General features: G+C 37.6%; 2 protein-coding genes and 2 long non-coding RNA genes across 9 annotated transcripts; 2 read left to right on the top strand and 2 right to left on the bottom strand.

The window, feature by feature from the left end:
- Positions 1–10,939: 10,939 nt before the first annotated feature.
- Positions 10,940–118,042, top strand: ANO3 (anoctamin 3). Of its 5 annotated transcripts, XR_010365251.1 has the most exons (28): positions 10,940–11,111; positions 47,885–48,085; positions 48,963–49,034; positions 56,446–56,582; positions 65,681–65,833; positions 67,512–67,612; positions 71,238–71,282; positions 76,468–76,599; positions 77,855–77,961; positions 79,379–79,434; positions 82,490–82,611; positions 83,805–83,939; positions 88,060–88,156; positions 89,004–89,064; positions 97,358–97,440; positions 98,370–98,510; positions 98,850–99,014; positions 100,050–100,086; positions 102,093–102,204; positions 103,390–103,447; positions 104,920–105,017; positions 106,476–106,621; positions 106,728–106,880; positions 107,526–107,673; positions 108,867–108,947; positions 109,784–109,889; positions 110,653–112,707; positions 116,636–118,042. XR_010365251.1 is itself a non-coding variant. In XM_064426062.1 (27 exons), exons 1-27 carry the CDS (start codon positions 10,955–10,957, stop codon positions 110,833–110,835), a joined length of 3,087 nt encoding a protein of 1,028 aa, XP_064282132.1. In that variant the 5' UTR covers positions 10,940–10,954; the 3' UTR covers positions 110,836–118,042. The 5 variants fall into 5 exon arrangements, 4 of the variants coding, with proteins under 4 accessions (XP_064282132.1, XP_064282135.1, XP_064282133.1 ...); XM_064426062.1 differs by having other exon boundaries at positions 110,653–118,042; XM_064426065.1 differs by lacking the exon at positions 10,940–11,111 and adding an exon at positions 30,922–31,069 and having other exon boundaries at positions 110,653–118,042.
- Positions 24,731–27,157, top strand: LOC135303870 (uncharacterized). The gene is made up of 3 exons (XR_010365259.1): positions 24,731–25,645; positions 26,108–26,187; positions 27,053–27,157. It is a non-coding gene; the product is annotated as an uncharacterized LOC135303870 (long non-coding RNA).
- LOC135303869 (uncharacterized) lies at positions 28,648–30,951 on the bottom strand. Its single transcript, XR_010365258.1, has 2 exons — positions 30,753–30,951; positions 28,648–29,200 (listed from the first exon to the last, which is right to left on the bottom strand). It is a non-coding gene; the product is annotated as an uncharacterized LOC135303869 (long non-coding RNA).
- Positions 118,043–121,174: 3,132 nt separating the features above from the next.
- SLC5A12 (solute carrier family 5 member 12) lies at positions 121,175–136,563 on the bottom strand. 2 transcript variants are annotated; one of them, XM_064426068.1, is made up of 15 exons: positions 135,914–136,563; positions 134,163–134,228; positions 133,100–133,151; positions 131,763–131,830; positions 130,629–130,783; positions 129,240–129,380; positions 127,913–128,042; positions 127,488–127,576; positions 126,494–126,606; positions 125,351–125,418; positions 124,917–125,003; positions 124,144–124,220; positions 123,819–123,922; positions 123,465–123,586; positions 121,175–122,293 (listed from the first exon to the last, which is right to left on the bottom strand). In XM_064426068.1, the coding sequence occupies exons 1-15, from the start codon at positions 136,268–136,270 to the stop codon at positions 122,135–122,137; spliced, it is 1,788 nt and encodes a 595-aa protein (XP_064282138.1). In that variant the 5' UTR covers positions 136,271–136,563; the 3' UTR covers positions 121,175–122,134. The 2 variants fall into 2 exon arrangements, with proteins under 2 accessions (XP_064282138.1, XP_064282139.1); XM_064426069.1 differs by having other exon boundaries at positions 124,144–124,322; positions 135,914–136,543.
- Positions 136,564–144,179: the final 7,616 nt, after the last annotated feature.

Raw genomic sequence — 144,179 nt, forward strand, 5'->3', positions numbered from 1 at the left:
TGATCTTAAAGGACTTTTCCAGCCTTAGTGGTTCTAAAATTCAGTGCTCTGAATTAAGGCCCTTTAGCTCAAGCCCTGAATTAAACCTGAGTGTTAAAAACTGAGGATCAGCAAAGCTTATGCTTCTTGTTCTGTTTTGTACTTCATCAGGATTCAAAAAGCAAGTGAATGCAGCACAAGGGAACATCTTTTTTGAAACTGAGGATGTTGATCTTGGTTCAGTTTCCTCTCCCAGTTTGTACAAGTGTTTGTGCATTACTTGGTGGTTTGAAAGGGTGGGACAGAAGGCAGATGAAGAGAGATTTTTTTTTTGAAAGATCACAATAATCCTTTGTGTCATGGGAATGGGCAGATGTCAGAGCTGAAGGATTTCTGTCCTGATCATTTTAAATTATTGGACTTGTCATTACAATTTAATACTTTAGAAGAAAGACTTTGCAGCAACTGTTCTTTCTCCTGCCTGCAGAGTTACATTTCTGCAAAATAACATTTTACAATGTTGTAATGAGAGCATTATGGATGCTGCCAACAGCAGAGAGAGTACAGGGTGGTGAAACAGTGTATTGGTACAAGCTGAATTCACTTGGGGCCAGCCCTGTTTGAACCACTCTCCATCCCCTGTGTTCATCTTCTCTCTTGTGGCTGTAACAAACAAAATAAATCAGTGTTCTGGATGAATGATAATAAAACCCCAAACAACAGAAATAGAAGCATCCCTGTTACAGTGAGAAACATCCACTTTTAGTTCCATGGATTTTAAACAAGGTCCTGCAAGGGAAGTGTATCTTGGTGTGGTTCTGTTTGTGAGGCCTGGGACAAGTGGTGATTCATATTTTTCATCTGCTCCTTTCCATCTCTGCTGGTGCTCAGTGAGTCTGGGCAGAGCAAAGGCTGGGCTCTGCCCAGCAGGATTTCTGGCAGAAGTGGACCTGGAGGAAGTAGCACAGAGGAGTAGGATCCCATACCAAAATCAACTGCTGGAACAGTTCATGCTCTGGCCATTCTGTCCTATCTATGTGCAGGAGTTTACTTCATTTTCATGTTTGACTTTTTCTTTTCCCTATGGTCTGGCTGCCACATCTCACTTTGTTGTCAAAACTGGTTTTTTTTCAAAAAAATGCTTATTTCAGTAACTGTTTGTCCAGTAGGGAATGGCAAACTGCACAATTTTGGTATTTTTTACCTATTGATTTGGCCACCTCTGCCAAGATCTTTGTTAGCTTCTGCTGCAGGAGGCCTGTAAGGATGGGCATACAAGGATGTCTGTACTCCTATGAGGAGTGAGAGAGAAAACGACTGTAAATAGTTCTTGTAATGCTCCTCTCTTTACTCCAATGAAACTAATTAAGTAAAGGTCTGTTCATTAAGAAAATCTGGTCTGGGTTGCTGCCAGCTGTAGAAGAACTTTCAGCTGCAAGGGGATCAGGATTTTCCTCCCCTGTTTTTTCCTTTCCTGGTGTCACAGTTGCACAGCCTGGTAAAAATCTTTCACAGGAAACACCTCTGTTAATTCCTGAGCAAACCTGAATATGCTTTCTTTGGAGTGAAGGTGACATGTCTGCAGTTTGATTTTGTGACTCGAGTATTTAGGCTGGATTGAGGGCAGCATTTATACTGATGTAAATACTATAGTACTTAAGCTATTATACTAAAGTTTGCACAGAGTTTTAGCTCAGCTCATAGCAGTAACAGCTACTGAACCTCCTGAGCGACTGTACATGTAATTTGGGTAATTTTGCAGGGGGCTGTTACCCAACAAAGCTGCCAAAGCTTTGTTGCCTGAAGTTACAGTTTATTGGCATTTCCTGGGGCCTTTATCTTCACAAAAGTCACTATTTTGTGTCAGTAGGTATACTGGTGGCATAATGCCCTGCATATATGGCTCTAAATGAAGGGCTCTGATATCTTTGTCAGCAGCAACATAATCTGTGTGTTTGGTTAGCAGTTATTTGTAGGGCTACAAGTGCTCAGTTTCTACCGGGATGATCAGAGCGTAACTGATTGAGATCATTATTATTTAAGGGCTGGGTGCAGATCTGAGCAGGCTGGTAACACCTCTGTAAGAAACTTCTTGTTGAATTGCCATATATATTTTAAATAAAAATTATTTTTTATTTTAAATGGTACTTTGAGGTCAGCCTGAGTAACTCCATGTTTGAAGAGGTTTAGAACAGAAAATCCACTCATGCACCTTCCTTCCTTTTTGAGTGGAAATGTAGTAGGAGATAGAGGCAATGTCTGCAGCCACTGAAACTGCCTGCTTAAATTGGTTTTGACCATATAAGCTAATGAAGTTCAACTGTGACCTTTTTAAATTTTGTTCCAAATGTAAAGGAGTTTCTGGCATCTGAAGCAAGTCCATGAAGTTTTAAATCCTGGCTCAGGAGACTGAGATCCTCTGAACTACAATAAACGAGCAGTATGCCCCGTGTAGGATGTGATTTTGAGCTGTTTGCTTCAGTCCCAGGTTCAGAAGGTCAGACATGGCCACAGCCTCCCCTGTTATTTTGGGCTCTCGTGTGTTATGGTTGCCTGATCACATGGATTTTGGTTTCAGTTCTTTTTCCATGGCTTCGGCTTTTGAGAGCAGACACATTTCAAGAAAAATCCAACAAGTTGTAAAGTTCACAAAGGCTGAGGACAGTGATTGCTTTTAGACTGGAGTAATTGAAAGGACTGGGATTGTTTAATCTCAATAGAGTGTGTCCAAGTTTTGGGTAGTGGAAAGAGCAGTTGGTTGTTGGGTGAAGGAGCCACAAAGAAAATAGAGGCACTTAGGGTCATAACAGCCTTGCTTAAACCAGCTGTTGCTAAACTAGTCAGAATTTAGAGGCAAACAAAACAAAAAATGGAGAAATGGTGCTCTTGTTTAAGTGAAGTCCAGGAATTAGTTTGATAAATAACATAAGGAGTGGAAGAGGGATTCCTTTCTGCTGAAGGTGCTGACCCTTTCGTTGCCAGCTGTGGCTCAAAATTTAAACTGGTGTTTTCCTTGTTTCTGTAGTTTTCACTGTAAGAAGTTTTTCCTATCACCTTTCCACTCACTAAATGTAGGCACCCTCTGTTTAAAGAGTGCCTGAGGATAGAGTAAAAATTTCAAGGACTTAATTTCAAAATGTATAAGGCTGTTAAATGATCAAATACTGGTGGTGCTGAAAGGAGTGTGTGTCTTTGTTTCACAGTACTGAAAACTTGCCTGTGGGCTCATGGATGGCCATCTAAATAATGTGCTAAGATTTTCAAAATCAGAAACTGCTCAGTACTTGAGAAAATTGATTTATCTTGGACTCATTCCTAAAAGCGTTTTTGAAAATAGGACGAAATGCCAGAATGAAAGTACATTTTGTGTTGCTGTGGTTTGGTAGAAACTCAGGCTGCTGATGTAGAAATACTAGAAGGCAAGGGAGACCTGAGGCAATGTGCTGAAGTCACAGAGAATAGTGTTACATAATGCACGTGGATGCAGGGAATGTGCAGCTCTTCAAGGAGCTGTGCGTGTGGAGGCCTGGAACCCTGGAGAATGTGGCAGGATTTAATTAAACTTTTCAGTCTCTGCAAATAAACTGCTCAGCACTGGTTTGATGCTGCAGTCCCAGCACTTGTGGCTGGTTTGGGTTTGGATCTCACAGGGATGCACCTCAAGGTCGATGGAAGACTGAAACCCTCAGTGAGAAGCTGCAGAGTAAGACTTTGGGGAGGGTCCCTCTCCACTGTCTCCTGCGTGTCCTTGGCTGCTTGTTCCTCACTTTGTTACTCTTTTGGTGCAACTGATTCTGTTTAAAACACATGAAAATACAAAGAGCTGAGATTTGCCCATCTTTTTTCACAGACTTGCCTCTTTTCTCACCGTTACTCTAATTCAAATTTGATTAAAGAATGCATTAGTTTGGTGAGGTGGAGTTATCATACTTGCAGGAGTTTGGATGTGTGATAATTGCTGTTTACAATACAAATAACAAGTTTTTTAAGACATCTTACTTAGTTGGTTTTTTTTTTGGTGCACTAATCTTAAAATTTCTAGAGTACAATTAAACATCATGTGCTTCTGCTCCAGGGAAAAGCACAACAGAGATAATGCGACACATCTCCTGTTACAGCTCTGGCTTCTCTCATTACAGTACCAGATTGAAACAAGAGATAAAAATGTTGATGTTCTGGTGGAATATAGGCACATTCTTACTTTCTTTTTACAGCAAACCCAACTTGGATGTGTTCCTTTGCAATTCTCAGTTCTGTTCCTTGCTGGAATGTGTCACCACCAGAGGGTGACATCATTACTGGCTTTGTGGAAGTCAGAAGCACTGGCTTTGTGGAAGTCAGAAGCACTGGCTTTGAGCACTTATTTCACCTTTCACTATTCCAGTGTGGAGCAGCCCAGAGGAGGAGCAGGCACTGAGCAGCGCTGGCCAAAATGCACCACGGTGCCACGGGCAGTGTTTGGGTAGTGCTGATGAGCCTGACAGTGAAGCAAGGGATTACAGCTGAAAACATCCTCTAGCCTTGCTTTATAAGCCTGCCAGCAGAAACAGGAATGTGTTTTTCGTTGGGTTTGAGGGTGCTTTTGGTTTTGTTTTTATGTATTTCTGCACAGGGTTGCCTGTGCAGGACTCAGCTGAGTGGTTTAACCGAGGCCCCATGAGAATGGATTTCACTCTGCTCTGGCTCACCCAGAGACTGGAGTTCAAGAAGTTCAGGAGAAGCACAGAGGAGGTACTCTCGTGTGTGCATGGCCAGGTGCCTTGGGCAGGCCCAGATGAGCTGGGGAGGACAGGGAACCTCCTTGTTAGTAACAGAAAACCTGCTATTATCAGTCAAAACCAAGATACAGGTCTCCAGGGAGCAGGGAGGTAAAAGCAGCATCACATTCATTAAAAAGCATCCACCCCCTGCTTGTTTCCTGCTTAAAAGTGTGGAAGTGTGAAAATACTTTCTCTTGTTTTCTCCAGTGTATTTTGCTAACTGAAGCAGATTCAACAAAAATTTTTTTTTCCTGCCTTTTGCTATACTTTTTTTACCTTCAGAAGTTCCACCAAAAATCAAATACAAAAAGACAAAGGGAGAAGATAAATACCATCCTATCTTGTCACACCTTTCTTCTATTTCTGGAAGAAAATGTGCCTATGTAATGAGTTTCCTTAAAGTGAACTTTCATTTCTTTAGTGTTTATTTGCAGTGGGTGAGAAGAGGATTACAGAGCTTTCTGTGGCTACAAGTGTCCAGAATGGAAAAAAACCCCAAAAAAACAGAATAAAAGCAACTTAAATTCCTAGAAATCACCGAGTTTTAGATTTCATCCTTAACTTGGATCCACTGAACAAAGAATTTGTCCCCTTTTAAATTCTGTTGAGGCATGAGGTTGTTTTGCTGGAGCTTTACTTATGCCTCAGTAAGGCAGTGGAATTATTCAGGCTGGAATAAGCATTGTCCACAAGTGCACAGCACCAGATCTCACAGTGCTGTTCACTTACCTTAGGAAATCTGGAATTTGGATAATCAAGATATTTGCAGCTCTGGTTTCCTTCAAGACACTGGTTGTAGGTATTGCTATAGGGACCATGTTTGAAATATCTCAGTAGTGGGAATTTTAAAGATCAGTTTTGCTGTAGAAGTTGAATCTTTGTCTAAAGATTTGGGGGTTTAAGTACATAAGGTAGTAGCTATTTTAATGTTTAGTGTGAGATGTTCTACAGTCAAAACCATATTTTCATTTGTGTTCAGATAATAAGAGAAATATCCTTTTTCTTTGTGCACAAGAGAAAGCATTAAGGCTAAAAAGATTTGGCCAGATTATGACTTAAATCTCAACTTCTGCTGTCTTGGAAATCCTGGGTTAACAGGGGACCAGCAGGCACCAGTGCACCTCAGAGCAGCCTTCACTGCCTGAGAAGCAGTGTTTGGAATAGCTCCTTTCATTTCTGTGATTGTGCTGTATGGCTGTGTGGGGTGGGTGGCACTCAGGGTTTGTCCCATATTCCACTTGGCTGTCAGGGATCCCCTTCTGTGTCTCAGGCTTGGTTTGGGTGTGGTGTGGCAGGAGATGCAGCAGTGCCCCTGCAGAGCCTGGTGCCCTCCCTGCAGCCCTGGCTGCTGGAAACGCTCCTGGGAATGGCCCTGCTGTGTTACTCCTTTGCTTTGTGTGAACTGTGGGCTCTGTCTGTTCACAATTCTCCTGACAAAGTGAGTAAATTCACTGAAGTGGAATTGTTGCCAAGAAAGATTCAGCTATCTGAGGCTCCTGCTGTACGGATTTGGGGTTAAGAAAAAATAAGTCCTTTGACATGCCAGTTTTAATGCTTTCTCTTTTTTCCATTCCACTGCTGAAATGCAGCTTTCACTTGGATGAAGGAGGTGAAAATCTAATGGAAACATTTCAGAAGGATGGAAAGCAAAACTGCTCTCCCCAGGCACTGTGTTCTGCTGCACATACTCACTCTGTGCACACTCTTCCCTCCAGACTTCAACTCCTTTTGTGGTGAGGAAAAATGTTTGTGCTGTTAAATTCTGCCAGGTTAGGAAAACTGTTTCCCTTGCTGCTCCCCCATGACTGTGCAACCCTTGTTGGAGCGTGGATGGTGCTGGGATGGCAGCCAGGACTGAGGAATTCCGAGGGGCTCTGCTGCAGTGGCCTGGCAAAGGAGCTGCTCTGAGATGCCTTTGTCTGGCTGCCATCAATGTGCCTCTGTTTGCCAGGATAATTGCCCAGTCAATGCTAACTGGGGGGATAATTATATAAAGCTCGTGTCCACTGTAAACAGGAAACAATATGCTTTGTTTATCTTTGCTAGCCATGAGGTTCCCTTCTGTCAGCCTGCTAGGACTGGCTGGTAATGATTTGCTGGCAGAGAATATGGGGTGACAAATTGACATAAGGGGCATGGCATCAAAACCTAATCTCCCTTATTATTCAGGTGAAATCTCTGGTTTTAAGGCCTAATTGAAAGGCTGAGAGAATTGGTTTTTTTCAGCCTGTATTAGAGAAGGCTCCAAGGGGAGCCTCCCAGTACCTGAAGGGAGCCTCCAGGGAAGATGGGGTGTCTAAGCAGGGCATGCAGGGACAGAGCAGGGATGAAGGGCTTCCAGCTGAGAGAAAGCAGGTTTGGGTTACATATATGGAAAGGATTCTTGACTCAGAGGGTGGTGAGGCAGGTTGCCCAGAGAATTTGAGGCTGTCCCATCCATGGAAGTGCTGAAGGTCGGGTTGGGAGGGAGCTCTGAGCAACCCGGTCTGGTGGAAGGTATCCCTGTGCATGGCAGGGGGGTTGGAAGTGTGGTTCCCTTCCAACCCAGGCTATTCTACGATTTTGTGATTACTACAAAGTAGATCATGTCCTATATCTACAGCTGTTCAGCTGTTTTTTCTATCTTGGAAACATATAGTTCCAGAAGTTCATACTTTAAAAAGGCTTTTCTCAGTTCTTGTGGTAGTTCTGCAACTACGGAAAGGTAAAGTGTGGAGGTTTTTTTACACTCAGTAGTAATACAGCTCACTATAAAAAAAATGTTAGTGCTACCATAGCAAATTCCTGATTATTTAGTTTAATAAACATTTTAAACCAATCACTTGACTGATTACTATTATGAGAAACAGTAATAGTTGAAAAATGTCTCATACTTAGTGAAAAATCATGGGTTTATTTTCTTCTATTTTAACCCCTGAAGTTTAGGAGCAGTTTTCCTTTGCATTCTCATGTTGGATGTCACAGCGTGAGTGAGACTGTTTCCTTCAGTGTCACTGCTTGTACTGATGAGCACATCAACCTGTGACTCATAGTAATAACTGACTCAACAGTTACTGTGTGCAAACGGGTTAAATAATGCTGAAAAATCAGACTGGAAAGTCAGAGAAGTCTCAGTTTTTGTTCCCAAGCGGCGAGTAGCACAGAACTGTGTGAGTTACCTGTGCAGTCTGACATTGCCCTGATGTTGGGAGCTGAGGGATGCAGGGAGCACTGCCTGGGGGCCTTTCCTGCTGCCCCATAACACCTCTTGTAATTCCAAGGCTTGCCAAACTCCCGGTGTCGTGCTGGAAGTGCAATTGGAGCATCAGGTGCTGAGTAACAGCATCTCACCCCTGGGCTCTCCAGCCCTGAGCAGCAGACCCTTGCACATGCTGGTTTGGGTTCTTGTAATGTGCACCAGCTCCCTGACACCCTTTTTGCAGCTCTCCCACTCCAGCTTTTGTGCTAGGTGGGGCTGAGCAGTGGCAGGAACATGCCCTGTGTAGCCCAAGGGGAGGATTTAATTTGCCTGCATTTCCTACTCAGGTTAATGGAAAAGTTATGTCAAAATTAGCTGCAAAAAAAATTCCTGTCTTTCCTGCCCCTTTGTTCTTCTTCTAACTCTTTTCAGAGAACATAACATCAAATGATGTTATGTGTTCAGTGGGCTGAAGTTGTGCTGTGGTAAGTGATGTTATGTTGTTTTTACTCTTTAGCCAATGTTCCTTCATTTTCTACAGTTAACCAGTAAACTTTTGTGTACTTGAGAATATTTGGGTTGAATTTTCTCCCTTGCACCTACCCAGAACAGAACACCCTTGGTTTAGCCCTGGGTTTGAGTGACCCTGGTGTGGCACAGTCACAGACTGCTCTTGACTTACTACATATTCAGTCAAGAATTTGGCTGAAGTCAAGTCATATTGACTAATTTATATATTCAGAGTTAGAAGAGGAAGTTAACAGCAGCATGGTAATGGAAAAAAAATTAAATCACACTGACATTGATGTTACTGGAGAAACACAAACCCTTGAGGTAAAGGTTGGTACAGGAAGTGAAATTGCTTACATGTCCAGGAAAAGTTAGAAGAATCCAGCAAAAGCTAAGATAAAGTTCTTGGGACTCTGAATATTGAAGAAATGATCCAGCCTCTGGGCATTTGAGATGTTCTTCCTTTAGAGGATGAAGCTGCTTCTTTCTTCACTAGTTTTACTACACTGGACTCATTTATGTAGCACCTCCACGTAAAATACGTATTTTAAATTTTTATGAGCAGGGAAGTGCAATTTAAGCTATGGATTTTATTTTTTTTAAATAAATTAATAGGGGTTTTACCTCCTGTAAAATTTCTGGAAAATTTGCAGCCAACATTTTCATTTGGGGAACTTTCTTTTGGAAGACAAAGTAAGATTATTTCAGCCAGCATAAATGGCACAAGTAGACTTAACATATTTAAGAGGAATGGAGGGCTATTAAAAAAAAAAAGATGCAATGTTTTTTGTCTGATATTTTTGCCTTTTCCCTTTTTTGGTGTAAGCCATGCTGGGTTTGCCTTCCAAAAACCACACTTGTTTTTCCTGTTATATAACCCTTTGTAAAGTTTTGTTTAGTGACACTTGCATCAAGCTTTTCCTGCCCCTGATGTGCATTGAAGTGAAATGAAAGCAAAACTGTCACATATTTCAGGTCTCCTTGGAAAGCTTCCCCTCTGACTGATTTTTACAGTCCCATTTCCATGTTTTTCTATTTATTAGTATTAGCCTCTTTACCTCACTTGGGTTCCTAGCTGCAATCATGTCCCATTATCTCATAGAAATCCCCTTAACCTAAATATTTAAAGAAGTATCCTGCTGGTAAATAGATTTATTTATTTCTTTTAAAATATAACTGGGTCCTGTTTGAGGATATGTTTCTGCTGCAAGCACATGCAGCCTCCACCTGCTCCCTGCATGCCTTGAGATTATTTAGGACAGCACCACCAGCAGCTGAGTTTAAAACCTGGCTTATGTTTAATTGCAATGTTTTTCAAGTGAGTTAAGATTTTGGATTTGTCCTGCTTTTGCAGGACAAGGGACTGCTTAGTAAAAGCTGCATAGCTGCACAGATCTTGTTTTTCTTGGCACTTTTTTCTTCTCTTCTTCACTGTGCAAAGAGAAAAGAAGAAAAGGATAGCAAACTAATGGCTGGCAACTGCACATCCCCTTTCCTGGAGCTCAGGTCTGGCAGTGTTTCTCGTGTGCCTGTTTCAATCACTAACCCATGCTTTGTGTGCTCTGCTGTCCTTGAGGCATTCAGGAGCTGGCAGTGTGCTTCCAGGTCCCTCAGTGCAGCGTGCCTGCCCTGGAGCAGCTCCTTGCCCCTGCCTGCTGCTCTGCCAGCTCAGCATCTCCAGCTGGGTTCCTCCTCTGGCACTTCAGAGTGCTCAGACTCTGCTGGGACAAGTTACAAAGAGCTGGATCATTTTCATGCCTTGTGTTGAGATTTAGTTGCATTTAAGGAAACAAAAGTAATCATTAACAAGTTTGAAAGATGAAACCACTTTCCTTAATATTACTTAATATTTTCTTAGAAAGACATGTTTTTATACTCAATGCTCTAAAATAATAAGCAGAGAAAGTGTGATGTATTTTTTACTAATTTTCAAGGAATTACATAGCTTTTGGTAATTTATCCTCCTGCACATGTGCCATGCAATGACTTGGGTGTTGACTGGGGACAACTTGTGGCACAAGGGACGAGGCACAGGTGCCAGCACGGGCTGGGATGCTCTGGCTCCCGTTGGTGCTGGCCCCTCCCAGCTGGGAACAAAATCTGAGCTGGACTCTCAGAGTTAGGAAGTCCCCAATTTAGCAGGCATACAAATGTCCCTGCTTATCCTGGCTGTTTTTCTGGCAGCTATTCATAACGTGGTTGTCACTCCAAGAACAGAAAAACTTTTTGAAGTAGCAGTTTTCTGTTTTAGAAACGAGCTGCAATGTTTGTCAGATGCTCCAGAGCTGGAAGAACAGCTTCATGGAAATAGAATTTAGAGTTTCTCTGTCATTGATTTAACAAAAAACCAACAAACAAAACAAAAGAGAACCTGAACTTTTTGCACTGTTACAATCTGGTTTTTTATGTTTTTTTCTTTATGATAGGAAGTTATTTTCGGACTGTAAGTTTGGGCAAGCTGAACTAAAACTCACTTCTCCTTTCATTCAGTTTTTTTTTTAATTTAATATCTACTGAAGGTATCAAAATGTCAGATGTTACAATTGAACTGGGTAAGATTTCGTCAGATGAGATTGAGAGCAAAAGGGATTCCAAGCCAGATTTTCAGCGAGGCAAATCCAGTCAATCGTGTGTTGATTTTCATCATGGTTTTCAACTTCACTGCTCACGTTCTGCACCAGCTGGTAAGCATGCATTTATATGACTTATTTCCTCAAATCTGTGGCTATTTACTCAGGTAACATGTGGCAATTAAGCTGTAAGACCTAACAAAGAAAACATGGGAATTGCTGCTGTTGTGCAAGCATTATAGGAATTAATTTTTAGTTTAGATGAAGGGTGGAAACAACTGATTGTTTAAAAAGAATCTATGTCTGCTGAACTCTCTAGAATGTGGCAGGGGTGGTCCAGGAGCCTGTAACCTTGGCATTACAGGGAGATAAGCTTTCCATAGGAGATGATACAGCTTTTGTGTAAGTTAGAGCAGCCTGAGCTGCTGCTCTGAGAGGAGACTTGGCAAAGTGTGTTTGTGAGCTGTGCTCTCTAGTGCCCATCACTGTGACTCCTTGACTGCTTTTTTCTGGTGGTTTTTTTTTTTTTTATATATTTAAAGAGGGAAATGCGTATTGCTTGTTTGCATGTGTTATGTACAGGTAGAATAAGTCCACAAAAATCAATTTTTGTGAGCATTGTGAAACTTAAGTTTTTCCAAAAATTCAGAGTCATGAAAAATACAGACTGTATTTGCCTTGGATTATCTAATATAACCAAGGGGACACATCTGCAGTTAATTAATGGAATCTCACTTAATCCCTATAAGTCTTAAAGTTTGGATGGTTCTTCACATTCTTCACAGGAAACCCCTTCTGAGAGTGGCTGCTCTGATTTCTTTTGGACTACATATGTATTATGGCTTTCACAACTCCCAAAGAGTAATTTTATTTTCATCTTGTTTTCACTTGCCCAGAACAAAACACAGACTTGGCAAGTGGAGAATATCTAAATGTAATTGACACTCTATATCCTGTAATGGGACAACTGAAGTGCAGTGCAAGTCTGCACCTTTCAGTTTGGCTGAAGTAGGTGAAGATATGAATCAAATAGATCAAAATTATATTTTCAACTTTGCACTAAGTGTTTGGAGTGTTTTCCAGTTATAAATTCAGTTCTTACACATTAAAATAGTCGAATGGTTGGGATCTTTCCTTTGCAAGAAAAGCAGATGCCTTGTGCTTTCCCCAGTAGAAATTTTCTAATTTCTCTTTCTCAAAAGCCTTCAGTAACTTTTGTAAAACAGAATTTTCATAGTCAATGCACTCCTGAAATTTATCTAGTATGTCAGCAGGGTTTGTAAGGTCAGGAACTAGGTGTCTATCTGCTCCTTTGGGTTCCTATTACCTAATTTTTAAAATGCCTCTCCTACCCCTACCAGAGCCACTAAAGAACTTGTGAATGTGCTAGGTGATTTGCTGAGCTATATTCCTTAAATGACAATCAAACCTTTTTAGCCTATCTTGTTGATAAAGAATTAAATGAACTTCCAGTACAGGCAACATACTGTTGCTCAGAATTCTGCATGAAGGAGGTAATAAAAAAGACACTTCCTTGTTTGATTCTTCCATTCAGGAAAAAATATTTTCTTTTAAAAAGGATTTTGTCTTGTATTTGTTAGAAAAACTTTTTAATATTCCCAAAGCAGAATTGCAAACATCTAATCAGAGTGGTAACAAACATCTCTGCAAATGTTTTGGTTTCTATTTTTGCATCATGAGCAGAATCAAGTGATTACTGATGCATTGTCTTAATATTTTGGGGTGCTGTGAATGATCACTTAAAGGAAATGCCATCTCTTTTTTTTTTTTTTTTTTTTTTTTTTCTTTCTAAAGTTTTCCTTGGTATATTTATTTTACCAGTCTTTAGGCAAGCCCTTTGTGGTTTCTGGTGTGGTGCTGTGTTGGTTGAAGTCTGAAAGGAGAAGTGCAAACAACTCCTATTTGGCTTCCATGTGTCTTTTCCTAAAAGGAACTTCTGCTTGCTCAGCCATGGCTATTGATAAAAATAAGGAGCTCTTGGTTGTACTACAATGGTGGACCCTGTTTCTTTGAGTAGGCTATTTACCAATAATGCTTTTTGTCAAGAAGAAAAATATTTCAAGCTATGGTAATTGACAGAAATTTTTATCTTAGAATTTAGGTTTGGTTTGCTGTGGTTTGTTTGGGGTTTTTTCAAATGGTAATACGAAAACCTCCAGGGAAATCGACATCCTACATCTGGGTGCTACCCTGAGGTTTGGTTTCTGTGCCCCAGAGGACTGCACTTCCACAGCTGCAGCCTTGGGAATCTCTATATTTAGCGTCAGCCAACTTGAGATTTTAAACTGTTTTTTTTTTAAACAATTTTTCAAGGACAATTTCATAAAATTGTTCATATCACCAGGAAATGCTAGGAAGAGGTATGTAAGCTATGAAAACATGAAGTACTTAGTGTTAACCTACAGAAAAGCAGTAACAGAGAACACCTCCTTGTTCTTCTGTTCAATTTGCTGTTCAGAATATTGTTTCTTTTGAGAGGTTATAGTTTAAAATTTATTATGCAGTGCTTGTCATATAATTATTTTGGTATATAAAACAGAGGATTCAATATACAGAGATTTCATTTAAGAAAATCTTTCCACGTAGTACTGATGCGTTCCTACTTTTAAACATAAGACATACAAAAAGTGAACACTGACAAATTAAAGTGGTATCCTGAAATACACTCTGATGTTCAGGAAATGATGCTGGAACAGAAAAGCATTAACTATATTTCTATTTTGTTTTATTTTCAATTCTGATGCAAGTACCAGTCCTGGTACTTTTTTGGGGATCTGCACATATATCAAAATACATTGCACATACATGAGTACTGAAGGTTAATAACAAAAGAAGAAAAAGAACTAAAGTATTGATAAGTTCTGAGTACAGAAATTTTTTTTTCCACGTAGAGCCTTATTGAAATCTTTAGGGGTTTTTATCACTTGCAGAAAAATATTGAGACCTTGGTTTAAGGAATGAAATGCATAACCAAGATCAGTTGATGAATGCCTCAGGAAGAGATCAGAGACTTCCATGGTGCTCAGATTGCCTGGACTCTGGGTGAGAGCTTGAATGGAGCAGTGACACTTTAGATATGGCAGATAATGTGTGGTTGTCAATTTTATTTGTTTTAAAATGTCAGTTTAGAGATGTTGAGCAAAAAAATCAAGATTATCTTGATTTTTAAGGTACTTACTCTGCAAAGAAAAATCATTAATACAATATATGGAATGCAAGTGTCACAGCTACAGCAGTTTGCCTTCACCAAAGGAAAGCAGACTGTTCCTAAGATAGAAATACAGAATCATTTATCTGTTGTACTGGAGAGAGTAGAGTTTCCTCCAAGACCTGGTCTGTTTGCTCTTCAGATTTCTCACAGCCAGCAAAGCTTATCTGAATATTGCAGATGTAAATATTTGTGCAGACTTAAACCCTATTGTCCCTGATATTTGCTTTTCCACTTCATCTCTTGTTGGCTGGAAGAGCTGAAAACACTTGACCTACAATCTTCATTGGCAAAGTCAGTGTGCAGCCCTCGAACTGTCCTGAAATTAGAAACGCATGAAACCACATGGGTTTGACTCTGTGACTTTTAGCAGAATGATACAAGGCTAGAAGGACATCTATTTGGTTTTGCCTTTAGTGTGGTTCTTTCACTGATGAGATTTTTGGGGTGTCTTCTATGGTGAATGCAAGTGAAGAGAAAGGGGGAGGAAGAGATTAGTTCATACAGGGATGGAGTAAAGATGTACCATGAGCTCTAACTGGAAGATCCGTCACTCTTTGGCACTACCCTCTGAACTAGAATTTCATTAGTAACATAAAAAATGAGCCTATATCTAAAGAATAATTCAGAGTTAGCAGAGAGGCCTAACACACTGAAGCATTCACCTCTGCCCCAGGAGTCACGGCTTCTGTCCTTACAGGGTGAGGATAAATGGAAACTAAACTGAATACAAAAAATTAACTTTTCCCAGAAGCATAATTGATCTTCTTCATTTACTTCATTTACATGCACTTCATTTAATGGGCTATTTACTTTCCATGGAGAATGGGGCTGTTCAGAAGACTCCAAGAAAAGACACTAATGACTTGTAGTAGTGGATTTTATTTCCCAAACTATCTCAGTAGCAATAGAAGTATGCCTATGTGAAGAATATGCCGACCTCACAGATCAAACTTGGCTTGATTTGAAATGTGAGGTCAACACTTGCAAAACAGATGAGTGCAGACTTGGTAACAACAGTGAAAAAATGGAAGGCAGAGTGAAATCTGAGCACTCTCCCTGTAGCACAGTGTGTCTTACACTTTCAAAGCCTGAATACAACAGTGAAATACTTGCATCTTATCTCTGTGCTTAAGTCCTTTTTACTTGAATAATGAGCATAAATTGATAAGCAGGTCTCCAGTATGTTAGAAGATGCCAAATGACTCAGTCTTGATGGAGAGGTCACTGAGGAATTTCAGGTTTCTTACAAGTCTTGAGTTATGTGTCTATATGCAATTGTAACAATGTGTTTTAAAGTCTGAAGCCTGTGAGCATCATAAGTAGAATGGACTGATGGCCATGAATCAGTAACTTTGGTAAGTAAAGGACGCTCCTCTGCTGATGCAGAACACAGTTGTATTTCATATTTGAACACTGAATTAACTCTAAATTCTGATGGCTGTGTCTATACAATATGCTGTCAGGAAACAAATGTTGTCACTTAGTACATTGTATATAAGTTACTGCTTGCAGTGTAGAAACCCCAAATATGGGTTTTTCCATTATTACACTACCAAAAATATATAGAAACTCTGGCAGACTTTATAAACCCTTGTAATATTTGTACCAGCATTGAAATATTATCTATGTTAATCTGATCTAAAAAACCAAAACAATAAGCAAAGAAAAAAAACCTCCAGTTTTTCTTTTTGTTCCTGAAAAAACAAGTTTAGTAAAATTTAGAAAGGACATCATGGGAGAGAGAGAATTATATGGAGTTATCTGTGCAGGATCTGAATGTTATAAATAGAAAGTTCTGAGTGGTTCTGGCAGACTCAAGTGTCTTTTTCCAAAAGTATATGGTGAGAAACGATTTGGCTGCCTATTAACCTCAGTCCTAAAGTGTGCTGTTTTGCTGGTAAAAGAAATTGGCATCTTGAGGAATTATATATTTATATATGCGAAACTATTGGTAATCATTTAGATCTCTCTCATTTTTGTGCTCCTGCCTTTCAGGGGGGAAGAGGGAGGGCATGTTGGAGTCACTTAGATCCAACTAAATCCACCTCTTGTGGCAGGACAATTATGTCAAAACTACCTGGCTGTATGAAATCAAGTAGACCCAGGCTTCTGTTTTGAAGATTTGACTATTTAGGATTATTATTTCTAATTGACTATTTAGGATTATTATTTCTAAAATGCATGTATTCTTTTGTGTATGAAAATAAAATAGATAGCACTTCAAAATAGCACCCTAAATTTCATGATGTACCATAAATCTTTTAAGTAAGCAGTAGCCCTCCTTATTCTGCTGCTATACTTTTGTGTTTTAATGCAGTGGGCTTTCTGTAAACTCAGAATGTAGTCAGATGCCAATATTAATTATTTTAAGGTGTTGTTAACAAAAAAGGTGGTAAATTGTTTACCAAATTTGATTCAAAAGCACTTAATGATGTATGTTGAAGATGAGCTGTTTGTCCTACCTGAGTACTGAAATACATGCTGATTTCTACAGTGCCTTCTTGAGTATCTTGAAAAAGCTTTGTTTCTGGTTCTTCCTTGTAGGAAATAAATTCTCTTGTTAGCAGAGTCGTCTTCTGATAGGTATATTAACTGTTCTTTTTCTTAATTTGTTTTTCTCCCATTCTTTTCCTGATAATAACAGGCCAGTCATAGTGGGCATGATACTGGGACCATGAGTAAGAGGCCAGAACTGATTTTTGCTGTCCTTACCTAGGCATTGAGAAAGAAGTCAATATCAGAAATCAATGAAATCACTAAAATAACTAGTCAGTCCACATTTAAGCTTCTTCTCATCTTATTTTGGTACACCTTTGCCTTTTATATTTTAAAGGTTTCGATATTGACACTTAAAAAATATCCAAGGAAAACACCCTTGTAAAAGTATTCGCTTACTCAGTCCTTCCTTCACCCAAAAAACATTGTGCTGAACCTGACTAAGGGAACTAATGGATTATTTAACTGAACCAGCATCAAAATCTCATGTTGCCATACTCTGGGTTCCTACTGCCTGATTCTCTTTTGTCCAAGGATGAGATGTACAAGGCCTGCATGTTTTCTCTTTGGGGATCCTGGCTAAGACAAGCTCTGTTAGTGTGGCTTTAAAGAGAAAAATACTGATGAATAGAGGTCCTTGCCCTGTCAGCTTTGGCAAGGCAAAGTGCTTTTTTTATTAACTGAATGCCATTTGGACACAATAAAGACTGGATTTAATAAAGCCAGTCTTCCAGAAAGGCAGTTCCTAAGGTGTATCAATCAAAGTGCAATGATATTGACCTGTGTGTTTCTTAGAAATGCCTATCTTAAAAAGTCCATGCACTCTGTTTTATAGGAGAAAACTCTGGAAGTTTTCTTCCATTAAATAAAAAAAAAATGGAAATAAAATATGAATTTGCTAGGATGGTTGGGTTTCCTGCTGGTTGGGTTTCCTGCTCTTTGAGACCTAGTATGAGTTGCCACTTGTTGCTGCTCGCTTTAATTGACTAAAAGTTCTATCAAAACTAGACAGAAATTGGAGTAATTCAATACTCCAGTTAGGAATAAGAAACTCTTTCTGTTTATGCACCCGTTTTATTTTTCCTAATAAAAACCTAAGGACATAAAACCACAAATCTTCTCAATTTATAGATAATAAAAATAAGTTGAATGGAGTTTATTCCAAATGTTGGCATCTTATTCTTCTTGAGAGTGATTTTGCCCTGTCCTCTGGCTAATTTAACTAAATGATGTAAAAAATGCTCAGGGGGTTTCACCTTTTTTCTTCATTTCTGGAAGAATACAGTTTGTACATGGTTTTCACACAGGATATGACTGGCTTCTTCACTTACCTCAGGAAGGAAATTGTGAGGGCCATTTAAACAAGTACAAATAGTTTTTCTTCATTTATTTATAGACATCTTGTCATCCTCAAAATTCACAGCATTTAATACAACACATTTTTGGCATGTTCTCTTTCTGTTAATAGTATTTGTTACAGTAGAATTCAATGTGATGCTTATCACTTTTATTTTTATGAAGTTTTATTTTCTGCTGTTTTAATTTTGATTTCCATATGCTTTCCTTCTGAGCTTCTTTGCTTTGCTGGGAAAAGCAAAACACAGATAATGGGGAGGTCTGGGAGGGAACTGTTATGTTCTTCTGCCCTTCAGAACCCAAAGGAATTCCTACACAGACTCAGGTCAAAATCACTTGTTTGGTATGCTGTGGTGGCAGCAATCAGTATCTATTATTTCAGAGGAAAGGAAAATAGGAAAGCATGTTGATCAGGTTTCTATCTTCAAAGATGTCCTACGGCTTGATCCAGCTTAGCAGCACTGAAGCACTGTGAGAGCTATGGCACTCACCTTGGGGAAATGCAGAGTTCAGTCACTTGAGGGAGATGCTGGCACACCACTGCCTTCACCCAGTTCCAGCCTGGGGTAAAGGGTGCAAAATTAGTCTGGGAGGAAAAAAAGTCTCTCTGGGACTGATCATCTTGTGATTATCCCTGAAAACACTAAAAGCTAACACTAGGAATTTGACTCATAATCTTGTTTTCCCATTTTGTCGCCAGTGTTGATCCCTTTCTTTCTGTATATCTCATATTTTTCAAAGTTTAACAAGGTCTGTTACTCTCATTTTTCTTCACAACAAGAAAATATTATCCTCTTCCACAACAAGAAAATATTATCCTCTTCCTTTTGTTTTACTCATTTAAAGCACTTGAAACAATCTCTGCTCAAATTCCTACATTTTTCCTGGCATTTGCACAAAAGTAACTTGCCTCATCTGGCCATCAATATTTTTGGTTTAATCTCATTTGGGAGTTTCACTTCACGTTACATGGTGGTGTGTTTTTTTTTTTTTGTTTTTGGTTTGTTGTTGTTGTTGTTTTTCCCCCTTTGGGTTTGTTTGTTTGTGGTTTTGATTGTTTTTGTTTGGTTTGGGCTTTTTTAAAAATCAGTTTTCTCATTCCTTTTTGAAGTGATAATTATTTGTAAGTGTAATATATTTTAAACATACGTCTTTGGTTTCTTCCTTAAAACCAGTAGTTTAGCTCTCAGTTGCTTTCAGTACCTTAACATTTATTTCACCACTTTTTAAATTATCTGACTTGTTGCTCATTTTGAGACTGCAGCTTTTTCTTGTGGTGCCAAATGGATGAGTTTCCACAGAAACTGTAAGGCTTTGTGCTAACTTGGGCTAGAAAACAACGGGACCTTAAGCTTTGACTTCCTTGTTTACTCTTCAGCCTTTCCCATCTGGCCCCTTTCATGGTGTTTCAAGGCTACCAATAAGCTCAATGTTTGTTACTATTTGTACATTGAAAAGAGGAAGCACATAATTGTGGAGGCACTGCAGTTTGCAGTCATCTGTCAACATTTGTCATTTTGCAATTCCTTTTAGACCACCTTGATATCTTCGAGGTTTAGTTCTTGTACTTCTTGCAGTAGGTACTGATATATTACAAGATGCCTTCTTACTGCACGTTCTTTGGTGTGATTTTGGGCACTGGAATCGGAGGCAGAGTAACTGGCAGTGTTTGGGAGGGTATACAAAACCTAGGATTGCTTGTAAAATTTCTACTAATTAAAAAATCAGACATGACCAGTATTGAGACTGGAGTTTCCAGTATTTTCTTAACATAGAAATTGTAGTCTTACAGTTGCACTACAGATGAAGTTATAGAGGTGGTCTCTGTCTCAACTTTTACTCCAATTCTTACTTCTAAATAAAGCAAACTTTAATATTGTCTTTTTTCTTATTGTTGTGGTTTAACCTCTACAGGTAACTAAGTACCATGCAGCCATTCGCTCACACCCTCACCAGTGGGATGGGGGAGAAAATCCAGAGGATAAAAATGAGAAAAATTGAGGGTTGAGATAAAGACAATTTAATAGGTAAAGCAAAAGCATCGAAGGCAAGAAAAGCAAAAACAGGAATTCATTCCTCGCTTCCCATGGGCAGGTGGTCAGCCATCTCTTGGAAAGCAGGGCTGCATCAAATGGAATCATCACTCCAAGTGTTTTCCCTTTCTTCTTCCCCCTGCTTTGTATACTGAGCATGACACCATGTGGTGTGGGATATCTCTGGGTCATTCGGGGTGAGCAGCCCTTAATGTGTGCCTTCCCCACTCCTTGTGTGCCCCCAGCCTACTCTGCTGGGGCAGAGAGAGCAGCAGAAAAATAATTTTTACACCATGTGAGTACTGCTCAGCAGTACTGAAAACATCTCCACATTACCAACCCTGTTTTCAAAGCAAATCCAAAACACAGTTTCCACACTAAGCAACACACTTGGAAAACTGTAGTGAATTTACTCAGGAAGAATGCAGAATTTTGCCCTGGCTGAACTTGGCGGCTCCATGTGGAATTTTTAGGAAAAAAGCTGGAGAGTGGTGGAAAAGCTACTGTCTGTTGATGGCGAGGAAGCCCATATCCAGCACTGAAAACATGATCCAACAGTTTCTTTAAAGATATGATCCTGGCATGTGCATGTCACTGATGGACTCTGGAAACAATCACTAGAAATAGATTAGCATTGTGTTACTTAGATAATTAAATATATTCAGGTAATTATTTTTGTTTGCTTTGTTAGGTGTTCGGTGTTGGAAGCCCTCTTTGGTTTACTTTACCAGAAATTACTGTGCTAACATGGTGGTTCTACAAACTTTAGCCTCTGTTCTTATAATGAAATCTTTCTGAGAATATAAAATTGATTGTTAGGCTTCATGGCTAATTTCTTTTTGTCTTGTGTATGCTCCTATCAATAACTTTTCTGACTCCCTTTGTACTTCACTACCATGATGGGAGATTTGTGTCTGGATGTGTGACTGTACAGATCAATAGCTAAAATGTGCTTTGGTTTTTTTACATCTGTGTTCACAGAGTCATTGATTCATTTCTTTGTATGAGTGTTGTAAGAAACAAAAGCTCAGCCTGTGCTTCCTTGAATTCTTTGGACAATGAGTTTCAAGTTTGGACTATGTGATATCCAAGCCAAGTAGAATCTAATAGAAGTTGTTTTTTTTGGGCTAAAAAACCCAAACAAGTTCTAGACTTATCACAATAAGTGCAGGCCACAGTTCTGGTATTCCTTGACTAAATGGTAATCTAAGTCAGAGTTAAACTCAATGGTGGCTTATAAAGACATGGCAAAAGACAGAATCTTTTCTGTTGGCTGGCTGAAATTTCTCTGGGATTGAAGAGTTTTTTTCCTAAAAGGAGGAAGGAGTGTTTTATTAAGTATTATTTATTGCAATAATTGGTTTCCTGGTTCATGTGAGTTGATGAAATAATCAATTGATAAAATATCTTTTATCTTTTATGCTACCTTTTGTCTTTTGAATGTTGTTTTAGTGGCAAATAAGGGTATTTTAAGGTGCCCAGTCATCAAGAGGACTCAGTTCTATTCAGAACAAGTTTCAATTTTGAAACTTGGCCTTTAGGTTGCATTTAAATGTACAGTTCTGTAACTTATAATATTCCATTTGTTACATGAAAGCAAATTCCACTGTTCTTTTCTGTGCAACAGTCTTCCATATAAAAGCTATAATTCTATAAATCTTTGCAACTAAATTGAACTGCGTACAAGCATGTCTCATGAAGCAATAGGCAGGTATTTTCAAAATTTTAAAACCATTTGAGAACTTCTGGTGGTGCATGATTGATTTTCTTGATTGAAAACTGAATTGCTGTTGGAAATATTTTGGGTGTCAGAAAAGCATTTTTCATTATTTTTACAAACACAATTTTTTTTTCCTGTCCAGTAAGGCACAAGGCAGTTAAAGCTTATTGTTTTGCACCAATGTCTTTAAGTACTGTATTTGCTTCATATAGTGTGAATTATGATGTATTCCTTCTTGCTGCTGTGTGGTTTTGGTGGTGTTTTTTATTTTTTTTTTTTTCAATAGTTACATTTTTGAAAGAGGATTTAGGTTGAAGGTTGTTACTTTATTTATAGACTACCTTGAGATTGTTCTTTTGGCTTTCTCTCTTCTCTTGCTTTGGAAACATGAGTGGCATAAGAAAGGCTGACTGAATGACACCTCAGCTACTGCTCTAGTCCTTATCCGAGAGAGACCTTGAGCAGATGTCTCCAGCTATTTTCAGGTTTCTGGAGTCAATGGGGTAGTAGCCTAAAGGAACAAATGGTGGAACTAGTTGAAAAAGTGTCTTCCTCAAGTTCTTCCTGGCTCAGATGCCAGAATGGAACAAATAAGAATTGTTCTTGCTGGGGTGTAGCTGGACTTGGCTTGATAGGTGTCATATTTCAAAGAGCAGGCATGTCAACAGTTGATAAAATGCTGTCTTACTTTTCAAATAAACAGAAACTCTTCTGTGTTTAGCTCTTGAAGGGAAGAATTGAATACAATTATATAATATGTAAACCCCATGTTAGCCTTTTAAATCTGAGGCTACAAACTGTCCTGAAAATTTCTCAGAAAAGTTACATGTTTTCTTTCACAGCATATAGAATTTATGAGGGCCCTGTTTTCTTCTCTCCTGCTCGAAGCCTGAACTTACAAATTGCTGCGGCTGCAATCACACAGGACCTTGCCTGTCCAAGCCGCTGTCTCAGTGTCACTTGGTGCTCCAGCAGCATTGTGTCCCAAGGACAAAGTCCCCTGCTGGGCTCCAATTTCCCTTCTGGGGAGGCACGCTACCTCTTGGTGGCGTAGGAACACTCCGGGTGAAAATATGTTTTGCTACAAACAATGCACAAAATGCATTTAAACCCTTCAATGGATTTTAGGTGAGACTCAACATACGTGTGTTATGCAGCAGGGAATGACTGATGGTGGAATGGAAAGCATTAAAGAAATCCCCTGCCATCTGGTATTGTTGATAGTTTGCTGGCATGATGACTTGCGGATTCCTGTACATGTTGCCTTTGAAAAGATGGGTAAATATTTCTCTCTGCCATTATCATTAAAAGCTGTAAATATGTTTGGGAGGAAGAGTACAACCAAGATCAGTTATGTGCAGAGGGAAAAAAAAAAGTCAAGATCTACTACAAAATAACCTGTAGCTGTGATCTATGAACAATTACAGCTTCGAGAGTTTGTTTTTTTGCTGACAATACTTGGTGTGTACTACTTGCTTAACACTATTTTACAAATGAGATCACATGAACTTCAATTTTTGTTATTACACCTTCAGCAAGTGCTGTTCTGAGTTAATAAAAATGTCTGTAGTGTCTCTGGCTAAACCAAACATAGCTGTTCACACCACGGAAAACAGGGTGTAAGGGATGGGGTTTCATAGTCCATGGTGAAGATCTTCTGGTTTTGATTGTGTGAGCCATTATAATGATTTTACTAATTAATCACAAATGAACAGGAAGATGTCTGGTTCAGATAGAAAACATATTTTAGAATTCCAGTTTTATGTTTTTTGCTGCTTCATGCCTGGCCTTTTGTCCCAGTGTATAGGTGCTCCCCAAGGTTTGGGGCTGGCATGGGGTGATGCTGCTCCCATGGGTTCCACCTCTGTGGTCTTGAACTAGCAAGTGGGCTTCAGTTCACTTCAAAACAGCTGAAAGATCACTACTGCAGCTCATTTGAGCCAGAGAGGGGAAAAGCTTTGTTGTGGTTTGGCACCATGGAAACCCCTAGCTCACCTGCCCTGCCAGCTGGGCACAGGAGAGAAAATTGAGCAAAGAGTTCATGAGTTGAGATAAGGACCTGAAGAAAACACTCCAGGGGCAAAACAGGCTCATCTTAGAGGTACAAAGTGAATTTATTACTAACAAAGTCAGAGCAAGATAATGCAAAAACTCCTTATGTTTTTGTATCCTTATCCTTTCATTTATCAATATATGTGTACATATACATATTGCTTACCAACCCATTTTCTAAAGTATTTAGCTTCTTTTTCATGCTTTTTAATATTTAATGTCCTATAGTTTCCACTCTTTTTTCTTACCCTTAGTAAACTACAGTCTGTGTATTTGGATCTTATTCAATTCTTCAGCCTTACAAGATGTAAGTAGCTTGCATGTCATGAGTGCTTTTAATCAACTTTTTTTTGTAACTACAAATGATATTCATGTAGCTTAATTTTATTTTACTCTCCAAATGTGTCTTTGTTTTGGTAGATACTTACAGGAGAAATGGCATTGGAGAGATGCACGGGAGGTTTTTGCCAAGACATTGCAGAAAACTTGAAAATTGGAAGTTACCTCCTTTCTGATTTCCCAGCACCACACATGGTATCAATCCAGCCAAATTTCTGCTGTAAGCAGACTTACCCAGATCAACCCCAGCCCTACCAGTGGGCATCCTCCTGTCTGTTTGGCTGCTGGAGCCTGCTGCTGTCAGAATGCTTACACAACCCCCTCAGCTGAGTGTAACTCACACCGGGCACAACTCCTCAGGAAAATTTCTCAATGCCTTTGGCATGTACATATCAATGCTTTTGCTTTAGCAAAGCAGCTGGGTGGCTCATGGCCAAGAATTGAAGGATGTAGAAGCTGCCATAGCTGTCTGTGATAGTGGGAGTGCTATGTCTCATACAGAGTAGAGTAAACCTCCCAAATTCCAGGTGTCTCCTATCTACCAGATGTTTCTTTTTTTTATCCTATAGAAGTTATTCTGGGAGCCACTGCTTTGTATAAATTATTAAATGTTTGTCACAGCAACAATTTTCACTCAGCTGGAATGACGTGACATCAAATACCCTCCCTGTGGTCACATAAATATTCAATTGGTGTGAAATAGGCTTTGGGAGAGCAGAGATTTGAATTATTTCTTATACTTTCCAGAACCTTCATAGTGATACTTTGGTACTGGTAGATGCAGTTCCATTAACAACGAAGGAAAAGGGGAGGAAAACCTAGGACTGAATGCCCAGGTATGGGTGGGGTGCAGACAGATAAATCCAAGGCCAGAAAGGCTCAGAAAATAAACATTTGAGGTTTTTAAAATTTTAATATCCCTAATATCTTATCTCTCCCTTACTCTGCTGATTGTTAAAACAGGGCCTTGTTGATTCCTAGAGGACAAAATTCATGGATCAAAACAGTATGCAGTTTTAAAACTGTTCTTTTCAATTACTTGTAACTGGATTATTTTCTAGTTTCAGCAGCTTCTGGTTAAAAAAAAAAAAAAAAAAAAGAAAAAAATTTGGAGTAGCTCCTGCTAGCCACTGCCTTCTGCAAGCAATAGTCTGCTTCCTAGCAATTGTAAAATCTACATCCATGTTATTGTCACATTACCTCTGTACTATCTCTGTTACTTTCTCTATCCAGGCCTGTAAAGGAGGCTACATCAATGCACTTCACGGGTGCTTCAAGTCCTGTCTCTGACCTTTTCTGAGGTGCATAAATCCATCTCTGTGCAAAATACGCCCTAGGTGCCAGCCTGATACAGCTCCACAAGCACAGAGTTCGTGTGAGCAATCCCCTGGGAAGGAGGAAGAACAGTGAGCTGTGTTCTGTGAGCATTCAATTTTCTTTATTTTTATCAGTCATCCTGGTGTATTCTTACACTGAAAGAAATACCCCATGGCATAAAAAACTCAGATAAATAATTTAACCGATTTATCTGAAATAAATCTAAAGCTCTGCAGGCAGTTGCAGCATGCTTCCTTTTCCTGATGTCTCTCCCAAAATCTTCTTCTGAAAGCATCAACATAAAGCAGACAAGTGCCTCATATTCAAACAGTTATTACCCAGAGGCATCAGCAAGCATTTTCCTCCCACCATCCTTGAGCACTGTTTCACACATTTTATTTCTCCAGTCCTGACAGAATGACAGAAATAAAAGGCAGAACAAGGTTCAACCATCCAAGGCCACATTCCTTGTTTACCTCAGGTTTTCACCTGCTGCTCTGTTCTGCAAACACAGGCTCCTTTTTGCAACATAAACACTTTCACCAGCTTGTCTCCTTTCCTGCAGAACAATTCCTCAGGGTCAAGATGAACTAATGTGCGTTATTACCATTTTTCCTGTCAGACACCACCAGGGAAGAGGTCCAGGTAATCATAATGCTTGTTGCAATAGGAGTTATTGTATTTTTTTTTTTTGGGTATGCATTCTTAACCAGACAGTCAGTTTACAGAGAGTATGATGGGATTTTTCTTTATGGATGTGGAGAAGAAAAAAAAGGTGATGGCAGAGCTATATAACTTTTAAAGGAGCAGTGAAAAACTTCAACTCTGTGTAATTGTCAAGCTAGATTTGTTCTCTTTGGGTTATTCAGCAACATTTTGCTCAAAACATGAATATACTATGTATGGTTTTATAAGTTTTCTTTTTTCTTTTTTCCTTTTGCATTGAATTTTTCCATGAACCATCAGCAAATAGGAAATTGATTTATATCCACTAAAAATAATAACTACGAGGTTCTCTACACAGAAGTAGTGTGAAGGTGATCCAAGACTTGACTTTCAAAACTGCACTAAGCAGCAACACAGGGTTAATCTCTAAACCAAAGAGCTGACTACCCAGGAGACCAGATCTTCTTAGCGACAAGACATTTTTTCCTAATTCTAGGAAGACATGCTTATATGGCAGCTTTTAAAAAAAAAAACAACGTAAGTTTAGACTATGCAGCTAAGGACTATGTCAATGTCTTGTTTCTAAAAACATCTGGCACTGTAGTTCTTGAAGCTCCTTGTACTAAGAACATGATACTCAAGAAACAATGGGCACATTTGCAGAATAGGTCTACACTGTGAAACTGAATTAGATGATGGATAGTTTTGTCACTGACAATGCTTTTTATTAGTCTAGCTGATTATTTTCTTCCTTACTTGAAAAATGAGGCTGTGATTCAGAAATACATTGCAGCAGTTTGATAGCTGGTACTGCAGAGTTAGAGGAGAATAATCTTTCTTGCAGTTTGCTTCAGATAAAATGTGAAATAAGAAAACTGAGATGCGTAACAGAAGAGAAAAATCTCACAATATAGAAGCTTTCCTACCTGAAAAATTTGTATAGGTATGTAAATTGGATGCTGCTATTAAAATTCAGTTTTCCTCTACACCCGTTTCTTGACATTAGTGTTTTCTTTATGATCTTTTTGCATTGATATAAGGGTTTTTAGCAATGAACAATTCACTAATTTTTTTCACTTCTGTATAGGTATGTTCCAAGGATTCCAGTGTATGCCAAGCACAAGAATGAGGAACTCTTTAGAATTCTAGTTTAGTGTTTGACCCAAATATTTAACAACAAAATTGAGTTTCTTTGCTGAGGAAAATGAAATTTTACTAAAAACATGGACTGTAAAGTTTCTTTTTGTTTCTCTTTCATGTTAGCTTGATAAATTGATCTCATACTGCAAAAGTAACCCCATTCAGGGAGATGATCAGGATGCAAACATGAATGTATGAAAGTAAACTATAAGCTTTAAAGGAAGCATGCAATTGCAGAGAGCTACAGAATTGAATCCCAAACATTTTATATCAGTCAGAAACCACAGTTCTATGGATTTAACAAAATTCTATCTATACCAGCAGAAAATGTCTCTTAAATTACCATAGAAATGAAATATTAAAAAATGGAAATCAGTGAGATTTCAAGAGTTTGTGTCTTAGCAACAGACAGTAAAATCTTTATCGATATGTTGTTCAGAGTTTTAATTAATCTACTACATACTTTAGCAAATCTGCTTTCTAGACCTTCTCCACAGTGACTGACAGCTTCATGAGAGGATCATTATGTTACTCTCTATGGCAAAATTCTCACTGTTGTCAGTAAGATAAAAAAATTTGGAAACAACATTACTGCAAATATTGAAAAGATGATTTTTGCATTGCAGAACTTTAAGTAGTACAGAACCGCTCTTCTTGAGAGGTGGACCCAACAATTCTGTAAACACTAGTTTTTCATACTATTTAAATGTTTTAGATAAAAATTGATAACAAAATAAATAAATTTGGGCACTGCTATAAATATTTAGTGCTCTTATTCAGACATTTTACACTAAAGAACCACCCTGTCTCAAAATCTTTCTTGCCAATTCAAAAGAAAATGTACTTCACAGAATTTTAGACATTAGTATGTTTGAGAAAGGATATTTAATATCATCTTGCTGTTTTGTCCTTTGAAAAGCTTCATAAACATATAGTCAACAAAATCCTTCATTGTAGATATGCAAAATTACCTTGATGATTTAATTACAATTTGAAATTGTGTGTCTACTTCCTGTTTGGAATCAATCTGGTTCCAACTCCCTTGAATTTTATTTTTATTACATCCTTTATTATAGCCCTTGCAGGTCCAACCTCCTGTTCTGCAGCTTTTCCATTGCCATCACCAGACTGGGTCAGACACAGTCTTGTCAAGGCATGTTTGAAAACCTTCAAGGACAGGTATTTCACCTCTTTTTGGGTTACATGTTCTGATGGTGTATCACCAATGCTGTAAAATTCCACTCTTTCCTAGTGCTCAGTCTGAGTCTCTCATGCCATCATGTGTGGCTATTGTCACTACCCAGATCATTTAGTACTACAAAGGGTTTATTACTGTAACCTTTGCAAGTGGTTTCCCAGTAGTGGTAGGCTCCTGGAACTCCTTATTTTTAATATTAAATGAGCCTCGTTTATTCAACTTCTCACAGTTTATTTACTGTAGACCCTTGACCTTCTTGAGTAGCACTTTATGGACCTTTTCCAATTTTCCAACACCTTTCCTGAATTGAGAGGGCGTGAAGTAGGAAAGCCAGTCACAAAACTGCAGGTACAGCTACAGTCATGCCAAGTAAAGGCGATTAATACCACTTTCATCTGCTGGCTCCATTTCTCCTAAGGTTTCTTTATTTATGATGCAAGTGCACAGTTGGCTGGTGTTCAAGGTAGTGCTTCCCATAATGTTCAGGTCCTTTCTGCCAGAGCTGCTGCTCAGCGTGAATTGATGCATGGGGATTTTTCAGGGGCATGATTTTGCACTTGCTGAACCTCATGAGTTTCTTTTGGAGTACGTTCCATTTTCTTTCTGGGCAATAGTTAACACTGGCTGTAGTCAACTTTTGAGGTGGCTGTATTTCTTAAGGAAATAATTGGCATAAGACACAACACAGGTGAATTAGGTTTTAATTTATGGTTCTATTTCATTTGACTTTCTGAAAAGCACTGTGGAAATACAAAAATTAATTTAAAGCATTACGTCTTTCTCATAGCCTGTTCTAGTGGTACAACAACACAGTCCTCCTGTTCTTAGAATTTCAAAGTTTTACAGATCTCAAATAATACAGATTTTCACAAGGCTAGATGTATTATGATGAAGCAAGAACAAATCTTATTTTCTTATCTCTTCTGACAAAGACTACCTCATGAAAAAGGATGTCTATCACAGAGAATTAATCTCACTGTCAAAACTAAAAACCTAAAACTTAGGTTAAAAAATTGAATATGATCAACTTTAAGTCATGATTTTGGTTCTGTTGATTGTCAGGGTAGAAGACTTTAATCTAGTTCTGTTTGATCCTGATTGCTCTGTCTTTCATTGGTTTTAGAAACAATTTATAAGAACTTACACAGAGATAAATGTGAGACATAGCATAATATAATTAAATATTTCATTAGACAGTGCTTCTGAGAGTAATTTTTATTTCAATGTTCATATGAAGCCTAAGAAGGTATGCATTTCTTATATATCTTAGCCATCAAGTCTTAATTTTTCTGTTCTCTGCACTCTAAAAAGATCTTCAAGCTCTCCTTATTTACCAAAGAACTATATTTCAAGATCCTCATATGATCATATTTTACAATTATTAAGTTTAGTCAGTTGACAGTGTGAAGGATTTAAAAAGTGAATTAATAACCTTTGTAGAGGTATTTTTTTCTTCTCTTTTGCAGACCTTAGCCTCAGCTGTCTTATCCATAGTTTCATGCATACATACCACCTACTGTTAGAAATAGAGCTTTGTAATTATAATGTAAATAATTTATAATTTTCTAGTCTCAGCATTTAATCCTGTACAGGGTTTCTGAGCACTGCCTTACCCTGGCTTCCTCTTCCCATAATCTTCTGTATTATGTCAGTGAAATCTACTAGTGTCAGTGAAATCTGCTTGACTTCAGGGGTTCTGTAAGTCCTTGTGGAGGACTGTGGACCAGAAATTAGAAGGATGGCCCTGAGTACCAGGCAGCTGACTGCCTCTTTTCCAAGAGTGAGTGTGATAATCTCTTTCATCTGTAATTTTGCTTATGAGCCCCTCTTCTTCCCCTCTGCATTTTGGAATTACTATCACTGGAGAGCCAGTAATGGCCCTCCTTTGTTTTGTGCTGCTGAGAGAAGGAGCATAATGTACACTGCTCTTCTGCTTCATAGGCAAGTCAAAAGATGTCAGCCAAGGTTTCCCGAAGAATAGATCTGCCCTAGAACCTGACCAAGGTTTAGACCATTACAGTGGAAGAACTGCATTTCATTCTTGCTACATCTGCAGATTGCATATGTTTATTGAGCTTATAGTTTTTATTATACTCTCTGTTTTCCCTGGCTGGCTTTCAGGGTATAGATTTGGTTTTAATCTCTATGAATCCACTCTGATGTCTACATTAAAGCTTGAAAGTAAACAACAAAGATTTTGTTCTACCTCTTTTTTTAGCTTGCTTTTAGTTTGCCAGAACTTGTTGATCAGCAAGAGTCAGCTGGCTGGCTTATTCTGCCGTGCAACATTTATAGTGCTGTATCTCAGCAGGAAAAAGCTGTTCTCAGAAGCTTTTCTAAAATTGCAGGAGTGCAGAGGAATGCCTCATCTGTTACCTTCACCGTGCAGACAGCCACTGGAGACCAAAAAATGAGTAAGATACAAACTATAGCACTATAGCTTCTGCATATTTTCTTAAACTAACAACAAACCTCTGCAAATGTTGCAAACCAACCTGAAATGTGGTCAGTTATCCTGAGGAGGTAAGTTTATTTTTTTCCCCCGTATGGTACCAACTGGATGTGTCAGCTGCATGTTATGTAAGAGCAGTCTCTGTTGTACTCTAAAAAAAGTGCTGGGGAATACCCCGCCAGTTTGGATGCAATTTTTATTTTGCCTGCCTTTCTACATGCATGGATGTATTGGTTTATATACTGCTGTTTAATATGTTTTCATAGTGGAAGAACATTCTTACACAAAAAAAAATTGTGTATCCATCTTATTTGCTTAACTACACTGATACAGACAAAGTAGTACAATTTATAGTACAGACTGTAGTATGGGGTAGCAATTATGTAATTTTTTTAGCAGATTGTACATGACAAGCCCCAGTCAGCTATGCGGAAGTTCTGCCTTTACTGTCAGAGGAAATCTGACAGGACACAAATGGAACCACAGACTTCGAAGGAATATTGTAGTAACCTGTGCTAGTTAGGTGACTGAATTTTCTTCTGATGAGTAAATAATGTTTGTATCCCTAAATGGAGAAGAGGATATAGATACTGCTAGGTGCAGGCTAGAATATTTGACTGAATCAATTTAGAAGGACCAACCCCCCCAGATTATTGTGGCAGGAAAAAAAATAAACAAAAAAATAAACCCAAAACATTCTACAGGAATTGAAGGATGCTATCATAAAACTTATTCAGAATCCAGAGAGAATCATGTGAGGTGAGAGCAACAAGGAAAGAAATTATGAAACCCCTTTTTAGTTTGAATCTTCTCTTGTCTAGAATGAGCTATTGGTATACACTGTAGAGAAAGAGGAAATGATACAAATAGCATAGAAATGGGCCACAACAGGCTTCAATTTGTAATTTAGTATCTTGTAAAAAATTATCTGCAGTAAGATTGAGACTCTAACTTTTATAAGCTACATAGAAATAAAAAAAGCTGTGATGCAACTTCGGGATGCGGTGCGAGGACAGGGATGGAGGCGATGTATCACCAACTAAACTCACAGCATTGAGATTTCAACGCAGCCGTTACCGCGTCAAGGAGGTGCAATTTTTACTTCGCTGTCCTTCACCTCAACAGGAACACCTGATGCCTTCTAAAGGGAGACGAGGGTACAACAAAGCAATAGGGATAGCGGGGCTGGGGCCCGCTCCTCCTCAGCGGGGTGCGCACAGCCTTTTCCCAGCGCTTCCCGCTGGCACCATTCCCGCTGCGGGCGGAGGGACAGCCCCGGCTCCGCGCCCGCCCCTCAGGCCCGGCCTGACCGCCTCCCCCGGGCTGCGGCGCCGTTCCCTGGGCCGTTCCCGGAGCCATCTCCTCAGCCGTTCCCTGCGCCGTTCCCTGGGCCATCCCCTCAGCCGTTCCCTGGGCCATCCCCTCAGCCGTTCCCTCAGCCGTTCCCTGGGCCATCCCCCCAGTCATCCCCTCAGCCGTTCCCTCAGCCTCCGCTGCGCGGCGGGCCGTGCCGTGCCGCGCCGTGCCGTGCCGCTGGGTGCCCGCCCCCCGCCGCCGCAGCCGGCGGGCTGGCAGCTCGGAGGCTGCTCTCCGCCAGGATGGTTCACCACTCGGGCTCCATCCAGTGCTTTCGCCAGCAGAAAGGTCAGTGCGAGCCCCGCCGTGCCCGCTCCCCCGGAGGCCCCGCGCACCTGCCGCGGCTCGGGGAGGGCAGCCTCGGGGAGACGGCTGCGGGTCTGGCCGCGGGTGCCGCTGCGTTCTGTGTGCGCTGCGCTCTGCCCGGGGGTGCTGCCGTGCCCGGTCCCGCTCCGGAGCGCACCGGTGCTGTGGGATGCTCTGCCGGGCGCCGATGCGGCTGTGGGAGGGCAGCGCGGCGGGGCCGAGCCCAGAGGCGTCCGCGCCCCGGGGCCGAGGGGCCCGGCCCGGCCCCGCCCCAGTTTTTCTTCCCGAAGGGCGGTGATGCTCTGGTTCTCACTGTGCAGGTGAGCCTAAAGATGCTTACATGCGTGATGCAGACAGGTCGTTCAGCCTCTTGAGTTCACTGCGGTTGTTACTAGGTTTGTTTTTAGGTTTTAGTCTTCGTGTCATCCTGTAACCCAAAAGTAGAGGAAGAATAGTAGCTGTGATTGTGAGCAGGGCTCTTGTGTTGTAGGTGCAGATGCAGCTTGGGTTGCAACGTATTGAGTTGTTTTTTTTTTTGTCTGGGATTTTAATTGCAAAACAGAAGCTCTTTGCTTGTCAGAAAATGTAAAGGTGAAGTTCCAGTGGTGATTACCATCATTATAAAAACTGCATTGTATTCATGTTAGAAAAAAGGTAATTCTCTCAATGAACTTTATTTGTTTCTTGATCATGGAACCAATATTTTTCTATATTTTTTATTTCTAATTCTACTCTGATTGGGTCAGATGAACCAAGATTTCTCTCACTTTGTTCTCATTCCGTCACTGACAAACTTTTTTTAAAATTCTTATAGTGCAGTATGCTGTAAATTATGACAGGAAATGGTATTCTTTATACATAAATCATGAGGTCACTTATTGGATTTTGCCTCATTCAAGTTCTTCTCTTTGACTGGTTACTTGAAAATAAATAATTCAAAGCACTTTTTCCATTCTGGTAATCCCATAATAAATTTACTTCCTTACTGTAGAGGTTTTGCATTTAATGCCAGTCTTGTGTGGAGTAATGAGTGGTGCTGTCTCAGACTGTAAAAAGTCTAGTTTAGTCAGGCTCTCAAAGGTAATTAATTAGTATAAAAATGTATTTTTTCAACTGTCAAGTCTACATTTATAAAAGCATTAGGAGCCTTGAAGCCACAGTGTTAATCCTTACTTTTTCATAAGACAATATTTCTTACATTACAGCAATGATTAGCAAGCTCCAGAATCATTGTCAAGGCTCTTGAGAAAAAATGCAGCTATTCTGTAATAATCTTTAAAAAACCCCAAAACTAACTTTAATTTGTCAGATTATGTATGCCCTTTTCTGACCCAGAGATGGGGCAAGTGAGAGGTGTTTTAGAAACTTAATCCATTTCCACTCTCACATGAAGGGTGAGACAATACAGGTGTTATAATTCACGCCGTCACAATCAGAAGCTATTTCTTAATTACAATACACCAAGTGTTTCTTGGCCTATCAGCTTTAGCCACACCATGCTGTAGGTGCCTTAAAGCCAATTATCTAAAATTACTCCTTGTGGGTCCCACTATAATGCATCTTTCATAGTTCTAGTTCTCCAAAGTTTCCAGTCTTATTTGGCGAGGCCATCCTTTGAAACTTGTTTCTTGTTCAGTTTCTCTTTCAACAATGTCTGTCAACTTTAACTATGTTCAGGTTCTTTGACTTGTGATTTACGAAACTCTATGTGTGCACAAGTCGTAAAACTTTGTAAAAACTAAGTGAGTTTTGTTGTTCTCATCTCCTTATTCCTGAAAAATCCTGATTGCGGTACCTTGCCAGTCATCAGGCTTTGGAAAAGAGAGGATGCATTTATGGAGCTGGGTAACCTGGACAGCATTGCCTAACATGACTGTGGCTTTCCCAAAGTTCTCAAATGCAGTGTGCTTTGTACAAAATGTACCTGAGTTTGGTCTGCTTTTCTCAGCCTAAAGCTTTTAGGAATGGGGAAGGACAGCATGAAATCTTGAGCAAAAGGCTGCAGCAAAACTAAGCAAACATAAATGGTAATCAAGAATTTATCATCTTACCATGAGGTATTGAGAAGAAGCTGAAGCTGAGCATGTGGTACTTTGAAGTTCATGGACACTGATCTCAGCAGCAATAGACATTGTGTCTTTTTTTCTTTTAATTTAGTCTTTTGTATCAGTCTTTATTTAAAATTTAATATTTTGCTTACTGTAATTTCTAGTTTACTGTTGCTGAGATTTTGACTAAATGCATTGTTTGTTTTCCAGCTGCTCGCTAAATTGTGCCCTAAATTCCCTTTCTTTACAGAATCAGTGGTAATCTTCATGAAATGGCCAAATGCCCATCACAGCTGTGCCTTGTATGCTTCACTTGCATTAAGACCAAGCATCATTTTTTGGGGGGGCATTGAAAGGGCATTATTTTTATGTGGATTCTCAATCATATAGGAAAAATACATATCAGCAAGTCTCATAGTTCCTGAAAACTAATGGAAGGTAATTTTAAACATTTCAGAAACAGAACCTACCTATTGCCAGGTAACATAATATTCAAACTCACTTGCTAAAGAGGAGTAACTTTTAAAATGGGAGGCAAAATGGGGTAGAGAGCATTTTTTTTTCTCTTACTTGCACTGAGCACTTTTTTCTAGAGAACTGAGAAGTTGTGGTTTCAGTACACAAGCTGTTTTTACAAGTTTTGGAGGAATAAGAAGATTAGGTTCTCCAGTCTCTTGGGTGTCTAGGAGCCTTCAGGAGGAAAGAGAAAAGAAAGAAAGAAAAAAATTATATCTTGAGGATTTGTTAGTGTTTAGAATTTAGGTGTTGTTTTTCTTTGATTTATCTTTCCCTTCTTGACAAAGTGAGGAGGTGTTCAGAGTAGGAGGCTGCTGCCATCTTTTTGTCTTGCTCTTTGTTCAAATTGTGTATGCAGAGTGAAACCCTCAGTTTCAAAACCTGCAGCAGAATTCAGTGTAGTGTTATAAAAAGACACAGGGTTGAAAAAATAATCTTAATTCTTCTTCACCCCCACAATTCTTGTTCTTCTACTTGTATCCAAAGATAATGTCTGTAGAGAAGAGCAGTGTCCTAGAGGTAGACTAATCTGTGTCTCGGCACAGCAGTGTGTTAGATTTGTTTAGCCATCTGTATAGTATTTTCTGGCTATTTTTAACCTCTGCTTTGGCAGAAACTGTTTTTTCTGAAATTATTTTCCTCAGTAATATTCTCAGATAAAAACCATGTTAGTGAATATAGACCTTTGTACTTTTTACTTTTTCAAAAAGTGATGCAACCTATGGCCTCTGAGGAATTACTTCAGAGGAAAAGGACGGATTTCTTCCCAGCCTTCCTTAAAGATTAATATACAGGTAATATATACTGTACATTACTGTGTGTACTACTTTACCATACAGGTTTGTTTAAAACTAGTAAGTAATTAATAGTTATTCATAAAGGAGAAATAAGATAATGTTGATAAGAGCAAAGATAATCTCTACCGTCATTTGTAGTTTAATAATTCCAGGGAAAGATAGCTAGTTAGGAATCATAATCTTTTACATGTAGGACATAAAAATATGCTGCAGCCTTAGGGTAGATTTTGTTGTTTCCATAATAGGTGTGGGACAGGTGCTAAGCAATTGCTTGTTTTATTAGGGGACTCTACTGAAAACTTGTGTCCTTCAGAAGGAAAGCAACATCATTTGCAATGGGCTCTTTTAACAGATCCTTGGTGGGTGGCAGGTCAAGGCAATTACTACTCTTAAAATTCAAAATGTCTAGGACTTTTATCCTGATACACAGACTATGCTTTCCTGCATACTTTGCTGGGTGCTTTTGCTGAGTAGTGTTGTTCCTTTAATACCTCTATCAAAGCTTTTTAATGAAGGAGTTCAGTGCTGGGAAAAAGAAAAGATATTCTGTGCTTTCAAATGGAGTTGCTTTCATCTTGGCGTATGAGATTTAAGAATGTGGACAGCAGATGGAAATCCAGTGGCTAACTTGGGGTGCCTCTCACATGTCTGGTCAAGGAGTTCAGTGTTTGCTGGTTCAATGAGGCAGGAAGGAGTTCATCATCTTCAATACTCATTCAGTCTTTGAGAGTACTGATTTAGCCTCTCAAGGGTTTTATCTTGAAATAGCTCAGATTGAGACTTCTGAAGAAATCAGGGATCTTCATAAAAGGTGTGTTTACAGATGTATTCCAATTCTTATCGGTGCCAAATATTTTGTTTCATTTTATATATTGCCACTTGAAGTTGTAGTGTGAATTAGAGGGATTGAGGCTTGAGAATCTCGAATAGCTCTGCCTGCACTGGATAGCTTGTTGCTTCATTGACTTTTTTGTTAAATCACTTCGAGCTACTTTGAGAGCCACTGTTGTTGTGGAGTAAAGCATTCTGTTATGGTTCCTTTACTTGGATTTTAAGCTCTTAATGACCTGCATTCTTTACAAAACAACACGTGACTTGCATTTCTTGTGAATTTCAGTGAGAATTTGTATACATCACATTTTTTGTTGCTCCAGAGTTTTCAGTATTCAGGAACTTGGATTTGTGATTAAGAATTCTCCACTGAACCTAGTAAACTTAATACTAAAGTAATTAAATTAAAGTAAACTTAATACTTCAGTCAACTGAAGACACTGCTGAAATGACTAGATGATGGAATTCTGTCACACAAACAGTTCTGAGAGATGGGGTGACCCTTTGCCACTGTTCTCCAGAGCAGAAAGGCAAAGTTTTCATGTCAGTGTGAATGAAGCAATTTTTTTTTGGCCTCAGCTCTTGAGTTTTCATTTCAAGGAGCACTAACATACACAGAAAATTTCAGTGCCATACTCAACTCTGAAAGCTGAGAGCAATGCAGCTATTAATACAGTCCCTAAAAGCAATACTATATTTAAACAGCATTACTGAAAATGTTTTTTCAGGGCACTGACAGGGAAAGTCCAATGTTTTATAAGGCTATATTTGCTCTTACTTCTTTTGCCTGATACAACTGCTCAACCTAGGATGCACTCCATCTTTTTCACTCAGACCCCTTTGAAGGGCCCATAATGTGTCTTTTTATTCCAGATTATACTGTTGTGGGTTGTAACTTGAAAAAATACAGAGCTTTTTGAAAACAATCACTAAACATGACATATTAAACCTTATATTATGCAAGTGTATGAGTGCTGTAGAAAAAAGTTTTTTTTTTTTTCACTGAATGGATATTTGAAATGGGAAAGTTAAGGTTATCAGAAAATTTTGGGATGTCGCATAACTCTCTAGCTAAAGATGATGCTGCTGTGGTTAGATGTCTGGGCATTAACTTCCTACAACTGTATAGCTTGATACAGTTGTATCTGTGGACAAACCTTGTACTTATCCGTGGACAAACCTTGTACCTATTCCACAGCTTTTCAAAATTGCCTGAATGAGGACCTGTGAAAATAGACAACCTTTGCCACCACCCTTTTTCTTAGAACCCTCATCAGTTATATTTCATTTGGTATACCACCAAGTTGTGAGTTCCTGATCTGCCTTCGTATTTTGCTTTATTTATTCTGCTTTTTGTAATTTTTGAATCTGCTAAATGAGTGTAAATGAAACAGCCCTTTCAGTTTGTATTCTGTTGTAGTAGTATTTTGAATATATCAGTTTTTGTTGCAAAATCAGCACTAGTCAGCATATTTTATGATTAGGGGTATTTTGAAGTTCCAATAACCTGAGAAATTGAAACACTGTCTTAGCTAACAGTACTAAGAGCCTTGCTTTACAATTAATGCAGATGGCTAGGTAACAGCTGGGAAAGTAATGAAAAAAAAACAACTAGCCATCCATATTTTAGACATAGTGTGATAGCAGAAAGTGGATTTGCTAAATTCACATTTTGGCTGAGCAACATGAAGATTACTTGTTTTCTGCTTTGGTCTGTCTAAACTGAAGAGAGTGTCTGTGTTGTCTTGAGTCAAACATGCAATAACATTTGCAGAAAACATTGTATGTATATAATATATGTGTATATACATTACCCAGATTACAAATCTTTATCAGACTTGTTCTGGAGTTAGGACAGTTCTATATATTCTACTGCCTATGTTACAGTAGATTATTTATTAGAGACAGGTGAACTCAAAACCCAACTGCAGTGTACAACAATATATTTTAACAACTCTGAGCTACAGTGAATGCAAATTCATCACTGTTTTCTCAGAAAGAGCTTCTGAGTCTCCCTCAATTTGGATTATCATCTGTCTCGTGAGGGCTTTTAGCCAGTGCAGTTACTTAAGAGGAATTGTTTATTTTTCTGACTGGTGAGGTCACAGTTTGATTCACAGTATATTTGAGTATTTAAGTGAGGTTTTGAAGAAACTGATACCTTAGGTTTTCCTTTTGGGTCATGTCTAATATTCCTACATCAGGCAAATAGTGACGTCTGTTATGTAACTGCTCTGCTTAAAGGTAGGATCTTGTGAGTGGGAACAAAGATACCTTGAAAGCACACTGAGTTAGATTCCATCAGTGACTCAGGAGAGGGAAGTATACTTTGAAGAAGGTCTGTGGAAATCCCTTTGGAACAACAAATTGCCACTGTTCATACAGTTTTCATTGATTTAGTTAGTAACAACACAGGACAAAACTACACGTGTTTTGTTGCATCTTGTCTGTTGTTCTTACTGGATTCCTGTGTCGCGCCCTAGCCCAGGAAAGATGCGCAAACAAAGGAATTTAGAGCTCGCTCAAATCTGTGTTGAACAGTTTTTAAGCACATTGCAGTTACACAAGAGTTGTAGCTAGTAGAATATGCTCCAGAGAACTCCTGTGGTGATGGCAAGCTCTGGAGTTAGAATATGTTTGAGATGTCATATTCTGTTCACTGCATGTCCGATTCAGTACAACTACTCTTGCTCAAAAATTTCCATGCTCTTTACTGTTTGTTTAGAAGCTTTATCAATAATATGTCTTCATAATCCAGATGTCTAATGTATATAATATTTTTATTCTCTTAGCTTTCTGGTTCATTAAACTAATGGAGTCAGTGCTTTTAATGAATTAATTTTACTGAAGCATTAGGTTTGGTTTTTTTTGGTTTGTGGTTTTTTTTTTTTTTTTGGTGGGAGAAGGAAGTCTGTTTTTAGCTGTGGGCTATTTTGTTTGGTTTAAAGGACAGGTGTCTGCTAAAGAAGGTGAGAATCTCCCTTGGAATGGAAACCCTTCCCTCCAAACTATTATAACTTTGAAATTAGAGGGTTTTCTGGCAAAGGTATGGGGAATGGTATAACAGTCCTTTACTGTGTATTTATATGTAACAAGACAAACAACCCCAGCAGCAACACCAACCAGAACCACGGGCAAACACCTTTTAGGATATTACTTTGAATTAAATATCATGTGTTGGAAGGGACTAATCAAAACTTTCTCTTCTTTTGTGGTGTTGGAAGGGATCATCTACAACTTTTTATTACTTTATATTGTAGGAAATCTGAAAATAAACCTGAGACTGACTTGTATTTGAGCTGAGGCATGAAAAAAATATTTTGAAATATGCCTTCATAAATGCTTGTACTTTAATGGAAGGAATTTCTTTAGAGAGAAAAATGATTTTTCATTTCTTAGTGACAGTGATTTGTTTGTCAGTCTGACTGGGCTGTTTTCCATCTTGGTTGCCACTTGTAGTTTTTTGTTCAGTTTTAGCATGTTGGTTCTGGAGTGTTATCTTAGGGGTCTACTAGTGCCATCATCCAGTTCATGCATAATCTATTAGACATGATTAATTTCATACCTATGGCCATCCTAGGTATTTGCTGTCAGTCTTTTCTGCCCAAGCTGAAGGAATCCAAATTTCTTGCAGCCTGGAATGGAAAGAAGGCAAAGCAAGGCACCAAGTAATGGATCAAACTGGCTATTCAGTAATTTTTCCCTTAAACAAGGGGAAAAAATTAGAGAAGTGCTTTCAAAACAACTACTCCTTTAATTTTGCAAAGCATTTATACTAGTGCTAAACTCTGAGGCTTTCCAATTTCCTTTTCAACTTTCCAGTATTTTGTTTAGAAGACTAATTATGTGAGCATTAATATGCAAAAAGACATTTTAACAGCAGAATTCAAATCAGAAGCGTTGTCCAGAACATTTCATAGATTTCTTCAAGAATAACCTCAAAGCATATACCTTCATGAAAAATACATTTTGTTGGACTTTTAGTTTACTTTAGCCTCTTTTATCTTCATTAGGGTAATTTTCTCTTTATCTTTTCTCTCTCCATTTGAATTACACCGTTTTCCAGAGGTGAAGGGCTGGAGGGAAGAGGGGCAACACCATTTTGTTGCTACTATTGTCATTAATTTTTTACTGGTTGTTAGGTGATTATTGAATACCGTTTCCACTAGAAATGTGTATTAATGTGGTTTTGGCTATGTGGTGCCTTTCCTATGCTGTTTGGCTTTTATCAGGAAAACTAATCCATGATGTCAGAGGTTTAGTCCAAAAGGGAGACACTTTATTTGTATTTGTAACTTTATTTGAATAAAGGGAGAGGCATCTATGTTGCTCTCCTTTCTCTCCGTAATATCCTTTTTAAGGTGGTGGAGTTATGTTCGGGGTGGCCTGGATGTGCAGATAAGTTTTTTCTTAGACTGCCCAGGTAAAGTGCTGCTTCACCAGCTGCTCTGCTTGTTCCATGCCCTCCAGCTTCTGAACCATCTTTTTAACCCCCCATTGCCCTGCCTTCAGTATGTTCAGCTGATACTGAAAAGGGCTGGGAACTTTGTACCACGATTGGAAGCATTATGAAGCAGGCATTCTTTATCAGCACTGGACATGTTAGAAGGCTGTCTCCTTCAATCTAATGTGTGTGACAAGACTTCACGACTCGGTATTTATTCATCATGATCATGCACATTGATTACATTGTACTTCCTACCTAATACATAAACATCACTTTCCTAGAACTGATTTGCATGCATCTTCCTCCTACTGGAGGTCCTTATATGGCCCTGGAGGGTCCTCTAAAGGTGGTTGTATTCACTGAATGCTTCAGTATTACAGGCAACCTTTCCTTGAACTTTTTCTTTGGGCATGTGCTGTTGCTCCTCATTACATAACTTGCCAAAAAACCCACTGTAGTTCTCTTTGTCTTTTCTCCCCTGATTCCAGCTATATTTATCATCCTGTGCGCATACCTTTGCATCCTTTTATCTTTTTTATGCATAAGTTTTGAAGCTCTGTTCAGAAACTTCAAGGGAACTGAAAATTTATGTTCTCCATGTTATTTACCAGGAGCTCCCCAAAGCTGGATGCTGTTTGAGATGTGGCTGCAGGAGAGTCATCTAGAGAGGAGTCATCTCTTCCCTTGACCTCCTAGCTTCACAATTGTCAAAGTAGCTCAAGAAGGAATCAGCCTTTGTTTCTGCAAGGGCTTCACTGCTGACACCACTGCGAGTCAACCTCTTGGGAAGTGCAGTGCCAGTTATTACAGCAAATAGCCAGTGCCATGAATTTCTAAATGAAATTGTGTTGTTGGTTTCACCAGCAAAGTGTGGAGGAAACTGTTCAAAAGGAGTATGCATGGCTTTGTCAGTTGGTGTGAAGGATGGATGGTTTGGCTGCTGGTGGTTAATGTTTGTCCTGACAAGCAAAAGCTTGTAAAGTACTGAATAGGTAACAGGTCATCTATGAAACTTTGGTCTCGAGGCTGCAAATACAGAATGCCTGCTAATTTGGAATTCTGGCTGTCATTAGAAGATCTTATAGGCATAGATGACTCAAAGAAGGGCAGATCAACAGCTGTAGATGGACTTGCTATTTTAATTTACTTTTAACCCAACACACCGAATTAATTTGGCCTAAAAAGCTGCCAGCAATAAAAGCATTAGAATCAAGCCATGTGTTCTACTAGTAGCAAAACAAAAAGAGAATAGATCCTTACCCTTCCTAAAGCAACCTTTCAAAGGTTGGTCACTAGGCCCACACACTCTGCTTGGTGTTTAGAGTGGGCTTTTTAGTCAGGTTTTACTGGTGTCAATTATGCTTCAGGAAAATTTGAAAAAAATTAGTAGGTATATGAGTCTTCATGTTAAATGAAATGAGTTAATTGCAAATGACAGTTTTTGCAATCTCTTTAGTGCCAGCTATTCTTAATATTATATTCACTTTTGTTTTACATCCTAATGAAATGAAAAGTATTTACTTTTTCCTCCTTTTATGCATTAACATATATAGAGATGGCTTTCAAATCCTGAAATGGAAATAGTAATTTTGAAAAAGGTCAATAATCACTTCCAGAAAAACTTTTTGTACATTTAACTTAGACTCTGATTTTGTGTTGGATATGCTTCCTTTGTATTTAATTCCACTGAATTTATTATCATGTTAATAATTTTATGGACAGTGTTCTAAGAAAGAAAGTGAGGCAGGTTTTGCAGTGCTAGAGAAACTACCTTTTAATTGCTGCCATACATAGAAAAGTCAGATAAGCTTCTAAGCATATAAGAATTATTTGTAAATCTGAAATGAAAGCTGCAAATTTCAAATGTCAGTTACTAAGTTGGTATGAGTTTAATAACATCTGTTAAATATGATTCCCTGTCTTTTCTTTGAGATCTAATTGATTTAACTGAATTTTAATTAATCAGGGTCATCTTGGTATTTCATAACTCTTACTAAAGTGTTTCAATATGCTTGATAGTTCAGTAGGATGCTTTGTTTGTAAAGGATAAAATCAATCTGAATGCATTTATGATGGAGGTGTGTGTTCAGTGAAGGGCATTGTCAGGAAAGGCCTTTTGTCACTCCGAATTTCTTATGTGTGTATTAAGACATGTATCCTCCAGGATGCATTGTTCTCCAGCCTTTCATGAACCTCTTGCAAATTAAATCTTTTTCCACCAAAGCTCAGAGATGGGTGGAAGGATGTTCCATGTTTTTATGAAAGGAAATGCAGTGTATATTTTAAAAAGTGACAAAATAATGGTTGAAATGAATTTGCATCTAGATTTGAAACAGAGATAAGAATTCCGTTCTATATGAACAATTCCGTAACTTCATTAAGTTAGAGAACATTAATAAAATGCATTGCACATGCAAATAAAAAATTATCTTCCAGTAATATTGAAATCTTCATCAGGTGCAACGATGAACATAGAAGAGTTACATAGTTCTGTACATTTTGCTTAATTGTGTTTGTTGAAAGGGTATCATTTTCTCCTTAAATAATAAGCTTTGAAAGAGCATGGGTAACTATTTTCCAGGTATTTAACCTTTAGAGTTTTTACGTACTTTAGAAATAATCTCAATTTTTCCCCTGTAATTTAGGAAAACTATAAAATTACAGATTTTTAAAATAGCTCTGTACACCTCCACAGCATTGAGCTGCCTACGTGGGCCTAATGTTCAAGTAGCTGAGTTGAGTTTGGTACAAAGGTTGCTGAAGGAGGTGGAAAAAAAAGCTAAACAGGCTTTCCATTGTATTCTGCTCCTTCCTCCAAGCAGCCTTTGTCACATGCTGACTCTCAGCAGTCACTTAAAGCTATCAGGAACCTGCACTGCAGTTCAAACATGAAAAAAATGCTTAGCTCTTCAGGATTGAGAGCTCTAAGGATCTGCAGAGGAGTTCTCAGGTGACCAGTAATAGTACAGCCACAAACTGCCAAAATCAGTGTGGCTTTCATACATGGCTATGGGCAGCAAAATTGCATCTCGGTTTATTTCAGTGTGAGCACACGAAGGTATCAATTTTAAAGCTTCCATTTAAAATAGCTTGGGCGTTACACTGGAGTTTCACAGTGAAAAGTAGCCCTGCTAAATAAGGAAATTTAAAGATACTGGTCTTAGGATTCTGAGCTTGCGTCATCAAGTGAAGATTTAGAATCTTGGTCCGGATGGAGCTATGTGATGGAACATAAACACAGTGTGTTTTGCAGTATTTGAAGGAATTGCTGTTCCATTTGTTCAAAGCCATTCCCACTGAACACAAGTGGTGTTGCTCTTACTGAATAGAGGATGCCAACATCTCTGGCTGAGAAAAACTGAAGTCTTATATGGCTGAAGCTCCTTCGTATAGCTTGTTTGTTCAGTAAACATTTTTAACCTTCTGGAGTGCTGTGTTTTTAAGTAATGAGATAACTGTGAAAAAAATATAAACTTTTAAATTAATGAAATTAATAATTAGTAGAAATAAATATTTTAATGAGATGCTTGATTGGTGTAGCCATTAGTAATGTCAGAGGTTATGATCCCTTTCAGGCTTCAGATGCTTGAAACTCTATAGAGGCAGTGTTTTGAAAGTAGTAGTAAAATGCATGCACCTTTTCTGCAGAAGTTTTTCAAGACTTATATATATAACTTAAGCATTTCAAATAACCCTGTGACAGGGAAAAGAATATGCTCCCAAAAAATATCTTCTGGCACAAATTCAGTTTTTTATTCAGTTTTACTGCAGCACTTTTCCCATGGAAATACTGTAAGCCTTAGCCAGGTCATTGTCCTGAGTACTTTCTGCCTACCTGCCATTCTCACTGAAGTTTTGCCAGCATCAGGTTTTCAGCTGAATATAATCAACCTTACTGGAGTTGAAGAATAGGACCATGAGCTTGGCATTTGTTATAAACCACAGCTAGGTCTGTCTCTGTAATGAAATCTGGGGATAGGTTTGGAGGAGAAGGGAGGAGGGTTAGGGGTAGTTTTTCACCTCTGACTGGAAATCTATAGAGCAGTATTGGTTATGACTGAAAATACAGTAACCAAAATAAGCAACTTGTGTTTTTGTAAGTAGATCAGTGCCTAAGTGTTGTTCAGGGCAAGGCCTCAAGCAGCACAGTGCCCATGATGTGTACCTCATTAACCGGCCAAAGGCTGATGTTATGTTTTGGCTTCGATAGAAGCTACTCCTTTTTGATGCTAAGATTTATGCTGGATTAAATGGGGAATAGTTACTGGGCTGCTCTTTACAAGGTTAGCACTGATCCAGCCTTGCTTCCAGCATTGAGTTAACAATTAATAGGGACTAGCTGCCAAACTTTCCTCATCTAAAATAAGGAGTAAATGAAAGACAAATTTTTTTCTTAACAGTACCAAAATGATCATCTGAGTCTGTATTTCACAGAATGGGGCACAGCAAGATTTTTCTTTTATGTTTCTAATGGCCAAAACCTGAAGGCCTCTGAGAGGTTGCTTTATTTAGAGTCTTTCTAGATTGGCATAATATTGAGCATTCAATTAAATTGTGCATACTATTTTAAAAACCAGAAAATCTTATCATATTCTAGCTCCATCTTTCCTGCCTGATCTATCAGAAAGCTGTGATTAGTCCAACTCTCTGTTCTGGCTCTACAGCCGTAGTACAGCTCTGTTTTCTGGCTTTGAGCCACATAGAGATTTGCCTCAGTTACAGGAATCCCCAGCATCCCCTTGGAAAGAAAACTTTCCAAGGCAGAAGTGCTAAAATAAAAAAGGCAGCATCTAATTAAACCATAAACATTATTTACCTTTTTTTGCTGACATTAGGAATTTCTACAGTCATGCTATAATTGTTTCCATGCTCATGCTGGCTGCCAGAGGAATATTAAGTAGGGAAAGAAGGAATAAATGGAATTGTAATAGCAAAACAAGTCTATTTGGCTTTTTCTGCTTGGTGTGTACATGTCTACTACTGCAGATGAAAAGATCCCTGAACAAGCAAGGACTGTATAACAAAGTTCTAGCTGGAAATATATAGTCTAGAAAACTACTCTATGGAAAAGAGAAGAAGGAATGAAAATAATTTCAGTGAATCAATTTAGTGATCCAGTTGATGATGCCAGCCACATGCTATTTGTGCTGGGTAAGCATTTGCATGCAGGAACGAGTGCCATCAAAACTAGCACATCACAGAACTGGACTCTGACACAGTAGCAGAGTATGAATTAACTTTTCCACATTTTAAGGTGGTTCATACCAATAACAAAAGAGCAAATCTGCAATGAGATTACTTTGCTGTGACTCACTTTCTTCAAGCAGAAGCAGCATGGTATGAAGAAATCTGTTTGAAATGACACAAGGAATATAGAGTAAGAGAGGGCAAAAGGGAATAATTTTCTTTTGAATTGAGGCATTATGTCATAAAATAATTGCACTGTATTTTTAATTATGTATCACTTAAATTGGGGTTAAAATTGAATGTCAGTATGTGTTATTTGCATTATCATAAATTTCTTTGGTAATAGTGATTCATCTTGCCACACATACTGACTCCAGTGTAGATGAAAGAAACATTTCTCTTTGGCAACACTAATAATTGTGCAGTGGGGTCCATAGTTACTGGCAGCCTATCCCTGCTTAAGCAATTGATCACTGAAGCCATCCAGAACAATTATGAAGTATATATCTTTATATATTACTCTATATTACCCATTGCTGTGTCTGACTACTGTAGATTTTTGTCTAATAAACGTTCATTGAGGAGACTGCCTAGAAACCTTGCAGGTAGCACAGCAGACATTGGTGGGATTGCTCTGCTCTGAACAAGGCATTGTCAAGGGCACCAGCCCAGTGCCCACTGGCTTCTCTGCTGGCACACAGCAGCCTTTTTATTAGGAAGCAGATGTCTTTCTGGACATACTTATTTAAGGACCTATGGTATCTTCTGAGGCAACTGAAGCTTACCGGTCTATAAAGTAAATTGTTCTGTCAAGCAGAGAAACAGTACAGTGAAATACTAACGGCAATACTGGACTTGGATTTTGCTCAGTGTTGAGTTAACTTTTACAAGGATTGTGTTTGTCAATGCTCTGTATTGAATCAGGAGGTGTATAATAATGAGCTTTTCTTCCATGTAAACTTAGGAAAACTACTTAATTTCTGGGTCTCTCAGCAACAACTCTTAAGAGACAAATGATTGTCACAGCTGCTTTGTTCTAACTGACCCTGGAATGTTTGGGGTCTTTTTTGCTACGTTTGTTTGTTGTTCTACAGTGTTTTTTCATAAAGGTTACCCAACAGGTCAAAGGATTAAGAACATTAATTTATTTCCATAATGGTGAAGAGGAAATTTTTGTAGCTTTGAAAAGAAAATGTAAATAATTTACGGAATGGAATACTATTAGCACCTGTATTTTCATTCATCACGTTGGTTTTTTAATAACTTCAAACCTATTAGCACGTCATTTTTGTTTAGTTGAGGAGTGGCTTATTAAGGGGATTCGTAATTAGCCATCTTTCTTTGTTATGGCCCAATATGCTAGAGCTTATTGTGTTATTTTTCTTTTACCTACTTCAGGTATGAATACAAGCAAGAGTGAGACAGTGAAAGAGCACCCATTAAAACCTTCTAGAAGATCTATGCCATGCCTTGCCCAGAGCCAGACACATCCTCAGAGCCTGAGCAAGCATTCGTCATTTCTGCAGCCAAACCGTGTGCAGCCCCAGCCTTTGAGTGCAGGGACATCAGCAGCTGCAGTGGATGTAGTGTCAGAACGAGGTAGGAGGTTTTTCTCTTGCAAGAGTTTTTTCCAGCTCTAATCAACTCTGATTTATTTAGATGTCTATGGTTTGTTGAAGAAATTTTTTTGCAGAAAACAGCTACGCATACTATATTAACAGGTTCTTGAGCGAATCTTTGTGATGTTTGAAGTGAGTTTTCAACTAATTTTTATTTTTCTCAATGATGACATTATTTCCATCTCACTGATAATAACTCAAGAAAGTCTTACTCGTTTATGCTGGAGAAAAGTATGAAGGTTTCTGTAGTCTGTCATAGAGGAGACAGAATAAATATTAGGCTTTAGGCAAAAAAAGTCTTTATATATGAACATGTAGGAGGAGATGCATTCATTCACAAAGAGTAGAATAAGAGAAGAATGGTATGGAAAGACTGGAGAAAATCCCTCCAAATTTTAGCTCATGTGGAATAAGGAGTTGCTTTTATTTTAGGATTTCTAATTTAACAGATACACATGCCTTATCAGAGAAACTAATATGGTTGGCAGCCCAATATGTGTCACCCGTTGCCAACTCTTGCCATCCTCTGTTGCCAGATCTGTGTGAACCTTTGTAGAATAAATTAACTCATCTGGTAGTAGATTTTGATAGGTCTTTCCTTAATGTTGATAGACACTAGGCACTAATTATTGTTCTAGCGAGTTATTTTATTGAGTTAAACTTCTCTCAGTAATACACAGAAAGTCTTCATTAAAGTGATCTTGCTCTTTTTTTGATTGGTAGAAAGTGCTCTTCAAAATTTCAGTGCAGAGTTTATTTGAGTTACTGACAGCTTTGAAAAGTGTTTTTTACAGTAAAGATTTTTTTACTTACAAAATACATGTGAGTGCTGATGCAGATATTGCCTTTATTTTCAGCTAAAGTGATGGAGACTTTGGAAAGCAACTTGCTTAAGCTGTCTAATACAGAATATGGTGATCCGTTCTTAGGTAAGTTGTTGTCTGAACTGAAATAATGACAAATTAATGATTCTTTGATTATGCTCGCAATAGTTAAGTGTGGAGAAGCCATACTTACCCTGAACTTCCATTTTTTTTTGAAAGAGGAGACTAAGTGTGACTAAAGAAATGTGTGCTGTCATAAATTTCCTGATACTGTTCACCTTTTAGACTAAAAGTAGGGGCTGAAGACAGAAATGTCATATACTCAGTGCATCCTTTTCCCATAACAATCCTTCATAAAACAATATTGAACAATGTACTTGAAATTCCTTTAAAGTTGTTATTATTCACTTATTTTTCCTATATAGTTATGTCATTCATTATTGTCGTGGCGGCAGTTCTATTGTTGGGCCTTTTTTAGATATTTTGTATATTAGCTTTAGACGTTTACATACAAAAAGTGTTAGCATTTGGAAGCAAAAAAAAAGTAATGGAGAAAATAACCATATTTGTACTGCTTTCCTATTATTTTGATACTGTAATTAAGTCAGAGTAAGTAGGAAAGAAGTTATTATTAGAATAATCCCGTCCTTGTAACTGCAAATTCAATCTGTAAATACACACATGGGTAGTAATTTACAAGATGGGTTACAATTACAAGATGGAGTAGTTGCTATCTATTTTACCCATACAGATACAAAGATATTTCTCCACCTTGCACAACTACTATTAAAGATATTTTTGCTCACAGCTGATGAACATCAGACTAGAAATCATATCTTCATGCTGAATGAAAGATACCTGTTTGCAGAAAGCTAGGTCTGCTCACCTCTCACATAATTTAGCATTGGCTTTTCTTGGTGCCTAAAATGTATGATAAATAAGAGGGGGCTTCTCAAGGTTTCCTGAGTAGGTAGCTACTGGAAATAGTGAAATTGATACTTCTTCAAAACCAGATACTCCAGAATCATGGCACAGACCAAAAATTTGGCATGAAGATTATATAAGAATATAATGTCTTAGTAAGGTTCCAGTTAAAGCTGCTGCCCTTTTCTAGTGTTATTTGTTGGCAAGCATGGATAGTAGGAGTTTTTACTGTTATAATTTCCTTCTTTTCTTTTTCTTTTTTTTAATACCCTGCTCTATTTTATTATGTATGTGAATTGCTTACACATACACATGCTGATATTGTTGTGTATTTATATATGTCAGCAGTAATTCTTTTTTGTAGTAAATGATGCTGGTTTTCATTCCCATTTCTTAGTTTTAACCTGAAAAGATACATGGAGGGCTCAGCAACTCAGGAAAAGATAGACTGATTCTTTTCAGTTCAAAATTGTGTTAAATTTTGGTGTGGATGTTTCTTCTCTTCTGGCTATGTTCCTGGAAGAAAAAGTATTTAAATAGTTGCCCTTTACTAACCTGATTAATGATTAATGCCCATGTTGAGTTAATCCGAAATTAGATAAGTGAAATCTGGGTAGTTGTTCACAGTTATAGAAGTTACAGAAGTTATGGAAGTGTGACTGATTAGGTTAGTCAGTTACAAGCAAGCAAGAAAACAGTATTTAAAAATAAATGCCAGAGGTCAGTAATAAGAATTGCCTTATTTTTATATCGGCATTATCTGTTAGATTCGTGAAGAGAAATAAGGGACAGTTAAAAGGTGCATGTAACAAAATGACCTGTATACCTTCAAAATACAGTTTGTTGGTCCTTAAATATTGTGTTTATGTGTATAGGACTTTGTCTCCAAGTCTAACATTTTCAATTTTATCCTGAGTCTGGATGTAGATGGGGAGGGGAAGTAAAAAAACAACCTGAAAAAGGATTATTGCAGCCTCAGCTTTGATCATCAGATACAATGCTTTGTAGGTATTCCGACAGTTTCGTGCAGTTTGAAAAGAAGGTTGATTAATGGGTATCATCACCTTAGTGAATATTTTCAGACTGCTCTCCTGAGAGCATGAAAGAAATCTGAATTAAGTGAATGTGGTGAATTTTTAATTAGGCAGTGTTGTAGAAATGTAGGCCAAATGGCTTTCTCCTCTTCCTGAATTGTTTGTAGGCAAAATTATCTTGTGTGGAGGAGATTAGCAGGCATCAAATAAAGGACTTCAGTGGAAAGCTTCTCTTTTATTTCAGTTGGCTATAGCTGAGGCCATAAATCCGTCAGACAAGCTTAGTTGATGATGTTAATGGATTTATGAAGTAAAAAGACGATGTAACACCTTTGCTCATTACACATATATGAATGGGATACATGGGATCAGGGACATTGTGGATTTGTGTTATTTTTCCTCTGTCAGTTTTAGGTGGTAAGTAGTGTTTTTTAGTTTGAGGAAGCGGTACATTCAATCCAAGTGATGAATATTGAGCTTCTGTCACATATAACATGAACTTTGAGGTTTCAGGCATAATGGAATGCCTCTCTTTCTGACTCACTCACTCCCCCCCACCTCTGGTGGCAGACACAGAAGGTGGACATTACTGGGTTGAAATAAGAACAAAAGTAACACTCAGTAGCAAGTAAAACATCACTAATTTATTCTTTTTTCAATTCTGTTTTTTTCCCTTGCCTTAGATTAGTTATGAGGATTTGTGCATAATAACTCATCTTTCTTAGCACGACATGAAAGCCTTCCTAGATAATTAACAATTTTTCTGTGACAGATATCTTGTATTCTGAATGTATCCTGAATCCAATTACTACAGAGTTTATATATAAAAAGACAACATATTTATATACTATGCTGCAATACAGTTAAGTGACAAATGAAGAGCTGAACCAAAACTAACAATCCAACAAAGAATCATAACTGCATGATAAAAACTAATTTTTAATGCTCAATTATTGAAGTGTTTGTAAGTCAATTTTGTGATGTTATGATAAATTGAAATGGGCATATATATATGTATGTATATATGTATAACCTGTGCAGTACATGCAATGTTTATATAAAAAGAGGGATTGAAAGATCACAGAAGATATGATTCAAGGAAACCAGGTTCAGTTTCTGCTTCAACAGAAATGTGGTGTTTCCATTATGCCTTCTAGAATAATTTAATCCTAAATTTGTGGTCAGTGCTTACATGAATAAGGGCTGTTACATCTCTTCTGGTGGTGTAGTGAGGTGGCTGAAAAGCTGCATGAGAACAGTTTGTCTTGTACCCAGAGCTGTCCAGTTCCCATACTGGAGCTGGTTCATGCCTGGAGAGCTGGCAATATGGGTGGAGAAGCTATGTAATCTATTTAGTGCTCGTGGGAACCTAATAAGGATTAGTTTTTGGACTTAGTATGCAGTTCAAAATATTGATGTGCTTTAGACATTTAATCTGCCTCTAGCAGTTTTGTACACTATCTTAACTCCTCTAAAGAGCAGTAATATATGACCGGCTCCATTAAAAAAAAATAATTCTGTGTAATGGTCACCACTGTCTGAAAGTTCACAAAAAATTGTACATTGAGGAAAGTCTTTGTCTGTTATGTGTAGGCACACGGTGGTGATTGGGAGTGGGGCTGATCCCTAATTGGTCCCTAATTGGTCCCTAATGGGCTGCAGCTGTGCAGCACAGGTGAATGCTATTGAAGGTGAGGAGCCATGGAGTGCCCAGGGGTGCTGCCCAACCCCACAGGGAGCAGAGGGCACACAGGGGCACTGCACCAACAGCAGGGCACCAAAGGGGGCTGAAGAGGAATAAGCAGCAGATGCTTGAAGCTGCCTTTGGTGTAGGTTGTGGCTCCACTGTAGTTCTGGTAGTTATGATGGTTTTTCATATCTGAATAATATACCTGCACAGGTAGGTGAAAACCTTTCTATGTTATCTGTTTTATATAGTGTTCCAGGTACACAGCAAAACAAAATAACACCAAAATCCATCACAATGTGTTTATTTAGGTGTCTAGTGATGTTCTCCATGCTTTTCCTAGGATTTAAATTAGGACAAAAGGGGATTATTTACTTGACCAATAATCTCTTTCTTACTAAAGCTCTGCAAAGCCTATCCTTAAATATGTAAAAGCTCAAAATATTGAGTAGAGTTGCCATATCAAAGTTTATGAAACAGAAATTATTTAGAAATATTTATATTAATTTTTCTATCCATAACTATGACACATTTCAATGGAAAAACATTTGCTACCATACACTACTGTGTATATATAAAATATATCACTGGATTGCAAGATAAAGAGAAATCAGAACAAGTGTTTTTTATCCCCTGTCATAAAATTGAAATGCACTTTTTGTTCTTCAGAAAAGTATGATAGTAAGAAAGATAGCCAAGCAGTTAAGAAGACCCAAAAAGAAAGATTCAAAATGTGGACCTAGCTATCTATTTCTAAACTAAATGCTTCTGCATTATTGTGTAAAGGATTTCCAGAAATGAAATTGTCTTCAATATTTTATCATGTGAGTGACCTTATAGGGCAAATCTTACTGTCGTGTGTTAAGTGTTGCCAAATTATATGTCAGGAAGTGTTGATAGGTTTTTGTGATGGTCAGAAGTTAGGTTTCTTTCCATTTGTTCCTTTTTACTTACACAATTTTTTCCCCATAAGTTGGTAGGACGTATTAACAACTGGGTACTTAGGGAAACAAAGCGGCCAAGCCTCAGGGGAGGAGGGCATCTGGTTGCACTTGTCTTGTCAGAGGCATTCTGTCTGAGGGGGAGATAGTGCAGGAGTTGGGCAGGTGAAGGACGGGGCTGGGGCGGCTGCTGGGGGAGGGAGTTCACTGCTCCGGAGCCCAGCCCAGAGCTGCTTCTGCTGCCCCAGGTGAGCCTCTGCTTGTGAGAACAGCCCCTGAAGAAGGTCTTTGAGAAGTAAGACTTTGTAAAAAGATGGATGTTTACATCTTTCTCCTGTTAGTAGGTACTCTGGAAACTCACAGAGAGAGATCTTGTGAAGGGTCATGCGCGTTGTGTTTATGTCAGTGAGACTCTTTTACCTGAGCTGCTGTGTTGGGTCTGCATTGGTGAGACTCTTTTACCTGAGCTGCTGTGTTGGGTTTGTGTCTGTGAAGTTCTTTTGCCTGAGCTGCTGTGTTGGGTCTGCGTGGTCAGTGCTAGGTGGCTGGCGGAGCTGCAGGGCTGGCTTCTCTGAGAAGCTGCTGGAAGCTTCCCCTGTGTTTGGTGGTGCCAATGGCAGCAGCTCCAAGGCAGACCTACTGTTTGGCAAGGCTGGACCCATCAGTGGCTGTGGACGTGCCTTTGGAATAATAGATTTGAGAAGGGGGAAAAAAATACAAAAGGGCACCTTCAGCAGGTACAGAGGTTCTCTTGCAGCCTGTGGGGAAGACCATGGTGAGGAAGGCTGTGCCCCTGGAGCCCATGGAGGTTCATGGTGGTGCAGGGACCAGCAGCTTACAGCCTCAAGGGGCTTATTTGAATGGAATGTTCAAGTGCTAAATAATATTCTTCTTTTTACTGTATTAATATCATTACATAGTGGGAGAGTGCTTTTATCTATAAATGAGTCATCAACTGCTGAAAGATAGAATAGGAAGTATCTATGAATTTTAGAAAACGGTTCTTTATAAGTTTATTTAATTTTAAGGGTTTTTTTTTTTTTTTGTTTAGCTAAAACAAATTTTGACTACATTTCAGGAAAAATAGGAGATGTCTCTAGGTGAAAGGTTTTTTTTATGGAAGGGAGATGCTGCAATTTGAAATATGTGTTCTTGAAAGCATAAAAATGTTTAGCAGGTAAAGTGTATTCAGCACAGAGGGAAAACTTATTCATAACTTCAAGTTATTTAAATTTAAAAAGTTGCAAAAGTTTTTTTGTTTTTTAGTACTAGGTGTACTCATAATGTCTAATCCTCTAAAACTTCCCTCATAGAAATAGATTTCTTAATAGAAGTATAGTCTTTCTTTCAGCTTAAATGACCTAGTTTAGGTTTCATAGGCCTGTCTCTCCATTTTACTGACTCCTGTAACTAAGAGCTCATCTAATCTAGGCATCAGTCAAATCTACAGAGTTGCTATGTATTGTTTCCCACTTTATGTACCTACCTGAAGCCTTCTTTTAACTGCATTCTTTTATGTTGAGCAGAGAGCAAGTAATATATCAAGTTACATCATTGTTTAAAATAAATAAAACCCATGAATTAGGTACATTGACAATAAAAACATGCTGGTTTGTACATTAAGAAATCCCATCACAGATTAACCATGGTTAATATCAATGTTAGAAATTATCAAGGGAACATTTTGTATAATTATGTAGTAACTAAATTGAGGAAAAAATAGCACTCACTAAATGTTCTGGTGTTTAATATTCCATCTGAGAAATGCGGAACGTTTAGGGTATGTGAGATAATTGTGGTTGGTTTTTTTAATTTCTTAGTAGTGCTTAGTGTAGAGAATTTAACTGAACAACTTAATGAAAAATACTTAAATGTTGCAGATTAACTTTTCTGAATTTAAAATCCATGAAATTCAAGATTGTGGTTCCCACAGCAACCACGACTTTTTTCTTGGCTTCTATTTAGGGTTTCGAATTACTGAGCTAAATGCTGTTCCTAGTCCACCTGACTTTTCCCATGTTGATGTGAAAGCTGAGATGGGAACTTGACTCAGGATTTGTGGGTAAATTTTTTGTCTGAATATGTTTCTTCTTCCGATTTGTCCAAGATAAAATTGTGGGGCAATGGTGATTCCATCTTTTTAATCTTTAACATATTTTTTCAAGACTAGCCATTTTTCATCATTGATTAAAACTTCACAGTCCAGCACTACACAGGCATTGCCCTTCATTTTACTCCTGCTGGGTGTGTAGGCCAAGAATGATTCTTTGATGGACTATATGGGTGATCTCTGAGAGGGGGTCCTCAGTTTCCTGCAGCTCTCTTGTGGTACTTAACTAAGTTTTCATAAAAGCTTTACCTAGCAATTAAAAGCAATTAAAACTAAATCCAGTGAGAATGCAAACACTTCCTCCATGAAGGCCTCCTACCTCCTACCACCATCAGGTATACCTATTAAAATGTGTTCTGAGCACTTACTCCAATATCTTACCGTGCAAATTTTCCATTTGTATATCTGCATGTGTGTAGGAGAGCTGGGCATTTCAGTTGCTTGTTTAGATTTAAAATATTATTCTGGTCTGCAGGCTGTGCCACCTGTTTGGTGAAACATCCTGAGCCTCAACAACTGTGAGTCAAGCAGTTGAATAGTCATATTACTTTGTTTTTAGCACTACTGCGAGGGAATGGACTTTATTTTGAAGACTAATAAAAACCTCATTTCTAATGACCTTCTACTAAAAATAGCAGTCACTTCTAATTTAAGATGAACATTGTAACATTTCAAGTGTAAAGGTTTAATTGGAAAAAAAGTGTGTTATTAACAAGTGTATACATAACATGAATATTCAACTGCGGCTGTAATAATGCTGTTTGTTTGTATCTGTTATAATCTAAAATGAGCCCATTGTTTTCTTCTGGTTTTCCTTCAGACGTAGGAAAGGACAAAGATACATACACAGATGATTCAGAACATGGGAATTATGATGCTCGTACCGATCAGTCATTGCTTATTCAAAATAAGCTCACCAGGCAGAGAACAGAACCTCGAACTAAATCATCTTTAAAGGTAATGGACACAAAATTCTATTAAGTTGTATCAACTGTCAGAATGTACTTAAGTATTTTTAAACTGCAGTTTTTAAAGCAGCATATATTGCAGCCTAAGCGAACTGGCTTCTCATGGTAAGAAATTTAGGTGGCTCCCAAATTGTTGGAAATGATAAAACTTCTAAAAGAATTTTAGGTAATGGTTTTAAATAACTCGTAATTAATTGTTTTAATTAATCATAAGCAGTGTGTTAAGTCTTAAATCACTTTTAGTTAGCATTTAGCAAAGTTGTCATGAGCTGCTATTATGGGAACACAACTGCATAAAATTATTGCAGTTAGTTTTGTTAAACTGAAATTACTTTTATAAAACTGAACTTGATATGCTTCAGTGAAGAAAGCCTGGGAGAAGAGAGATGTACTGTTGAAATAGGACACAAGGTGTGCAGGATTTTTAGATTGCATGGTCATTTTGCAGAAACCAGAACATAAAGAAGAGACTTAAGTATGTGTGCTGAGGAAAGAGATATTAAAAATATGGACTAATTGGGATGTTCAAAGAGAATTAAATAAGCAATAGAGGATAGAATATTAGCTAATCAAAGAGAATGATGTAGTTTAGAACTAATGAACACAAATGTTGTTGTTTGCTAAAAATGTATAAATAGGTTAAAAAGTTTTGTATCATTTTTTATTTGGAGGCTGGAATTTTGCCTTGCTTGCTAACATTAAGAAGACAGTGTTAGAGGATTTTATTCATCCTGATGATTTTGGAGGGTGTTAGTAACAATATTGTAGTTTGAGTGACAGAATCAGTGAATGGAATTCTCTGTACTAAAATCAAGCAAAATTATATAAAATCAAGGATTCTTATATGCTTTATTGACTCATCTGAGTGGTAGTACCCTTCTTTCAATAAATTTATATTGCACAGAATTTAGGATATAGGATTCTGAGCATGGAGTGGAATTCATGTTGTCTGGGAGGCCTCAGAAATTCTGGGAGTGTAGAAGTATGTTCATGTAGCAAATGGTCAGTCAGGAGTGATCTAGATAGAGTATAACATCCTCCTTCTAAGCAGTATCAAAATGATATCTAGACACATTGAATGAAAGATAAAACTCAACTCACTTATGCATAGTTGAATGTAGGAGCATTGTCAGGAACGTCAACTAAAGCACTGGAAAAGCCATCTCATCTCACCAGATAAATCTGGCTTGCTGTCTTGCTTAGTAATTGCATAATTATACTATTCATCACAGCGCATTTTCTCCAGCAGTTAATCCACTATAATGTCAAAGAATTATGATGGATTTTCTGTTACAAAATGTATATTTTTTTAGTCATACTTTCAACTACGAGACCCTTAATTCTCCTTTCCAAGCCTAACTGCTTGCATACATATGGCAAGTGACTTGACCGCAAGAAGTTCTGAATAATTTTCTTCTTCACACTCTGGAAATAGCAAATTCTGCAGCACAGGGTTTTTTTACTGTAGCCATCAGTAATCCTGTATTACACATCTTTAGTAATGCTTGAATTACTGTAAGCTTCTCTGCTGTACTCACAGCACATGTGCTATTCTCTTCAGGAGACCATTTCAGAGTTTGTTTCATGTATGGTACTTGTGGCACTTTGTGATTTTGGCATTATATGCTTTCTTTGAGTCCTACAACAGCTCTATTGCTTGTAATGTTATCTTCATTACTGCAGAATTCTGGAATACAGGTAGATGTGACCTCTGAGACTTCATTTCATAGGATCTTTTATAGTAGTAGCTATCTAATAATTTTTAAATAGGCTTAGAGGAAATTGTATTTACAGACTGGAAATCTGTGACATGAAAATGAAACTTCAGGAATGACATATTACATATATATGTCATATACATAACCTTTCCTGGGTTACATTTTAATCTAAACTGTTACAATGAGAACTTCTTGTATTCAAAGATTTTGTCTCTTTCTGCAAGACTAGCTGAACAAAGACAAATAATAATGGATGTTCTTGTTTGATTTTGTTGATTAAATAGACAAAGCCTTTTATGTTAATTGCAGCTGAAAAGGCAGAAAAAATGTGGAGTCTGTAGAATTTAGATTATGTTACTGAGCACTAAATAGTTTTAATAACAGGTAAGGCTGCTGCCAAAGCAATCTAGTAACAGATGCTGTACTGTCTGTCTAGTAACAAGGATTTCACTGTTTCAGCAAAATACTGTTTTTTCTATTTCCATGTGAAATACAAAATAACCACTAGTTGTATTTTTTCCAAGCCCGGCATTCAGGATGGTTATGAAGTTCATAGTTAGCCAGTCAGCTAACTTTCTTTCAAAGTTTAAAGAGGAGTTTTATATTTGTATTAAGTTTAAACAAAAATACACTTCTTATGTTGCAGTCCTTGTGTGTACTGATCTACTGAAAAAAATTGATTCAGAGTTTAAAAACAGTCTTCTCATGGTGCCTCTGGCTTTTAACTTTGACAATTCCTTTTATCACAACAACTACTCTGGAAACTTCCTTCTGCATTTAGAAGGACTGCTTTTGCAAATGAGGTGTCTTGGTTTAACCCCAGCTGGGTTACACCCAAAATTCAAAACACAGCCCCGTACCAGTTACAGAAAATGAACTCCATCCCAGCCAAAGCCAGCACCTGAAGCAACCAAGCAGGATTCTCCTTCCCTTTATCTTTGCCTGCTTCCACAGGAAAAAGGCAAGGGGAATTTAGATTAGTCTTATACAGGAGCACTACTGTTTTGCCTTTGTATTATTATAGAGTCTTTGTGGCAATTAGTTTAAAAAGCCGAAGGGAAATTTCTTCCCCAAATTGATATAAAACTAGCAAAAGAAGGCTTCTAACTCTTTCTGAGACTGCTGAAAACACAGAATACTGCAGTGCAGCTTCACAGCTGATAAGTGCTCTCACGTATTTGAAGTGTAAACTAATCTGTCACAGTAAAAAAGTCTCCTCAGTCTGACCAGATAATGAGAGTGAGAAACACTGCATTGACCAGGAATAAAAGGATAAAGACATATTCTTCTTCTCTTCTTTTTAATGTTTCTAATTTTTGCTTGTTTTGGAAGGGCTGTTGTATTCTTGAGAGATTGCGGGGAAAATTGAGAAAAAATTTGTTTGTAATTACTTCTTGGTGCCATTATCTTTCTGAGCAATAAGCTGCTTGGATGCTTTAGCAGTAGTGAACATGTCTTGCTGACATGATGAAAGACAATAGACTTCTATATTCAGGAATTGTTTAGTTTTTCACATTACATGCATGATACCTCCATAAATCTGATTCTTATTGTTTCATTTTAAAGCTTTGAAAAATCAGATAATTTTCTTATAACAACCAGCTGCCAGTGTATATGTCTACTTTTCTTGTTTGCATGATTATGATCTGTAACTGGCCGCTTCCTATAGTGTAGGTTGGTGTGTTTCAGAATCCACAGATTTCATACTGAAAAATTGTGAGTTGCTCAGACCCATGAAAAAGCTGTCATCGTTATCCATCTCTGCCAACTTTTCATCACTAGCTGCTCTTGAAATTGCACAGAAACTACAACTTTATGTATGTGGTTCTGCCAAGGGGTCTCACAAGGAAAAATGAGGCCAATGAGTTCTGTGGAGCCAAAATGAATAGTGTCTGCTTTGGATGGGAAATGTAGAAAATGAGAAGGTCCCTGAGTGGAATGTTGATACTTGAAATGTTCTAGTTTGCTAAGGAAAGTGAAGCAGGCTTAAACAGACTTTATCTTAAATGGAAGGCAATGTTTTCCCAGAGAAATGGCAAAATTAGTAGCAGCCAATTCTTTACCTATTGCTGTTGCATGTTTAGTAGCAAGATAGGAATATTTGCCAAATTGCTCTTCCATTTGCTTCCAGTCACTACATCAGTGTTACTCTCTCTGATCCTGTAAATTTTTTGTTGACAAAAATCTGGAAAAGTAAAGAAAGGATTTTTGGAACAAGGTTTGCAATATTGTCACTGTGGATTCAGAAACTGTGAAGAAATGCTACCTATACAATAGGTAGTCCAAAAATGCAGTCTAATAACACAGAAGTGAATAAAGCCTAACAGCAATGATAACAGATAAAATCATTATCCAGAATGGAAGGATGTTGTAAAGTGCAACAAAAGTTGACTTCATGCTTGTGCTTTTAGTGCTTGACTCTCATCTTGAATCTCATCTGTGAGATTTTGTTAAAAAAAAAACAAAAAAAGCTTAGAAAATATTGAGGGTAAGTAGAAAGTAATTTCAACCTAAAGATGAAAATGTTTGAAAAGAAACATATAAATAAAAATTTCCAGTGGTCATGCTAGTATGCTTCTTAAGACATCCCTATTAGACCTCAAGAGCAAATTACAAGAGGTTAAATATTAAAAAGCCTCCTCTTGTCTCTAAACATCCTCCATTGCTGCTCCCTCATATGGTAATATTGAACAGACTTCCTTTAAAAATTTTGCATATCACCTAACCCACTCCTTTCCTGAAGTCAGATATGTTTCTCATAACATATACAAATGCATTTTTCATGTGTACTCTGTAAGTCTGAGTAGACTATAAATGGAAAAACGTATCCTCCGTGAATAAGCTAAAGTAATTGCTAATCCTTTAGTTTACTCCTAAAAAGGTTAAACTGCAGTTTAGTTAGGAAGGTCAGATATTTCTGGAAGTCTTTGTCTCCACAGAAAAAAGCTTTGTTCTGCCCAGCAGTGTAGTCTCACAGAAATGCGCTAGTGTGGGTAATTATGGCAGCCTGTCATGTTGTCTTTGATGCCCGGGATAGTTTGGATGTCTTTGCATATGCAAATATGTCCCCAATTTTCTTTCCTAGGTTATTTGCACAAGAAGAACGCTAAACCCATTATACACTTAAAATCATCAATCTGTGTTTGAAATTTAAGTAATTGAAAGGATGGTTCTAGTAAATCTGTTTATGGCTTATCCATTCCTACAAACACAAAATTATCAAGTCTAACTTAGATGTGTGCTTAGAAAATTTCAGATGAAGCTTTTTATTTTATAGCTTTACTAAATATTTGCCTTGTTCTTCTTTTTTTTTTTTGTTTGAGCCAAAATTCCTTTTTCTAGGCTAAATTGATCAATGTGTTTTGCCTTGTGTAAATTTCTGTTGAATGATAGTGGCAGTATTTTGAATTTTACACTTTCAGACTTCAAAGCAGCGTGTCATGTGATTTGTTATACTAACCACAAACTATGAAGCAACCAAAACTGTTGACACATAATAAAACCAAGAAACTGCAGCAGATCTATGATATCAAAGCTTCAGGTAACAGTTTACTCTGATGCAAGCCCAGTGTATCATGGTTCTGCATAATGGACAAGCTTGAGTGAAGTGGTACCTCACAGCCTCACAGCTGAAGTTCTTCTATTTAAAGACTTTGAAAGAACAAGGTTAAGTTAAATTGTTGAGCTTGCTATCTGGACTATATTACAATACTCTAAAAGGAGTTTTTCAAAACAAACGGGTTTTCATATGTGTGTAAGTGTAAGAAAGCTCAACAGATGGATACTGTTTCAGAAAATCTGGAGGAGTCAGACGATGGAGAGGATGAGAGAATTTTGATTAGTCCTTTTATACACATTTTTCAGGTGAAACAGGAAATCTTAAACAGAATAGAGGAGAGTAAGGTCTTTGCACAAAATATTTCTTTCTGATGCTTCTCTCCTTTTCTGATCCTTTTCTCTGTTGAAAAAGGTGAAAGAATGAATTAATGTATTGGTCTAAACCAGCAGATAAATAATAAATGATCTGTGCTTGAATGCCCACTGTACTAACAGCTGATTCCTTGTGCTGGTGTAGATGATATGTCCTGACTTATATGTTTAATTGAAATTACTGCTCCCTGTTGCCCTTTCATGTTATGGCGCTCCTTCAGGTCAACTGAAAAAACCCAACTAAATCATCCATACAAATCAACCATGTAAATTCTTTTACTGGTACTTAATTACTTAAGTAATTACTACGTTACTGCTAATATAGGTGGTCAACATTGCTTGTGAATAGCACAAAAGTGAAGCTAATGGTCCCAGTAGCATTAAAATGAATCAGTCATGAAATAAGTGTAATATAAGCCAGGTTCACTGCATGAATGTCTTAAATGGCTTCACTATTGCACTTCTCAACCTGTGGGGGTTGTTCTCTGAAAGTGGTCTGGGATAAACAGCGATAGAATATTTCTTTCTACTGTCTTCACTGCTCATTATGTCTTTAACATTGACCCCAAATAATTCTGTTTGATGTTGATGAGTACGAGGTCATATTTGGATACTGTCATTAATCTGAGAAACAAAGCATGTTTTTCTAAGACTGAATAAAATCGTTTGTTTCAGAAATGAGGAGAGAAAGACTAGAAATAATAAATCAAAGGCAGTAGAAGTGTAATACAAAAGGTGGGTGTAATTTGCAGCATGCCTGTATAGCAATTGCATGAGCAGAAAATGTTTTAGAGACATTCTAGATCTCCCCTTTGGGGGAGTTTTGGCCAGGCTTTTTTGTATCTTATTGTGCCTGCTTCATGAACCATAAAAGCAGCCCTGGTCTGGTTTTGTAAAATAGTTGTGCCGGAATCCTTCATTGTTGAAGAGCAGATTCATTACTTATGTCTTGAACCTGAAAAAGTTTGTGTTTTATAAACTCGCATATTCAAACTTGCACTTTTGAACCTTCAGTTTACTACCTCACCCTCAAACCTCTGGATCTTATAGATTTAGGTATTAAATCTATATCATTATAAAAAATAATAAAAAATAATGGTTTTACTACCATTCCTATTTAGAATTCTAAGAAGGGGTGACCGACCCTCTATTCAGTGCACAAACAGTATTGGTTGATACTCTTTACTACCTTACTTTGGACTTCAGATATTATTTATCTGAAGAAAGATATAGAGTGTATTCTAAGATCCAGGGCACAAGTCTTACATGGAGCATCTGAGGCAGCTGGCATTGTTCATCTGGAGAAAAGGAAGCTCAGGCAGGGTGTTACTGCTCTCTACAACTACCTGAAAGGAGGTTTAGCCATATTGGGCTCAGCCTCTTCCAATAACAAGTGACAGGACAAGATAAAACATCCTCAAGTTAAACCAGGATGGATTAAGATCGGCTGTTAGGGGAAACTTCTTCACTGAAAGGGTGGTCAGGCATTGGAACAGGCTGCACAGGGAAGTGGAATCAGCATCCCTGACGATATTAAAAGGTGTGTAATGTGACCCTTGAGGACGTGGTATAGTGCTGGGTTAATGGTTGGACTCAGTGATCTTAGAGGTCTATGATTCTAAATTGAAGCTTAAGGTACTTAAATAACGTTCCCAGGTGTAACATGATGCACTCCTTTGTAATGGTAGATGGTCTGAGACAGACTGTTGTTTTTTATTTTGAGAGTTAGAAAATAAAGAATCTTGTTGGAATGCTTTGTTTTGCAGACTGAGAAGTTCTCAGAAGCACTAAATGTGTAGAAAGCTGGCAGTGAGAGATGTGGGCGTAAGAAAAACATTTCACATAGAAACAAGTGAGCTGGTATCCAGTATTTATAATGCTGATATCATGCACTGATACATGGTTCTAGTTTTGAATAGAGAATATCCCTATTGGGTATAACTGAGTATGGTAAATTTAATGTTTAAATAATCCAAACAGGATTAATTTCTAAGACTAGGGTCATCCCATTGTTCAGAAGATGCAGCATTCATAAACATTTGGACCCATTTATGATGGGTGTAGTGTATACTTCTTGAAACTAACATTCTTCTGGCTGGTTTATGTTTAAATGAGTGCTGCATTCTCCAGAAGATGATCATAGTTTCTCAGTTTACCTTTTCAGATTTCAAAGATTTCAGGACCTGGGGGTGCTGATCAGCAGCTGGCTGAATATGTGTGCCCAGTTGGCCAAGGAGGCCAATGGTACCTGGCCTGTATCAGAAATAGAGCAGGGCTGTGATTGTCCCTCTGTCCTCTCATTGCAAGAGAGACATCAAGGTGCTGGAGTGTGTCCAGAGAAGGGCAGTGGAGCTGTTGGGGGGGGGGGGGGGGGGTCTGGAGAGATTAAGTCTTATGAGGAGTGTCTGGGGGTAGTGGAGTTCTTCACTCAGAAGAGGAGTCCTCTCTAAAGCTTCCTGAAATGAGATTGTAGCAAGATGGGGAAATCAGCCTCTTCTATCAGTCAAGAGGACAAGAGGAAATGGCCTCAAGTTAGGCCAGGAGACACTCAGATTGAACATCAGGAACAGTTTTTTCACTGAAAGGGTGATTAAGCATTGGAAGAGGCTGCCCTGGGAGGTGGTAGGTCACCATCTGTGGAAGTGTTCTAGACATGACTGGATGTGGCACTTATTTCTATGATTTAGTTGTCACAAAGTGGTGTTTGGTTGGACTCAGTGGTCTTGGAGGTCCATCCCAACCTAATAATTCTATCATTCTGTAGTCTGTCATCAGTTGTTTTGGTGTCAGTTGTGAATCATGCAAAGCACAGAATGCAAAAATAGCTCCTTAGCAGCAGCAGCATGTAAAGCAGGGTTTTCCATATCAAGGTCAGGTAATTCCTTGTGTTTGCAAGCACGATGGGAAGAAACTAGTCAAGACTGAATCATTGCTAACATGGCATTGAAAAAGCACTTTAACTAGACTATCCATGCAAACATTCTGATCAATACCATTTCTTTTTAAATTTTTGCATTTATTTCTGTCTTGGAGAAAATACAGGTATGTTTGTTTTATAAAATTTGCACAGGTACGAATCTGAGAAAATTGCTTTAATTGACTTTACTTTTTTTTTTAATTCCCAATTGAAAGTAGGGATAAGCCAAAGTTCATATCAATACATAACACTCAAGAATTTTAGGGTTTTTGCACAGCTGTAATAACTGGAATATGGGCTCTGCAAAGCTATTTTATTTTCTTTTGTTCTAATTAATTTGAAATCCTAAGCAACTGATGCATATAAATTTTTTGTTCTTCTGAATTTGTTGCATATTCATCATCCTTTAGATATGTGGCTATTTCCATGGTTTAGAAAGTGCTGTGTCATATACAAGTCACAACGGGGCTCTTCATCTTTATAGATGCCATATTTAGAGTGTTTTTCTTTTATGTTTACTAGAGTGACGCCATGGCATCATCAGGACTCTTCTTCAAAGATGGCAAGAAGCGCATTGACTACATCTTGGTCTACAAGAAATCAAGTCCACAGGTAGAAAAAAGAAGCACGTTTGAGAAGAATTTGAGAGCAGAAGGGCTGATGTTAGAACGAGAGGTGAGTCCTGTAGCTTATGTGACATAAAAAACCCCTTTATAATACTATCCTACTTTACTGAACTGATAAAAGATTCCAGACAAAATTACAAGCTGTTCTAGTCAGGCTGCTGCCATCGTCTTCTTAACTGTATTTAACTAATAAGAAGAATAATTTGCTAGTGTGTGTTTAAAATGATTTGGGGATACATGCTTGTACACAGAAGTGTAGTGCAGTACAGAGGGAAAAGTTCCAGCTTCTTATGCTTGCAGAACAGAAGCAGCTTCAGTAACCCATGTTGTTGCTACAATACATAACCTCTATGTCTTTGAGCAGAATGCCTGATGTTAAATGTCTCACTGTTTCTCAAGAGGTTAAGGTTGTCACTATTCTGGTTAATCTGTGGCTAGTAATAGTAGTATTAATAGAAAATGAAAGAAGATAGGGCCAGGGAAACATTGCCTTGCATTTTTGCTGTCTCAGGAATGACCTGCAGAACAGGTATATGTTTAGTCTATTTTGATGTAAGCTCCTATTGTTCATGTGTCTTTCATCTTGATTTTTCATCTCAGTAGAATTGTAATACATGTTTCAATGAGCTTACGAGATAGAGCTCACAGTATAGCATGTTGAATATTCATAAATAACTAACCTGACTAAAATTTGGTTTTAAGGCTTTTAGGAATTGTTACAGTATGGTAGAAAAAGTATCTGGTTTTGATCCCATTAAAAGAAATAGTGAAATATTAGCTTTTGTCAGTTCAGGATTATTGACATTCAGAAACAAATTGTTTTATAAGATCTGAAATATTTTGTTTTCCACAAGTATTTTATCCACATCTTTCGAGAATGTAAAATATTTGAGGTGGTAGTAGTATGGAACTGTGGTATGATTTATGGAACAGGTAGGTAAAATTGTAAACATTTAAAGTATTATTAACCATTTAAGTACATTTTTTTTTACCTTTACTTACCAAATGTTACATAGTCAGGTTTTTGGAGGCTTTAATCAGACTCAACTCAAATACCAAAATATCTAGTTAAAAAATTTCAAGCAAATACATCTGGGAAAAGGGTGGGAAACTGAAGTGTTCACAAGAGAAGGTGAATATAGAAATCTGTAAGGCTGAAACTCTTGTTTTATGTGTAAATAAATTAGTGATGAAAAACATTTGTGTAGAGTACACATGGTAATTTTGAACAAAAAACCTATCCCAGTTCATACACATTTAAAAATTCCCAGCAGATAACTCAGTTACTGAATCATTCCCTTGAGTTACCATTTTGGCAGCCTGTAGCCTTCTCTCATCTGTTCTCATGTCTCTAGCAGCTGACCACACTTCTCCTTTAATGGGAGACACACAGAATGGTCTTCAATCTGCTTATCTAAGGTGATTTTTTTGAGCTTTAAAATTAATTCCATGTAAAATTAATTCCATCTAAAATGGTGCTGCATAGAGTCTTGACCACAGATCTTTCCCTACAGATTCCTTTTGTCCCACTTGTCTACACATACTACAGAATTTGTAAGGGAAAATGGTTACTGATTTTCCTTTGTCCAGAAGAGCACTTATTTTCAGAGTTGCATGCCCAATTCAGGCATAAAAATCAGAAATTGACCCTGAAGAATGCTTCTAGAAGGGTGGTTGCTGTAGGTTTAAATTATTAATATGTATTTGCATGTTACTGCTCTTTACAGCCAGCTGTTACCAACAGTGATATCATGTTTGTTAAAATTCACTGTCCATGGGAGACATTGTGCAAATATGCAGAAAGAATGAACATCAGGATGCCTTTCAGGTATTGTGGAAACTATTTTAAGCAACCTATGATTTAGTGCTTAATACTGAAAGTTCATCACTTACTCTTGTCTAAAAATGCAGTCTTTACTGCTCTGTAGCCAGACATGCTCATATTTATTTTATTGATGTGATAGGGAGAGAGGAGAAACAAATTGAACATATGCATTTTAGAAAACAGTAGTTCACACCTTGTTTTGGATGTTCTTGGAAGAGTTTCAGATATTCTCCATCTGAGCTTGAGTATTCTTCATGATTTTAGGGTTTTTCTGGGGTCTCACTGAAAGGCCGGTGAAATGACAGGAAGTGTATTCTGTGTCTCCAATAGAGCACATATTGTCACAATTTGGGTAAACTGAGGTCCAGTAGTTTTGTTTAGGCAGAATAATGGCCTGAACTGAGTTCCTTGTCTGCATGCAAAACAAGCTCTATCATACTAACAAATTAATAATTGTTATTAATTTGTGGGATGGGTGAATATTTTCTGCAACAACACCTGAGTCTTTAAAGGAGAAAATGTGCCTTTTCAAAATGATTAATAATGCTCTTAGAGAGAGAGAAGAGCATATAGTGTGCATGAGTTCAAGTGGTAACTAGGTGCCAAAGCTGTGTGACCCATGGGAAATGCCTGTACTCCTTTCCCACTCAAACTGCCAAGTGCTCAGTCTTTTATGCTATGGCACTGTGGCTTTCTTGCATTGGTCCTAAGACAGAAGCAGTGACTGTGAATCATCATGCATCAAATCTTGCTCCACATATCCAGTTCTGTAGAGAGGTTTCACATCATCCCATTAAGCCTTCAAAAGCCTTTCCATAAAAAATGTTTTCTGTAATAGTCATCTTCCATATATTTAAAAATATTATAGTGCTATTTGAGTTTATCTAGTTCAAAAATGCTTGCAGTATATTAAATATAGAAGTGTTTATTTGAGTAACACGTAAGTAATCAAAATTGCAATTAAAATTTTTTTCCTCCTTTTGATACGTTAATTCACAAATTGTGTTTTGGCAATGGTTTGAATTCTTCATAATTTCAGTTACTTCATAGATCTATAGTGCTCTCAGGACAAAAAAGGCTGGCTTTTGCAATCCTGCTTTATTTGGAAGGCATTCTGAGTCGTGTTTGTTATATTATTAAATGCCAAGTAAATATATTCTCTTAGTGTTTCCCCAAAGTGTCTTTATTCCTGGAGTGTTGCTTTGGCTTATTTTTATCCAATTCATTTTAGTTAACCAAAAGTAGATGAAATACTAAATTTTTCCATTTCACCTTTATGGTAATTTGGCTGTACAATGAAATACATATATTTGGGAAGAAATTTTTCCACCTCTACCTCCCTAATAGGACTGTGAGAACTAGTAAATTGGTCAACATTCCTGTGATCTTAAAAAAGATTTTAATAGGAATTTAAATGAAATTGCAGCCTAGAACTTGTGTGCCTATTTCAATATATTTCTTGAATTTCTGTACCTTTTAAAACAGAAGACTCAATACAATTCTCTTACAAACACAAGCTGGATGTAGCAGAATTGAAGAATGGTCTGCCCTGCTTTGCCACCAGCCTTTCTAAAGTGTTTCCTACAGGAGATAAGCAGTTTTTCATGATACCTTCCTTCTCCCTTTATAGAAGGCTGTGCTTTAGAAACTTTATAGAACTAAAGTTCGCATTTTCATCTTTGTTGGTATTTGCCTGGATGGCTTTTTCATGGATGCAAAAATATAAACCTACACTCTTGTAACAACATCCTGTGACCACACATTTTATAATTTAATTACTTACTCTGTTAAGAACATTTGTGTTTGCAGTATTGAACTTGCTTTTTTAATGAAGTGTTTCCTACCTGGATGGTGTATATTGTTTTCCTGAAGTAACCATTCAATGGACAAAGTAACCTCAAATGCTACAGTTCTCCCACAATTAGTGATTACTCAGTGAACTAGATGTTCCTCCTAAAAAGTTTCAGGTCATCTTTAGGTAGATTTAAGTAGGCCTAAGAGTTGGACTTGATGATCTTTGTGTGTCCCTTCTTACTTGAGATATTCTGTAATTTTAAAAAGCAAATTATTTCTCGTAGGCTTTATCTGTTTCATCAGTGGTTTCTGACTAGTTGTAGTACAAAAAGATGTTAAAGATGACAGATAAACTTCCCTGCAGTATTTTAGTGTAGTATACCCATTTGCTCTTGCACAGTCTTGCAAAATTTTGACTTTTAGTTATGGTCACTAAAATATACTATATGTCAGTATAATATGTGATATGATTCTTCACACATGAAGAATTCAATTCACACTATTTAGTTTCATTTTGCTCAATCAAGGAATCTAAACAAAATGAGCAGAATTATTATCACACAGGTTACTTCTCTCTATTTCTGAAAACTAAAAATACTTTTGAGATTCATCCACAACCCCAGAACTGCTTTAGCATGGCATTATACGAAAATATGTTGGCAGATATATAAATGTATCGTATATGTAATATAGATGGAATCTCAGTGTTTCAATTGCAGAATGAAATTTTTCTAAAATTTCAATGGACAGTGTATAGTAATCATTACTGTCTTTGATATATGGCTGACTTTGCAATGCTACTTTATTTGGAAGCATATATACATGGCTTCAAACAGCGTTTGCATAAGCATCAAAGCTAGGTCATGACTGAATTACAATTTTTTACCTTTTATGGGTATTTATATTAAGTATATGGTCTGTCAGTAGATATACAACTACTATCTGTTTCTAGGACTGAGGCAAAGCCTCAATTTTGTCTACAAGTATATTGCAGCACATAATTATTGTTGTTTATAGTTAATAAATAATTTATATCTATAACAGCTGAACTCCATCTGTGCAAAACAGCTAAGGGTAACTAAAGGGAATTAAATAAGGGTTTTGTTAAAAAAAAAGTCTGAAAACACTTTAATACTCTACATTGCTTCATTTACAATCCTGCCTAGCAGTATCAGGTGTCAGGCTGCCAGTAGTCTGCAGATTGGTAGATACATAATTATCCAGTGGCCATGTATTTTCACCCTCTTTTTAAAGTATTAATTTCAGTGAATCTTAAATGTAAGTAATGTACTTTAATAAATTTCACCTACTACTCAGGTGTGCAGTTGCAGATCTTACTAACTCCTGAGGAATCTGCAATATCAAGGCTTTTGTGTGGTCGAAATGTGATGTGAAATTAGAGGAGGAGGCCAGAAAAAAGCCTGAAAGCCTGAAACTAGATGTGGAAAATATAACCATGTGGCAAATACATCTCCATTTGGTTTCAAAATAACTGTTCTCAGAAGACTTTACTGTGAATTTCTGGTCTTGTTTCTAAGTGTCTATAACTGGTGAAGGGTGGAGAGAAAAGAGCTGTTCAGTGCCTTATTGATAATGTATCATTATTGTCAGTAGCTACAAATCTAAAATGTCATTTTCGAACAAACTTGAAAAATGTGAAACTATGTTATTGTCATGATTTATTCTATTTCAGTTGCCTTTTCAAAATGTTTTTTCATATTTTTGTCTATGAAAATGCATGTTTTAAAATGTCTAGCATCATTTTGTAACATGTATGTCCTTTTCAACTGTCTCCTATTTGATTAATCTCAGCTGATTTTTGCTGTTCTTTCAGGAAAAAATGTTATTACACTGACTGGAGGAGCAAAACCATGGGCAGGTTGGTGGGTGATGTGTAGCTTCTAATTTTGTCAGATAGTCACCCTGCTAAAGAAAACTCATTCGCAGTTGTAAATTTATCCGTGAAACTTGGAAAATTAGATTATTTTCCTGAAAACTCAAAATACGTCAGCTCAAAGTGCTAAAATATTCATCTGCAACAAGGTGCAGTACTTTAAAGCTTTGCCAGTTCTCATTTTAAAAATGTAAAAATGTTTATGCTAGGGAAATAAACAAAAGAGACCTTATCTGAGCAGCAAGGATTTAACACCAGATTTATCTCTGGCTTTCTATCTGCTGACACCAAGGCATACCTCTTTAGCATGAAGGATACTTTTGAGTGTGTGTCTCAGATTCTGGCAGTCAGCTGCTTCCTTAGATATGCAAACATAATTTCTCTCCTTTGTATCCTCGTGATCAGAAACAAATTAATGCCACATGCTGAAGGCTGCTTTCAATTTTTGTTTGCTAGCTGAGACAACTTGCAAAACTCACTTGTTGCTAGCTGCTGCTGCTGTTGCTTTTTGTCAGCCAGAAGAAAGGTACAAGAGGCTGTAAGGGCAAGGGAAAGGACTGCTAGGGAGTTAAGAGTGCGGGACATTGAGTTGTAGTTACTCCCCATCACTTTAGTCAGACATAATTATGTCTTGTAAATCCTAATCCTAGCAGAAAAGATACCTGAAAATATTTCACAGGAGGGAAATATCCTGGAAGAGTTCCCCATCACAGGTTTTCTTGAGATGGATCTTGAGATGAGATCACTTTTGATTTAGATTCTCTTATTGTCACTTTACATGGTAAACAGCTCTCATTTCTTTGATACAATTTAGGGAGTCTCATGATAACAGTTTTCAAGATAATCAGCTAATAAGAGGAGAATGTTGAATGGTAAAGTGAGAAACTTTAAACGTATGAGCTGATAACATATGTTGAAGTAAACCAATTTATAACATAGATTTACAACTGCGTTTTGTCCTCTTCCCAGTTCCCATGCTTGCTCCATTTTAGGATGCATATGAAAAGTCTAAGTGAAGTGCTTGCAGTAAAAGGCAGAGTCAACAAGCTTTACTTCAAAATTGTCTCATTTCATCTATAATCCATCTGGTGGGTCCTGGATATTACATAAATTTTGCTTTCCTTATTTAGAAGGACAGATGTCTGAAAGATGCAACTGAAATTGCACATTACCTGTGAATTGAGTAATAAGTAATTTCTATGCCAGATTGATTTTGTATTTGAGATAAATGCTTTTACTTGTGATTTACTTGGTGAGAATTAGGGGAATGAATATTTTTATGCATATATTTTCTGGCACTTTATATAATTCAGTGCACAGAGGAATTGTGTGAAACAAAAAAAGAAGCTGTATTTAAAATTGAAAGCTAACTCTAAAATTGCTGACATACACGTCACATGCATACTTGTACTTCTATAACTGTCATTGTTACTTTGCCTTTTGCAGCTTTTCCTGCTTAACTGCTTCTCTGTAATTTATTTCATCTCTTATTAAAATTTCTAAGTCTAGTTTCTATGAGCTACAGTGAAGAACTATATTAAAATTCTCATGTAGCAAAATATTAAGGTTATAAAGTTTCTATGATTTAAGAATACAAAGTATTCTAGTATATTGGAATACTAGTATAGTATTCTAGTATATTAGACCTGCGCACATGTGCACTTCTCTGACTTTATTGACACAGTTGTATGATAGGTATATATGTATCTATAAATGTTCTTTAAAAGGTCTGCAAAAGATTATTACATGCATTAATGAAAGGACAAGAAAATTTTAATACTTAATTTCTTTTATGTGGTATCTATGTGGTCTCTCTATTTACATACATTTAAAAAGCCCTTAACATTGTATTTAATTTTATGAAGCTTGATTGCTATCCATACAATCACACTAGAGAAATAAATCTATCAGGTTCATTATGAGCAATATTTGGAAAGCCTTCTTCTCAAAGGAAAGAAATATACATGTAAATAGGGTAGGTATCAAAAATTGCCTGAACTCTCAGATTGAAGACTCAATAATCTAGTAAAACTGTCTTGTAATTGCCACATTGGACCTGCTGTTTTCATGCTGGTAAATGAAAATACAGTTGTCTTAGTATGCAGCTTCACTTTGCCCACTGAAACGATAAAATCACTTAATACTTCTAAATATAGAGAACCAAAAATTACTTTGTTTAGCACCTGACCTGCAGTAAGTTTGCTTTGCAAGAGGACTTGTAAAATCTTTGGGATTTCAGTCTGCACACTGAAGTGAAATTGTTGATATCATTAAACCAAGGTATGATAATTTTCTTGTTTTTTTAGTGATGATTGTGTCTGTATGTTGGATCTGTCAACTCTAAGGTGTTTCCCATTGCAGTACATGGAAACACACTGTGCCCAGGTAACTTGGTGGCATATTAGCTGACCCTGCTGGTCAGCCTTGAGAGACACAAACACCAAGCAAACTGCTGGATGTTGACTGCTGTCAATGCTACCTAACATGACTGGTGAAGCTGCTTAATTCTGGTGTCTCATTCCATGAGTTCGATCAGATAATGCTAAGATGATCTATACACTGTGTTCCTTTGCATTGCAGTCTGTTGAGTAAACATAATCTGCAAGGATTTTTGGGTGAACTTGTTCTGTAAAAAAAGACCAACCAACTGAATAAATCAGAAGGGTAGAACTGAGAATGGGAGTCAAGCAAAGCTGAAATTACAAGTATCTTCATAAAATATTAAATTGTATAGCTGTGCATTTCAGAGTGGTGTCCCTTGGTCCAAGGTGTGCCTGTAGCACCAGCTGGAGTGGTTGCAGTAAAAGCATACCTGAAGCAGTGTCCCATAACTTTACAGCACCATTCCACTAGGACATTTTTTATCTCCTTGCCTGAACTACTGACTTCCCCACAGCAGCTCTCTCTGCTTTTACTGTCATTAAATAGGCTACATTGAACAGATTAAGTCAGGAATCTGTTTAAACTGCTACTTTTAACCTAGAAAACCACTCTGAGTAAAAAATGCTAATACTTAGGCCTATGATTAAGCAAAAATTTGTATTTAAAGGCAAGCTCCATGAAAATTCAGTTTCTTCTTCAACAGTAAAATAGTGTAAGAAAAATGTCTCTCTTGGATCATTTTTATACATTTCTCAGTTGCAATATTCTATGCTATCTAGCACTAAAGGCACTACATTTTTTCTCAGAAGAGAAACTGTAAATGTAATGTGGACACAAGCATTAATTTATTCCAATGCTGCTTTTCATGTTAAAGAAAGCAGACATGGATTTTAAACAAGAGCTGTGTTCTTTAACATAATATTTATCAACTTTTTCTTTTTAGATTTTTGTATGGGAGAAGAGATCAAGACTTTTCCCGTAACCAATTTTCAAGTACTATTATAATGAAAGAATCTGAAATTAGATGCATTGTTTTTTCTCTTCTTCCTGATGCATCTGCCTATCTTGCTCATTAAAAAAAGAATTCTGGATTTTGACTAAAAAGTCAGCAAGTATACAACAGAAAAAAGGGTTCAAGAGAATAAAGGTGAAACTGCCCTTATATAAAGTAAGAGAGCTGCTGCTGGAACTAATAAAGATAATCCACTCTCTTAATAAGGTGTTATTAAGGAGACAGTTCAAGAATCCACCTGCCTGTGAACTGTATTCAGTGTTCCAATTTCATGAACACATTAGGTTCTTTGGCTTACAGTGGTTGCTGTTGAACACAAGTGGTGACCCTCAAGTGCAGTATCAGTTACAATAGAATGTGCACTAATATCTTGCAATATATAGCCAGAAGAAAATTTTGAGAATTTTAAATGTAACTGTAAATCCTTCTCCCGCATTTGGCTGAAATTTCGATCTGATACTGTGTGAAATAGGGGTTTTCTGGTTTTGCTGATGTTGATAATGAGAAGTGCATTTTCATAAGGATTACTTTGTTGCATGAGAGCAATTTACCACATTACCACTTATTAGTCTTTACTATGAACATAATGAGAATAGGTTCACTCACATTATGAAATATTACAAACATGACGACACATAACTTTTTCTTATGAGCATTATAAAATGTGTAGCTGTGCTTCTGCTTTGCACAGGCAATGAAGTGTTCACCTCAGAGAAAAGAATTTGTTGCTTAGCTTTACACTTCTTGTGGATATAAAATAGATATGCTTTATTTATCATGCATACATATTCATTGAGTATAACCTGAATTCCACTGAAAAAAATACTATTTAGGAAATGTTTTTCTCAAAGTTAGACTTTTTCTGAATCTCTGATGTGCTTATTTTGTCATTATGTAGCACATATAATTTGAGATCTACTCCTTAAGTAACCATGTTGCATTGCAGTTGAATAAGAAAAGGTATAGGTGAGCAAGGAGGGCACAACTGAAGTGAAAATTAACTGCACTTGACTAGATTTACCCATGTATAAATGATGTCCTGAGACATCAGGACATCATTTTAGGCAAGGTGCCAGTAGAGAAAAAAAAACATTTATGTTGCCAGTATGTAATTTAATTGAAGATACAGCATTGATGTTTTGTAGTGTCGATTTTTAAGAATCTAGAGGAAGCTTTATCTAGGCTAGGTTTTTTTGCCTAAATACAGCATAACCGTTTTGGTATAACATAGCCTTTATTTTATTTGATATTTAGGTATACTGTTTCATAAGGCAATATCAGCTCTTGGATTTTTAAGAAAATTTTGTAGGGGAAAACTTCGTTGCAATCAGAAAACCATAATCTGATCCTTAGCACACTCAAATATGCTTAAAAATTTTATGAATTTTAGTGTCCACTTTGCCAGGCAAGAGAGTGGGAAGGAGTTTTCACTTGCTTTGTTCAGTGCAGCTAGCTATGTTCTTGGCTAAAGCATAAGCATCTGCAGTTCTGCAAGATGAACTACCTTGGAAAATTAATTTCTCCAGGCTCAATACAGGCAGTCCTTTTTTGAGCCATAATCCCACTAATTTTAGGATGCGTTTTACTCAAGTAAAGTGTTCAAGATAGATTGCAAATAAGTTTGCTTTTTGACTCATTTTCTTTCATTTACTTAATGTAGAAGTTTCCTGCTGTCATTTAATTTCATTTCTAGTACGATGTCAATAAATACGCAGTGCTGGTGATAGAAATGACAAGGAATTGAGAGCGTGTAAATCTGACTTCTTTTTGTCTCAGTTTGCAGAGGAATATTAGAGAGCTGAAAAGCTGGTTGCCAAGAAATCCCATGAAGCTGGATAAGGAGGCCCTGCCTGATCTGGAGGAAACAGATTGCTACACAGCCCCCTTCAGCCGTGCTCGCATCCACCAGTGAGTGCTGGGCCGGGGAGGCAGTGCCATGGACCACAAGGGTTTTGCTTCTCACTTCTGAGCAAGTGCCAGAGAGGTAGCTGCTGACAGATGGTCCCTGGCAATACCAAGTATCATGTTTGATTTTACTCTCTTAAAGTGAAAATCCGCTCTTTGTTACTTGCTATTTGATGGTCACTCAGTAACATAATGTGAAATTTGATGGAAAGATGAATGTTGCCAGTTTAGTTTGGAAGTTTTTTGGTTTTTTGTTCCCTTACATTACCAAATGCAAATACTTGCTCAAATTTTCTGTGCTTACTAACTTTATGCAGGCAACACCAGAAGCAAGCTAAGACCAGTAATGATTTTTTTCCCCTCTTATCAGATCTGCATTTAAGATCTGTTGCCTCTGAAAATACAAATATATGCAATGAAACTGTATGTGTTCAAATCAGCATGTTGACAATGTTTTATTTAAAATGTGACATAAATTTTTTTCAGTACCTATAAAGTTAGGTTTTAAAATTCTGTTTCTTAATTTAAAGTTATTTTGTGGTAACTGTTTTGGGAGAGAAAAGTTAATTTAAAGTAGAAATATGAATAAGGATAAACAGGATTTTGCCACTCAGTGAAGAATCTAAATGGTAGTGAACTGAGTTTACCCCAGAAAAACAGAGTAATTGCATTATAGTTTCAATTTTTTCCCCCAGTAACTTACCATAATGCACTGGATCAATCCCCTGGTTTTGGTGTTTTTTTCTCAATCGGCTCAACTGATGCAATGAATTGTAGTAGCATCAGTTTTGGCACAGCTGAGGAGGAAGAAGCTCCTGCGTATCAGATTTCTCGTGCCCAGAATGGAGCCATCTGGCCAAGATTGCTTTACTTGGCTCCATCCTGGGATCCTCTAAGGGAAAATGGTTGTGGAGCTGCTTCCCAAGTCTCCAATGCATGCATTTTATTTTTTTATAGTAGTTTTGGTGGTTCCACTGCACAAAAAACTGTCAACTCATAAGTAATTTAAGGCCACCCCTGTTACTGAAGATCTTTATTTAATTAATTATATCCAGAACAGAAATTAACTAGATAGTAGGCTATTTTTGGTTTAATCTGTGATAAGGATAACTTTATTGGACCTGCTGTCAGCATGTGTAACCTTATGTCTAAGGAATGTAAACATCCACTAAATAATTGTAAAAAGAAAACACTTAAACAGCTATGTTTCAACATGTGCCCATTGTTTTGAATATTAAGACCTTCATTATTTTAATAGTTTTACGATAAACAACAAAGACAGCTTCTTCAGCAATTCCACAAGAAGTAGAATTGTGCATCACGTGCTACAGAGAACTAAGTATGAAGATGGAAAATCCAAAATGGGTGAGAATGTTGTATTTTTTACCTAACCCAAAGCTATAAAATTTTTCATCTTTAATTGCCTGGAAAAATATAATTTGAATAAACTCAGTTTTTTCCTGTTCTTGAAATCTTTTCATCCACATAGTAACAGAGTTGAAACAATGTCCCATCATTTTCTATCTACCTAAATATCTCTGTGAAAACTTGCAATATTTTTCACTTAATTTCTCATTCATTAAAATGAAATGGAGAGATTATTGTAACTTTACAATATTGAGAGCCACAGTAAGGGTTACATATACCTCAGAAAGCTGAAAATATTTTCAAGGACTGATCCTAATATTTTAGCTCTTATCCGTCAGTTTCAGTCCGGTAGAATCAATGTGTGCTACACTTGATTTATTTGTGGTGTCTGTGTAGCTCAGAGACAGCTGATCTAAGACTAAATTCGCTTTGTATCAACACTCATAATATAGTGTTAGTTTTTAGAAGGTCTGATTACCCATTTTCATTTTCAATGACCTGAGGATGCTTGCATGATTTTCTATATTTTCTGCAGGAATTAAATTAAAGATTAAATATGCAGAGGCTTGAATGATTCCAATTACAGAAAACTGTTGCTTGAGTTTCTGAACAAAAGCAGTAGTAAGAAAAACTGGAAGAATAAGTGTTCATATCTAACACCTTTGCAGCTGATGATGGGAAATTTCATTATAAGATTTGTTCAGTACAGTTGGTATATTTGAAGAGACAAATCTGTATTCCACCATACGTACCTGTTTCTTGGGGAAGTTTTTGTCTACAGATTTGCTCTGAAAAGGCTATTGAATCTTTTTGTTGTACCTATCAAGAGTTATTTATTTTTCTTCAATTTTTATAATATGCTGTGCTAGTACAACAAATCTGGTTTTAGGAAGACTCTAGGAACTGATCCAAAATGCGGTCGTCAGTCTGGCAGAGCACTGCTCTGATATGAAATTGTCAGCTGGCTTATATTTAAAAATACCAGGTTTTAGCTGGTAGCTAAACAGCTACCTAAGAGCTTTTAACCATGCAGGGGTTTCACTGCCTCAAGGATTGTCTGTCCATACCACTCTGTGTATATCAGATCATCTGGTCGCACATAAAATCTGAGTTATATCCTCTGAGGAATACAGTGCAAATGTAACTATTTTCTCACAGTCAGTCTGGTACAAGCACTCAACCCTGAAAGAAAGTTTTCAGGCTTTGGTGCTTTGGCAGGTTGCTCTCCAGTTTGACAGAGCCAGAAATCTGAAAGGATCAGCAGTACCTGCTGAAGTAGTTGGGGGGGTTATTGATTGTCATCCTTAGCAGCATTCTTATAATTTAACACTAAGTTGCATTCTCCAAATGTGACTTGAAAAATGTGTGTGAAAAATTTACATCTGAACTAATGCTTTTTTTTGGTTTTTTTTAGGTATTAATAGGTTACTAAATAATGGAACATATGAAGCAGCATTTCCACCACATGAGGTAACCTGGTTAATTTGATTTTTAGTTTCATATTTAGATTAAAGCTTCCACTAGTGGTTTGGGATCTTACTTTAATTCTGTCCTGCAAACTTTTAATTTCATATTGTAATTTGTTGATGCTTCTCCTATTTATACCTTTTACTTTAATATTGGCTTTTAAAATTTTCTGTATTTGGATAATTTAATTTGGATATTGTAATAACATCCTGGAACATTTTCTGGTTGGACTAGGATATTATAATTCTTTTCTGATTTTTATGAACTGCACATTAAGAACTCCTGTTGAGTTCTTAAGGAGAGTGTCAGTTGTTCCAAATTGTTTCATTTAGTTGTATTAAATTATTTTTGCTTGCCATTTACAAAAGGATTTGTTTTTCTAATAGCTTGGCCACTTGATCACAGTGAGGGAGACCGCTTAATTATTTCCTGTTTAGTATTTTCAGAATAGTTCTAGATGATTTCTAATATGTACAGAGACTGAGTATTATTTAGAAATGGTTCTCAAAAGAAATATTCAGGCCATTGAAGGAGCTGGATTTGGTTTTTATTTTACTCATGTTTCCCTGTTTAGTTAAGTGTCTGCAGAAGTCCACTGGGGAAGTCTTCATAGTAAGAAAAAACAGGGGAGTTGTGGAACCCTCAGGATCTTTCCCCCTCAGGGACATCCCCAGGGCCCTCCCCTGAAGGGATTCACCATAGAGTCTCTCTGTACCTGAGTGGACAGAAAAGATTTCCCCATGGAGTCTTGCACAGTGCTGATCCATCCCAGTTCCTTTCTCCATTTGTCCCAAGTTCTCCTGGTTTCTCCTTTCCCTGTTTCCTCACTGGCTGTAGTACCCCTTGGCCAGCCCCTTCTGCCCTTGGCACAGCCCCCATAGTCCCCCCTACAAAAGCTTGGTGCAGAGCACATGGCCTGGTCTTCTGTCTCTGGTTCCCCCTTGGTGTGTTGGAATAAAGCTCACTGGAACTGACCCTGCAAAAGGCCCTTCTGCCTCTCTTTGCCACACTAGCCACGGTGAGCGTGGTGTGTGGACTTGCCTGCCTTGCCTGAATGCTCACCCAAGCAGCTTTTCCACAGGAGATGCTAATTGGGAAATAAGATAGAGGTAGCAGCAACCACCGTCTAAATGGTGGTAGCAGCAACCCCACCGCTGCTATACCTGACAGTGCTTTTTCCAGTAGTTTAAAAGTTTGCTAAAGACTGTAAGCCCACAAAATTAACTAAAAACCTGTGTTTGACTTAAGAGAGTTTTCAGGAAGTCTTCTAATGTTGAAAAGAAGAAGCAAGCCATGCATCTTCAGTCTTTGAAATGCTCTCAGGAACATGGTAATTGCAGCTCTGAACTCTGGGTGTTTTAGCTGATTGTTGAGACTTGGTTTCCTGTTTCAAAGGCTTTATAAATGACTGAGAGTAATTTTTTATTATTAAATACTTTAATTTTAATAATTAATTACTAGGAATGCAGAGAAGGAGTATTGTAGATAAATAATGTATCATCATTGTTAATGCTTCAGCTGTGCATTACTTCAGGGAAAAGCTGGCTGTACTACCATGAAGGCCTGTGAAGCTTTCTGTGGCATCAAAGCCATGGTGTCATATCAATTTTATGCGTTCCTTTGTTACGGCATAAGTTACTGTTTCCACATCTCAGTCAAAATTAGGAAAATCATAGTTTTTAAGCCACTTTTACCTTAATTGCTCCTTGACTGATGCTAAGGACTAGTGGTGGAACACTCAATTTTTTTTTTTCTTTCCCACATGAACAAATAAGAGTGAAAATTCAATCCCAGTGGGAATGCTGAGACTTGAACTCTTTTATGGATAACAGTGCAGAAAGAAGCAGGGGAAAAAGAAAGAAAACGTGTAATACATGGTAATGCTTTGCGGTCATTTATCCAGCCTGCTGTGAGAGATTGATGTTCTCTTCTTAGGTGTTCCTAGGTGCTGCAAAGGTCACGCTCAGTGTTGACATCTTTGGTATGCTGCTGTGCTGACTGTAAGGAGAAAGGAGTAGACTTGGACTCTTTGCTATGTTTAGCTTTGGTTTTAACTCATTCTTAAGTCAGAGAATCAGCAGGTTGCAGCAAGTTGATAGTGTTCTTTGAACTGCAAGGAGTGCTCAAGATTTCAAATACCTGAAAAAAATTTAAATGGCTTAGTTACCTGCATCTGCCAGGGTCAAGAAACTGTCTGATCACTGAGGTGGATGCTGGAGAACTCTGCTCTCCTCACAAGAAGTTACGTGGCTCACTTGTAGTCAACAATTGCTGAAATACTTTTTTTACTATTGCTGAGTGATGGAAGTTTTTTGGGGAAAAAGTTCAACTAAGGGATATGTCCTGCTTCAGAATTGGAGCAAAATGACAAACGCAAGAGATTCTGCTCAAGATTATTCCACCAAATGTGTGTGATAACTTTTAACTACCAAGTATGAGGCTATTCTTTTAGTCTGTTAGATGGTCTATAAATGTCAGATGTGGCCTGGAAGGACTCCTTTTGGATCAGACTGACTCTGTTTTGCTTTTAATGCCTTGAGAGTAGCTTCAAAATAATGCCAGTTCTGTTTCCTTCATCTTAGAAAGTATGTACTGCAGAAAGAATATATTTTTCTATACCTTCAACAGTAGTGAAAGAAAGTGATAGAAAATGTCTAGGAGAAGAGAGCTGATATACTAGAAATTTCTAAAATTTTATAGAAGAAATAAAATATACCACAAGCATTTATTGGAAAATTTAAATAGTTGAAAGCATACAAGTAGGCATCCATTAGTGAAATGAAGAGAGCTGAGTACTTCTTTAAAGTCTTGTATTAATATGTTTCAGTCTTTAATTATTAGGGAAACTGGCATTTCAGAAGTGTATGTAACCCTGCCTCTTATGTCAGGCTTACATTCGCTCCTGATGACATGTTCCAGATGTGCCTAGAATAAGAAACCTATTTATTAAATATAAAGAACACTTCTCTTAAAATTATAATCAAAAATTCGTAAGAAACATATAGATTTTCCATAGTGCCTGGTATTGTACTTACATTTATTTGTGCTTTTTTTTCAGGGAAGCCACAAAAGCAGGCATCCCATCAAAACACATGGAGCACAGAATCACAGACACCTCTTGTATGAGCGCTGGGCACGCTGGGGAATGTGGTACAAATACCAACCTCTTGATTTAATCAGGTATTAGTACTTTGAAGGTTTTCTCTGGTACAAAAAGCCTGGCAACAGTGTGCTAACTATAGTCATAAATTCCTTATGCTTTCCTGTAACATTTAGAGAGTCCCTATTATTGGATAAGGCAGGAGTTCTCTAAGTTGCCTATTTTGGGTGGTCTTTTGTCGGTTAATTTCAAATGAGTCTGCTTAAAGAACATGTAGTTACAATTGCTAAGGAATTTGCAGGGTGAAACTTAAAGCACAAACCCATAATGTGATCTGCTCATCAGAGACACTTGCCCCTTGTGAGAGCACCTTTGAAAACAGACTCTTATCCACATAGACAGAGTTACCAGATGCAGAGGACTTAAACTACAAGCCAATTTTAACCTTTCCATGTGGGTTTAACTCTTATTATATATATATGTAACTCTTATTATATAACTCTTATTTATATGTCTTAGACTTAGTGTCATAGGTTACCAAATGTGAAATAGAGAAATACATATGATTTAAATTAAATGGTGGTGATGTTTAGGTTTCACAGTTTCCTCCTCTGATGGTGAATACTGGTAATTCATTTTCCTTGCTTTAAGTTTTTATTCCTGATCTGAGTTATAACCGATTATTGGTGGAGCTAAGTATGTGCCATGGGACAATTTTATGCTGTATCATCCTTGATTGGCTTTCTGATCACTGCTATTTCATCTGTTCTAGAAATTGGTACCCCAGTTTTGAAGAATTAAAGTTCAGTCTTCATCTTGTGTTTTCAGAACATTGTTTTCACTAATAGTTGGAAATATGTCATATTATCTATGCATGATTATATATCATAATTTTTTTTTTTAATGAAATACTTAGGTCATGGTAACTTACTTTATCCCTTTCCAGATTTTTTGTGTCTGTGTACATCCATCCATCTGTCTATCTATCCTATGTTTAATAATGTTGCTACTAGTTCCATCTACTTAGTTATTGCAAGAACATGAAAATTACAGAGGCACTACAGTTGTATCCTTGTTCTCATAAATCTCCAGTTAGTGACAGTAAAATATTATGCTAGCCTGAAAAAAAACTGTTTGGTAAAGTGACAATTTTGCCATAAACTTGTAATGATAGTTCCTTGTTAGAATTATTCTACTACTGTGGCAGTAGAGATAGATAGAGGTCACCATTAAATTTAGTTTTAAACAGTATGTGTGTTTCCTTTTCCTGTAGGCGATACTTTGGTGAAAAGATTGGACTGTATTTTGCCTGGCTGGGATGGTATACTGGAATGCTTATTCCTGCTGCCCTGGTTGGGCTCTTTGTTTTCCTCTATGGATTATTTACAATGGATTCCAGCCAAGTAAGGTAAAATTCTATTTGATAATATGTAATAGCTTATTGTTAATTATGAACAGTCTGGCACAACTTGGATTGCTGTACTTTTAAATGTTTTGCAGATATGGTAATAATGTAAGAATAACCAAAATAGAATACTGGGTCTTTGAGTCATGTATTTACACTTTTTACATTTGTTTTGTATCAAGCCAGATGTGTACTACTGGCAGTGGCTATTCTTACCACTTCATTGCAGTGATTCCCACAGAGGAAAAACAGATCAGTTTGTAAGGACCAATGCTCATGTTGCAGATACTGCAGTAATTGTTGATCTAATTAAGGCTAATGGGTGAAAAAACACCCGTATTCCCTCATTACCTCCATCTTACTATAACTTCCAGAGTGTAGTACAATTACTAAACTTCAACTTTGGCCTATGTCTTTTTTTCCTTCTTCATTAATAGTGGCAAACTTGGACTCTAACAAAATTCTTATCTGGGTCAGTGTAACTTGCAGCCAGGAGACTCAGCTTCAGGGAGATTGCAACCATGTAAAATGAACCAAGTTTTCAAGTTCCCCCCTTTTGTGATTTTGCTCTGGGAAGGGTTTATGTCGATTTAGATTCTGTGATGAGGGTGCTCAAGTGCTGACTGTACTTCTGGGAACTCTCTGAGGATCCACTGTACTGCAAAGTATTCCATTAGCTGTTACCAGACAGTATCAGTACCTGTTCTTAAAATTGCAGCCAAGCAGTTTGGGTGCTTAGGCTGTATGTATACTTGGAGTCAGATTTCATAGAAAATGTTGTTTCTCTGGCTTTGAGCAAGACCGTGTTCAAGTTTTCTCTAGGGAGTTTTCTTTAACTTCTATTTCACAGTGAGTTATTATATTCTACAGTGCTGTAATGAACACTTGTTTTTTTAGCTTGCTTTGTACAGCAGACTCCTGAGAAACTGTACAAATTCAAACATTAAATACAGTTAAATGCAACAAAACAGCCAGGAAATTATGCTATCTTTAATATACTGTATTAGGATTGTTTTTTATCATAAATGTCTTCAAAATGTAGTGGATTTAAGGCGAGGATCAGCCTGTTCCTGGACCACAGCTGTTGAACTATCAGTCTTGTATTTGTCATATGTACCATGGCACAGTTCCAACAAAGGGGGAACAAGGGGCCATAATCTACTATTATCAAGGTATAGCTTCGTATTTCTTCCTTGTGGAAGAGAAAGGTGTATCATTGGCAACTTCCCAAGAGAAATAACAAAATTTCTAATAATTTCATTCTTTCAAAATGCAAGCTGTTGTGTGCTTTTATATCATAGAATCATAGAATATCCTGGGTTTAAAGGGATTCACAAGGATCGTTGAAGTTCAGCTCCTGGGCCTGCATAGGACAGCTCCAAGAATCCCACCATATGCCTGAGATCATTGTCTAAATTCTTTTTGAACTCTGTCAATCTTGGTACTGTGACCACTTTCCTGGGGAATCTGTTCCAGTTCCCAGCTTCCCTGTGATTGAAAAGCTTTTTTCTAACGTCTAACCGAAACCTCCTCTGACACACCTTCATGTGTTCCCTCTGGTCCTGTCATGGTCACCAGAAGGAGAGGAAGCTGTTAGATTGCTGTGAGATCTCCCCTCAGTCCCCTGTTTGCCAGGCTGAACAAGCCAAGTGATTTTGGCTGCTCTTCATATGGCTTCTCCTCTAGGCCCTTTGCCCTCTTTGTGGCATTCTTTTGGAGACTCTCTAAGAGCTTTATATCTTTCTTATATTGTGGCTCCCAAAACTGCACACCATATTCGAGGTGAGGCTGCACCAGCGCAGAATAGAACAGGACAATCACCTCCTGTGTATCATATACTTCTTCCAGGAAGACTTGCAGGTACGACTCCTTTTTAACAGAAAAATGCAGTTATCTTCCTTGCTGAAGGTTGCAGGGTGTTGTAAATGAGCACAGAGGTAGGCTAGCTTTTGAGGGTTTCTATCCTCATTTTTTTCCCCTGGCTGCTGCTTAGTAGCTGCAGAGAAAACACAGACAAAGCACATTTGAGTGTGTCCCTGTGGGGCTGGTTCTCTTGGGTCTCATCCTGAGGCACCTCAGTGTGGTGCTGTGCTGCAGAGTGCCAGCATGCCCCAGGCCTCCGTGCTCTGTCAGAAACAAGAGACTGAAAGTTAGGTAAACCCCCATATAAGCCCTATGTGCCTGCAAGGCAAGGTGAATATTCATATATTTATTACAGCTATCATTAGTCAGTGTTCATTGCAGAATACTGTCAGAGGATGGGTTATGGCAGAAGTCCTAACCACGAGCTCTGTGGCAGCCCCACATCTGTAATCTGGATGTGTTAATTCTGTGAAGAAGGTGCCGCCTTTGATTGTGTGAATCTGTGCAGTCCCTCTGGTCAGTCATGACACAGCACTGTCCTGTCAGTGCATTGCTAGGGCTGTGTTAGTCGGAACAGCTGTGAAATGTGTGACTCAAGCTGATTATGCCTGGCCTGATAAAATATATGTAGATGTTTTCTGTATCACCTTGTGTACTCAGGCAATTCTCAAGGCCACTGATAACAGATACTACTCCTTGCCATATTTTTTTTATTTAGCCTGGAAGGTGTTAGTAAGGATTAGACAGAAACTTTGTACCTTGAGCAGACAGGAGTCATCCATTAGCAGGCAGATGGACTGCACACCTGTTGTTATTCTTGCTGTAGTCTGGGATTGAGAGATTATTTATCTGGTGGTTTTGCATTCTTTTAAAGAAAATTCTAGATAAGCATCTGTGAGAGTATTAAAATCTATCAATTAATTTTAAGCACTGCAGCTACCACCGTACGCAAATGCAGTGTTCAGCGGCAGTTGGGAAGAAACAGAATTGGATATGTTACTTTAAAAAAATCTAAACACAGGACACCCAGTGGAAATTAGAAATCGAAACACAATGTTAGGGGATTATGACAATGATGTGAAGCAGGTTTATTACACCTGTAATGAGGAGTCCATGGCTGTTAGGACGTGCTGATTTAAGTATGATAAATTCCATCCCAAAGCTCTATTTTTTATCTTTCTTGTGTACTACAAAATCTGAATTTAACAGATAATCAAATTTTGCAGAAGGATACTTTCCTCAGTGATGTGCCTTTACCTCTCAGGTGCAGGAGGCTGCCATCAGCCCAGCTCTAGTGCCTGAAGACAGGAAACGATCATTTTCTTCTTTTTTTTTTTCCAGATATCAAGCACAGTTTCAAAAGAGAAGTAATAAGCAAATACAGGAGTATGTACTGCCATAGAACTGAACATTGCTTACCATGCCAGCTGTAGGATTTGTGCAGCAGTAATTTGAGGGTGACGCAGAATGATGCCACATCTAAGAATTAGTTTGTCTTGTTTATGACTTGTCCAAGTGCCTGCCTCTGCTCCATGCTCAGGGTCTGCTAGCAGTTGTCTCTCTCTATATATATCTATGTAGATAAACATTATATAAATATATGCTACATGAGATTATAGATATATATATGTGTATGTATGTATCAGCTTACGTCAGAAGCCCATCTCAGCACAGGGCCATGAGTCTCTGCCCTCTGTGTACAAGAAGATTCTCTCTGTGGTTCATCTCTGGCTGCCATGGGCGAGTTGGAAATGGAAAAGAAGGAAGGGTTACCACCAAAAGGAGGAAATATCCCCCTCTCATACTGACTTTTGCCTCTTGTCATAATGTCTCTCTTCTTTGCTCAATTACATACAAATTATGTCATTTGATTGAGATCAATGTAGATGTACCAGTTTTGTCTATCCTCTGAATGTTTGGTATGTTATAATTTAGAAAAATAGGCTGTAAATGCATTTGAAGGGTAGTGAGCAATTTTTTGTTTTTCTGTTTGAGATGTTTGGGAGAGAATTTGCTGCTGTGAGAAGTGTAACATGATGCCCAGAAGTATTGTATGCTACTCTACGGCCCATAGCGTTCAGGTTCCTGATTTGGGATTAGGCTTTCCAAGCCAAATATTCACTTCTAATTTATTTTATTTGCTCAGTTTTGTGGCGCACACACTGTTGACAAGCAGGGAATATAAATGGTATAACCTCAGAAAACCTTGTGAATGCTAGAAGTGTTTTTGTAACCTTTATTTTCCTATCTCATATGACAGCAAAGAGATCTGTGAGGCAAATGAAACCATTATGTGCCCTATGTGTGAACGCAATTGCACACTACAAAAACTCAACGAAAGCTGCATATATGCCAAGGTAATTATTGTATTATTGCTATCAATAATTGTGATTGTATAATGGCTGCCCTTGTTTCAACCAAGTTTCCTGAAAAGCATGTTTTTTCTCTCCAGATTTTGTTTTCAACCTTTGTAATACATCTTTCTAATAAGGGAGTGCTCTGAAATGATCTGGGTTTTCTAAAATTCCTTTCTGTGAGCATTTCCTTATTAATAAATTTGTATTATTTTCATCAAATTATTAATTCCTCCGTGAGGACTTCATAATTAAAATTCTTGTAATGTTTTTTCTACTTTCCTCTCTATCTTATTACTGTTTCCTTTGCTTACTTTGTATCTGAATTTTCGCTTCTGCTTTGCTCTGTCAAACTAATGCAAAGATTTTATACAATTAAATATTTTGCTACCAGAAGCTATTCCAAACTTAAATAATCACACCAGAAATTGCAAAATACCTAGGTAGAAGAAGAAAATGAAATCAAGAGACAGTAAGTATGTAGAGGGAGAAAAGTGAAAAGGTTTTTTAGCTCATAAAAACCTTAAAATATAAATGGTTGAGATTAAGTTGGACCTACCATATGACAAGACTTCTGGATGAAATTTTAGTCTGTCTGGACATGGACAAAACAGTTCTGTCTGTGAAACAATATGACTGGTGATGCATGAAGTGATAGACTGGAACAGCAGACTTCAAATTATAATGGAAGTCACAGTGTGACATTGACAAGCCTTGGTAGAAGAAACATGCTAGATTGAGAATACTTAAGTTTTGGTTTCTGATGCCAGTTATGTACTCTGGGACTATTTTGGGAAAAAGATGAGATGGCAGCATTATTTTTCCCTGATGTGCTCATTTTTTTATTCAGGTTACACATTTGTTTGATAATGGAGGGACTGTCTTCTTTGCAATTTTCATGGCAATTTGGGGTAAGTATATTTTTACTTGATTGGTTTTTTTTTTTTAGTTTTAGTTCACCTGACCCTTTTATATGATTACTTGACAAAGGAGATTATAGCTCTTTATAAAAGTTAAAGAGGGGTTATGATTTTGCAAGGCAAATGAATTTTTTTTCATTAACTTAAATTTCTATGCTAGTAATGGGTAACACCTTCTGTGTAAATGTATATGTATAAATGTATATGTATATTACAGCTTCTGTGTAAATGTACATGTATATTACAGCTAATGTAATGATTTTCTTTAGGGTCTTAAATGTCTTTAGGCCTGAATTTTATATTATTTAGGTCAAAGTCCCTTTAGAAGTAAATGTATGTATTGTGTTACTGATCTTGAACCAATATCAAAATCAGATCTTGTAGAGGATTCTTATAGAATAAATGAGAATGGTTTTATGGGAGTTAATTAGAGGAAAGTACAGGAAAGGTTTGAGGTTAAGGGCTTACTGGAGTTAAGGTGTTTCCATTGAAATTCTCGGTCTGAATCTCTCGCTATAGTCCCACTGCCATCGCACGCATCATGTTGTGCAGCTCAAAGCCAAGCAGGGGCACATCCGCAGAGGACACTGCTGAGCAGGAGCTACCAAAAACAGTCCTGCATCTTGTAGTAAGTCAGTGTAATAGTGCCGTAAAAGACAGATTTAATGGGCCCAGCTTTAAATCCTCAGAAGGATTAGCTTTCACTGCAGCTGATAATAGAGGATTTTCCTGCTGGGAAATAGGGAAGAAGAAGAGAACCAGGGATAATTGGTTCTACCAGTGAACATGTTTGTCTGTGTAAACACTGAGAAATTGACACTAGTTCACATACATAGAGCTGTCTGCATTCAAGCCAGAGTTTTACAGTTTTGAACAAAGTGGTACACAACAGCTTTATTTATGTAATGTGTATGAATAAGTATTAATGACTCTAACTGAAAGTGAAATAAGAACAAATGTCACAAATTTTGGAGGCTGGCATGGTAAAAGCAAGTAGCAATGTATGAACAACAGCGAAACATCAAATAGTTACATGGACAACAGAAGCACATCCCATACATGTGAGATTATGATTGGCTTGTTAAAAATTAACATGATATAACTAAAGGGCACACTTTGATTACTTTCCTCATTGATGCTTTTTCGTTTACTGCTGATATTGCTATGGCTGTCTGCCAATTATTAATTATTACTTTCAAAAATACAATGCACTTAATTATATAGTTACCAGTGTAGACAACACAGGTAGCTTCTTAGCATCTCTTCATCTCTAAGCTCTCCTTCAAGAGAGCTCTTGCTCTTTCCATTTTCATCTGAGGCCAAGATTCAAGCGTAAGGAGGAAGTTGCTTGTATGGTACTGCTTTACCACAGGAAAGATGGCATTATATGGGCTAAGGAAGGCGAAAGCTAAGCATTACATTTTTCTTCATTTCAAGCATCAGAGTGATATTCTTATGTAATGTAGGTGAATCTGTCTCAGATTTTCAGTCTGCTACCAAACAGTGCTGGATACTATGTTAGAAATCGGGTTCTGGTATTGATGGGGACACATGCCGTTTTTATGACTGAACTAAAAAAAAAAAAAATAGCCAAAATTGCATATATGAACTGAAATCTTTAATATTTTAAATAAATGCCTGTTTTGCCCATATCCAGGATGACTAATATAGTTTCTCTCTGGGGTGCATGTGCATGTAATTTACTCACATATTGAATAAAACCTCATGGCAACATTTGCGGTCAGTTAGTGAGATAATTCCATTCCATCACTGTGATCCACGGTCTCCACACTAATTAAAGTGTTTTAGCAGAGCATAATAACCAGGACATATCCCACATGGGTAGTTTTCTCTGAACTTTATTTTGTTTATTCTGTGCCTTTACAATTGTTTCTTGTACATATTCTTTTTCTATTTAGACACATTTTATCTCTGCAAGGAGATAAGCTATGCAATTTTTTGCATTATGCTATCATAATTTTACTCTTTAGCTGGACAGAACTGGACCATGCTTTTTAGGATACCTATATATGTATCAGAGATAATTCCTTTCCTCTCTTGTTAAGTATTTCTTCTATCTAATCTGTACTGACATGTTTTAAATAATTTCTACAGATCTAGCCTGCAATTTAAAGAACAGATCTGTTTGACAGAGGAATAGAAGCTTTTCATAATTTTCCCATTGATAGTGATACTGAATCAGTGTCATCTAGTCAAAGGTTGGACATAGCTCATTTTACTCAGTAATTCCGTTCTCCCCAGCAAACTTCAAATAATCCAAATTAAATAATCCAAGTAAATTTAATCAATCTTGGCATATTCACTGAAGAAGGTACAGATGTAAATTTGGGAAAATAATGACCTGAGTAGTTTATGAGAGAAATTATATTAGGATGGAATAGTTTGACTTCAAAGTGGTGAAGTTGAGGTTGTTTTTTTCCTAGTCAAATTTTTCTCTGTTACATTGTTGACCAAAGTTACACAAAGCAGAATCTTACCTGGGTGCTATTTTTCTGTATTATTTCTAAGAAAGCACGTATAATATCCTTCCAGGAAAAGCAGAGGTTGATCATTTAATTACAAAGTAGGGGAGTGATGCTCTACTGCTGAACCCTGCCTTTTGTATATAGGTGTATCTTGTGATTTTTCCTTACTTTTCAAGACCTTGTTCACACAGTAACGGCTGTAAGGTAACAATGGCCAGGTTGTTTTGGGAAAAATGAAAGTGCTGTAGATAACAGGCAAGAATATAATCTGAAGCAAGCATTGCAGTGAAGGGTGGGATGGTGTGATGTCAGCCATTGGAATGCCATCAGATGGGCACCCTGCATTGTCTTCCTCTGTCTTGTCTGTTGTGAGGCACCTCTGACTCTTATCATATGGTTCAAGGGAGTTGTCTTAGTGAAGAACTGAAGGAATAACATAATATTTTTATATATATGGCTTGAAAGATTTGAATCAGTATCTACTGGGTCCCTCATGGTTTAATTCAGCAGTCCCTCACACGTATCACATGTAAGTCCAGTTAACTGCTTTCTGATGTAAGGGAGAGCAAAAGACAAGGGCCCTGATTCATTATTTCAGAAGATAACTCATGTCCCAGCAACACCCATTCAGCACTCACATGGGTGGTCAACTTTCAAAGCTGCTTCCTAATCTGATGTTCTGGCAGCTTTCAGCTCTTGCTTTTAAGCTGAAAAGGGCATAATGCTGAAATTTATTTTGATTTTATTTTCCATAGGAAAAAAAGGTGTGTTTGACCTCTCAGTATTTGCTTAAACATTTAAAAATAAGGTCCAGGAACATGATATAGATGTATGGACTGTGATTGCACTTCAAGTTTTTCCATGTCTTGTCTCGTGGAGAAGACAATAGCAGTCATCTTTTTAAACCTCTTAAAAAATATTTTTACTTCTGAAAACAGATGTAGCTTCATCCTTAATTTTCTAACTGACATTGGATGACTAAAGAGTCTAACATTTTTTTAGTTAGTCGAGGTTTGGGAGAGCTTTTCAGCTATAGTTTTAAACTTAGCCTTAATTCTTTGAACAGGTTCACTGATACTAGATATGATTTTTGTGATATTTCAGAGGTTAAAAAAATAAGTTGTAAGGAGGAGATACAGAGTGAAGAGACTTATTGGTTAATCTAAAATTTTTAAATAATAAATTAATGCCAGTTGAAAGCTTGTTTGGCTGGAGTCAATGATAACCTAATAGTTCAGTAAGACAAGACTGTTTAAGCAGCCCTGTGTAGAAATAAGAAACATTCTTATGCAAAACTCTTGCCCTGTTCCTTACCTGGGTCACTCCTTGTGTCATCATAGAGCCATCTGTGGGGAAATGACTCGGGCCTCTTCATAGCACATGTAAAATATCCAACCAGGACAATTAATACAGATCCCAAAATGGTTCCTGCAAAGATGCCAGCTATTACTTCTTCTTTGTTGTTTTTGTCTGGGAGAAGAAGAAAGATGAAACATTTGAATGGGAATAATATATTGATAAAACCAGTGAGTGAGACTTTTCAGCAAATTTCTGAAACACTTTGCAAGCTATGAGTTTCTGCCTTTCTGCAGAAACTTTCGGCCCTTGGAAATGAAAGCAGACATCTCCATCCTTGAGGTTTGGGGGAATAATGGGGGTTTAGGAAAAATAAAGAGGCAGCTAAATGAGGTTTTAATAAAATAAAAAGGTTTCAGGTTTAATTCCTGAATCAACAACTATTTTTAATTAAAGAAAAAAACCCAATAATCATTCTTTGAATGCAGTTCTTTGTAAGCATTTAAGGCAGCAGTTAAAATTGCAGTCTCTGAATTTCAGTGTCTGGGTGTGCAAAGTTAAAAATTCAGTAATGCTTTATACACCTGTTCAATTAGCAGGATAAATGCATTTCTTCAAGATTTTCCCTCAAATTTCATAAAAGTTTTCTTCAATATACTCAGTTTTTCTTGAAAGTGAACTTACTCTCCAACTCTCCTTCCTTTTCAGTCATTGTGAGCTAAAAATCAGGTGCCTTGTAATTATTAGCTATGTATTAACTATGATGGGAAGCATGAAAGTCTGATGATCCTTCAGTTCTTAGTACAAATTGTACTTTCAGTCCCGTGTTAAAAGCTTGAAAACTAATTAATGCAAAAAATTATGGTGCCTTCTAATCTTTTCCTGAAGACCTGATTCAGAATAGCAGGATAGAAAAGTGCAGTGACAGTTTTATGTTCCATTGTTTTCCCACGCATACTTAACTTGGTAATTAAATGCACAATGAGTAATTCTTTTGGAATTGTTTTTAAGAAGTCATCTTTGGTCACAAAAATTTCTGAACTTTAATAAGTTGATATGCTGTATATTTTAAATCTAATTTCTACACATCTTCTTTGAAGGTCCATTCCAGTGAAAATAGGCAATATCTGTCACTAGGTTTTCCCACTCTTGGAAGTGTTAAATAATTAATTAAAGAGTAAATAATTTGAAAAGTACATGCTTGAGTGAGCTTTAGTTTTAGTTTGTACTTGGTCACTTGTAAGTTCACATGTCTCATAAAGCCTCCAGTTCAATTTTAAAAAAGATTTTATTTCAGCATTATAGTTTTATTGAACCACTTGGATTTTGGTTATATCCTTACCTTCATTGGCATCTTTTGGTGATGCAGTAGGAGGGTTGCTGGAATTATGATTTAGCTTTGTTGTCTGCTGAATGGGGTTGAAATTTGGGGTAGGACTGTCCTGCTTCCCCATGCATGATGTGAGAATGACACTGATGGGGAACAACGTGGTGGGTTTGACTGAAGTCTTGTCACTGGGAGCACTGGAGCCCCACGGGTGGTGTAGATGGCTGTGGAATGACTCAGTGACACTGTGGAAAGAGATGCAGCTGCAGCGCTTTTGATCGCTTCAGAAAAGTCACCTGTTGTTCTAAATGTTGCTAAAGACATTCTGTGGGTATTCGTGGCTTAGTTATTTATTCCTTTTTTTTTTTCCATTGCTACGTTTGAAGAGAAAGTGGTGCCATCAGAGGACCTCAGGGATTTGCATTTTGCCCCACTGATAATTTCTGTTGTTTTCATTACATTCTCTTTGACATTGGAAGCTGTTGGTGCAGCATGACTTGTGGTAGAAGGACTTACTGAGATAGTCATATGCAGAACAAATCTCTGTGAAGTTAGTTGCACTGGAGGCTGATTTTTTTTTTTGCAATTGAACTCTTTCCTTTACTTGCTTCTTTTACTTTTCCATCCTCAGTATTGCTTCTGTTCCATTGCAGTCTTATGAGCAGAAAAATGAGTCATTCAACAGGAGGGTTACATGGTGTTGAGTTCATAGTTTATTTTATACAGAACCTGCAAGAAATTCACTCTTGTTTATGGTTTTATTTAACCAAACCAAGTTACTCCGTGAAGACCCAAGTAAGTTGGTAAAACAAGTTAGTGTTATACAAGAGAAATCTCACTGATTTACCACATGTTGATGCTGGAGACGTTATGTCCCTAAGTGTTAATGACATAAGAATCACCTAAAATAATATTGATGATCAACAAAATTGATCTCATCTCGATCAGTACGAATTGCAATATTGATCTCAGTGTGCTGATGGAGATGTTAGGATAGGATAACTGATGATGATAGGATAGCTCACATGGCTGGAATGTTGTCATGGAGGGCTACATACTGCTTAGGATAGACTGACCAGGAAGGACATGGTGACAGAGTTGTCCTGTGTGAGGCAACCGGAATGTGTTCAGCTCTGACTTGGGGAGTCAGAGCAAGTCAAGAACTGATGGGTCACAATAAAGGGGATTACTCATTAAGGTGACGCTGTTGTGGGTGTTTGCTACAGGCCAGCTGATCAGGAGAGAAAAGTGGATGAGGTCTTCTGTAGACAGCTTGAAGCAGCCTTAGAGTCACAGCACTGGTTCTTGTGAGGGACTTTAACTACCTTGACATCTGCTGGAGGAGGAACACAACTCTTGGATGACCCTCCTTGAGCAGGGAGATTAGACCAGATGATCCAGTCCCTTCCAAACTTACCCCTTACCCATTTCATGATTCTGGAACAAAAGCTTCATTTTGTAAGAAAATTCCATGGTTCTATAAACAGACCTCATACTCAGAAGGGAGTAATTCAAAACCACGTTGCTATGGAGTGAGGTAATGAAACATATATGGGTGGTATTCTCAAGGCAAAGTTTTCTGGGCAGACAGCAATTCTAAGAACATGCTAAAGATTTATGCTCCCTTGTGAATAATTAGAATTTTTACAATTAAGCTGGAACGTTGATGGATAATGTTTTGTGGTGTTGAGCAGTGAGTGTCATATGAATGCTGCCAGGAGCAAATTGAAAACTAAATCAGTCCAGAGATTATGAATGAGGCTGAATTTGTGTGCAAACTTCTTTTGCAATGCAAAACTGTAAACTGTGTATTAGGCATTAATTTTTTAAATGTTAGATTGAGAAGAATGAGAACCTCACATTGAAGCCACATGATTGTAGTAGGTCTGCTGTTCAGCATATGTTGTTCAGTGAGGATTTGGTGAGGGGTATTTTTTTCTATATATGAAACAGATTGGGATCACGCAGTTTTTAACTCCCACACATGAGCTCTCATATGACAGCACAGTAAATTCTATAATAAGTTATTCTTCAGCATCATTAATTATTTGGATGTTCCTGTATGTGGGTACTTCACCACCTGAATGAAGGAGATTTTTTTTACCTGAAAAAAGTAACTTATTTCTTTTGTCTTCAAGCCTCTCCTACTTTATTATGCTTTTTCCTATGAGTGTTTTTTTTTAGAGACGTTGTGTTTTGTTGTTTTTATTTTTTTAGGTGTTTTTTAGTTGTTGTTTTGGGCAGGGGGCAGAGAGAATAAGGGCTGGTATTATTAATTTGCTTGTTTGGGTCTTTTTATTGAGTTGTGTATTATCCCCAGCTTAGCTTCTTAGTATGTAACACTGTTAAGAGCAATGTGAACAGCATATATTATTTAAATAAGTCATGTATAATTATGTATATATAGGTATAATATATATAACTAATTATGATAACTAATTATGTATCAAATATATATAGAAACCCAAAATAGTCCAGAAGTGTAGGTAAAAGTAGGAATATGTGACCATTCTGTTGATTTTGAGCTAGAAATCCTTCTTCTGAGCAGTTGGCTTTCTAGAAGGAAGTAAATTTTCTTACTTCCTACTTGAATTCATTGTTTTCCAAGGAACAATGGGACAATTCTATGTTTTGTCAGGAGTCACACCCTAAACAAGGTGTCTTATCCTCAGTGGCAGAGTACAAAGTTTTGGAAATTTGGAGTTATTTATTAGGTGTAATTATCTTATCCAAACCTCTAAGTACATGGAAAGTCTTATTATGTTCTGACACCTAGATTAGAAATAATTGTCCAAAAAATTATTCCGGTAGCAAAACTGCTGCAGTGTAAAACTGGTATAGCTGGGAAAGAAATGAGGTTCTTGTTTGAACTGAATAAAAGGAGATAGCTCTTGGCTCTTTATTAAGAGATATCATTGTGTATGTGTTTCCTTGTTTCTTCAAGACAAGATTGTCTGTGCTGCTACTGCAGACAACAAAAATATGTTTCTTAGATAAACATTGTTAAGTAGTTTTTAAAATTTAACAGGGATTATCCTGAAGCTACTTAGAGTTTTCAGATTCTGTGAGGAAAACTGTCAGAAAGTGGCTAATGACATGTTACTTTGCTGATTTTCTTAAGATCTGCATGGCCCTTTTATTTCCCCTGTAATTAAGGTACAGTTGTTTTCCACAGCAACAGTTTTTCTAGAGTTTTGGAAAAGACGGAGAGCTGTATTGACTTATGATTGGGACCTCATAGACTGGGAAGATGAAGAGGTAAGGAGAAACAGAAATTTATGTGTAAACCATGTTATCAGCTTGGTTAAAGTCTCAGTATCAGTCCATATTGTATGTCAGTCATCTCAGTTTGTCATTGAGATCATATTTGTATTCATAGCACTAGTTGTAGAATACAAAGGTATGCTTGAGATTGTACAAGGATACTTTGCCTTTTGCAACTAACATTGTAATTCCAAATATAATTCTACATGTATTAAAAGTATCCTTGGAAAAACTGAGTGCAAATACTTCCTGTACAGAGGACAGCACTGTTTCTGATGTCAGCACAGATGCCTTTCAGTTCCATGGTTTCTTGTTCCGGAAATTTCTGGTCCTGCATAAAAATAGGACCAAGACAAGCAACAAAACAGAAACTAGATTTTGTAGCCTTGGAGAGGCATAGCTTATCCTTGAACATTCTGCAGTCAGCATCAGCAATAATACATTTCTTTTTGTTCCATAAATCACTAGTCAGCATAGCTGTAGTTTACCTGTATTGGTGATTTAATTGCAGATTAAGTCAACAGACTTTGCTTGTTTTACAGCTTTCTGTGGATGGGTAGATAGAAGCTGGTGACTATTTTAATAAATGCTTTTGCAACACAAGCAACACCATTATAGCTAGCCCTAATATATAGTTTTGTTACCAGTTTTCACAGACAATCTAGTGTCTAAGTCAGCAATATGACCCATGATTCTTTGTAACACCCTCACATAGTGGGGAAGACTCCTGTGGTTTCTGTTCTTTGCTGCTCTCTGGCATTGCTTCCAAGGATTTTCAAAAGAGCAAATAATGTAGGTATTTGAGTTGCAGCATGATGCAAAATGATCCGTATCAGTATAACGTTCTACTTTGTAGCACATGTACGTCTGATTCTTGAGAGAAATAAGTAATACAACAAATGGAATCCACCCTGTCGTTCCAGGAAGAGCTGCGTCCCCAGTTTGAAGCAAAATATTCCCAAGTGGAAAGAGTAAATCCCATCACAGGAAAACCTGAACCTTTTCAGCCTTTCCCTGATAAGCTCAGTCGACTGATGGTGTCTGTCTCAGGAATATTCTTCATGGTGATGTTTAATAGTATTAGAACTATTGTATTGTAGTTCATCTTACTCTGATGTAAATAGTAACTCGGCATGAGTGTGTTCATTACGTCGCATAGGCAGAACTGATTGTCTGTCTTAGTGCTTGGTCAGGGATCTCTGTTTCACAAGATGGAATATAGTTACACTGGAAAAGAACAGTAAGGAAATGTTGTAACTCATCTTGGTTTTTTGTTCTCTCAAATTCTGCTCTCCAAAACAAATATCAATCTTTAAAATGCTTGTTTTATTATTTCAGTGGATATAATTCCAGATGTGATTCCTTTTGTTCTAATACCTCTGCTCATAAATACCTACCTGTAGATTTCACTGGTCCTTACTGCAGTGTTTGCAGTTGTGGTGTATCGACTGGTAGCCATGGAGCAGTTTGCTTCTTTCAAGTGGTATTTCATCAAGAAGTATTGGCAGTTTGCAACATCTGGCACTGGAGTCTGTATCAATTTTATGATCATCATGTCACTCAATGTCGTAAGTCTTCTGTTCTTTTAAAGGAGCAATTAATTTAAAAGAGTAATTTTTAAAAGCTTACTGAGTTATCCATGTATTAGATATATACATGTTCATGCTTTTTCATATAGCAGTGTATGGAGCTAGTATTGCAGTGGATTTTTCTCCTCTGATGCAATGTTTGTTAATGTTTTTCTCTAATTCCTCCTTAATTTGTCACTGCGCATCTTTGCGTATGTCACCAAGTTATAGGGGTACAGATTTCTGCATTTTACATTTGTATTTTTTAATATTACCTTTTGCAGTCGATCTGTAATTGGAGATGTAATTCTAATTGGAACTAAATTCTTTTCTTGTCTGAATTTGGTTTCTAGGTTGTTTTTGATTAATGACTTCTTACTAAAATGCAGCTGTGATACCAGTGTTGCACAGTCCTGGAATCACTGTGATAGATGATTTTGGTGTTTTTTTCTGTCATGTAACAGCACAGGTTTAATAATTTGCTGTTATAGCTTTACACGGACAGAAACTCTGTTATTTCAGCTGCATTATTATTTATCGTCTTTATGTTCCCATGCAAGCACAAACAGATAAAAAGGAATAATAACCCAGCAAGCACTGGCTTTTAGTTCTCTTAAGGAATTGAACTCACTGCAATAAGAAAAAATTCTTCCAATCAGAGTCCTCTAGTTATTTCTGTTATTATGTATGATCACTCCACATCATAAAATGTATATTCAAGTGAGCAAGCAAAGCTATCAAAAATAACTTGCTATTTGTAGTATACTGAAGGAAATATATTTCAGAGCTGGCAACTGCCTGGGGATAAATGTTATTTAAAATAAAGACTCGAGATGGTCAATATATAGAGAGAAGTTTTCAGTACAAGGCTGATATCCTCAGCCAGTGTCCACATTCATGCAAAGGAAAACTGTTCTGTGATATCTTGGTGTTATAGAGCAAGAGAGTACCATGCTTTGATGCTTGTTTTCATGTGGATTTGTCATGACTACAGCCAGGACGTCCTATACTTAGACCATTTCATTTCTTTTTTAGGTGTATGAAAAGGTTGCCTATCTCCTGACAGACTTAGGTATGTAGGTCTTTACTAATGGTATGGTTCTTGCTGGCTGTGGCATATACCTTTATAGTATACTTCTTAATTTGCCTTTAAAGAAGTGTTTTGAAAACTTCAACTATGAAGTACCTTTCTGGCATTTCCCTAAGCAAGTGAGAAATATCACAGAAAGAAAATAAATTGTTATTTCAGTGAGGGAATAAAACAAAACTAAGGAATTTATTCTTATTCTTCTAATTTTAATGTTTCATGGTATTCAGTGAAAAATAGTAATCTTATTCTGGAGCAAAAGTCAAAACTTATTCTTTCTTAGCATGCTAAAGGTTTTTTTCTATTTTCCCCAAATTCTTGGTTTATTTTTTATTAATTTTTAATTTCGTCTTTCAGATGGAAAAAAAAATGGGTCAAGATAAAATTAATTTGTCCCAGATAAAAATGTTAAGTCATGAATTTTATAGTAGCTCCAATTCTGTAGCATTAAAATTTTATATGAAGCCTCTACTCATGATTCAATCACAGACATAAAGCTTTCTAGCTTATAGAAAACAAGAAAGCAAAGACAGGTTTTAAGATCTCTGGTTGTGTCAATGTGTTACTGTTTAGTGTTTCGTTTTACATGCTCACTTTTAGCCCGTGTCAAAATATGCAAGTGATCTTGTTTTGGTTAAATGCCAGCTGGCTGCTTAAATTCCACAGCTCCCTCTTTTGGTTAAAGTATTAAATGAGGTGCTCAAAGCTTTATAGTGCTTCCCCTAACAGGCAGTAGAACGGGCTAGAAAAATGCAGAATTGTTAAATATTTTGAATATTTGAAGTTTTCAAATTGTTAAAATATTTTGAAGTATTCTTTCATGGCAAAATTATTTCTATTCCTTTTAAAGTATTTTGTATTGCTACGGGTCATAGAATGGGAAAGAAAATAATTGTTTAAGTGTTTAAGCATTTTTTTCCCAAGATACATAATAGAATTTTTCTCAAAAAAGATTTCTTGAATTAAACATAATGGAGCATTAGGTGTTTCAGGTAGCTCATTCTTCTTGTTAAGGTGTTTTGCATGAGAAAAAAAGGACACTCTTCTGGGAATAACTGTCCTTACATAAAGCTAGTACTATCCTGTATATTTCTAGCTAAATTTAGTCATCAGTACACCAGAGTACTTAAGTAGTACGAATTTTAACTGACAAATCCAGGCAGTTTAGACTTAACAGCTCATATGCTTTTACAGCTCATGTGCTTTAAAACTTTTACCCATGTAATATATTCCAAGTTTGATATGTCCATCAAAGATGGACTTTGTAAAAAATAATTTGTAGACATGATCACCAAATTGTAATTCTGACAGAAATAATCTTAAGGAAAGATATCCAAGGCAGTGCAGACCCACACAGAACACTTGTAGCCCTACCACACATTTCTTTCCCAAAAAAGCCAAGTGAGAACCTCTGTCCTTTCCTCATTGAATTATAAACTGTTTGGCCCTCCTCAGGCTTTATGTGAGGGAACTCTTAAGTAAAGATTTTACAGAAGTATTTAGAAGGTGAGGACCTTGGATGAGAAATCAACTAGCTTTCAGGTGACTCTTTCACCTCTGCTTCCCTTGGCAGCATTACTGATTCCAAGTGCTTTCAGGTTTTTTGGGGGGTTGGTTTGGGTTTTGTTTGTTGGTTGGGTTTTGTGGTGAGGTTTTTTTTCTTTGAATCAAGATACCTTTAATCTTAAGATAAAAATTTCACACTGCTTTCCAAATTTTTTTATGGAAATGAAACTGCTCTCTTCCCATAGTATTATGCTTTATTCTGAACCAAGGGGTTCCTATCTTCTGTTTCCACATAGAAACAACATAGTCTGAGCCAGGGCAGTGAAAAGAAATCAATTGCAACATGATGGGGCACCATGACTTAAAACCATCATTTGTTTTGTTAATGTTGATTTATTTGTGAGCAAACTTGTGTATAACTCAATTTCATTTTTGTTTATATAACGTATATTTCATTTTTGTTTATATTATGTGTCTTTCTGAAGAGCACCCTAGAACAGAATCTGAATGGGAAAACAGCTTTGCCTTGAAAATGTTCCTCTTCCAGTTTGTCAACTTGAACAGCTCCATCTTCTACATTGCCTTTTTTCTTGGCAGGTAACTTATCTTTGCCAATTGCACTTCAAAGAAAACTTGCACAGAACTCAAAATCTTCACTAATTTTATAGATTTGAAGAAAATACAGAGACAGTTTGAACTGTTAGGTTTAGGTATGAATTGGATTCTTGGCATAATTAAAACACTAAATATTTCTAAATGTATGGAAGGGTTGGACCATTGAAATGTTTACTCATGAAACTAGAGAGTAAAAATTTACTTTTTTATAGGAACGTACATTACTTTTCTACTAAATAAGGAGGCAGAACTTTTGAAAATGCAGCCATTTCCTAGATGTGGGTCTGTATTTAGCCCTGTATTAATAGACTTTATTAATATTTTCTTTTTTATTCTCCTCGAGCTGCATTTCCAAGAATGCATTTCTGTAAATAGTAAATATTGTCTGGCAAATCTTATCCAAAAGCAGGAAGCAGAAATTCTGGCTCCAATTTTTGCATGTATTTTTAGGTTAGAGCATGAGATAAAGCACAGATCTAACCTTGCTTCATATTCAGTTCAGTTTTGTTATGGTCTCACTTACCATTCCTGCAGAACCTGCAGAATATGTTGGGGTATCTTCTATAAAGTTTTATAGTATAATTTCACTTCAGGATTGTTTGGAAAAAACTGACAAAAACAAACAAGCAAAGAAACAAAAAAGCCTAGTAAAGACTGTTGGTGAGAATCCGTCTGTTGCATTCAGTGGTGTATTCACTATACAATACCAAAATTTCTGTGTGTATTGCTCTCTCCTGTATCTAACAGGACCAGACATGGGTTTCTTTCTCTCTTTTATAACTTTCATTGAGGTCATTAAGAGCTGGGATTTGTTTTACAAATCAAGTGTACACTTCACATGGGCAAGCAGATCCCTGTGCTGCGGTTAATTCCTGTTAGTTGTAATGGCTTGCTTGTCTTCTTAGAAGTAGATTAGAGTTTGAATAGCTAACATCTAAAATCTCTGAAGCTAGGATTTTTATTCAGGATGTAATAAAAGTTTAGGATCACTTGCAAAATTATGGTCTTTGTTTGCATTCTGAAGCTTCCATATCCAACAGACACCAGATTTAAGCCTGTGTGATTTATTCTGTTGATATTTCCTGAATTCAGTGGATGTTATGAAACAACTACTGATACAAGGTGTTTCTGGAATGTGCACTGAGAAACAGAAATCTTCTTTTCCAGATTTGCAGGCCGCCCGGGAAAGTACAACAAGCTTTTTAACAGATGGAGGCTGGAAGAGGTAAACAATCATGTTTTGTGTTCCTGTGAAATTGCCATGAGTAAAAAGGAAGTGGCTGAAGCCCAGTTTAAAGATTTTATTATTCCGAGTGCAGCAAATATTAAACTCTCATTTATAGCAAAGGATAGGATCCAGGAGATGGGTTTTTCCTTCTGTGTTCTCCAGTGTGCTGAGTGACTCTGCCCAAGGCATAAGAGCTCTTTCTGCCTCTGCCTTAGGGAAAAATCATCAGTAATAGTCCCTTACCTCACAAGCACTGTGACTCCTGCGAGACTGGAATCTCCTGGTACTTTGAATTTTTTGATAGAGGACATAAATATAAAGCCATCAGCTTTTTAATCAACTTGATAAATTTCTGTCAGCACAGAAAAAAGTGGATCTGTTGGAATGGGCCCAGAGGAGGGCCACAAAATTAATCAGAGGGCTGGAGCAGCTCTCCTGTGAAGGCAGGCTGAGTTGGAGACACTCAGCTTGGAGCAGAGAAGGCTCCAAGGAGACATTTTTACTGCCTTTCAGTACTTAAAGGTGCTTGCATGAAAGAAGGGGATGAACTTTTAGTGAGGCCTGTTGAGACAGGGCAAAGATTCGTGATTTTAAACTAAGAGAGGCTAGACTTAAACTAGCTGTAAGGAAGAGATTTTTTTAATGTAATTTTAAAATTTATTATTATTAGGATGATGAAACACTGGGACAGGTTATCTAGAGAGGTGATGGATGTCTTATCCCTGGAAACATTCAAAGTCAGGTTGGATGGGATTCCTCTAGTTGAAAATGGCCATACTTATTGGAGAAGTTAGGACTAGATCATCTTAAGGGGATCCTTTCCAACCCAAAATAATCTATAATTTTACAGAGTTCTAAAAGAAGAAAAATAGTATTTTCAAAATTTAACTTGAATGTTAGAATTGCAACGTACCAGTATGCTGAAGCTTTTTCTCTTCTCTGAAAAACAGATTTCTTCTATTGAAACTTGGTAGCCACAGAGTAAAATACTATAACTTTTTAGTCAATGAATTGAAAAATAGTTCTGTAATTAATTACCACTTTAATATGGTAGTACATATATATATATAAAAGCACACACACACACACAGATCCAGATAACATAGCAGTACCAGAAATTCTGCTAGTAAATCTTTAGACATAGATTATTGCAAAGGAAACATTGCTCCATTTTTTTGAAATGAGTAAGTGCTTATTGGTCTAAGTGAAATGGTCTGTATCATTTATCATATATCTAGCACACATACCTTTAAATGAGGCAATATGATCTAATATCTAACAATATGTATAAAGGTTGTTCAGCTGCAGTCTGTTAATATTTATTTTATTAACATTTCTTTTAATATTTCTGCAGATGGAGATTAGTGTTTTCCAACACACATACTTAACATTTTTATTTACATTCTGAACAAATAAAAAGTAAAAGAATTCTCTGATTTTAGCTGTTGATCTCTTCCACTTCATTTCAGTGTCATCCTAGTGGCTGCTTGATAGATCTCTGCTTACAAATGGGAGTTATAATGGTTTTAAAACAAATGTGGAACAACTTCATGGAACTAGGCTATCCGTAAGTTCAGATGCTAAAGTTAATTTTAAAACCAGTAAATACGAGTTAGCACGATTCAGTGCTAGGGAAAAGTGGTTTTATATTTGGAGAATGTTTTCACTTGTTGCATGTCAGATACTGTTGCTTTATTCCCAAGGAGAGCATTATTTTCCACTCTGAGATAAAGATTCTCAGGCTATGTTAAGCATCTCAGTTGTTTATTATGATTTCATTTTCCATAATACGGAGATGTTCAGCCTCTGAAGTGACTAATAGGCAAAGAGTCTTACACTTCTCTTGAAACTAAGAATATGTTTCCTGTAAAATGTTGATCATCAAATACTGATCAAATTGAAGTCTCAGCCTTGAAAATATGTCAGAAAGGATTTTGCTTACAGCATGCAGTTGCAGTTGTTCTGCACATGAGGGACAATGTACTGTATGTTGCGGAATGAGGATTTTTGAAATTGAGAAACCTACTTGAACTGCCAGGCTTCCTGTCTTCTCAGCCAAGCAGGATGTTAACTTTGTCTAAAATTTATTTTAGAACATGCTTATATTCTGTTACGGAAAGAAATGTTTTGTTTTGACAAAACCATTGTTTGCAACATAGGCAACAGTTTATCTTTCAAACAAACAAACTGCTCTTTCAGTAATGAGAGAGATCAAGAGCCAAACACTAAATTAGGTTGAGAGAAAAAAAGGCATCCTTTTTATGAAAATACATACAAGAACATTATTTCTCATCTTTAGTCTGTTTTCCATATTATCTAGAAACAAATAGTAGTCTTTAGTTAGTTTATGTGTCAGTACTAGATAATATTTTTCATTTAAATAACAGTTTAATTCATGAGCCTACTGTCTCCTTATTATTTATGACTACTTTGTGAAAAGATCTTTGTACAGCTTTATGAAGAATAGTCTTAAATATTTCCACATACAGTAACAGCTTTTTTAATGCTTTTTCTGGCTTTAAGAAAAGAAATATTCAGTAGAACATCTAGACCTTTAGGTTTGTTCAAAAATATATGTATTGTACTATCCAGTGTATTTTACTATGGCATTCTTACTGAGTTCCACTGACCTGGTTTGTCTTTTACAGGATTGAAATAAAGCATTATTTACTTTTTAGTACACTTGCTATGCATGATTTTTTAAATTTTTTTTAAATTTTATTTAGTCATTCACGTAAATCCAGAATAAAAAAAGTGTGTGCAAGCATGTTCCATTCTGAAAAGCTTATTTGTACAATGCCAAACATGCTACATTAAAGACAATTAAAATTATAATGCAGAATTATGAGATATTTATAAGTTCTTTGCATTGTATCTAAGAGGATATTGTAAGATTTTCCATAAAATATTTAAGTAATCATCCAGATGCTCTTCAAAATAGGCCCGCTTATTTCAGACCAGTACCAGAACATATTTTAAATCTGTGAGCAGATACAGTCATTAATACTCTCTTTATCTAATTAAGTTTATTACAGAATTGGTGGTCACGACGTAAAATGAAGAGAAGAGGGCAATCAATGGAGAATAAAATTTCTCTACCTCAGTGGGAAAAAGATTGGAATCTGCAGCCTATGAATCTCCATGGTTTAATGGACGAATATCTAGAGATGGGTGAGCAAATCTGGGGGGTGTTGGTTTTCTTCAGAAGGTAGAACTATGTTCCATGTTAAAAGATGTTTTGAATTTCCAATTTCTAACCACAGAAATGCCTGTCTAGTTTTACAGTTTGGCTTTACTACCATCTTTGTTGCTGCCTTCCCCCTGGCACCTCTCCTGGCACTGCTCAACAACATCATAGAAATCAGGTTGGATGCATACAAGTTTGTCACTCAGTGGCGAAGACCCATGCCTGCAAGGGCAACAGATATAGGTGAGAGAGCCCAGTGGCTGCCACCGTCAGCTGCCATCTCTTTGGGTTTTCCTTTTGAGAGCAACCTGAAATATTTAATGTGTCAAGATGGTAATGTAACCAGCAGATTTCAGAGACAGCTTTCCTTTTTGGCAACAAAAGGGCAGTTAGTTGATTTGCAAAGAGGATTCCTCAAGTTTGTTTCCCATTTGCAATAAGGAATCATAATAATTTGAATATTGAAAACAGGCTAAAAGTATTTCAGGCTTCTGATTTGTGGAGCTCTAGGTCTAAAATAAATTGAATTTAGAAATTGAATAAAAGGACTGAATTAACTTGTAATTCAAAATTGAATTAAATAAGAAAACTTTTTCCAGAACCTCCTATTTGGCCTTCATAACAAAAAATTACCATTATGCCTTTGTTACTTGGCTGTATCCTCTCAGCAGGGTGTGCCCTGTTGTAAAATTTCATTTGGGTGGCATGGGTGGTGGCTGCAATGTGGGGTGGGGACATGGCTTCATCTTGACTAGTTTTTCTGTCTCAACTCATTCTCAACAAGAAAGGAAAACTGTATGATGACTTTATTATCACTAGTATGACTTTATATGACTTCATATGACTATAAAAAACTGACTACTTTGTTGACATTTCTCTTGTTTCTAGGTATTTGGTATGGAATTCTGGAAGGAATTGGAGTTCTGGCTGTCATCACCAATGCCTTTGTTATTGCCATTACTTCTGATTACATTCCTCGTTTTGTCTATGCTTACAAATATGGTCCCTGTACAGATCAAGGGTACAGACAAGAAAAGTAATTAGTATTTTCTTTATATATTCATGTATTTTTGAGTGGAAGCACAATTTACTGCTGTATTTCTATGATACCATATGTCAGATACATTTCTTTTCATCTGTGCAAACCATCCCAGATGTGAAAAGTCAGCCATTCCCAAGAGTTTGCAAAGTAGCTCTTTATATAAAGTGGAAAATCATCTCTTTCCTCCTGAATGCAAACAAAAAAGTCTGTACATTGCATCAGTTTTCAGATCTTTTCTAGATACGCTTTTCCTCTTCTCTGCAGTCGGTCTATGCTGTCTTCTCCCGGTACATTCCCAAACACACATATATGCTCCCAAAAATAGTGATTTACTCTTCCTGGGCTGTCACAGGAAAAGAGAGGGCAAAAATAGTGAGGTGGGATAGGATGAAAAGAGACAGTGTCAGAAAAATGTTAGTGCTTGATGCACCCTACCCATTTAGAAGAGAACTGTGTAATTCTATTTCTTCTTTTGTCACTAGTGGTTTGAGGTATTACAGCAAACCTGAAGATGCAGATTATAAAAGGATTCCTCATGCATCTGTTCTTTTATCTTCTTTGACTTTCAAATATGCTTAAGTTGCAAGGCAGATCAAAGAAGATAGGATATCTTTCATGTCTGTGGTTTTCAAGTAACAGCAAAAATTCACTCCTACAGTCATAAATCAATATATTTATATGATTTCTGCAATTAATAGTAATATATTTTTGCCTTTAATATAACTGTTGGTATATATACACTGTTTGTTTTACTCTTGGTGAAAATTCATAAAACCTGTTATTTTTTTGTATATGCTGCATTATTGGTGGCCAATTCTGCAAGGGTCTTAAATTATTCTGCTTTCTGCTTTTCTATCCATCTTTTGAAGTCCAGTAATTTTAGAAAACAGTCAAAAACATTGTAGCAACAATTTTTGTTTTATATCTCCCAGCAGGTAAAAAGCAAAACTTTAAGAAGTGCTGAAAATAGACTTTTAAACAGTGCTATAGCTGAAAAAGATGTTAGTCTTTTTTTTTTCCCCAGTAAACTTTACTTCTCTGCATGAATTTTAGATTTCCTTTTGTCCCGATAAGCAAATGAAGTATTATGTTCACAGTATCTGATAGCAGAAAATGTTTGCATACAGGATGTTTATTGTATAACCACTTTATGAAGAAAGTGCTGCCCATGTGGCTTTTTCTTTCAGATGCTTAAAAGGATATGTCAACAGCAGTTTGTCAGTATTTGATTTGAGTGAACTTGGGATGGGATACACAGGATACTGTCGGTACGTAGCCTTGCTCTCGCTCACTGTAATGCAGGCATGGACATTAAATTAAGCAGTAAATTAAAAGCGCTGAAATTGCTGGCATTTCTTTTTTGCCCATAAAAGCATTGGAGTTCATGTTTGTTCAACATGGAGGCCTCAGGTGCAAAGAGAGTGTGGTAGGATACACTGCTAACATATTGGAAATCAGTGTTGAAGTTTTTGTAGAACTCTTGCAAGTCATTATCTTTTCTCTTTCTATGAATTATTTTATTTAAAGGTTTACCAGCTGCCAAGAACGGTAAAAATTCTAATTTCAATTTTGTTAAGCTTTCTGAAGTCAAATTAAAATATACAATTAAGGTTTTTGTTACCTCTCTAACCCAGGCTGAGATTGATGACAATTATGCAAGATGACTATAAGAAATACAGCACAAAAATGAAATAGGACAAGAGTGCACTCCTGTTTTCTGACTTAGTTTTGCAGTGAGCATTATTTAAAATTAGAATCATATTTCATTTATGCAAACTTTGTCTGGAGACTCTCAAATGCTTATAAGCAGAAGCAAGAATTTAGAATCAACACACTTAACACTCCAGCTTTGTAACAATAAAAGAAACCATTTGCTCTGTTTTTTTGGAAGCAAAAAGTACTGTCTCATAAACAGCTTTATTTAATAGCTTGTGTTCTGGACAGCTCTCCTTTTCAGTTTAACTCCTCTTGAAGTCTATTTTCACTTCAGTTTCTCTCCTTTAAGCCAGGTCTGGGATGAACTAGAGACCACTTGACCATGTCAAAAGTTTTAGTTGCTCAAGGGAGCACAGGGTAACTCACTGGGTTTCTCTTTGCTCTGCAGGTACAGAGACTACAGAGCCCCACCGTGGAGTTCGACTCCATATGAATTCACTTTGCAGTTTTGGCATGTCCTGGCAGCACGGCTGGCCTTCATCATAGTGTTTGAGGTTAGTTGTGGAAGGGAGCAATCCCTTTCCACCTTTTCTGAGTTGAGTTATAGTCATCCTATAAGTAAATTGTCATTTTAATCAATTGTTTGTTCATTACAGTCAAGACAGAGGAAAAAAAATTGTCTTCCCTAAACTGTTGACTATCAGCTACTTCAAACAGAATTGACAGAGCATGCACTTGCTGTAGAACTCCGCTAAAATCATATTTCCTTAACAGTCATCTTATACATCACGTTGGTTCCCTGCCCAATCTTTCCTATTTTATTGAAAAAGAAGTGCAAGTTTTGTGTGTATTAGGCACAGTTATTGCAAGGTAGAAGATGTGTCAGGAGAATGATAGATGATTCTAGGCTAATGTAAAAATAGAAACATACATCCTAAGATTGAAGTATGTACTGCATGCTACCCAGGACTCTGATTACCTATTTTCTTGATAAGCCCTGAACAAAGACTGCTTGTAGGTAGAGTTGGCATTTGTTGATCAAACATAGCATATCCTGTAGTCACATCTTCATTTAAGTCACTAACTCTACCCTTTGTTTTCCTTTTTAGAAAACTGCAGCATTTTTCCATTTCTTTTAGATCACTTATTTGCTCCCATAGGAATGTTTTTATTACCAAAAACCAAAGCCTTTCAGTCACAAATTGAATCTCAGTTCCAGTTTTGCCACAGACTTTTAAGCTCTAAAGTGTAGTCCTATAAAGGAATACTTATTAAGGAATACTCACATTAAGCAATTATTTTTGTTTTTCTTTTCAGCACCTTGTTTTTGGAATAAAGTCTTTCATTGCCTACCTAATTCCAGACATACCCAAAGACTTGTGTGACAGAATGAGAAGAGAGAAATACTTAGTCCAGGAAATGATGTATGAGGCTGAACTGGAACATTTGCAAAGAGAAAGGAAAAAGAATGGAAAACAGTATCACCACGAATGGCCTTAGTCACTACCATGATACAACAAAAACACTGTTTGAAATTGGAGAGTGAAGTTGCAAAATGAAGTCCGTCTGGCATCAGCGTGAGATCTGGTGGTGGTGAATGTGTGTTCTTGCTAGGCAGTACAGTTGCATACTTTGGTGGGCACAGAGAAATACATGTTTCCAGTGATGTCAATGAAAAGCCTTACCTGTAACTGGTCTGTGATGAGCTCCAATGACAACTGGCATTCAGAAATGTTCAGAGAGAGTAAAAATCTGGACGCTGTTTTTAAAAAAGGCAATGGATATTCATGCTGTTTATGAAGATACTATCAGCATGATGAAAACAGAAAATTACCTGTGAACCTATAGAGTAAGGGCATGACTAAAACCAACTTATGTGACATTCACTACTTCTACAGCTTCTGATTGCTCAGCTCCATTTGTAATGCCTCTAAAGAAAAGAGCAGTTGTTGCCTTTGTGTCCAAGACTTGATCTTTCAGGCTTACTGTTTTGTCAGGTTTGTCCTAGTCTCTTGTTGAGATTGTGGATGTGGTCCTACCCTAAAAATGGGGTCTGTGGCTGCTAAATATATACTATGCAGTTTAAGATTTGCACATCAGTGTCATTAATTTATCCATCTAATTGAAAACCAAAAGTTTAAATTCAGAAAGAAAACAGCAACATCAGGAGAAGGTAATTTTCTGTTTGAAAATTACACAGCTGTTGAGTTGTCCTTGCACTTTTGTGTGTGGAAGGCCATCTCCACATGCTTCAAAGATGAAAGAACTGTCATTTTCATGCTATCTGTGTTACTATTCCTCTTGATCTTCCTGGGCAGTTACTCCATGACTTCACAGAGTGTTGACTTGAAATACTCCCACGCAGTGCAAATGACTTTCTGTTCAAAATAATTATATCTTTATAGTATGCAAGCTTCTGCTGATATATATGAGACATACAGTAGAACATTGTGGCTTGCTTGTTCAGGGAAAGAGAAGAAGAACAATTTGTAACAATGTTCTTCTTGTTGTAATAGTAAACGTTGCAGTAATGTACACTTCTTTTATTGGCCTAAATATGTCATAACACTGGAGCTAGATACAGGCAAGTATGTATACAGATTGTATATAAATGCATACACACGGTATTTACTATTGTTATTATTAGTATGCCTCCTTACACTTTGGGAAGGATTTTTTGGATAAAATCACTAAAAAAGTAGATGTTCATTGAAGAATCAAATTTCAGTTTTTATGTGCAAACAGCATACTGCAGTGTTGCTTGTGGTTAATAGTCACATTTTGGTGATGAAATCATCTGTTACTAACATTTCATAATACAGGAAAGGCGCTTAATGTTTACAAAAATTTGAAGGGATACCTTGCAGGGAAGGAAATGGATAAACAGAGTTGCAGTTGTTCTGTTTCTCTTGTTCAGTTTTAAATAATGCTTCTCTGTATTGGATGAGAAAATCTAAAAAACCAAGAGTCAGCAAAGCACAGTACTTACAAAGTCTACAAGTTTTGACATTATTTTTAGGAATAAAGCTGCAGCAAAATCACTGCTGACAAATAGGGGAAGACCTGAATTTTTGCTATTTACATTATCCTATGCAATTAAAAAGTGTGATTCAAGTTTTCACTTGCATTTTTAGCACAGTAATTTTATTTAACTGAAGTTAATTTCAAGAGTCAAGAGCCCATCAAAGTAGGTAAATAAGATCTGTTGTATCCAGAGAGCCTAACATCAGACTTTTAAGTTCTTCAGTTGTTTCACCACATTCATGAGCTTTCTTGGTTAATTTCAGCTCTGTTACCAGACAAGGCACTTGTAGGAGTATCTATAGTACTGCATGAAAGGAGGAAAGAAAGTTGAAGATCTGGCCCAATCAGGTACCTTACCCATTTGTTATGTGATAAAGGGTGGATGGAACTCAGCTTGCCATGTTTTCGAAAGGCTGTTTTGTTCCTTCATCTTCTGGGTTGTGCATTAAGTTCCTCAGGAGTCATTATCAGAAAAAAATTACTGCACTCTCTTCAGTGCTAATAGAATCACAAGGTTTGATTTAATTTATTGTCTCTGTCTCATTCAATGTACTGTCAAGCACTGTTTGACAGCAGTAACTGTGTGTCACAGTTTTTATTTGTGTGCCACCTTGTGATAATATTTGAATGCCTCAGAAGGTCACAAATGAGCTCTTTTTAATCTTTACTCTAAAAGCAAAATGTCTTGGCTGGCCCAAGTTAGAAAGATACAAGGTGAAATCAGGCAAAAATCAGAAACATACTTTCTTGTTTCTGCTATTCATATTGGCACATGTCAGTACATACCTAGGCAAATTCCAATTGAAATTTAAAAGCCACATTACGTAAATCTCAAATACAAAAAGGTTTTATTATATACATATGATGAAATTTTTTTGACACTGGGATATAGGAGTATATGAAAGGCAAGTATGTAGATCTGACATGATGTATTTTATGCACTGGGAAAGCACAAGAATTTTGGAGAAACACGCTGTGTGTCCTTTACTTTTGGAGGACATCAACAGGTCTAGCCACTGTCTAGCCATTTGCTTAAGCTGAGAAACCTTTTTGCTAGACTTTGCTCAGTATGCTGTTTTCATTGATTGCACGTTATTTTCCTAAAGAATAAGGCACACACTGTCCTCAGGAATAATGTATTTTTTGAATGATGAATGATCTTTTAATATTCTAAATATTGTCTTTTCAAACAAATGACTAGTATGACTAGACTATGCATGCAGGCTGCATTTGTGAAGTTTGACAAAGCTTTAGAACCTCAGTTTGTGCAAAAATGCTTTAGATCATTGCAGATCTAATCTATGAAAAGTTTGCTCTATGCATGCGCCCTTAGAGAGACTGCATGAGCAACTGGATTTTTTATATATGAAGTATTTGTTCAAAATGTGTTAATTATGCTTAACCAAATTCTGCATCTTGATTCAGACAAAAGAAATTTCCATTTCAGAAATGGCACAAAGTGCAGATATGTGATATACACCTCATTTCTTACAACTTCTTATTCTAAATTTGTGCCTAATGTGTGAGATCTGAATTTTGGTGAATAAAAAAAGGAAGATAAAAATTCTGTTTTATTGGCCATCCTAATGAGAGGTTCCCCCAACTTTGTCTCTGCAAAGAGGGAGGCATTAGGAGTATTCACAACTGAGTGCTAAGGCTTGCCTGAATGTTGAGCTCAGGCTCCCACAGCACACTGATTGAGCATCCTTCTTTGGACATTTGGAAACAAGGCAAATGTCACAATGAGTTCAGTAAAGCCTTGGAAACTGTCACCCATGGCATTGTCCTGGAGAAGGTGGCAGCAGGTGCACTCTTAGCTGGGTTAAAGCTGGATATGGCCATGCCCAGAGGGTGGCAGTGAACGCTGTTTATCCAGCTAGCAGCTGGTCAGGAGTGGCTGTCCAAGTGAACCACTTCTTTTGGGGCCAGTTCTGTTTAGTGTCTTTATCAGTGATCTGGACAAGGGGATCAAGGGCATCCTCAGTGAGTTTGCAGACAATCCTGAGCTGGGTGGGACAGTTGCTCTGCAGAGGGACCTGGACCGGCTGGATCCATGGCCCCAGGCTGGTGGAGTGCTCGGTGTGGCCAAGTGCCAGGTCTTGTCCCTGGACCACAAGAGCCCATTGCAGTGCTGCAGGCTGGGGCAGAGTGGAAAAGGGCCTGGGGGTGCTGGAGCAGCAGCTGAACATGAGCCAGCTGTGCCCAGGTGGGCACCAAGGCCGAGGGCGTCCTGGCCTGTGTCACAAACAGTGTGGGCAGCAGGAGCAGGGCACTGGTTGTCCCCCTGCACCTGGCACTGCTGAGGCCATGCATTGAGACCTGTGTCCAGCTCTGGGCCCCTCAGTTCCAGACAGACACTGAGGTGCTGGAACATGTCCAGAGAAGGGCAGTCAAGCTGGTGAGGCATCTGGAGAGATTAAGTCATAGGAGGAGTGGCTGAAGGAGCTGTGGTTGTTCAGTTCAATGAGGAGGTTCAGAGGAGTCTTACCACTCTCCACGGCTACCTGGAAAGAGACTGCAGCAAGGTGGGAGTCAGCCTCTTCTACCAGGCACCTAGGGACAAGACAAAGGAACATAACCTCAGGCTGCACACAGTGAGGTTCAGGTTGGGCATCAGGAAGAATTTTTTTCATTGAAGGCATTGGAAAGGGCTGTCCTGGGAGGTGGTGGGGTCACCATCCTTGGAAGCCTTCAAGAAATGACTTCACATGGCACTTAGTGTGGTGATTTGTCATGGTGATATTTGGTCAAAATTGGACCTGGTAATTTTGATGATGGTTTCCAACGTTATTGTTTCAATTTTTTCCTAATCCTTTTCATTAAAGGATTTATAGAGAAAATGGTGACAGGGCTAAAATTTCAATAGTGATGATGGATGATAAGTGAGCTTTTGTTTTTTGTTAGGTGTTTCTTTGGAAGTACATATCTTCATTAGTGTGAAATACACACCAGCTGTGCCCTTTTCCAACAACAACTTGTCATAAATTGTCTTCTGAGGCACAATTAGGTTCAATTGTGTCCTCATTTGTGGAAAGCTCAGAAGGAAAATATCTAGACAGACTGGTCAATATAGGTTAGTAGATAAATACCTTAATGGAAAAATTAATGCATTTCCAGAAGTTCCTGTCATAAAAAGTTCTACAGAAGGAAAAATACCTTGGGAAACAGCTTCAGGGCAAGTATTAATATGGGGAAAGGCCAGAATTTTGGTGATGTTTTATTCTTAATGTGCCATTAAGATGATCAGTCTAATCATGTGTGTAATGCACATCCTTGCTGCGGCTTCCTCCACTGCAGACTCCAACTGGGAATGTTGCCAGAGAGAATTTCTGGAGCCATGGAATCCATTGGAGTTACCTGCCAAGTCCTACATGGCCTTGTGGGACTTAGCAAACTTTTGCATTATGTCACAGTTTTTTGGAGTCAAATTAGCATAGTTAGCCTGTAAATGTCACCAATTTTCATTCAAACTATTATAAACTAGGTTTTTAATATCTACTGGGCAATAGCCTTATCAAAAAAACCTAATTTTATGCAGACAGCTACTTATGAATGTGATAATGTTGATGGAAAATAAAAAAACCCCACATTTTCTATTTAGTTTCTATTAAGAAAATGGACAGAGAAAAAATTAGTGCTATCAGTAATCACTTATAATGCAGTAGTACTTCCAGAAGCATTATATTTTTTTGGAATCCTCATAAAGTGCTGATGTTGCATGTTTGGGGGCAAAGTTTGAAACAAATATAAGGGCAGCATGTTGTAATAATTATTTGATGTTAAGACTGATTCTGGTATTCAAATAGAATTCCACTTCTAGGCAGACCTGTCACTTGGTTCCAGTACATACTTTGTCTGACTAACATGCATACAGTGACACTTTTTGGAAGTGTTTAAGTGAATTCTGACCTATATTCCTGTAACAGAAAATATGGTAGCTTAAAAAATTCCCGGAGTCCTTTCATACTCAACCTCGTGCTTGCAAAACACACATTCTTCTGAGGTCAAATTAAGCAACCAGCATGTGGAGGTGAGAATGACCAGAAGGCAGCAAAGGGCTCCTGTTCACTCCAGAAAGTTTTGCTCCAGAATTGCAACAGGTTCTGAAAGATAAGGGTTTGAGGATGAAGCATGGGGACAGGCCTCCCAATCTTTTCTTTTTTCTCTCCTTTGGCTCATTCTTTACTTATCCTCAGTGTTTTATTGCACACTGCCTTCTGGGTAACAGTCCCGTCTGTTTCCAGGGCAATTCTGTAACAGCAGATTTTTTTTACAGGCTGTTCTTGGATGTCCCTGACTGAGATGCCAAAGCAGAAAATGCACAAATAGCAGTCTGTCTGGTGCTTTTTACAAATCAGTATGTCTTGGTGGAAGGAAGCAATGTGAGGCAGTATGGGGCACCTCTACCCGTGCTGTTCCTGTCCTTTAAGTCACTTCCTCAAGCACCACAGTATTTTCTCCTAACGTCCCTTCCTACACATGCACATACATCCTAAATTCCCTGCACAGTTGTATAATTCTAAATTTTCTACGATGGATTCGTTTTGACAATTTTTATCTGATATTGCCATTGCAAACACATTTACTAGAAATTTGGATTGTCACAAGCTTGGCATAACCATAATAGCACAATGTTACCACAACAGCACAAAGTTCTAATGGCACAACAAGGCACAGTAGGGAAATCACTGCACTGTTCTATGGTGTACAGGAACTTTTTAAATCCAGGACTGGGATGTGGTCTTGAAATGTAATGGTGTATTCCCTGTTCACTGCACTCAAAATGACTGTGTGTGGGTTCTGTTGGCTCATTCTGTCTTCTTGATACAACCTCTGTAGTGCTAGCTGCTGTCTGGAGTTTGCATTCTTACTGACTTGAGCTACTTGTAAGGATGCAACAGGGTGAGAAATTAGGATTAAACCCAAAGGAGTCTAAAGCTAAGGAGATTTTAACCACTGAGAACACGATGATTTTTCTGTTAATAATGAAAAAAAATCAGATCACATTTTATTTAAATTCTATTCTATTTAAATGACTTGGAGTTGCGTATTGAAAAAATCTTCCAAACCGTTGACTCTAATTTTTACCTAGAGTAGTATCACTGAAATTTCAGTTATTTGAAATAATCTCATGTAAAATCTAACTGAATAAAATAGTTCAGTCCTTTTTTTACTCTGATAGTCCTGGCTAACTTGCAATATCATGAGCATAAGAGATTTCTTAAAATGTGTATATATTTGAAATTTATGTAATGTTTAAATACAACTTGGTTTCTAAGTAAGCAGCAAGAACAAAATTTCAGCTATTTTTTCTACTCATAAATCTACACTTTGTAAGTAATATTTAAAACAAGTTTACAGTATCAGAGAGCGTTTTTGGAGAAATCTACTTTTCTGTGCAAAAGCTGTAAAAAAGTTCCTCCAGCATGTCAGCTTTCGGTTTATTTTGTGTTTTAAGATTGCTTTTACAAGCAGCTATGTACCCCGGAAGTAAAAGAATTCACTGAGGAAAACATTGTAAATCTGATTCACTGTTGTAAGACACTTTTGGCATAAATTTGTCTTTGGGATGCTGTTTACTTTATCAAGGTTTACATATAAAATGCAACTACTTGCTGTATCATGCACATTTGATTATTACTTTTTTTTTCCAGTAATAAACTTGGATATCTTTGAAAAAGGCTGTGAGCTGTATTATTCCAACTATTCAAAGATAATTAAAAGCAATTGTGTACTTGAAAAGTGAGTGCTCATGAGCATTCAAACCATAGTCTTGTAAGAAAGTAATTTCAGGGTCATACTTGGCTCAGGCATTTATAACAATTAAATATTCAATTATTTTGGCCTCAAGGCACAGCTAGAATGAGTTTTAAAATTCAGTCTAGCTGTATAAATAACTATAAACATATTTTGTTTTTATATAAATATAAAACTAAATAAATTCATAAGTCCTTTATGTTGTACTGCTTTTACTAGTGACTAACAATTTCTTAATCTCTTCTAGGATTTATCTGTGCCTAGTTTAATAATCTCAGTTTTTCAACCAAAGTGGACAGGCTAGACCTGCCTCTGGAAGAATCAATGGCTCAGGAAGTGGAGAGTAAATTATTTTTTGTATTTGTTTAGGGATTGGTTAATTATAAGGTATTAAGTTAGTTTTTTAATATTTAATTTTATAAATTCAGATATTTTAGGATTTTTAGATATGTATATTATGGTTTTGTCAAAAGAGTTTTATGATATTAATAATTTTTATAGTCTAAATGTTAATATAAAATTTAAGATTTGTAGGCTGAATAGGGAATGTTTGGTATAAATTGTAGGTTTTTTGTGTGGTTTATGTTTGTGTGTTTGGTTTTTTTGTTTGGGAATTATTGGAGTGAATTTCAGTGTGATAGGATTTTATGGTTTTTGTGGGGATTTATTTGGGTTTTCTATTTGTGGAAATATAACTATAATTTTTGTTTTAAGTTACTTGTGGAAATGGTGTTTTAATTTTTGTTTTAGGATTTTTCATTAACATTGGGTGATTTTTTAAAAATTTCATTTCTGTGTTATTTAAGAAGTGTCTAAAAATTGGAGGATTAGGTTTTGTAAATGAGTTATGTAAAAAATTAAGGATGTATAAAGTTTTGTTTAATATTATTTCAGGTGTTGTTTGGGTTATTTTTGCTTGTTGATTTAAAATGCATTTTAGAATGTGGTGTGTTTTTTTAATAATTGGTTTGTGAAGGATTGAGGAAAAAGTGTGGTGAATATTTAAATTTATTAAAAATGTGGTTACTTTTTGAGTTGTGTGTGGGGTTATTGTTTTTATTTTTTAGAGTATATTTAATGAAGGAAAAGTTTGCAGAAAGTGTTGGTGAATATGGTTGGTTTTTTTGTGAGTAGAAGTAAAAATTGTATTCAAAAAAGTATTACTAGATATATTAATATTTTTAATTTCATAAAAGATTGGTATTTGTTAATATTTGTTTTAGTTGTAAAGTTTATAATTTTTGAGGGTTAACAGTTTTTGTAGAAGTAGGAAGTTGTACAAGTTGATAGTTAAGGTAAGTAGTAATAATGGGGTTTTTTTTGGTTTTTGGAAAAGTGAAATGTTTGTGTATTTTGATGAAAAAAGGTATGATGTAGTTTTGTTTGTTTGAAAATGTTTGGTAAAGTGTTTGAAATAATGATTGTTTATTTGTTTTTGTAATATTTTTGTTATGAATTTGGGAAGTGAAGAATGTTTTGATATGAGAAGTAAAATATAGGTTAGTTCTGTGTTGTAAAATTGTATAAACATATGAAAGCTAATGATATAAGGTATTATTAATATTTTTTGAATTATTTTAATTTTTTAAATAATACTAGTAATATAATTTGAATTTGTTATTAAATTGAAAGGTTTTGGAAAGGACTGAAAAGTTTTACAACTTTCCAAGAGTTGAAGAGTTTACAATTTTGATAATTGTAAAAACTGGCTTTGGAGACCTGTAAGGAAGAAAAATCTATTTTATTATTAATAAAGGAATTTTTTTAGAATAGTTTTATTCAAATATGAGATTATAAAGTTTTGAGGGTTTTTTTTTAAAATGTTGTGAAGATAAAGGGTTTTTGTGGAGTATAATGATGTGATTTTGAAGAGTTTTAGTGATTTTTCAAGGATTTTTTGAGTTTTAAATGTTGCCTCATCTCGAAGTAAAAAGAAAGCTAAATCTGCCTGTGGAGGAAATGAGAAGATAACTAAACAATGCTGTCATGAATATTTAAATGGAATGGGAATTTCTCTAAGTTCCAGTTTTGCTATGACTTCTCCTTAAATCTTGCTGGAAGGATGAATAATGAACTGCTGGTTTTGGCCATCGTACGTTGTCGTGTATGATCCATCTGTTGGAATTAGTGTCATGCTGAGGCTGGCTCTTACAAACACAGAAAACACCTGAGCTCAGTGAGCAGCTTTAGCTGTAACAAAATCAGTCCGGAAACAGTTGAAGAAAAGTCCTTCAGGATATTTCTTCAGTGGCATTTGGAGAGAATGCCATTCTAGCCAACTGAACTCACTTTTTTTCTGGCATGAAATGGATAAATTAAGATTCTCTTGTGGCAAATGGCTTGAGAAGATGCTAAGCCTGTGGTGCATCCAGTGCTGCCAAGCTGTGAAACGATGCTGCTGTAAGCGTAAGCTTTATGTTTCTTAGGAAATGTTCAGGGAAGACCTGGTTGTCTTCAGAGTTCCAGATGTTGAATCAGATACACTCCAACTATGACTAGAGAGAGTTTTATCATCCTCCATCTGACTATATGGCTTCATACTGGTGTTTTGAACCACTTCCACTCAGGAATTACTTTACATCCTTATGAATGGTAGTCAGACTTCCCTAATACAACCTAATCAGTAAGTTGTGTGCCCATGAGATAGAAATGGTACAGTAGTATTTACTGAGTTTCCATCTTCACCTTGCTAGCAATCCCAAGTGTGGAAGCAGGAAGGAAAAACATGCCACATGAGACAGCAAGCAGCTGTCTTACAGCCAGGCTCAGCTGTAAGCTTTAATGAGATTATAAAAGCAGTGTAAAAGGGATTAACACAAATATTGACTTGGTTCTCAGTTTCTTGACAAACTGTTCCATGCAAGCAGGGAGTGTCATTTGCAGACTGCTATTTCTCTTCTCTAGTTAAAATCCTGGGAGTACTTCCAGCGGTAGAGCATGAACCCAGACAGGGGAAGTAACTTCAAGGACCAGATTGACATACATCTGCATCATAAAGGTGGTCATTGATAAAGCAAAAGCAACAGAAGGGCTCTTCAGAGAAATACAAGCTATATGTATCAGGTGGGTCCTTGAGTTGGCTTTGATATTTTCATTCAGCTTCACTCACTTGTGAATTTTGTTCTAAAACAAATATTTATTGAAAACCATATCCAGAAGTTAATCAAGGTGAGAGGTGATCTGTTGGCTTTTATTTTCAACCAGCAAATTTTCAAAGAAATATGTTTCACTGAAAGAGAGCGCTGAGTGTGCTCTGCTTTCAAGACAGTGTACCAGACAGATTATTTTGCCTAATTGTGTGTCTTTTTTTTCAAAATTCAGCATGAGTTATCAGTTAGGAGGCATGATCACCATTCAATGTTGGGTTTTTTTCTTTATTGCATCATTTTGAGGTGAAAACTAACACAGATGAAGAAGTATCCTGAATTCAAAGTAAAATTTGTTACTCTGTCCTATGGCTTTTACAAAGAGAAGCTATAAAGAAAACTTGAATTCCCCAGAGGGAGCAAACACAGTTATCTCAGTGACTGAAAGACCAGTCTGGTTTGTATGAGGTTCCTGTGAGGAGATTTTTTGTGGTACTTGGGTGTAGGCTCAGCCTGGCCTCTCTTCTCTCCCTCCACCAGAGGGCAGCTCGCAGACTCACCTTAGTGAGATATCTCACAAACTTCTCTGAAGTCTTAATTGATCTCAAGTTCACCCTTTCACACTCCCTTCAATGACTAGTTGCTGAATAGAGCATGTGATGCAGTTGTATTGTAGCTCTGTCTGAGTGGGAGCTTCCACAACCACATTGATAAAACATTTCTTCTGAAATAGCAGTTCTTCCAAAACCCAATTGTCCCATCATTTCCCAGGTCTGCCAAGAGATTTGTGAACAAAAATCTGGCCTTTATTGCTATAGAGAGCAACTGCTCTCTCTTGGTCACCTATAAGCTGGTAAGCGCAGTAAAAGAAATTTTTAATTTCTGAAGCTGAAGAACTAAAGTTTGATTAAACGTCCCTTGTCCCTCAGCTTCTAGAGGCGAGACTCTCTGCTTATATTTGTATAAGAATTTTCCTCAGAATTGTAACCACGGATCTGGTGGTTATTTTCTTTGTTGGTATTATTCTTGAAGGTGTTATCTGTTCTGGATTTATTTGCAGCAGCTTCGGGCAGTTTTTTCCCAAAGTCCATCTGAAAAAAAAAAGAAAATACCTTTGTAGTTTGAAGCCTGTATTCACTGCTTTTTTTCCTTTGATTAAAGAAAAATTATGAAAACAGTGAAAGAAGAAAAAAAGTGTTCATTCTGTATGCCTTTTTAATGAGCTACAAAGCCTTGGGGTGTCTGGAGAATAGCTGGCCCTGTTGCTGAGGAGGAGGAGGAGGTGGGAAGGAGCAGCTCAGATGCTGGTGACTGCAGCACTGCCTGGCTGTTGCTCTGGTGTTGCACTGGAGGGCAGAAGCCTCAGGGGTTGTGGTGTGGTGGGGATGACAGCAGCAAGACAGCTTCGAGAGTGTGAGTTCTAAAGACCTTTTCTCTGAGCTTGGTGCAAGGCAATAGCTTGGTGAACTGTCTGGGGTGTCAAGTGCAGTTTTGTCCCAGCAGGGAGGGGGAGATCAGACCCTGTTTTGATGCCTCAGGTTTCAGCTTTTATGTTTTTCAGATTCTGTGCTGCTTTAGTGTGTACTTCTGAGGTTCATATTAAGTGTTGGTAAGCTCTCTTCACAGAATAGGGAGACAAAACAATTCCTGCTCCAGCTGGGCACCAAGGACAAATGATCCCAATCTCAGCCCAAGAGCACAAACCCCGTGGGCTGGAGAGAGAAAAACAAGCAGGATGGGACTGCAGGGGCTGCAGCTGGAACTGGACACTGAACTGCAATGTGCACATGGAGCAGAGCTGAGCCCAGGGAGAGACCCCGGCAGCGCTCGTGCATTTTGGGGCCATTTGGGTTCATCTTGGGTGCAGCCCTGGCTGGGCTCTTGAGCTGCCCAAGGTGTGTCCATTGAGGCCTTTTAATAAATCCCTGCTTTATTTTTTATCTTTGTCCAGCCTCTCCTCTAGGTCAGCTTCCCAAGGCATTGGCTCTGTGAGCTCCTGGTTTTCCTGAGGTTTGTTTTTTGAGGGCCCGAGTCCCCATATTTGATGAAAATGAGAACAACAGGTAACTTACTACTGACCAGGGTTTGGCTGATACCGTTTCTAGTCTGTGCTGCTTATGCAGCATCCCTTGCAGAAGTTCAAGAGCAGCTGTTGAAGGCTGGTTATTTCTGTGCTCAGCCCGTGCCCTCACATGGGCACACGGCCGTGTTCCCACGGCTCCTGGGTCTCAGCAGGGCCGAGCTGATGGGGTCAGCACTCACCTCTGGGCTGTCGTGTCTCACACCGCACCAGAGGAGTATTTTGAGTCTTTTGGACCAAAAGCAAAACAGGTTGCAAACTGGCTTAATTAGCACTGGTGGGATGTCTTCTCCTTTACTAGGTCCTGCAAAAAGAAAGTAGTACTGAGTGTACGGATAGCTGGGTATGAGCCTTGGGAGCCTCAGGCCATGAGATGGGGGAGCAGGATCAGAGCCCACTGCCCTCTTCTGAGTCTGTCTCAAGTCATCTACTGGACTTTTTAAAAGCATTTTAACAGCCAGGTCAATTGATGCAAAGGTATGATTGTTTATATATGTGTGTGTATATAGATGTCTGTGTATGTTTAGAACACCAACCTGTTATAAAGCTTATCAACAGCCCTGTGATGGCACAGCCCACACAGCCAATGGCACTGAAGTACAGGTAGGACAGGGAGTACCAGGTGTCTGCCAGCAGAGGCCTGTGGAGAGGTGATAGAAGCAGCCAGTGATGAGCATCAGCTGCATTGAAGTTGTTGCCTGACTGGACCAGCACAGTGCAGCTCAAGCTGCAGCTGATGTGTCATCTGGCACCAGTCTGCACTCCCAGCCTGCCCTGTCAGTACTGCCTGCACCCCAGCTGCAGGCTGGGGGGGCACACTTGGCAAAACATAGGCTTAAGTGGTAACAATAGGAAAAATACCTCTCTGGAGCCAGCGTGGGAGCTGCTGTTAGCAGTGCCTCCGTGCTGTTAGCCAGGGTGCAGTTGAGGGTAGACAGCTGCAGAGGGATGGACTTTGTTGGTGGTGCAGGGTAAATGAAAGAGCCAGTACCAGCCCAAAAAGCCAAGCTGATCCCAACTAAGAGGCCTCCGAGAGCACCCTTGGCAAGTATAGAAAGATACTGTTAAAGATGATACATGCAAAGTGCTTTTCTGTGAATGTGAATTAGCCAGGAGTAGCTAATGATGGGTTATGGTGTAAATAAATTCTGTTCTCTCTCAACTAAGGTATAAAACATGGTGGTTTAGTGGTCTCTGTTTGTAAAAGTTGAAGCAGAATTGTGCTTAAAGCTGTGATACAGATTTTAGTTCTACTTTTGCCAACCTTGATGGGAATCCCAATGGGGCAATATGAAATGAGCTTTTTTGAATAAAAGAAGGAAGGCAAAGCTTTTGAAATCACTCCGGGAATCCCAAGGCTGGTGCAAGTATTGAATAATATTTTCTTCTTAATGAAACTCAGGAAAAAAAAATTTAACAAGCCTTCATGTGAATCTAATCACCAGGTATTCCACAGCTGGGTAGACTTAAATTCAGCAGGATAAATTTAGGCAGGAAAAAGGTATAAATAGATCTTGGATCCTAAGGTGCTAAATCTGAAAAGCAGCTCAAGGACCCAAACAATTTTCGGAATTGAGTTTTAACCAAAAAACACCAAGAGATTTTCTTTTAGAACAGGATTTTTGTTTGCTTACCTTCCAGTTAGCACAGGGAAACACAATTCCCAGAGTAAATAATCCCAGCATGGGTCCCCCACACATCCCATGGATGGAGAGGGAAGCCTGTGGGTGCAGAGAAGAAAGAGGAGTTCAGGGCAGCAGCTGAGGGGAAGCATGGCCAGTTCTGATTTTGATTTGTAATATTCACTGGGAAAATGGTGAGGGAGAAGGGATAGGTAGTGATTTCAGGGCACAGTTAGAGAGAATCATGTTCAGCATTGTTTCCTAGCAGTGAGTCAATAATGAAGGAGTTAGGGGATTTTTTTTCCCCTACTTATTCTTAGTAAAATGTCCACAGAAATGGTTTGGGTAATCTAGCTGCCACCAGAGCTGGCAGCATTATTTGCTCAGCTCATTGCATTTTTTGTTCATTCCTATTCTGTTAATTGCGTTTCTGAAGCAAGAAATACCTGCACGACTCCTCCCAGCAGGGATGCTGCTGCAGCCATGGAAGTGCACAGGACACCGTACAGAACACCTGGAAAAGGCAAGGTAGGGAGGTTCTCAGTGCTGGGTAATGGTGGGGATGGCTTCTAGCTCAGTAGTGTCTGAGGTGACCTGCCAGCAGAGAGGAATTGGCACGTCTTATTGGGTGTTTAGAGTAGACCATTACACACCCAGCAGTGTCTTGTAGGAAGTCTTGTTGGGTGTTTGGTGGATTGATATTTCTTACAGAGTAGAACAATAGCAATAAAATTAATTTAGAAGTTATGCCTCATATAGAAATGTTTCTGTTGCCTTTAAGTATCACTTTTAAAATCTGATAAATGAATTGAGAAATGATAAAACAGTATAGCTTTCTTCCCTTGACACCAGTTTTAACTTCATGGTAGGTGAAACTCTGTATGCAGCAGCCTTGAGTAAAGCCAGCCAAAACTTCTGTGTTAGCGCACCTTGTTTTCAGACATAAAAATTATCTTTCTAGGTTCAGAGTGAAAAAACTAAGTAGTAAGTGGAAAAACAAGAAGGGAGAAGAAGCAGTAACAAAGATAGAAAATAGATGCGTTTGGTACTTTTATTATATTTTTGAATTTTAATAGAATTCTTATAGTATTATTATGGTATTCATAAAAGGGTTATGATCTTACTGCAATAATTGTAGCAAATATCCTAAAAGTTAAAATAATGTTGGATGCTTGATATGTTGATGATATTTTGTGGAGTTTTTTTACTTTTTTGTTTTCATTCTTTTTTCTCTGAAAATCTGAATAACCTGCTTATGCAATACTCTAAGTTTGACTAGAAATTATCTACTGTGTTACTCTAAATAAATGCTACTACAGAGTAACATGGAAATAACTAATTAAACATTCTTTTTGTGTTATGAAGAGTATTTTCCAATACTTTCAGTAGACCACACTTTCCCAAGGATTTTGAATGGTAGTTGTTCATGCTAGTCTCTATTTGTTTCTCTGCCATATGGTGCTGATGATGCTACCGAGGCTGATGTTCACCTGGAGGGTTTATAAAGTGTTACATTCTTGTTTCTGGGGGAGTCTCTCTGTGCAGTGCCCTTTGCTGCTAGAGAAATGGGTCTCATCTGGAGTACCCACACAAGCCTTTGCTGATCCATGTGCTCATCTTCTCGGATATGTTTGGGAAGCCTTTTTTGACCAAGTCTTCAAAGGTAACAGTTGCTAAAGCATTGATGCTGGCAGCTACTGTGCTGTAGGAAGGGAGAAGAATGGTAAGTAAATAGGAAGCAATATAATCTGGAATCAAGTTGTATTTCTATAGAAATTCTTCCTCTTTTTCAGCTCTAATGGTCTTCAGGAACTATATGATTCATAGCATTTTTCATATGTGCTACTTTAACTGGGGAGGTTTTTGCTGCTTCTGCAATTGCTGGGGGTTCTGCTTTGTGCTGGCATGGAACAAGATAAGAACACATCCTAACTGACCCTTCCTTTTACAAGTTTGCAAAGACATTAAGTATAGACATGTTCCAAAATTAAAACCTTACTCCCTCACAAATTGAAGAATGTGCAGTTGCCACCCTGGTCCTCCATGAATGGCCCAACTCTTTTAGCTGGGTGAGTGAGCCTGTCTTTGGTGAATACAGTTCAGATAGACTTACTGAAAATGTTTATACCTCTGACTATGATATTGTGGTAGTTACCTGAAGTAAAGACAGTTTCACCATAAGCAGCTCCCAAGAGTATTTTGGGAAGTTAAACTCAGTTTTTCTACACTTTCTTTGTATTGGTAACATTATTCTAAAATGTATTTGGGATAAAAAGATACTGGACATGTGGAGTTAGACTTTATCATAAACATAATAATAGAATTATTTAGGTTGCATAAGACCCCTAAGGTCACAGAGTCCAATTGTTTACCCACCACTAAACTAAGTCCCTAAGTGCCACATCCACATGTCTTTCAAATATCTCCAGGAATGTAACATAATTCAACAAAGAACTATTGCTACTTCCTAGAATGTTCTAAGAGAAACAGCTGGGCTTTTTGTAGGGTTTCATATTTTGACCTCATTCTGGATCCTGAAGAAATTATCGTAAACAGCTAAAATGTAAATTCAGATTCACAAACCTTAGTGTTCCACTAAATGCACAGGCAACAAACAGTCCTGGGACTCCTGGCATCGAAGCAAAAATGTCCATAACAAAGTACGGCATGAGCTGGGATGGAAGGAGCACAAGAGCAACACAAGAAATTAATTAAGGTAATGGAAGCAAAGCATTTTATACTTATTAGCATGGTGCTAAATTCTGGTGATGTCCCAAATATCATGGTTTCAAATTTTGAGCAAAGGGGGGATGTCTTTTGGCAAAAGTACTCAATTGAATTAATACTGCAGGAATGCCAGAATAGATGATATTATAGCCCTGATCTAGCACCCACCTTAGTCCCTGAGTGCTGAAAGGACATAGAGCATTGCACAAAATTAGATTGTCCTGATATGTGCTGTATCTGAGCCCAAAGCAGCTCCCAATTATTGTAATGGACATCTGTACCTGATCAGGAGCAGAAATGAAAGCAGCAGTCCAAGGGTCACAGCTCTTGTAATGAGAGTACATCACCAATCCACAAAATACTGCACACACTAGGACCGTCCAAAGTCCCAATAAATTCAGGTAAAGTGCCCTAGGGCAAAAGAGGGAAACAGTTTAATGGAAGATAAATTAAAAACTGTTACAAGATATTTATTCTGAACTTTTTTTGGGCAATCTCTTAATCCCAACTGGTTATATAATTCAATCTGGCTGTATAATTCAAAGAAAGATTAAAAAATTTTAAAAAAGGAAAAGTACACCATCCCTATGCAATCAGGCAAGGATAACATTTCCAAGCCAACTCCATAGAACTGGGAGAGTCAACTAACCTCAGCACAGAATGGGCTGCACTGAGAGCTGGGTCTGTCATTCCTGTCCCTTGTAAGAACAGATTTTTGCCTGCTCCCTTTACAGCACACAGAATATTGTCGCCACTGTTACCATGTAAAGTAACAGTCTTGGTGGTTTTTCACTGTTCCATGAAATGGATGTGGGTGACAGTGTCTGCTGGGAAGGTTGTGTGGCTGTGGGTCAGCAATCCTGCAGGTTCTGAGAGCTGCCGGGATTTGAAGAGCTCATATCATGTCTGGACGTCACCTTGCACAAGATCTATTGCTAAGGCCAGTTCAGAGTGTGCTACCAGGAAACAAAGGTTAACCCAACTTGTTACTAGTGATCTTCTCGCTGGTGTGACTTCTAAATGCTTTTGAAACACTGAATTTTCTACAGGATGAATGCACATAAACAGTCATGACTGTCAGAGAAATTAATGGGTTTACAGACAGCAAAAAAAGATCTTTATATTGTGAAGATTCACTTTGTTCTTCTTTGATTCTGATTATTCTCACACTGCAGAATTTTAAGAAATTATTAAGATTTATTTTTATTTAGGTAATACCTTGTATTGTAGTGCTCCACCAAATCAATAACAACTTTTAATCCTGTATAACATAAACAGTGTTCCAATAGATATGTTTTTACAATGATGTTGTAGATAGCACAACTTCAGTGTTGGCATCTTTGCCACACTCTCCTTCTGAGGGTTAGTTTGTCAGCCTGATCATAAACTGATAAGCTGCAGGAGATAGATTTCTCTTTTTCCTCTGCATATACTTAAGTAATTTCGAGCCAGAGGTACTAAGACTGTCAGAGTAAAATTAGCTTACTACCACCTAATGGCATCCCAATATTTATTTATCATATAAATAAATGTTGTTTGTCAGTATAGCTTACAAACTTAGTGTAATTCTTGATTGATTGCAGGAATAGGTTAATGACAGGTACTTACAGTTTAGCATGCCTTTCTGATTTGCAGGAAATGCATCTCTGTATTGTGGACTGATTGACTCCATAGAGCCCTAGCCAGGTAAATGTTCCCCCAATAACTATTGTCCAGAAGGTATGTCGTCTCAAAGGATCAACATCAAAGCTGGAAGAAAGAAAGAAGAGAAAGAAAGAAAGAAGCAATTAATTTTTTATTTAAACACATTCTTTTCATCAAGAGGTAGGTGATTTTTTCAGAACTATCTGGTATGTCCTACCGTCTGAATCAAAAATTCTGCATTGGTAATACTGTTTTCAGAACAGACGACATCCGATGTGTTCAGGTTTGGAAGTGTTTTACTTTTATATTGGAGCACATTGTTTTTGAGTCAGGATAAACAAATATCGTTCAGAGCTAGTCAGAGGATCACTTAATTTAGATTAGCCAAATTTATAAGGGTGCTTATGCTCAAACATCTGACCTATGTCATAGTGTAGCAGACCTACAAGCCATTCTGCCTGGGACTCCATCTTCTGTAAGGAACAAGGTTGCTTACCAAACTCTAAAAAAATCCAGCAAACTTTTGGTAATTATTAATAATTATTAATAATTTTATTTTTACTTAATTATTAATCATAAATAATAATTATAATATAAATTCCTTCATGAGAAATTGCTTCAGCTGCTGTGTTATCTTTGGTACAACAAAATTCTACTACTCTGCAAATCTAACTCACACAAGTATATCTTTCTGTCTCAAATGTGTAATCTTTGTAGTTCTCCTTAGCTTGGCTGGGACAGCAGATAACATTTGACCTTGCTGCTGGATTCTGTCACTGACTTGCCTTGATTAACCAAAAAATGCCCCAAACAGCCAAAGGAAGATGAGATTTCTATCCCAGTGCACTGGTGCACTATTGCCTGCTGCTGTGGTGAGTGCAAGTAAAACATAGTGTTTGTTTTAGGAATAGAAAATGAAAGATATATACAATTAGCCACTAAGATTAGCTCAGTTGACTAGAACATGGTGCTAATGGCATCAAGGTTTCATGTTTGATTGTGATTCCTCTATGGGCCATTTACTTAAGAGCTGGACTTGTTGATCCTTGTGGATCTCTCCCAGCTAAGAATATTCTGTGTATGAAATTGGAGGCAATAATTGGGCTGCATTTGTAGCTGCACAAGGAAAAATGGCAAATCTCCCCTTCAGTTCAGCAGACCTTTGATTTCTTGAAAGAGTTAAGCTTTCCTAAAGGTCAAATACATTGCCAGTAGCTGAATAGATGAGGAATGGCCTTCTCGGAATCACCAGGGTTGTTTAATAGCAAGTCCGTGTATTTTTGGCTTACTGAAGGTATGATTTCTAAACACTAAATATACGGACAGGAATGGTTTGCGTTATTTGTTTCTTACTCAAATATGTTTAGCCGAGATCCTTCAAGGGCATCTTCCCAGACTTTGGTTGCTCCACCATTCAGGCCAGTTCCTCGAATCAAAACTGCCACGAAGCCAGCCACCATTACAACCATTTGAAATGCATCTGTCCAGACAACAGCTTTTAATCCTCCCTGGAACAAAGAGAAACTGTACACCCCCAATCTTCTTTCCTGTTGCTCAAGTATGAAAAATGTAGTAAGACTCCTTATTTTGACAGCTCCTGAGCTGTATGTACAGCACCCAGCAAATCAGGGCTCTGTTTTCTCCCACAAAGTGCGTATTTTTGCAGGTCAGAAAATTTCACAGCCTAAATAGTTTGTCCACGGGCACAGAAGAATATTTGACTTTCAGTGAAAAGCTTTTATTTTCTGCCTTCTTTATTTGAAGAACATGTCATGGTGTGGAACAAATGCTTAGGGAATTTTGGCCTGTTCCTACATCCCATAGGTCTCCATACGTTCTCAGAGCCCACAGTTAGTCCAACACAGAAAAATAGCCCCAGAAAATTTGCCATTCAGCTTCTTCCATAGCTTTCACATTTGATCAAATCAGTACTGGAGCACATAATAAGTGTTTTCAACAGGAGTGGAGTGGTATATTGAAAAAAAATCATTAGTGGCAATGAGAATGGCACTTAGTTTGTGTCCTGAGCCACAGGGCTCTGCTGCTTCACTGCAAATATCTATACAATATATCTGGTTTGGAATTTGGAGTCTCATGCTGCTTCCACTCAAAATTAAAGCTCTCTCACCTGTTGATTATCCTTCCTAGGTTTTAGCGCTTTGTTCTTAAGCACAATTTTCATTGCAGTGTTTTTCAGCCTATAATTTGCAAAAGATAAGAATCATCTTTTCAAAAGAAGACAGGGGAAGCTTATTGCCTCCTTATCTGCACTGTCTCAAGATGTCTGGTTTAAACATGGAGACATACAGCAGGGGATTAGAGAGGATTTTTTTTCCTCCAAATAGACTTCCTTGTAACACAAAATGTGGAAGAAATTTATCTCTATGTTCTCCGCAGGAGCCATCCTTCTCTGATAGTGTGTCATGTTTAAAGGATGGTCGAATTAACTGTCTGTGTTCCATCTGTTCAGTTCTGTCTGTTACATACCAGAGTGCAATAGAAAGTGCAGACAATTCCTGTTGCAGCTACAGAGCCCCAGAGATCAAATCCAGTGACTGCGAAACAAAAGAAAACAAAATTACTAGTGAAGTGGGTGTGAGTCATCTGGAAGGTAGCAGAAGAGCTGTAAACCTTTAGCTTTAAAAGGATAGGAGTAATTACTAATTTTCATCTTTTGTGTCTGTTAGGAGCTTTGCTGGGTTGTTCAAGTTTTGTAGAACTTCTGGATACTGTTTTGCATTGTTGTTTTCTTTCAAATTGAAATTAACTTTCAAGCAAAAGTAAGAATACTTGCATAAAGCAAAAATGTCATTCTGATGGGACAGAGCTTTATAAGCAATGCTTCACTTCTGTTCTTAGTCCAGAACTTTGTTTTGAGAAACCAAGTTTTTCAGAGACTCACAAAAATCCTAAGATGAAAAAACCCTCAACCTCTAAGTAAATTCCATTACCCGCATCTAAGAATGGTTTAATGCTAAAATGGGCTTCATTGAAACAAATTTCTGTGTTCATTTTGCTTCGTAAAGTTTCTTTACACAAAATGCACAAATTTTGTTCTGGCTGGTACTGAAATCTCTCCCGCCAATCATAGTCTGTGAGGGCAGAAGCTATTTGTAAAGGTTCTATTATTAGCAAAGTTAGTATGGTGTAATAATGAATGAGAACTTTCACGTGGAATTCAGCTGCATGACAGAGGAAGAAAATTGGGCGCTGTGTGAATGGTGGGATCACTCTGAATGCAGCTCAGATAACGAACAAAGAGAAGAGCCTCACAATCCCTTCCCAGTCAGTTGTGGTAAAATCAGGATTTGGGCCATAATGATTCTTGTGCCCTATGACAGCAAAATTACAGATCTCATCTATGGTGATGGATGCTTTATGCCTAGTTTGCAAATATTAGTTGAAGTTTGGGGGCAGACAGCAGAACAGCATAAGTCTCTGGCTGCAGGGAAAAGAGTTATTCCCATGGAAACCTGAATACAAGAGACAGGGACAGGGGAATCAAAGTACATAGTATGGTCTTGGATCATCAGCTTGTACTGTGGACTTTGTCAGGATGTTGGGAAATTGTTTGCTTTGAGTCTCTTCAGGTGCTACTGAGTGGGAAGGAGAGCAGAAGAGCAACCACGAGGCTCCTGCTAATGTTTGGGAGTGAGAGGATCCTGGGGAGTCAGAAATGCAGAGCTACAAGGTGAAGGCAGAAACCTTCTTATAGAAGCTTTGAGAAGGGTTGGGTTTTTATAATTTTCATTACTTTTTTTACTCAAGCAATCCCTCTGGTGTGGTTATTTGGGGTAGCAGTGTAGTGCAACATAAGAACTCACCTTGGTTGAGTGCCAGTGACGGAGCATAGACCACTATTCCTGTGTAAAGAATCTGAAGGAGAAAAATCATATATTTGAATGCTCAGTTATAAAACTTGTATTTAGAGTAGGGCTCTGAGCAAAATACTACATCTAGGGGTTTCTTTAGATCAGCTTCTATTGCATATGGCTTTCTGTTTCAGCCCTTAAAAATTAAAATCTTGTGTTTAGTTCCTTTCTGAGGGAAGTACAATTATCTGTCTTTGTATTACCTATTTCTCTACTGCTAAGACAAGTACATGAAGAAATACCCTCATTAAATAGAAAAATGGTATCTCCAGACAACACAAATAGTGATACAGAAATAAAGTTGCATTGATCTTAGAAATTAAATTTTCATTTTTCCATTCAATCTCTTTCAAAGTAACTGACTCAATACCTTTTATGTGTGAGATCTGAGAGAACTGATGGAGAAACAAAGTATCAAAGTCACTAAGCATTCAGATCTATTGCCAAAGGTTTGGGAATTATTAAAATAGAATTAATGCAGAAGGAAATGTCTCCTAATCTCCATCAAATCCTATCTTTCCATTAAATACATAAATAATGTAACCTTTCAAGATGGTCACAGCAGTGACCGTCATGGGACTGCAGCTAGCAGGGCATGTGTCCAGGATACCTTGTACAGCAGTTTTCAAACAGGATAGTTCACCTCAGTGTCATGAATGGGTAACTAAACATATCCAGTGAGGCTTGACCAGCTTCTCAAGAAGGACAGAATCCACTTGTTTGGGAAGAGAGAGACTTCCAGTGAACGTAATGTGACCAAGATGAGAGTACAGCACAACATCTGAGTGTTAAAGACAACTAAAATGGCATTCTTAATACTAAACAGGAAAAGTCAGGGAAGTTAGTTAAAAATACAATCATACTTTCTTTTTAACATTCATAGTTCAAGTGAAAAAAACTAATAAAAAAGAGTACTCATTAAAACATCTCATTATAAAAAATGTGCTGTATGAGACTAGTCCGTGAAAATCAATGTTGAGTGAAATTAGCATAAAAAAAGTCAGTGTTGTCTTACCGTCTGGACGATGTAAATCAATGTTGCAGCAAGACGGACAATCTTGTTAAATCTTAACTCCAAATACTAGGAAAAAGTGTAATCTCAGTAAAGTGCACATGTAACATCTGTGACACAGTTGTTACCTTTCTGTTTGCCCCAAATGACACCTTACTGTGTAAGTAAACTTGCTGGCACTGCTGCTATGAGCAGCTAATGAGGAGAGCAGGAATGTCATTAGACAGAATGATAATTACATTTAAGAAATCAATCTTCTCATCTGTACCAGGTATGTGAAGTTCTGTATTGGGTTGCAGTAATCAGTACCTTCTTTGCACCAGGAATAACTGGAACATCCCAAGAACTATAAAGAAATTTTAACTTCAAATGAAAGTATATTCCCTCTCTACAATGAGGAAACTTGAGCTCATCTCTAGCAGAAATAGCATCGACTCCAGTAGTGACAAAAGTGGAGGTGGAGCAGATGGTGAAGCAGCAGCAAGGAGTTCCCTGGTGCAGGAGCTAAGCTGGCTTTCCCCTTTGTTCTGTCTCAGCCTAAAGCCAAATCTGCACATCACCAATATGGAGAGACATGAAGGGAGATCTTATGGACTTCCAGGCTCAAGGATGTGGAGAGGTGTTGCCACCTTCAAAAGAATGGCAGAGGTGAGTGGTTCTCTAGACCCAAAAGCCCAGGTTTTAAGGCTGAATCACCACCTGGGATCTCTGCAGAGTCTCTTGCCCTGTGGCAGCCCCCATGCAGGGAGGCTCTTCTTGGGCCACAGTCCCATGTTCCCCCAGCAGGCATGGCCTTTACGAGTTTTCTCTTTTTTACAAGTCTCTAGGCTGTGCACTTTGTACTGCCAAAGCATCTTTCTTTTCTTTTTTTTTTTTTTTCATTTTTCTTATGCTGATCTTATGTTTTTTGCATAATAACCCCCACAGTCTGCCATATAAATACATGGCTAATTTATGTAACTTGACCTATTTCTAAAAATAATGCTTCATCATCTGGTTCATGCTTAGTTGAAACTGCCCACAGAGGAGCAACCAAACTTGCAGGAGCTGACTGAAGTGAGTAAGAAGCCACCCAAATGATCAGTAGCTGTCCTGTGAATGTGCAGGTTATAAGGGCTGCTACTGGACTGTGTTATGGAGGAAAAAATGTGTTCCAGAGAAAATGCCAGGCAAAAAACTCTACAAAATTCAGAAGTCATTAATTGCTTTTCCTAGAGAATGCTTGAATTCATTCTCCAGCCCTGACTTTTTTGTTTTCTTTTTTCTTTCTTTCTTTCTTATTTTTTTAAACAATCCTGCCACCTTCTTTCTCTTCTTCCCACCTCAGCTACTTAGATATAGTAACTTGGCCAAAATTACCATATCTAGACTAAGTTTGAATTGGATAGTATTGAATGTTGTTCTTAAAGTCTGTCTTCCTAAACCAGAGCAGAATACTCAAAAGACCAGAAACATCTGGTTATGCTTAAATATTTTCCAGCTGTAACTTAATTTTGTACTGTGTGTAAACCCATGTCCTGTCTGTGCATATATGTGCATAAAAGGAGCTCTGACACTTAGATTGTGATTTCAAATTATGCAATATACATAACTGGTTTAAATAATGCAAATTATTTCTAAAAATAATTAATGTATCAATATATTTGTTCTGTAAAACAATGCAGAAAGCTTTGTCAAAGATTTTTCTCTAAAAAATATATGCATGATAATTAGTTATGCTAGAATAAAGCCTTTATTTTATGATTTTTACTTACCTCATAAGTGCTTGTGATGCCAGATCTATAAAAAACAGGTAGAAAAAGTTCAGAAGTAAAAATGATGACAAGTGTATACGTAAGAAAGAAGAGCACAAAGGATGCCCCATAGCGATAAACCTCGGAGGGTGTCCCCAGGACTGTCACTGCTGACATGAAGCTTGATGTAAGAGAAAAAGCAATGGGTCCACATGTCATCTGCTTACCGCCCACCAAAAACTCCTTTGAAGTTTTCTTTTTCCTCTCTTTAACTGCAAAAAAGACTCCAATGCTGGCAGAGACTAAAAATAGTGCTGCAAAAACAACATAGTCCCAAGTCACGAATTTTTTTACTGCTGGAGCTACAAAGTCTGGCATTGCACCAATTGTATAATTCTCTGATGGAAGATTCTGGTTTACTGTGTCTGCTGCTCTGACCAGATTGACTCTGTTGACAGCAAAACTGAATCTTATCTGTAGCTCAGCAATGACAAAAAATAAACTCGAAGAGTGTTCAGCCAGAACACTTTTTCTAATCCAGTTCAGTTCTAAGGAGTTAAAAGAAAAGGTAGCTAAGGATGAGTTAAGGAGGAATGCACTTAGGCCCAAGTACTGTGGGTGCTTCTCCCAGGCAAGCTGAAATAAGGGACTTAGCTGTGAAATCTGTAGTACAATCCCTTTTTATCTGTGATGTGTAAGTTTAAGGTTAAACATTAGCTTTGCACATTGATGATCCAACTCTTTTCTAATCACTCAGCATTTTTAAGTAATGAAATGAGAGCAATAGAGAAAAGTATAAAGGGGAGAGAAAGGAAGGGAAGTTCAGTGTACAAACCTGTTGTCTCACTAGTGAGTTGATTTTCAGAGAAGCAGTTTCCTCTTGTGGTTAAAAACTGATCTCGAAGGCCAGCAATAGGCTTTGCAGCTGTCCTTTGAGGTGCTAAGTGTGCTCCTGGGTAGAACCTCTGGAACTTAAGGTGGCCATAAAGAACTGAAGTGTTTAATGGTTGAAACTAAGTATGGTGCTCCCCCTCACCTGCTGTAGTTCAGCTTTGGTGTTTGGGAACCCAATGGACCTCCAGATGAACAGAAATGTGATTTGTGCTGCACTGTCTGAGGGTGAATTTCAGTTAGAAACTAATTTCTAACTGACTTCTCCAGTATAGCTTCTATGGGTTCATGTGAGAAATTACTTATTTGATTTATCCATATAAAACTTTGTTGGACTTACAGGACTACAGAATCATAGAAAACCAGATTGAACAGCAGCATTTATCTTAACTATGTCTTTGGCATAATTTTGTAAACTCAATTATTAGGTTTTCCTTTTGTGTTTTTGTTTTAAATTATTGAACATTCATTTTACCCTCATTAACACCGTAACAATACATTTTCCCAAGAAGCAGAGAATTACTTGTCATCCTGAAGGATTAACTTGTACAGAGAGTATGTGTAGTGTGTGCAGTCACAACCCTGAAGGAAGGGTGGAGGGTGTATTGTGAAGAAAATTTTAAAAAAGAAATTATGTAACCTGGGAGAGCTTTAAAAAGCAGAAGTCCTTTTCTTCAGCCTTGTCCCGGTTAGGGATGGATCCCCACATCTTTTTCCTAAGTCATTGGTAAATAGAGGTGGTTTTGCTGTGTCAGTAGCATTTTAGATTGTGTCCAGACCTGAAGTCTTGCCTGTTTCCATCCATTGTTCAGGAGAAGGACTTCTTCTGACCATGTGTGCAGTGGAGATTGCGCAATTTTATAGCTGATTTTGGTGAGACTGAGAGTGAAAGGGGGAGTTGAAATTCCCCTTTTATTGCCAAATAAGAGCTAAAAAAGACAAACAAAAACCCCAAACCAAAGATACTTTTTTAAAGGTATTGCTGCCTACAGAGAGAACACTTTTAGTCCCCATAAGTTAAAAATATCAAGGTGCAGGTTTGGGACCAATGACCCCAAATCTATGAAAGCCAGGTTATGGATGCAGCAGTTGCCATGGCACACCACTGTGTAACCTGTGACCCCTTGGTGGTGAGATGGAGGGGCCAGAGGAGACAGCAGTGAGCCACGTTCCGTGGTGTGGATCAGAGTCAGTGCAGGTAACATGCTGGGAGTTTTCACACAGCTCTATCCAAGTATGCAATCAAAACTAGTTAATATTTCTCTTTTGTACAGACCAAGTGCCTTAGTGTGTTACACTCTCAAAAAAGCAACCAAGCATTGCTCTGCCTTTGAGAGGGTGTTTTTTTTTGCCTTTGCCCCCCCCCCCCACACACACCTTTTTCTTTTCTCTCCTTTTAAGTGTGGATATGGATATTTTCTGCATGTTTTATTTCATACCTACAGGGTTGTATTAATAAATGTCTCTGGCCATGGTGAGAGCAGTGCCATCACAACAGGGAGTTTTTGGGATCAGCCACCAGCCCAATCTGGCAGGAGGCTAATTTAATGGTGTTTGTATGCAGCTTATAGGGCCAACCAGGAAAACCATAGATCGATCTATGGGACATCAAGTGAATTCACAAAAAGATGCAAAACCCTCAAACTTGAGGGTATTTCTTCTTAAATTTGAGCTGCTGAACATGCATTATCTGACTAAGGCCTCATCAATCTTAGAATGTTGAGAGGGCACAGAACTCAGCATTGAGATCAGCACTAAGGAAACTGTTTATAAAGCCTCGGATAAAAAATGAAAATATAAAGCAAATGAGAAAATAATCATCTAAGTCAGAAGGTTTCTCTCCTAGTCATGTTACCAAAGAAACTGTAAGTGGAAGATCCCTGTAATATCCATTCTAGGAAAATAAGTGTAGTGTAATAATTCCTACTGGCATAAATATAAGCCTGCAGAAATTTTTTAAAATTTACAAATGTTTTTTCCAGCAGAAAAGTGGGAATTTTTTGAATGTAGTATTTTACACAAAGTAGGAAAAAACTAATGGAATAACAAATTGAAAATCACTCTAAAAATGTAAATTTGTGTATTTATCCTGCCATAGTCTTCTGACACATTTTCAGCATCGTGTCATGAGGTTGTTCGGAATAACCATTTTTCCTAAATCTCAGACAGAAAAAAATAATAAAACTTAGTAATAGAATTTCTGGAGAAAAATTATTTTTAAATAGTATGGAAACACTTGTTATTTTGTCCTGATGTTATTCTTTATGTGAAAATAATTGGTATTTTTATTTCCCTGAAATAATAAGATTATTTTAAACTTATTTATGCAAAAAACTAATGGTTTTTTGTGAAACTAATTTTTAACCAGGGTAACCCAAGGAAGAACCTTCACTTTTGGAAGATTCAATACCTCTTCCAATAGCTGACCAAGGATCGGACAAGAAATTCCAAGCTGAGCGTTTCACTTTTCCACACCATGCTCTATGCATCTGAGGTTCTATGTCAGGCCTCATTTCAACATCTGAAAAAAGCACTTGAGCATAGCAAAGTTAAGGGTGTGACTAATGAGCTGCAGCCTGACTTGCTGCAGTCAGGCAGGAAAACTTGCAAGGAATGCTCTTTTCCATGAGCTGCTGTCCCTTTTTGCCTGTGACTGGGGAATGTAAGAATAGCCTTTTGAGGGGAGAGGAGACACAGCTGGGTGAATGGATGTCTATCATTGCGTATTTCAGTGTGGGATCAGGGAAAAGACAAACCTTATTTAGCATTCTGTTGGCTTGAGAGTTGAGCATTTCTTGCAGTGCTTGCAAGACGCACCTGCCTTATCCTAAACTGCAGAAAGTGATGCTGTATGTGCCACACCGTGCATATTTACAAGCAGTTCCCTAGGAGGAACCTGAAGACACCTCTGCCTAATGCTCTCACCACCACAGCTATGCTGTCCACTCTTGTTGTCCTTTTTTCTTCTTTTTCTCCTTACAATGAGAGCTTTCTGTTTGGAGTAAAGGCTGGTTTGAGAGGATAGAAGTCATCCCTGTCTGAGGCCAGGCTAGAATCATGTAGTCTGATGCTCAGTCATCAGATCATGAACATTTTGCTGGCTTCAGTTGAGTTAATCTACTAGATTTGTCATGTGTAACAGATCCAGGACCTGACCCTTGATCCAAGACTGACTGATCACTAGTACTGAGAAAAAGAAAAATTAGTTTTGAGTTCTGAAATTACTCTAAATTTTTTTCATCTTATACGCTTATTTTGTTGCTAAAGTCCAGTAGTTGAGTCTGAGATCTGTCCACTGTTACAAACATAAGTGTCATTCTGTAACATAATATCAAGTCACATATAAATTTGTTATCCCTTTGTTGATATCCATTTATTGGTGCTACTCTAAATGCTTAGATCTATACGTAGAAAATACACTTGATTTAATTTACAAAATTAAGATCTCCTCACAGGTTGTGTACTTTGTATAGTATCCATAAACAGTAATAGCCTTTAAATATTATTAAAAAAAAAAACAAAACAAACAACATTACATGTATTTCTCTAAGGAAATGATTTCTAACATTTAGGTCAGACAGTTTCTCTGTTTAGTATATTGCTTTCCACTAGAAGTCATTTCAAGTGCAACTGTTGGGTAAATAAATACCTGTGCAGTACTGAAGAATTTTTTTTTCTCCTTCTAAAAATGCAACTAATAGAATAAATTATGTGAATAATATATTTTGCTAAAAAAACCCAACTGTTTTGCTGTATCCTAATACAAAACTAAATTATTTTCTTATTCCTTTTCAATATCTTTCCATATCATATCAAGCTGTGAAAAATTCATAGAAATATGCACTGGAGGATTTAAGTCACATTTGATTGGATAGGTGAAAAAGAAGTGATAACTAGTTTCTTGAGAAAAAGTAAAATTCTGGAGCAAAAAGAAAAGCACTGAAAACTGTGTCTTCCAGAAATCCTGTTAAACTTAGGGGTTATTATCTTTCCTTGACAGTGGACTTTGGTTTTTCTTAAGAAGCTCTTCTTTAATGATTACTCTTTCCTCAGAAAGTTTGCCCATTTGTCTATAAAAAGTCCAGTAGTATAAGGAACTGGAGGTATTGCTTACAGTTTCAAAATAGATCATTCTCTGGGTACACAGAGTCCTCCCTGTGGGATTGTTCTTCCCTGGAAGTACCAGGTCACATCAGGGCACCCAGTGGCCTCTGTGGCCAGTGGTCAGGACCCATCCAGTCCTGCATCCTCTACTTTCATTGTAGGATGCAGTGTGGGTAGATAGAATGTAAAAGAACAGACATAGTGGTGAAGGTAATCTCACCCCTAAGGAGTTACAGCTGTGCCAATTATCAAGCATTAAGAACAAACCTGCCCTTAATAGGCCACAGCTGGATCCAGTTAGGAGGGGTATTATAAAAGAGCAGGTTGGCTGGTCAAGGTGGGAGATGGAGTTTGTTGGCTGTGCAGAGGAGAAGGAGTCAGTGCTGTGAAGAGCTGCCCCTGAGATATCACTCAGAAGGTATGAAACCTTTGCAACAAGATAGCAACAATGCAAAGTTTGTGGAGCTGCTTGCAAACGCAATTGTTCACTTTGTGAGCGTTTTTCAGGAGAAAAATGCACGGTTTACACTGAGAATTAGATTTTCTTCTACAAAGATGGCTAGAAACTTGCATGGGAAGAAACAATCTGAAACACTGGATTTTGAACCGTCATATTATCAAGAAAAAAACACAACAGCTTCAAATCATATGTCAGTTATCATTTATCCCTTCAGTACTGCAGTGGTGGAGGGGTCCCTCTGTGGCTGCAATTTCCCAAGGCCCCAAGCCATCCTCACATCTTCCCAGCTGCCTCTTCCCAGCAGTGGGAAGGAAAGTGGGATATAGGAAAGTAGTTTGCTGCTCATCTGCTCAGGGAGTATTTTCCTCTGAAGCCTATAAACTTGCACCAGTGGGCAGACATGAGTGCAGGGCAATGAGACACATCACATCCTGACACGGTAACTGGGGTGTGCACCAAAACAGGATGGGACATTTCCCAGTCCCACCTTTCAGGGAGTATTTGCCACAGTGTCTGTGTGGAAAATAGAGACAACCAAATGAATAATTCTCCAGAAATGGCACAGATATGATGTAGAAAGATGTTTCTATCCAAATATCACCCCAAATCAATGATTGTCTATTGCAGTCAGATCACAAGCTGGATAGCACAAGCAACAGTGCTCATAAGAGATCAGAGTGGGGTGGAGGTGTGAAAACAGCTGGTGTAGATCTGCTGATGAAACAGAACAGGCTGCAAAGGCTGCTGTGCTCTTGGCGTGGACACCAAGGAGGTAAGGTTGTCCTTTGGTCATCTCTGTTTTTTTGCTGACTCTGCCAATGGAAGACTGTGAGAGGGAGTATGCCTGAGGCTGAGCAGGGCAGAGAGGAAGGAAGGAGGCTGGCTGAGGGAAGGGCAGGGCTCGGCTGCACTGGGGGAACTCACTGCAGTGGCCATCTGAGATCCTTACAGGGAAGAGTAGGACACTACTCTTTACTAATAACTAATGAATAAACATAACTTATTTCTGAGAAAACATGACTTATTTTCTGTTTGGCTCACAGCTTTGCAGACAAAGGCTGTTAAATTTGGTTTGTTTTTTTAGTTGCTGAACGAGCCAAGAGGTTGTAAAACTTGTGGACTGACAGAAGGACCAGCTGTGCATTCCAGTGTACCTCAGCAAAAGAAGGCAGTCCAGGACTGACCAAAATAGCAGCATTACAGTTCTGCTTTGTTTTAAAATGAGGAAGAGGCACAGCAAAAGTAAGGCACTTTATACATGAATTGAAAAGCACTTTGGGGAGAAAGTAGCAGCTGGGAAGGAAAGAGTGGGTTGAGATCTTGCTGCAGGTGATGTAAGAATAAAGAAGCAGAACATACTTCAGGAGAATGAAAAAGTAATGTGTGCTTCACTATTTCTGTGCTGTTAGAAGCTTCAGAAACCAAAGTCATCTGATTTGGTCTTCATTTGTTAATAAGTTATAGACATTCCACCTTAACCCTGCAAAAGAAGCATTTGGGAACAGTCAGGCAGCAACCCTAGGGATAGACAGATAGTATGTCTTTGACAGGATTTGCAGCTGAGGGTCCATGCAGAAGGTCTATGCCATTCATGAACAGCTTTGGTGAGCATCCCTGGTTACAGCAGAGCTGAGGATCACAAACCTCCCCTTGCCGCTGTGTTACCCTGCTAAACATAGAGGAGAAATTCAGGCACTGCCTGAAGAATGAAGGTATTTAACACTGAAGAGGCATGACATCTTCTCCCAGATGAGATGGTTCACGCACTCCAGTGTACTTGTATTGTAAAAAGTATGTTTTCCCACATCACAGAAAATACAAGTTAGAGGGACACCTTCTTCAGTAGGACTTGGAGAGGAATCATCTTTAATCATTGGCTTTTTTTGTCACATTCACTTTTCATTCTTAGCGTACTTCAGAAGGATCTCCTAATTTCAGTTTCCTTATGTACTCACATCCTTATCTTTATATAGATTAGAGTGCAATATTATTACAAAGCAAAAAGTTTTTATGCATTTTTCTGCAGAGAATAGCTTCTCTTGAACTGTTTGTTGTATTGCTTGCTATCATTAAATTCCCTCAATAATGATCTCTTCTTTTCTTTCCCATAGATTAAAATAAATAAAGTTATTAAAAAAAAAATGAAGAGCTAGTCATAGTTAAAATAATCCATCAAAATAAGTGAATAAATAGGATTTTGCTTGCAACTGTACAATATATTTTGCTTGAAAGAATCGGGGGCAAGAGCTTCTGTTAGTCATGTTGGTTTTGTTTGGGATTTCACTTTTTTCCTTGTATATCAAAATACCTTGGGGTGGTTTTCTGTTTAAGCTGCAGGGAATTTAGTGTTATTTTTATGCAGTCTGAGTCATTCATCTATTTGGAATATTGACTCTGAGTACACATGTTGAACTGTTTTGGAAAGCTGATCCCTGAAATCATACATGTAAAAGAAAAATATTATGATAGTAAAAGGCTATCTAGGAATGGCAGTAATTAACACATCAAAATTAAGAACAGTGCAAATGAGCATCTATTCAGCAATAAATTCTAAACCAAGATTTTTGCTGTATGTGAAGGTCTATGGTAGAAGACTGCACTTTTGATGTAGTATATGTTGTTGAGGAGAGATGAGGGTTTTGTCCTCACAGGACACTTGAAGCTCTTTAAACACATCTCTCTAAGATGAAACGCTTCTCCTTTGTTTTGATTTATTTTGTTTTGTTTATGTAAATATGAATGTAAATGTACGTGCAAACAAGTCATCGCTCTAGTTCATATTTATTCCATGCTGCCTTGTTGGAATGAAAACTTAGAAGTGAAACAAATCTT

The sequence above is a fragment of the Passer domesticus genome, chromosome 6, assembly GCF_036417665.1.
Source record: "Passer domesticus isolate bPasDom1 chromosome 6, bPasDom1.hap1, whole genome shotgun sequence".
In the NCBI taxonomy this organism is placed as follows: domain Eukaryota; kingdom Metazoa; phylum Chordata; class Aves; order Passeriformes; family Passeridae; genus Passer; species Passer domesticus.

What these genes read in the sequence shown, in the direction of transcription:
- ANO3 (XM_064426062.1), top strand. Translation starts at nt 10,955, where the DNA reads ATGTCAGATGTTACAATTGAACTGGGTAAGATTTCGTCAGATGAGATT. An exon ending in CAACCTCTTGATTTAATCAG is followed by an intron (nt 82,612 to 83,804) that starts GTATTAGTACTT and finishes CTTTTCCTGTAG; the next exon opens with GCGATACTTTGGTGAAAAGA. An exon ending in GGATACACAGGATACTGTCG is followed by an intron (nt 108,948 to 109,783) that starts GTACGTAGCCTT and finishes TTTGCTCTGCAG; the next exon opens with GTACAGAGACTACAGAGCCC.
- SLC5A12 (XM_064426069.1), bottom strand. Translation starts at nt 136,270, where the DNA reads ATGCCAGACTTTGTAGCTCCAGCAGTAAAAAAATTCGTGACTTGGGAC. An exon ending in GCATCACAAGCACTTATGAG is followed by an intron (nt 134,229 to 135,913) that starts GTAAGTAAAAAT and finishes ACTTTTTCCTAG; the next exon opens with TATTTGGAGTTAAGATTTAA. An exon ending in TCTCGGCTAAACATATTTGA is followed by an intron (nt 129,381 to 130,628) that starts GTAAGAAACAAA and finishes TCTTTCTTCCAG; the next exon opens with CTTTGATGTTGATCCTTTGA.